General features: G+C 41.0%; 1 protein-coding gene and 1 long non-coding RNA gene across 3 annotated transcripts; both read right to left on the bottom strand.

Annotated features, from left to right (window-relative positions):
• Positions 1 to 50,969: 50,969 nt before the first annotated feature.
• LOC117092012 lies at positions 50,970 to 54,215 on the bottom strand. The gene is made up of 2 exons (XR_004440599.1): positions 53,541 to 54,215; positions 50,970 to 53,236 (listed from the first exon to the last, which is right to left on the bottom strand). It is a non-coding gene; the product is annotated as an uncharacterized LOC117092012 (long non-coding RNA).
• A 4,660-nt stretch (positions 54,216 to 58,875) lies between these two features.
• HELLS (helicase, lymphoid specific) lies at positions 58,876 to 118,362 on the bottom strand. Of its 2 annotated transcripts, XM_033225109.1 has the most exons (23): positions 117,926 to 118,362; positions 117,382 to 117,503; positions 110,390 to 110,512; positions 106,502 to 106,558; positions 101,800 to 101,836; positions 101,651 to 101,715; positions 92,200 to 92,241; positions 89,141 to 89,365; positions 88,589 to 88,771; positions 86,533 to 86,676; positions 80,980 to 81,176; positions 79,472 to 79,568; positions 78,405 to 78,542; positions 73,587 to 73,748; positions 71,487 to 71,626; positions 71,215 to 71,347; positions 69,677 to 69,766; positions 69,478 to 69,597; positions 68,372 to 68,488; positions 66,875 to 67,034; positions 65,307 to 65,403; positions 65,152 to 65,228; positions 58,876 to 60,983 (listed from the first exon to the last, which is right to left on the bottom strand). In XM_033225109.1, exons 1-23 carry the CDS (start codon positions 117,954 to 117,956, stop codon positions 60,889 to 60,891), a joined length of 2,652 nt encoding a protein of 883 aa, XP_033081000.1. In that variant the 5' UTR covers positions 117,957 to 118,362; the 3' UTR covers positions 58,876 to 60,888. The 2 variants fall into 2 exon arrangements, with proteins under 2 accessions (XP_033081000.1, XP_033080990.1); XM_033225099.1 differs by lacking the exon at positions 78,405 to 78,542 and having other exon boundaries at positions 117,926 to 118,360.
• Between the last annotated feature and the right edge of the window lie 1,311 nt (positions 118,363 to 119,673).

Raw genomic sequence — 119,673 nt, 5'->3', positions numbered from 1 at the left:
GGAGAAGATCAACCCCAAGACACACAATCATCAGGTTCTCGAAGGTGACAATGGGAAAAAAAAAATGTTAAGGGCAGCCACAGAGAAAGGCCAGGTCACTTACAAAGGTAAGCCTATCAGACAAGCAGACCTCAGTGGAAACCTTACAAGCCAGAAGATATTGGGGCCAATATTCAACATTCTTAAAGAATTTCCAACTCAGAATTTCATATCTGTCCAAACTAAGCTTCATAAGGGAAGGAGAAATAAGATCCTTTTCAGAAAAGCAAATGCTGATGAAATACGTCATGACAAAGCAGTGCTTTGCAAGAGTTGCGGAAGGAATCACTAAATATGAAAGAGAAAAACTGTTACCAGCCACTACAAAGGCATGCTGAAGTACACAGACCAGTGACACTACAAAGCAACCACATAAGTATGCAAAATAACCAATTATCATCATGATGACAGGATCAAATTCACACATAACAATATTAATCTTAAATGTAAATAGGCTAAATGTCCCACTTAAAAGACACAGAAGGACAAGCTGGATAAAGATTCAAGCCGCATTGGTATGCTGTCTTCAAGATACCCATATGCTGTCTTCAAGAGACCCATCTCACGTGCAAAGACACACATAAGCTCAAAATAAAGGGATGGAGGAAAAATTATGAAGCAAATGGAAAACAGAAAAAAAGCAGGAGTTGCAATCCTAGTTTCTAACAAAACAGTGAGAAATAGACACTTACAACAGATATGAGTTTACCTATCCTCTGCCCTTTTCATGATGCCTATTCCAGATGTGGATTTGCCAAACCTCTGCCCTTTTCATGATGGAAGAGGTCTAGTATAATCAACCTGTCACCAAGTAGCTGGCTGATCACCCCAAGGAGTGGTGCCATATCAAGGGCTCAGTGCTGGTTTCTGGTGCTGGCAAACTGGGCACTCAGCTAATCCCTATCTCTGCCACCATGGCCACTCTGTTTATGGGCCCATTGGTTGATGACAGGGGTGGCTGGGGAAAGAGGCTGAGAGGTATCCACAGAACAGGTCATCTTTTTCACTTGATTATTAAACTCCTCCTCTGCTGAGGTCACATGGGATACGTGGTGAGTGCTCACATGGGATACAAATATCTTCACAGTTTTTCACCACTCAGAGAGGCCCATCCACATACCTCTTCCTCAAACTTCTTTGTCACCAATTTTTCAATGATGCTTCTTCCAACTCCCTGACCATCCAGCCAAACCATTGGCTACAGCCCGTGAATCAGTACATAATCGCACATCTGGCCATTTCTCTTTCCAAGTAAGGCACACAACCAGGTGCACTGCTCAAAGTTCTACCCACTGGGGAGATTTCCCTTCACCACTGTCCTTCAGGGATGTCCTAGAAAGGGGCTGTAGTGCTGCAGCTGTCCACTTTCAGGTGGTGCCTGCATATCGTGCAGAATCATCTGTAAACCAGGCCCTAGTCTTCTCTTCCTCTGTCAAATGATCATAGAGAACTCCCCACAAGGTCATCAGTGCAAGGCTGGAGAAGAGAAGGCAGGGTGGCAGGAGCGGAGACCCATGGGCCTTTGAGCCACTTCCTCAGATAACTTACTTGTGCCTTCAGGAACTGCTTGAGCCCAGTCACATATATACCACTTTTATTTGATGATGGAATGCTGCTGTGCATGACCCACTTTATAGCTAGATTGGTCAGAAAGCACCCAGTTCATGATAGGCAGTTCAGGTCACATTCATGGCGACTTGATGACCCACAGTCAAATGTTCAGTTTCCACCAAAGCCCAGTAACAGTCCAAGAGCTGTCTTTCAAAAGGAGAGTAATTATCTACAGAAGATGGTGGGACCTTGCTCCAAAATCTAGAGGCTCTGCTGTTATTCACTTATAGGAGCCTACCAAAGGCTCCAAACAGCATCCTGTCTGCCATTGACACTTCAAGCGCCATTGGATCTACTGGGTCATATGGCCCAAGTGGCAGAGCAGCTTGCACAGCAGCCTGGACCTGTTACAGAGCCTTCTCCTGTTCTGGACACCACTCAAAACTGGCAGCTTTTCAGGTCACTCAATAAATGGGCTGGAGTAACACACCCAAATGAGGAATGTGTTGCCTCCAAAATCCAAATAGGCCCACTAGGCATTGTGTCTCTTTCTTGGTTGTAGGAGGGGCCAAATGCAGCAACTTATCCTTCACTTTAGAAGGAATATCTCAACAGGCCCCACATCACTGGATCCCTTGAAATTTTACTGAGGCAGAAGGTACCTGAACTTTAGTCAGATTTATTTCCCATCCTTTGGCACACAAATGTCTCACCAATAAGTCCAGTGTGTTTGCTACTTCTTACTCACTGGATCCAATTAGCATAATGTCATCAATGTAATGGACCTGTGTGATATCTTGTGGAAGCAAAAAGCTATCAAGATCTCTTCTAATAAGATTATGGCGGCCGGGCGCGGTGGCTCAAGCCTGTAATCCCAGCACTTTGGGAGGCCGAGACGGGCGGATCACGAGGTCAGGAGATCGAGACCATCCTGGCTAACACGGTGAAACCCCGTCTCTACTAAAAAAATACAAAAAACTAGCCGGGCGAGGTGGCGGGCGCCTGTAGTCCCAGCTACTCGGGAGGCTGAGGCAGGAGAATGGCGTAAACCGGGAGGCGGAGCTTGCAGTGAGCTGAGATCCAGCCACTGCACTCCAGCCTGGGCGACAGAGCGAGACTCTGGCTCAAAAAAAAAAAAAAAAAAAAAAGATTATGGCACAAAGCCAGAGAGTTGATATACCCCTGAGGTAGAACAGTAAAGGTATATTGCTGGCCTTGCCAGCTGAAGGCAAATTGCTTCTGGTGGGCCTGATGAACAGGAAGGGAGAAAGGAGCATTTGCCAAGTCAATGACTGCATACCAGGTATCAAGGGATGTGTTAATTAGGTCAACCAAAGAAACCACATCTGGTACAGGAGCTGCAACTGGAGTCACCACTTGGCTAAGCTTATGATAATCCACTGTCATTCTCTAAGATCCATCTGTCTTCCGCACAGGCCAAATAGGAGAGTTGAATTGGGATGTGGTAGGAATCACCATCCCTGGGTCTTTTAAGTCCTTGATGTTATCACTAATCTCTGCAATCCCTCTAGGGATGTGATGTTGGTTTTTATTTACTACTTTTCTAGGTAGAGTCAACTCTAATGGCTTCCATTTGGCCTTTCCCACCATAATATCCCTCAACCTACCAGTCAGGGAGCCAATGTAGGGGTTCTGCAGGCTGCATATGCCAATTATGCATTCTGGCACTGGGGAAATGACCACGGGATGAGTCCAGGGACCCACTGTAAGTCAGACATGAGCTAAAACTCCACTAATTACCTGACCTCCATAAGCCCCTACTTTAACAGGAGGACCATAATGACATTTTGGGTCCCCTGGAATCAACGTCGAGTCAGAGCCAGTGTCTAGTAGTTCCTGAAATGTCTGATCATTTCCCTTTCCCCAATGCACAGTTACCCTAGTAAAAGGCTGGAGGTCTCCTTAGGGAAGGATGGGAGAAAGATCAACAGCATAAGTTGTTCATAGTTAAGTGGGGTCCTTCCTTAAGAGGACAGAGCCTTCCCTTCATTCAAGGGTCTGTAAACTGGCTCAAGTCTGGAAGTTGATTGAGGGTTTTATAATTCAAATTAGTCTTTTGTCCATTTGACCTGGAAGTTTCCTGCTTATATAAATTAAGTAGGAATGGAGAAGTCTTCCTATATCAATTTCATATCTAGGAATACCATGATTAGCCAATGCCAGCACACTCCATGAGTCAGATTATTCTGATTGCTGCTTTGCTTCTGCTGTCCACTACAGTAACTACACTCACCTTGCCTTTGATGCTTGAGTGCCACCACTTAGCCCCTGCCACCTCGGGATCCAATTATTCCCATTGTATTTAACTTTTGTAGTTGAGTAACTGTGATTCCCACTGTTAGATCTGACATACAGAGAAGAGCAATTACAGGGCTCTTCTAAGATGCAGGTGCTGCCCTCACAAATCTATTTCACAAAGTACTAGTCAAGGGCATATTTTCTGCACCCTCCCAGCTGGGATGAGTAAGTCCAAAGTAACTAATCCACTCCACCATCCCAATCTCCCTAAGCCTTTGGATCCCTTCCTTTACATTAAACCAAGGAAGATCAGGTATGTCCAGCTTGCTCACAGTGGGCCCTCTTTTAATCCACATTTCAGCCAATCAAGCAAATAAACTATTAAAACCTTTTTTTAATTCCCTGAGCTGCAACGTTAAAATCAGAATCTCTACTTAGTGGGCCCAAATCAATAAATTCAGCCTGATCCAACTCTGTTTCTTCCACCATTATCCTACACCCTTAATATCCATTCCCATGACTGTTCTCCAGATTTCTGCTTATATAAATTAGAAAAGCCAAGCAGTTCTTTTCTATTGTAACACACCTCCTCATGGGCCACACTCTGAACTTCATTTCTAGGGGCCCACCAGAACTTTAGTCTAGTTATAGGTCTAGAAGCAAACAGGAGTGTTGGGGGTGGCTCCTGAGGAGAATCAACATTATCTTGCCTGGCCTCAGGGGAGGCCATCTCTACTGCCTCAGACAGCATAGGGTTTATCTACTCAGACAAATGAGGAAAGGTTGATGGCAGCATGGGTCACAGAGGGGATGCTGCCACTACTGGGGATGGGGAAGCTGTTTCTTCTGGCAAAAAAAGATTTATCAGAGTTTACAAGCTTAGTGTCCCCAGATTCAGCAGGGTCCTCCCACACATCCCCATTCCAAGTTCCAGGGCCCCATTCTTTTCCAATCAATGCCCTCACTTTAACAGTAGACCCCTGGCAAGGCTATGCATTCACCTTTCATTGCAGGTCAGCCACTTGTATGATAAGAGCTTATGTCTGTTTTTCCACAATTTCAGCTCTTTGTCTACAGGAGACAAGATTCTCACTCAGAGCAATCTTAGCAGATTTGAGGCTCAGTATCTGCTTCTGAAGCTGGGAGTTAGAATCCCTGAGTTCATCATTTTCTTTCATCACTTTGTCCAGTGAACTTAGTAGCAACCAACCAACTTCATTATGTTCCTTGGTTCTCCACATGTAGTCAAAACTATTATGTATAGAGAATCTAAACTCCTTGCATCTCACAATCTGTGAATCAGGAGTGTCAAATGCATCTATTTTGCATAACTCTCTAAACAGTTCACACCAACAACTATCAGTGTTCTCCATACTATTAGAAGTAGAGTCCTTAGCATTTTGGGGTCAAATCATATTAAGCAGCCAACTCCAGAAACCCCAAAACCAGTGAAAGAACTCCACGCTTAATATTCTGTTCATCTAGAACCACTCCTGGTACCAAAATCTGTATCAGTCAGGGTTCTCTAGAGGGACAGAACTAATATATATGTGTGTGTGTATATATGTATATGTGTGTGTGTGTGTGTGTGTGTGTGTGTATGGTGTTTATTAAGTAGCATTAACTCACATGATCATAAGGTCCCACAATAGGCCATCTGCAAACTGAGGAGCAAGGAAGCCAGTCCAAGTCCCAAAGCTGAAAAACATGGAGTCCAATGTTTGAGGGCAGGAAGCATCCAGCACAGGAGAAAGATGTAGGCTGGGAAGCTAAGTCAGTCTAGCCTTTTCACATTTTTTTTTCCCTCCTTTACATTCTGGCCTCACTGACAGCTTATTAGATGGTGCCCACCCAGATTAAGGGTGGGTCTACCTTTCTCAGCCCACTGACTCAAATGTTAATCTCCTTTGGCAATACCCTCATAGACACACCTAGGATCAATATTTTACGTCCTTCAATACAGTCAAGATTGGATTGTGTCTGAGTGTCAGAATACTGAGTGTCAACTTGATTGGATTGTGATTAACCATCACACCATCTGACAAAAGTCTGATATCCAGAGCCTACATGGAACTTAAACAAAATTACAAGAAACAAAAACAAAAACCCCATTAAAAAGTCAGCAAAAGACATGAACAGACACTTCTCAAATGAAGACATTCATGAGGCCAACAAACATACAAGAAAAAGTCCAGCATCCCTGATTATTAACGAAACACAAATCAAAACCACAATGAGACACCATCTCACTCCAGTCAGAATGGTGATTATTAAAAAGTCAATAAACAACAATTGCTGGCAAGATTGTGGAGAAAAGGAACGCTTTTATACTGTTGGTGGAAGTGTAAATTAGTTCATCCATTGTGGAAGACAGTGTGGTGATTCCTCAAAGACCTAGTGCCAGAAATACCGTTTGACCCAGCAACCCCATTACTGAGTATTTACCCAAAGGAATATAAATCATTCTATTATGAAGATACATGCACATGTATGTTCATTGTCTCACTATTCACAATAGCAAAGATATGAAATCAACCCAAATGCCCATCATGCCCATCAATGATAGTCTGGATAAAGAAAATGTGGCACATATACACCATGGAATACTATGCAACCATAAAAAAGAATGAGATCACATCCTTTGCAGGGACATGGATGGAGCTGGAAGCCGTTATCCTCAACAAACTAATGCAAGAACAGAAAACCAAACACCACATTTCTCACTTATAACTGGGAGCTAAACAATGAGAACACATGGACACATTGTGGGGGAACAACACACATTGAGGCCTATTGGGAGGGGGCACAAGTAGGAGGGAGAGCATCAGGAATAATAGCTAGTGGGTACTAAACTACAGGGTGATGGGTTGATCTGTGCAGCAAATCACCACGGCACACATTTACCTATGTAACAAACTTAATTAGGGAAATAAAATTACAATGAAATAACACTTCACATCTGTCATAATAGTTTTTATCAAAAAAGATAAGAGATAACAAGTATTGGGGAGGACATGGAGGAAAGGAACCCTGTACACTGTTAGTAGGAATGTAAATTAGTATAGCCATTATGGAAAACAGCGTGGAGCTTCCTCAAAAAACTAAAAACAGAATTAACATATGATCCAGCAGTCTGGGTATCCACTTCTGGGTATTTCTCCAAAAGAGCTGAAATCAATATGCTGAAGAGGCAACTGCACCCAATGTTCTTTATTAGCACTATTCACAATAGCCAAGTTATGGAATCAACGTAAGTGTCCATGAACAGATAGATTTTTTTGAGACGGGGTCTTGCTCTGTCACCCAGGCTGAAGTGCAGTGACATCATCATAGCTCACTGCAACCTTGACCTGCCTGGCTCAAGCAATACTTCAGCCTTAGCCTCCCAAGTAGCTGGGACTACAGGTTGGGCCACCGTGCCTGGCTTAGATTTTTTTTAGTCCGGTATATATACACAATGCAATGCAATACTATTCAACCTTTAAAAAAGAAGGGAATTCTGTCATTTGTGACAAGATGGATAGAACTGGAGAACATCATGCTAAGTGAAATAAGTCAGGCACAGAAAGATAAATACTGAATGATCTCACTCATATGTGGAATCGACTTGGGTATAGAGCATGGAGCAGATCCGCGAGGTCACCTCGGGAGCAGCCTGCATCCTGAGAAAGATGGTGGGCCTCATCGGCTGCAATTGCAGGGGGCAGGCAAGTGTTGTTCTACCCAAAACAACTGAACTCATAGAGAGAGTAGAATGGTGGTTACAGAGGCTGGGGGATGGGCGGAATGGGGATATAATAATCAAAGGATACAAAATCTCAGATGGGAGGAATATCTTTTTTTCATTTTTTGAGTTCTATTGCACAGCATAGTGAATAGTTTGTAATAGAGTATTGTACATTTCAAAATTGCTAAGAGAGTAAATTTCAAGTGTTCATCATTAAAAATGCTAAGGATTTGAGGTGATGGGTGTCTTAATCTAATTTAATGTGACTTAATTTAGGAGAGCTAAGTAATTAAACATGAGGCCAAAGTACATAAGAAAGTGGCAGCCCTTTACTGCAAATATGCACACACTCTCGGGCGAGGTTCTCTGGTCCTCAGGTGTGGGGGAGCCAGGGAAGTCACGCCGGCACTCTCGGGTGAGGTTCTCTGGTCCACGAATGCGGGGGCCGAAGAAGTCACGTGGGCTCCTGCCGGCGGTGGACTTTTATGCATTGGTACTGGAAGGGGGAGGGCAGTGGGTGGGATAAGGGCGTGATGGGGCGTCTCCATAGGCATGGCTGGGTAAGTTTCAGTTTCCTCAGATTGAGGTCACGCAGCACATGCTCAGTTGATATGCATCTTCCCCAGTGCGGGCTGCATTTTCCCGCCCGTGGGAAAGTTGGTGAGGAAGAACCCAGAAGCAACATGGATTGTGCCTTCTTGTTCACCTTCCTCCATCTTGTCCTTTCTCCCTCACCCAAACAGTCCAATCTCTTATTGATTATAAGAATTTAGGGCACTGTTGTCTATCTGGCTGCTTCCTGCTGTTAAGGGGCATAGTTAGGGTCTGAGGTTGGCAGTTGGGTGTAGGGATGCAGGAGCATTTGATTGAAGGTGACTCGGGTGATTTCTTGGACCCTGGCTCAGAGAAATTTTATAAAAATGGGAGCAAAACATAAGGCAAGGCAGAGGATTAGTATGGGAATTAGGAATGGAAGTAGCTGCTATACTTCCGGCAGCAGCCATACCGGTGATCCGGGGATTAAGGGGGAGTTAAATTGTTGAAGCTCCTTTTTGATTTTGTTTAATGTTTGGAAGTTGGTGTCAACCAGGCCTGATTCATTTATATAATAGCAACACTCTTCTCCTAGGAAGAGGTGTGTTCCTCCTTTTTCAGCAGTAAGAAGATCTAATGCTCGCCTATTTCGTGCTGCTACCTGGGCCACTGAGGTAATCTGATGCTGTAAAGAGGCCAGGCTTTCAGCTGAAGCCTCTGTGGCTTCCTGGACCTGAGTGGAGAGAGTCCGTGTGGACTGAATTGAGTGGGCAAGTGCCCCTGTCCCAAGTCCTGAGGCTACTAGGGATGATGCTAGAGAAACCCCGATGACTAAGGGAAGAAAAACAGCCCACTTTTGGATTTTATTGCTGGGAGTGGTAAGCTGGGAAGCTAGTTCGGACAATTCCCCTTCGCTATATAGGGTTAAGCTAGGCACTAAAGACACCGGAACACAAAGGGATTGGGTGATGGAGGTATGGTTAAGAGTTTTAGATAGAGTTTGGTTACACCAAAAGTAGCCTCCAACGGGGGCCATCTGGGTCCTGCTGGGAGCTTGAGTGCAATCACACCACGAATAGTTTGGAGTAGAGTAGCAAAATGGAAGGGTTTGACTCTGTGGATTACAGTATAATGGGACTTGAGGCAAGGATGTTGCTTGAGAGGAGCTGGTAGAGTCAGTGGTGATATTGAAAGCGGTTGGTAGCAGGACTGCCACTAAGGGAGCTTTTCTGAGTGCAGCGCAAAGGAAGCAGTGGGAGAGGTTCCTTATTCCAGCAGCCTGGGTTAAGTCAAGTCCCTGGCAAATAAGTGTTAGCCATGAGAATGGGTCCTTATTGTTAGGGGGGCTTGGGGGCTTAACAGATGTAGAATAGTGAGGAAACAGGAAAATTTGAGGAGGGTATGGCTCATCTAGCCTGTTTCTATCTTGGTTATTTATTTTTAGACGGGTGAGAACAGTTGGGTGGACTGCCACTTAGCCTGAGGGGGCTAGGCTCTCTTCAACTGGGTAAAATGGACCCAGGAACTGTGACCTAAAAGCTTGGCTGCTGTAGCAGTGGTAAGAATTACTGTATATGGGCTCTTCCACTTAGGAATAAGGCCCTTTGCATGTAGATCCTTGAGTAGAACCTGGTCACCTGGAGAAAGGGAAGGGGAAGAGATGTTTTGAGTTAGGTTAAGATGTCTCATCCCAAGAGGGGGTGGGACAAGAGGGCATGATGAGGAAAGAGTGGGCAAAGCATGCATAGTCCAGGCAACAGTTTAACATTGAGTCTAGGCAACAGTGTAACATTGAGGTCTGGCGAGGGTTAGATGGCTTACTGTCTACTTCTACTACTGAAATAGTGGAGAGTTGGCTAGGTCCACTATAGGATGGCAAAACTGAGTAGGTAGCCTCCATAACGAGGAGAAAAGAAATTGGCTTATCTGCTACCTGTAGCGTTACCCTGGGCTTGGCGAGGGTGACTGGGGTCTCTGAGTGTGGGCACCATCAATCGTCGTCAAGGTGTAGGAGTTGGAAGGAGCCTTCTGACCCTCGAGGAGAGGCACCACGTTGAGGCGCAATGCCTGCCTTGCTGGCCGGGCAATCAGACTTCCAGTGTCCTTCCTGTTGGCAGGTTGGGCACGGCGTGGTAGGCAGGCGAGGATTTGGACACTGTTTTGCCTAATGCCCGGTTGTGCCACACTTAAAGCATGGATGAGATGGAGTGGCCAGCTTGGCCTGGGGACACTGGTTTGCCTAGTGTCCTGGGCCTCCGCATTTATAGCAGGAGCCCTTAGGAGACTTGACCTGTGTCTTCCCTGCTGGCAGAGTGGGAAACGCTGGTTGGAGGGCAGCCACTAAAGCTTGCGCCTGAAGCGCAGCCCTTCTTTTCTCCTTGTCTAGCTCTGCAGCCTCAGCTGCTGCTTCTCTGGAGTTAAAAACTTTGACGGCTAATTTTTACTAGGTCCTGTATGGGAGTCTGAGGCCCATCTTCAACTTTTTTTTTTAGCTTTTTTCAAATATCTGAGGCTGACTGGGAAATAAAATAGGAGGCTAGGACAGCTGCCCTGGATGGGGAAGTGGGGTCTAGCTGGGTAAATTGGGCCAGTGCCTCTGTAAGGCGATTTAGGAAGGAAGCCAAGTTCTCATCTGGGTGTTGGATAATTTCCTTTAATTTATCAAAATTTACCACTTTGTTAGAGGCTGCCTGCATACCGGCCAAGAGACACTGAATCATAATGTCCCTCCTATGGCAGCCAGGCTGCTGTCGTTGGTAGTCCCAATCTGGTTCTATGGACGGAACAACCATCTCTCCTAATGGGACGGTGGCGTCGGTTAAATGCCATTGATCTGCATGTTGCCTGGCGGCTGCAAGAATGCGCTCTCATTCCTCTTGGTTAAGGGAGGAGGACAAAATGACCTGTAAGTCATGCCAGGTTAGATCATATGCCTGACAAAGGTACTTAAATTTTTTGGAATATTGCGTGGGGTTGGCTGAGAAATCGCCAAGTTGTTGTTCAATTTTGGAGAGATCAGTCAAGGAAAAAGGGACATGGACTCTAACTAGCCCTTTGGCTCCAGCGACCTCTCGGAAGGGGGGCCAGTAGATTGGTAGGGGAGGCAGGGTTAGGTTGGTTAGTGGAAGGCTGATTTGTAAGGTTTGGTATAGTAGTCTTTGAACGGGTACGGGCTGCAATGGGAGAGGTGAGAGGAGTGGCTGCTGAGGGAGGAGTGTCGAGAGGGGCGGTGGGAAGTGCATAGGGAGGGGTAAGGGGAGTGGCTGAGGGAGGGGCGTCGGGAGGGGCGGTGGGTGGTCCATGATGGGGGATTGGAAGGTCTTGAGGGAGGTCGCCCGCCGTCGGCCCCATCTGAAATGGAAGTGGAGTCCTCCTCAGTTGCTGAGGTGGGGGCCGAGGGCCGGGTTTTTGCTAACAAGACCTGGGCCATTGAACATTGGGCGCACAGGTCCAGGGGAGAGCGCAAGTCCTAAAAGCCTTGGACATAACTGATTTCTGACCACTTTCCTAGCCTTTGGCAGAAATTAGACAAATCAAGTAAAATATTATAGTCAAGGGTTCCTTCTGGTGGCTATTGAGACTGATTATCGAACTTGTATTGCGGCCATGCCACTGTGGAGAGGAAAATTAGTTGCTTTCGTTTAAGATCTTGTTCTAATTGTAAAGTTTTGAGATTGGCCAGAAGACACCCTAAAGGGCTGTCTCTTGGTATTTTGGATTGGGGATTTCCCATTGCCTTTCTCTCGCCTATAGGCGGAAACCGAACTCTATCTGGCTACAAAGCGTCCTTTGGAGCCACTAGAGACCGGGAGGCTCCTGGAGCCAGAATGGAGATTACCTCCAGGCAGATGTCTCTGTCCTGGATGGGTCTCATGCGGATTGGAATGGAGTTCCTTTGGGCAGACGTCTCTACCTTTGGGAACTCTCCTGTGGGTCACCTGGTGACCAAAAAGCCTTGGGCCTGCGCAGGACTTCTGGCCAAGGAGTATGAGAGGGAGGCAAGAGGTACTCACCCCTAGGAGACTTGGAAGTGTGGAAAGCGATGTCTAGGTCCTGGTCCGTCTGCGGCGTGGAAGGAGGAGGCTCCTCGGACCTTGGGGAGCCCTGAGGAGGGGTCTCCTCCAGGGTTTCGGCACCACCTGTCTTAATTTAATTTAATGTAACTTAATTTAGGAGAGCTAAGTAATTAAACATGAGGTCAAAGTACATAAGAAAGCAGCAGCCCTTTACTGCAAATATGCACACACTCTAACCAGCTTCATGTAATTATTCTACATTGTTTTAATAAACTATAATATCACTTTATACCCCATAAATTTATACAGTTGTACATTGTCAACTTACAATGAAAAAATATTTTTTCCTGTGCTAAATTTTATCTCAATAAAAAAGAAAGGTGCTGGGTGGGCCAGATTGGACCAAAGTGGGGGGTCTGACCCAGCAGGGCCTTACACCAGTGAGGTCACTGGTGCCCCTCGTATCTGCAGGGCATGGTAGAGGAGAAGACACAAGACCACAAGGGATATTGGGGTGGGGCCCTAGCCTGCGACCAAGGATTAGAGAAGCAGCAAGGACCTGGCAGGACTGTGTATGAGCCACCTCCACTCCAAGTGATCGCAGACTCAGGGAGCTAAAAACCTGGGGTCGTGGCATTCCTGGCCCCTCTAGTGGACTCTAAAGGAGGTTCGTTGATTGCACAATGGTACCAGACTTGCAAGGAAACAGATTTTGAACCAATGAAGCTGTATTTACTTAAAAAGATGGACCACCCATCATGCGACCTACAGCGTCTGTGGACAGATTTACACTGGGTTCATTGTGCCATCAGGCACGCAGGTTCAGCCAAGTTTCCCTAAGCTTTTAGAGGGTTGCTTTAGTTTTTGAATCTGAGTTGCCAAGTTCAATAAATAATGGCCCTATGGATAAGCACAAAGTCAAGAGACAGCGATTGAACGGAATTTGTGAAGGTATCCGCTTTCAGAACGTGAACAGGCCCTTTGCACCCCAGCAACCCCCAGGCCCCAGTGGCATTCCTGGACTGAGGCCACTGCACTGTAGAGATGCCTATCGTGAAAAACCTAGCCACCATGGCCTTCTGTGACATGCAGTCCACACAGGAGATCCAAGAGTAGGTTTAAATGAAGTTGAAAACAATGTTTTGTTTTGTTTTGTTTTTTTGAGATGGAATCTTGCTCTGTCGCCCATACTAGAGCGCAGTGGCGCTATCTTAGCTCACTGCAACCTCCGCCTCAAGAGATTCTCCTGCCTCTGTCTCCTGAGTAGCTGGGATCACAGTCACCCACCACAACACCTGGCTAATTTTTGTATTTTTAGTAGAGACAGGGTTTCACCATCTTGGCCAGGCTGGTCTCAAACTCCTGACCTCACAATTGTCAGGCCTCTGAGCCCAAGCCAAGCCTTCGCATCCCCTGTGACTTGCACATATACACCCAGATGGCCTGAAGTAACTGAAGAATCACAAAAGAAAATCACACTTTTGTGACTGAAAATCACAAAAGAAGTGCAAATGCCCTGCCTCGCCTTAACCGATGACATTCCACCACAAAGAAGTGAAAATGGCCGGTCCTTGCCTTAAGCGATATTATCTTGTGAAATTCCTTTTCCTGGCTCATCCTGGCTTAAAAAGCTCCCCCACTGAGCACCTTGTGACCCCCACTCCTGCCCGCCAGAGAACAACACCCCTTTGACTCTAATTTTCCTTTACCTACCCAAATCCTATAAAACAGCCCCACCCTTATCTCCCTTCACTGACTCTCTTTTCAGATCAACCCGCCTGCACCCAGGTGATTAAAAAGCTTTATTGCTCACACAAAGCCTGTTTGGTGGTCTCTTCACACAGATGCGTGACAGTGATCAACCTGCCTCGGCCTCCCAAAGTGCTAGGATTACAGGCATGAGCCACTGCACCCGGCCTATTTTGTTTTGTTTTTGAGACAGGGTCTGCTCTGTTGCCCAGGACTGAGTACAGTGGCACCATCATGGCTCACTGCAGCCTTGACTTCCTGGGATCAATCCATGTTTCTCCCTCAGCCTCCTGAGTAGCTGGGACTGCAGGCGCATGCTACAGCACCCAGTTAATTTTTGTAGGGATGAGGTTTTGCCCAGACTGGTCTCTAACTCTTGGACTTAAGCAATCTGCCTACCTCAGCTTCTCAAAATGAGATTACAGGCATGAGCCTGGCCAAGAATGAAGTTTTTAAACTGTCATTTATAATGTCAAAAAATTATATAACCATTAATCTAAGACATTACATGCAAAAATTCTCCAAAAAACTATAACACTTTATTGAGAGGCATTTGAGAAAATGAATAAATGAAGGGATATACCAAGTCCCTTGATTAGAAGACTCAATAATATACATTCTCAATTCTTATTATAAATTGTTAATTCTCTCCAAACTTACCAATAGATTTGGTGCAACTTCAATCAAAACCCTAATAGGCTTTTTTTCTTTTCCTTTTTGTTTTGTTTTGGTTTGGGTTTTGAGACAGGGTCTCACTCTTTCACCCAGGCTGGAGTGCAGTAGTGTGATCACAGCTCATTGCAGCCTTGACCTCCTGGACTGAAGCGATCCTCCCACTTCAGCCTCCCAAGTAGCTGGGATTACAGGAACACACAATCATGCCTGGCTAATTTTTTAATTTTTCTGTAGAGACAGGGGTCTCACTATGTTGCCCAGACTGGTCTCAAACTCCTGCTCTCAAGCCATCCTCCCACCTTGACATTCCAAATTGCTGGAAGTAGAGGTATGAGCCACCATGTCTAACTTTTTTCCTTTTTGTAATACAATTTGACAAGCTGACTCTAAAATGTATTTGAAAATGCAAAGACAAGTAATAGGAGGAAGAGGAGAAAAAGGAAGAGGAAAAGAAGAAATAAAGTTTTACTCTACCAGAAATCAAGACTTGTTATAAAACTAAGTAATAGGTGATAGACACAGTGACAGAACAGAATATGTGAATGCTTGATTTATGAAAATGGCAGCATAGTCTTTTCAATGAATAGTGTGGGTAAAATTATTAAATGTGTATCATTATGAAAAAAGGAAATGGGCTGGGTGTGGCAGCTCACACCTGTAATCTGAGCACTTTGGGGGTCGAGGTGGGCAGATCACAAGGTCAGAAGTTTGACACCATCCTGGCTTATATGGTGAAACCCTGTCTCTACTAAAAATACAAAAATCAGCCAGGTGTGGTGGCAGGCCTCTGTAATCCCAGCTACTCAGGAGGCTGAGGCAGGAGAACTGCTTGAACCCAGGAGGTAGAGGTTGCAGTGAGCTGAGATTGTGCCACTGCACTCCAGCCTGGGTGACAGAGGGAGACTCCATCTCAAAAAAAAAAAAAAAAATGAAATGGACTACTACATGCTACCATACACAAAAATCACCTTCAGATGTATTATAGGCCAAATATAAAAGGCCAAATTACAAAGTTTTTAATAACATAGAAGAAAATCTTAATTATTTTAAGAAAGGAAGAATTTTTTTACATAAGCTGCAAAAAGCATTAACCATAAAGGGAAAGAAGGGCAAATTTGATTGTATTAAAATTAAAAGTGCATATATGTGTGTATGTGCATGTGTACCAGGGTAAATGTCTAATTATATTTATAGCATCATTGTTCCCAACAGTCAAAAACTAGAAATAACCTACACGTGTATCAACAGTAATATAAAGAAATTTTTATATGCTCATACAATGAAATACTGTATAGGAATGAAAATTAATAAATTTGAGATATATGAAACAACTTAGAAGAATTCTAAAGACAAAATGCTGATGTAAAAAGTCAGACACAAGGACATACAGACTGAATTATTCTATTTTTGTAAAGTTTGTTATGGGCTGAATTGTGCTTTCCAAAATTCACATGTTGAAGTTCCAACCCCCAATACCTCAGAATATAAACATTTTTATCATGCCTTTACTGATACTCATGCCCCTACTCTGCTATTTTATCAGATTCAAAACTGTCATCCAGAACTCAGATTCAAACAGTTGCCTCTGTTAATTACACCTACTGTTTTGACACACCTTCCATGCCCATTCATGTGGATCCAGTCAACCTCTGTATCTGCCCTATTCTTCTCGGTCCCTGGCCCATCATTCCCTGGATTTCCTGTGTCCCTCAGTCTCTCATTCAAAGTTAACATTGCCTCGGGTGATTTCTTTGATGAATCCTTTCCAGATTCTAATCAGCCTAATCTAATCACATGTTAATCTAATCAGCCTAATCTAATCACAATCTTCTGTGATGATTCATTTAAATATGACAGCACATTGCTTATCATTATCGTGTGTGAGCGTGCACACGTGCATGTGTCTTCTGTCTAGCATCAGCTTTTATGTAGCAAGAATCATAACTTCTAAATATTTTACCTTTTAATTTTTTTAATGCTTATAAAGTGTGAAAATCACATATAGTTCTTAGGTTTTTAAATATCTTTCAGATATCATGTTTGTGGCACACCTAAATATCAATGGGAGAAACAATCAGCCAGTGACTTACATAAGTAGTGAGAACCAAGCAGCCACTCAATGGGTCACATTTTACTTGTACCCTATTGATCAGGAAACAGCCAATGAACTCTTAATGGTTGCTGAGACACAGAAGAGCTTTTTAACATTCTCCAAAACAAGAGTTTTGAGGGAAGCAATATTATTAATCAAAACAGGAAAAGCCTTATAGAGCTAAAAAAGGATAAATCTAATAATTTATTCAGCAGCATTTATAGGCTTCTACTATGTATAACTTTGCCAAGCACAAGGAAGAGACAGATTGGAATATATAAAATACATGTTATGTGTATATATATGTATATATGTATAACTATATATACACAACATATATATTTACATATCCCTACCACTAACAAATATATAATCATGCATGAAACATAATACTTTATTTCAAACATATTAAACTTAGCATTTAAGGTAAGATCTTAGAAAGATAATCAAAGGTAATATTCATCTTTTATATTACATTCCATTTTACTGTTTTAAAAGCATTTCAGTAGTACCTTGATCCAGTTTGTTTTCTCACCATACACCTCCACAGAAATCCAGAGACATATTTCTGCAATTCCTATTTTTCAGCTAAGGAATTGACAGCTGAAAAAGGTCAGTCTGATATGCTGGCAACATGTCCAAATAGGAACAGCTCCAGTCTGCAACTCCCAGAGAAATCAACGCAGAAGCCGGGTGATTTCTGCATTTCCAAATGAGGTACATGGTTCATCTCACTGGGACTGGTTGGGCAATGGGTACAGCCCAAGGACCATGAGCTGAAGCAGGGTAGGGCGTCACTTGACCTGGGAAGTGCAAGGAGTGAGAGAACTCCCTTTCCTAGCAAAGAGAAGCCATTAGGGACTGTATCGTGCACTCTGGCCCAGACACTGCACTTTTCCCAAGGGCTTCACAACCCACCGACCAGGAGATTGTTTCCAGTGCCTACAACACCAGGGCCCTGGGTTTCCAGCACAAAATTGGGCGGCCATTTGAGCAGACACTGAGCTAGCCACAGCAGTTTTTTTCATACCCCAGTGGCACCTGGAATGCCAGCAAGACAGAACCGTTCACACCCCTTGGAAAGGGGACTGAAGCCAGGGAGCCAAGTGGTCTGGCTTGGCAGGTCCCACCCCCACGGAGCACAGCAACCTAAGGTCCACTGGCTTGAATTTCTCATGCCAGCACAGCAGTCTAAGCGTGACCTGGGACACTCAAGATTGGTGGGGGGAAGGGTGTCTGCCATTGCTGAGGCTTGAGTAGGCAGTTTTACCCTCACAGTGAAAACAAAGCTCCAGGAAGTTCGAACTAGGTGGAGCCCACCGCAGTTCAGCAAGGCCACTGAAACAAAACTGCCTCTCTATATTCCCTCCTCTCTGGGCAGGGCACCTCTTTAAAAAAGGCAGCAGCCCCAGTCAGGGACTTATAGATAAAACCACCACTTCCCTGAGACAGAGCACCTGGGGGAAGGTGTGGTGGTGGGTGCAGCTTCAGTAGACTTAAACATATCTACCTGGCAGCTCTGAAGAGAGCAGGGAATCTCCTAGCACAGCATTTGAGCTCTGAGAAGGGACAGCCAGCCTCCTGAAGTAGATCCCTGACCCCCCATGTATACTGACTGGAAGACACCTCCCAGTAGGGGCTGACAGACACCTCATACAGGAGAGCTCTGGCTGGCATCTGGCAGGTGCCCCTCTGGGACAAAGCTTCCAGAGGAAAAAACAGCCAGTAATCTTTGCAGTTCTGCAGCCTCTGCCAATGATATCCAGGAAAACAGGGTCTGGACCGGACCTCCAGTAAACTCCAGCAGACCTTCAGCAGAGGGGCCTCACTCTTAGAAGGAAAACTAACAAAAAAGGAACAGTATCAACATCAATAAAAAGGACGTCCACTCAGAGACACCATCCAAAGGTCACTGACTTCTAAGACCCAAGGTAGAGAACTCCACAAAGATGGGGAGAAAACAGCGTGAAAAGGCTGAAAAGCCAAAAACCAGAATGCCTCTTCTCCTCCAAAGGATCAGAACTCCTTGCCAGCAAGGGAACAAAATTGGACAAAGAAGGAATTCGATGAATTGACAGAAGTAGGCTTCAGAAGGTAATAACAAACTCCTCCAAGCTAAAGAAGCACGTTCTAATCCAATTCAAGGAAGCTAAGAAATCTTGAAAAAGGTTAGACTAATTGTTAACTAGAATAACCAGTTTATAGAAGAATATACATGACCTGATGGAGGTTTAAAACACAGCACAAGAACTTTGTGAAGCATACACAAGTATCAATAGTCGAATCTATCAAGCAGAAGAAAGGACATCAGAGATTGAAGATTAACTCAATGAAAGAAAACAAAAAGACAAAATTAGAGGAAGAAGAGTGAAAAGAAATGAACAAAGCCTCCAAGAAATATGCTACTATGTGAAAAGACCAAATCGACATCTGATTGGTGTGCCTGAAAGTGATGGGGAGAATGGAACCAAGTTGGAAACCCTCTTCAGGGTATTGCCCAGGAGAACTTCCACAACCTAGCAAGGCAGGCCAACATTCAAATTCAGGAAATATAAGGACCATCACAAAGATACTCCGTGAGAATAGCAACCCCAAGACACATAATCAACAGATTTACAAGGCTGAAATGAAGGAAAAAATGTTAAGAGCAGCCAGAGAGAAAGGTCAGGTTACCCACAAAGGGAAGCCCATCAGAAAAACAGCAGATCTCTCTACAGAAACCCTACAAGCCAGAAGAAAGCGGGGGTCAATATTCAACATTCTTAAAAGAATTTTCAACCCAGAATTTCATATCCAGCCAAATTAAGCTTCATAGGTGAAGGACAAATAAAATCCTTTACAGACAAACAAATGCTGAGAGATTCTGTCACCACCAGGCCTGCCCTATAAGAGGTCCTGAAGGAAGCACTAAACATGGAAAGGAACAACTGGTACCACCCACTGCAAAAACATGCCAAATTGTAAAGACAATCAACACTATGAAGAAACTGCATCAACTAATGGGCAAAATAACCAGCTAACATCATAATGGCAGGATCAAATTCACATATAACCATCTTAACCTCAAATGTAAAAGGGCTAAATGCCCCAATTAAAAGACACAACTGGCAAACTGGATAAAGAGTCAAGACCCATCAGTGTGCTACATGCAGGAGACACATCTCACATGCAAAGACACACATAGCCTCGAAATAAAGGGATGGAGGAATATTTACCAAGCAAATGGAAAGCAAAAAAAAAAAAAAAAAAAAGCAGGGGTTGTAATCATGGCCTCTGATAAAACAGACTTTAAACCAAAAAAGATTAAAAGAGGCAAAGAAGAGCATTACATAATGTTAAAAAGATGCAACAAGAAGAACTAACTATCCCAAATATATATGTAACCAATACAGGAGGACCCAGATTCATAAAGCAAGTCCTTAGAGACATACAAAGAGACTTAGACTCCCACACAGTAATAATGGGAGACTTTAACACTCCACTGTCAATATTAGACAGATCAACAAGACAGAAGGTTGACAAGAATATCCAGGACTTGAACTCAGCTCTGCCCGAAGTGGACCTAATAGACATCTACAGAACTCTCCACCCTAAATCAACAGAATATACATTCCTCTCAGTACCACATCACACTTATTCCAAAATTGACCACATAGTTGGAAGTAAAGCACTCCTCAGCAAATGTAAAAGAACAGGAATCACAACAAACTGTCTCTCAGACCACAGTGCAATCAAATTAGAAGTCAGGATTAAGAAATGCACTCAAAACTGCACAACTATATGGAAACTGAACAACATGCTCCTGAAGGACTAATCAGTAAATAACGAAATAAAGGCAGAAATAAAGATGTTCTTTGAAACCAATGAGAACAAAGACACAACATACCAGAATGTCTGGGACACATTTAAAGCAGTGTGTAAAGTGAAATTTACAGCACTAAATGCCCATGAGAGAAAGCATAAAAGATCTAAAATCTACACCCTAACATCTCAACTAAAAGAACTAGAGAAGCAAGAGCAAACACATTCAAAAGCTAGCAGAAGGCAAGAAATAACTAAGATCAGGGCAAAACTGAAGGAGACAGAGAAGCAAAAAACCCCTCAAAAAATCAATGAACCCAGGAGCTGGTTTTTTGAAAAGATCAACAAAATTGATAGATCGCTAGCCAGACTAATAAAAAGAAAAGAGAGAAGAATCAAAGAGATGCAATAAAAAAATGATAAAGGGGATATTACCACTGATCCCACAGAAATACAAACTACCATCACAGAATACTATGAACATCTCTTCACAAACAAACTAGAAAATCTAAAAGAAATGGATAAATTCCTGGACACATACACCCTCCCAAGACTAAACCAGGAAGAAGTTGAATCTCTGAATAGACTAATAACAGGGTCTAAAATTGAGGTAATATTTAATAACCTACCAACCAAAAAAAGTCCAGGACCAGACAGATTCACAGCCAAATTCTATCAGAAGTACAAAAAGGAGCTGTTACCACTCCTTCTGAAACTATTCCAATCAATAGAAAAAGAGGGAATCCTCCCTAACTCATTTTGTGAGGCCAGAATCATCCTGATACCAAAGCCTGGCAGAGACACAACAACAAAAAAAAAGAATTTTAGACCAATATCCCTGATGAACATCGATGTGAAAATCCTTAATAAAATACTGGCAAACTGAATTGAGCAACACATCAAAAAGCTTATCCACCATGATCAAGTCAGCATCATTCCTGGGATGCAAGCCTGGTTCAACATATGCAAATCAATAAACGTAATCCATCCCACAAACAGAACCATCAACAAAAACCACATGATTATCTCAGAAGATGCAGAAAAGACCTTAAACAAAATGCAACAGCTCTTCATGCTAAAAACTCTCAATAAACTAGGTTATTGAGAGTGTATTTGAGAATGTATCTCAAAATAATAAGAGCTATTTATGACAAACCCACAGCCAATATCATACTGAATGGGCAAAAACTGGAAGCATTCCCTTTGAAAACAGGCACAAGACAGGGATCCTCTCTCTCACCACTCCTATTCAACATAGTGTTGGAAGTACTGGCCAGAGCAATCAGGTAAGAGAAAGAAATAAAGGGTATTCAATTAGGAAAAGAGGAAGTCAAATTGTCCCTATTTGCAGATGACATGATTGTATATTTAGAAAACCCCACTGTCAGCCCAAAATCTCCTTAACCTGATAAGTAACTTCAGCAAAGTCTCAGGATACAAAACCAATGTGCAAAAATCACAAGCATTCCTATACACTAATAATAGAGAGCCAAATCATGAGTGAACTCCCATTCACAATTGCTACAAAGAGAATTAAATACCGAGGAATCCAGCTTACAAGGGATGTGAAGGACCTCTTCAAGGAGAACCACAAATCACTGCTCAACAAAATAAAAGAGGATGCAAACAAATGGAAGAACATTCCATGCTCATGGATAGGAAGAATCAATATCGTGAAAATGGCCATACTGCCCAAGGTAATTTATAGATTCAATGCCATCCCCATTAAGCTACCAATGACTTTCTTCATAGAATTGGAAAAAACTACTTTAAAGTTCATATGGAACAAAAAAAGAGCCCGCAGTGCCAAGACAATCCTAAGCAAAATGAACAAAGCTGGAGGCATCATGGTACCTGACTTCAAACTATACTACAAGGCTTCAGAAACCAAAACAGCATGGTACTGGTACCAAAACAGATATATAAACCAATGGAACAGAACAGAGGCTTCAGAAATACCACCACACATCTACAACCATCTGATCTTTGACAAATCTGACAAAAACGAGAAATGGGGAAAGGATTCCCTATTTAATAAATGGTGCTGGGAAAACTGGCTAACCATATGGAGAAAGCTGAAACTGGATCCCTTCTTGATACCTTATACAAAAATTAATTCAGGATGGATTAAAGATTTAAATGTTAGACCTAAAACCATTAAAAGCCTAGAAGAAAACCTAGGCAATACCATTCAGGACATAGGCATGGGCAAGGACTTCATGACTAAAACACCAAAGCAATGGCAACAAAAGCCAAAATTGACAAATGGGATCTAATTAAACTAAAGAACTTCTGCACAGCAAAAGAAACTACCATCAGAGTAAACAGGCAACCTACAGAATGGGAGAAAATTTTTGCAATCTATCCATCTGACAAAGGACTAATACCAAAAATCTGTAAAGAACTTAAACAAATTTACAAGGAAAAAAAAAACAACCATCAAAAAGTGGACAAAGGATATGAACAAACACTTCTCAAAAAAAGACATTAATGCAGCCAACAGACACATGAAAAAATGCTCATCATCACTGAATATCAGAGAAATGCAAATCAAAACCACAATGGGACACCATCTCACACCAGTTAGAATGGCAATCATTAAAAAGTCAGGAAACAACAGATGCTAGAGAGGATGTGGAGAAATAGCAATGCTTTTATACTGTTGGTGGAACTGTAAACTAGTTCAACCATTGTGGAAGACAGTGTGATGATTCCTCAAGGATCTAGAGCTAGAAATACCATTTGACCCAGTGATCCCATTACTACATATATGCCCAAAGGATTATAAATCACGCTACTATAAAGATACATGCACACGTATGTTTATTGTGCCACTATTCACAATAGCAAAGACTTGGAACCAACCCACATGTCCATCAATGATAGACTGGATTAAGATACTGTGGCACATATACACCATGGAATACTATGCAGCCATAAAAAAGGATGAGTTCGTGTCATTTGCAGGGACATGGATGAAGCTGGAAACCATCATTCTGAGCAAACTATCACAAGGACAGAAAACCAAACACCACATGTTCTCACTCACAGGTGAGAATTGAACAATGAGAACATTTGGGCACAGGGCAGGGAACATCACACTCTAGGGCCTGTCGTGGGGTGGGGAGCAGGGGGAGGGATAGCATTAGGAGAAATACTTTAATGTAAATGATGAGTTAATGGGTGCAGCAAACCAATATGGCATACATATACCTATGTAACAAACCTGCACGTTGTGCACATGTACCCTAGAACGTAAAGTAAAATAAATAAATAAATTAATTAATTAATTAAATAAAAAAGAAAACTTACAATCATGGTGGAAGGGGAAGAACGCACATTTTTACATGGTGGAGCAGGAGATAGAGCGAGAGCTGGAGGAAGTGCTACATACTTTTACAACAACCAGATCTCATGATACCTAACTCACTATCATGAGAACAGCATGCGGTAAAGCTGCTCCCATGATTCAATCACCTCCCACTAGACCCCTCCTGCAACACTGTAGATTACAATTCAACATGAGATTTGGGTGGGGTCACAGAGTCAAATAATTACATTCTCCTCTGGCCCCTCTGAAATCTCATGTCCTTCTCACATCTCAAAAGACAATCATGCCTTTCCAACAGTCCCCGAAAATGTTAATTCATTCCAGGATTAACTCAAAGGTCCAAGTCCAAAGTGTCATCTGAGACAAGGCAAGTCCCTTCCACCTATAAGCCTGTAAAATGAAAAACAAATTAGTTATTTCCAAGACACAATGGGGATACAGGCACTGGATAAATGCTCCCATTCCGAAAGGTAGAAATCTGCCAAAACAAAGGGGCTACAGGTCCAATGCAAGTCCAAAACCCAGCAGGGCAGTCATTAAATCTTAAAGCCCCACAATAATCTCCTTTGACTCTATGTCTCACATCCAGGCGACACTAATATGTGGGGTGGGCTCCCAAGGCCTTAGGCAGCTCTGTCTCTGTAGCTTTGCATGGTACAGCCTCCTTGGCTGCTTTCATGGGATGGCATTGAGTTCCTGCAGCTTTTCCAGGTGCATAGTGCAAGCTGTCAGTGGATCATTCTGGGGTCTGGAGAACAGAGGCCCTTTTCTCACAGCTCCACTAGGCAGCCCCAGTAGAAACTCTGTGTGAAGACTCCAATCCCATATTTCCCCTTCACCCTTCCCTAGTAGAGGTTTCCCATGAGGACTCCACCCCTGCAGCAGACTTCTGCCTGGAAATCCAGGCATTTCCATACATCCTCTGAAACCTAGGCAGAGCATCCCAAGCTTCAACTCTTGCCCTCTGCCAATCCACAGGCTTAACACCACATGGAGGCTGCCAAGGTTTGGGACTTGCACCCTCTGAAACAATGGCCTGAGCTGTACTTTGGCACCTTTTAGCCACAGCTGGAGCTGGAGTCACCAAGATGCAGGGCACTGTTCTGAGATGTCCTGAGGCTGCACAGAGCAGTGACGCCCTGGCCTACAAAATCATTTTTCCCTCCTAGACCCCTAGGCCAGTAATGGGAGGGGCTGCTGTGAAGGTCTCTGAAATGCCTTGGCAGCACTTCCTCCATTGTCTTGGCTATTAACATTTGGCTCCTCTTTACTTATACAACTTTCTGCAGCAGGCTTGAATTTCACCCCAGAAAAATGGGTTTTTCTTTTCTACCATACAATCATGCTGCAAATTTTCCAAACATCTACACTCTGCTTCCTTTTCAAATACGAGTTCCAGGCTGGGCACGGTGGCTCACACCTATAATCTCAGCACAATGGGAGGCCAAGGTGGGCAGATTGCATAAGGTCAGGAGTTCGAGACCAGTCTGGCCAACATGGTGAAACCCTGTCTGTACTAACATTACAAAAAAATCAGCCAAGAGTGGTGGCATGCACTTATAATCCCAGCTACTCAGGAGGCTGAGGTAGGGGAATTGTTTGAATGGGGGAGGTGGAGGTTGCAGTGAGCCAAGATCACACCACTGCACTCCAGCCTGGTTGACAGAGAGAGGCTTCCTCTCAAAAAATATGTATGTATATATATGTTCCAGTTTCAGATAATCTCTTTGTGCATGCATATGAGTGTATGTTGTTAGAAGTAGCCAGGTCCCTTCTTGAATGCTTTGCTGCTTAGAAACTTATTTCCAGCTCCTAGTAAGTTCCTCATCTCCAGTTGAGAGCTCCTCAGCCTGGACTTCACTGTCCATATCACTATCAGCATTTTGGTCACAACCATTCAACAAGTCTGTAGAATGTTCCAAACTTTCCTTCATCTTCCTGTCTTCTTCTAAGCCTTCCAAACTGTTTCAACTTCTGTTCATTACCCAGTTCTGAAGGTGCTTCCACATGTTCAAGTATCTTTGTAGCAATGCTCCACTTCTCTAGTATCAATTTTCTATGTTAGTCCGTCCTCACATTGCCATAAGGAACTACCTGAGGCTGGGTGTGGTGGCTCACACCTGTAATTCCAGCACTTTGAGAGGCCAAGGCAGGTGGATCACAAGGTCAGGAGTTCAAGACCACCCCAGCTAACACAGTGAAACCCCATCTCTACTAAAAATACAAAAATTAGCCAGGCATGGTGGCGGGCACTGGTAGTCCCAGCTACTTGGGAGGCTGAGACAGGAGAATCACTTGAACCTGGTAGTCAGAGGTTGCAGTGAGCCAAGATGGTGCCACTGCATTCCAGCCTGGGTGACACTGAAACTCTATCTCAAAAACAAACAAACAAAAAAGAAAAGCAAAAACTACCCGAGACTGGTTAATTTATAAAGAACTAACAGACACTGCGTAATTTATGAAGAAAAGAGGTTAAGTTAACTCATAGTTCCACAGGCTGTACCAGAAGCATGGCTGGGGAGGCCTCAGGAAACTTAACAATCACAGCAGAAGGGGAAGCAAGCACATCTTCACATTGTGGAGCAGGAGACGGAAAAAGAGATGGGGGAAGTGCTACATACTTTTACAACAATGAGATCTCATAAGAACTCATTTACTAAATGAGAACAGCAAGGGTGAAGTCAGCCTCTATGATTTAATCACCACCCACCAGGCCCCTCCTCCAACACTGGAGATTACAATTTGACATGAGATTTGGGCAGTGACACAGAGCGAAAGTGCACCTATGTTCATCAGAGCATTAATCACAATAGCCAAAATATGGATATATATTATTCAGCCTTAACAAAGAATGAAATTCATGGAAAATAATAATATCAATATACTAAACATAATATTTTATATGTGAATAAATATATTTATATATTACATATACTCTTACATACATTAGTCTATATTACATATCATAAATATAAAATTATATATAACATAATGGTAATATATTATATTACATATAATGTATTTATAATATAACACATAATGTATATTTATAAATAAAAAATAATAAAATTAAAAATAATACATAATAGAGGGCGGACCAAGATGGCCGAATAGGAACAGCTCCAGTCTCCAACTCCTGGCACGAGCGACACAGAAGACTGGTGATTTCTGCATTTTCAACTGAGGTACTGGGGTCATCTCACTGGGGAGTGCCGGACAATCAGTGCTGGTCAGCTGCTGCAGCCGGAGCAGCGAGAGCTGAAGCAGGGCGAGGCATCGCCTCACCTGGGAAGTGCAAGGGGGAAGGGAATCCCTTTTCCTAGCCAGGGGAACTGAGACACACAACCCTGGAAAATCGGGTAATTCCCACCCCAATACTGCGCTTTAAGCAAACGGGCACACCAGGAGATTATACCAACACCTGGCCGGGAGGGTCCCACGCCCACGGAGCCTCCCTCATTGCTAGCACAGCAGTCTGTGATCTAACCGCAAGGCAGCAGCGAGGCTGAGGGAGAGGCGCCCGCCATTGCTGAGGCTTAAGTCGGTAAACAAAGCCGCTGGGAAGCTCGAACTGGGTGGAGCTCACAGCAGCTCAAGGAAACCTGCCTGTCTCTTTAGACTCCACCTATGGACACAGGGCAAGCTAAACAACAACAGGGGAAGCAGCAGAGGCCTGTGCAGACACGAACGACTCTGTCTGACAGCTTTGAAGAGAGCAGTGGATCTCCCAACAGGGAGGTTGAGATCTGACAACGGACAGACTGCCTCCTCAAGTGGGTCCCTGACCCCTGAGTAGCCTAACTGGGAGACATCCCCCACTAGGGGCAGTCTGACACCCCACACCTCACAGGGTGGAGTACACCCCTGAGAGGAAGCTTCCAAAGTAAGAATCACACAGGTACACTTGCTGTTCAGCAATATTCTATCCTCTGCAACCTCTGCTGCTGATTCCCAGGCAAACAGAGTCTGGAGTGGACCTCAAGCAATCTCCAACAGACCTACAGCTAAGGGTCCTGACTATTAGAAGGAAAACTATCAAACAGGAAGAACACCTATACAAAACCCCATCAGTACGTCACCTCATCAAAGACCAGAGGCAGATAAAACCACAAAGATGGGGAAAAAGCAGGGCAGAAAAGCTGGAAATTCAAAAAATAAGAGCGCATCTCCCCCTGCAAAGGAGCGCAGCTCATCGCCAGCAATGGATCAAAGCTGGTCAGAGAATGACTTTGACGAGATGAGAGAAGAAGGCTTCAGTCCATCAAACTTCTCAGAGCTAAAGGAGGAATTACGTACCCAGCGCAAAGAAATTAAAAATCTTGAAAAAAGAGGGGAAGAATTGATAGCTAGAATAATTAATGCAGAGAAGGTCATAAATGAAATGTCATAAATGAAATGACAGAGATGAAAACCATGACATGAGAAATACGTGACAAATCCACAAGCTTCAGTAACCGACTCGATCAACTGGAAGAAAGAGTATCAGCGATTGAGGATCAAATGAATGAAATGAAGCGAGAAGAGAAACCAAAAGAAAAAAGAAAAAGAAATGAACAAAGCCTGCAAGAAGTATGGGATTATGTAAAAAGACCAAATCTACGTCTGATTGGGGTGCCTGAAAGGGAGGGGGAAAATGGAACCAAGTTGGAAAACACTCTTCAGGATATCATCCAGGAGAACTTCCCCAACTAGTAGGGCAGGTCAACATTCAAATTCAAATTCAGGAAATTCAAATTCAGGAAATACAGAGAACACCACAAAGATACTCCTCGAGAAGAGCAACTCCAAGACACATAATTGCCAGATTCAACCAAAGTTGAAATGCAGGAAAAAATCTTAAGGGCAGCCAGAGAGAAAGGTCAAGTTACCCACAAAAATGAAGCCCATCAGACTAACAACAGACCTCTCGGCAGAAACTCTACAAGCCAGAAGAGAGTGGGGGCCAATATTCAACATTCTTAAGGAAAAGAATTTTCAAGCCAGAATTTCATATCCAGCCAAACTAAGTTTCATAAGTGAAGGAGAAATAAAATTCTTTACAGATAAGCAAATGCTTAGAGATTCTCTCACCACCAGGCATGCCTTACAAGAGACCCTGAAGGAAGCCCTAAACATGGAAAGGAACAACCGGTACCAGCCATTGCAAAAAACATGCAAAAATGTGAAGACCATCGAGGCTAGGAAGAAACTGCATCAACTAACGAGCAAAATAACCAGTTAATATCATAATGGCAGGATCAAGTTCACACATAACAATATTAACCTTAAATGTTAATGACTAAATGCTCCAATTAACAGACACAGACTGGCAAAATGGATAAAGAGTCAAGACCCATCAGTCTGCCATATTCAGGAGACCCACCTCACATGCAGAGCCATACATTGGCTCAAAATAAAGGGATGGAGGAAGATCTAAAAGCAAATGGAGAACAAAAAAAAGCAGGGGTTGCAATCCTAGTCTCTGATAAAATAGACTTTAAACCATCAAAGATCAAAAGAGACAAAGAAGGCCATTACATAATGGTAAAGGGATCAATTCAACAGGAAGAGCTAACTCTCCTAAATATATATGCACCCAATACAGGAGCACCCAGATTCATAGAGCAAGTCCTTAGAGACTTACAAAGAGACTTAGACTCCCATACAATAATAATGGGAGACTTCAACACTCCACTGTCAACATTAGACAGATCAACGAGACAGAAAGTTAACAAGGATATCCAGGAATTGAATTCATCTCTGCAACAAGCGGACCTAATAGACATCTATAGAACTCTCCACCCCAAATCAACAGAATATACATTCTTCTCAGCATCACATCGCACTTATTCCAAAATTGACCACATAATTGGAAGTAAAGCACTCCTCAGCAAATGTCAAAGAACAGAAATTATAACAAACTGTCTCTCAGACCACAGTGCAATCAAACTAGAACTCAGGACGAAGAAACTCAATCAAAACCGCTCAACTACATGGAAACTGAACACCTGCTCCTGAATGACTACTGGGTACATAACGAAATGAAGGCAGAAATAAAGATGTTCTTTGAAACCAATGAGAACAAAGATACAACATACCAGAATCTCTGGGACACATTGAAAGCAGTGTGTAGAGGGAAATTTATAGCACTAAATGCCCACAGAGAAAGCAGGAGAGATCTAAAATTGACACTCTAACATCACAATTAAAAGAACTGGAGAAGCAAGAGCAAACACATTCAAAAGCTAGCAGAAGGCAAGAAATAACTAAGATCAGAGCAGAACTGAAGGAGATAGAGACACAAAAAACCCTCCAAAAAATCAATGAATCCAGGAGTTGGTTTTTGAAAAAATCAACAAAATTGACAGACCGCTAGCAAGACTAATAAAGAAGAAAAGAGAGAAGAATCAAATAGACGCAATAAAAAATGATGAAGGGGATATCACCACGGACCCCACAGAAATACAAACTACCATCAGAGAATACTATAAATGCCTCTACGCAAATCAACTAGAAAATCTAGAAGAAATGGATAATTTCCTGGACACTTACACTCTCCCAAGACTAAACCAGGAAGAAGCTGAATCCTGAATAGACCAATAGCAGGCTCTGAAATTGAGGCAATAATTAACAGCCTACCAACCAAAAAAAGTCCAGGACCAGATGGATTCACAGCTGAATTCTACCAGAGGTACAAGGAGGAGCTGGTACCATTCTTCTGAAACTATTCCAATCAAGTGAAAAAGAGGGAATCCTCCCTAACTCATTTTATGAGGCCAACATCATCCTGATACCAAAGCCTGGCAGAGACACAACAAAAAAAGAGAATTTTAGACCAATATCCCTGATGAACATCGATGCAAAAATCCTCAATAAAATATTGCAAACCGATTCAGCAGCACATCAAAAAGCTTATCCACCATGATCAAGTGGGCTTCATCCCTGGGATGCAAGGCTGGTTCAACATTCGCAAATCAATAAATGTAATCCAGCATATAAACAGAACCAAAGACAAGAACCACATGATTATCTCAATAGATGCAGAAAAGGCTTTCGACAAAATTCAACAGCCCTTCATGCTAAAAACGCTCAACAAATTCGGTATTGATGGAACGAACCTCAAAATAATAAGAGCTATTTATGACAAACCCACAGCTAATATCATACTGAATGGGCAAAAACTGGAAAACTTCCCTTTGAAAACTGGCACAAGACAGGGATGCCCTCTCTCACCACTCCTATTCAACATAGTGTTGGAAGTTCTGGCTAGGGCAATCCGGCAAGAGAAAGAAATCAAGGGTATCCAGTTAGGAAAAGAAGAAGTCAAATTGTCCCTGTTTGCAGATGACACGATTGTATATTTAGAAAACCTCACTGTCTCAGCCCAAAATCTCCTTAAGCTGATAAGCAACTTCAGCAAAGTCTCAGGATACAAAATTAATTTGCAAAAATCACAAGCATTCTTATACACCAGTAACAGACAGAGAGCCAAATCATGAATGAACTTCCATTCACAATTGCTTCAAAGAGAATAAAATACCTAGGAATCCAACTTACAAGGGATGTAAAGGACCTCTTCAAGGAGAACTACAAACCACTGCTCAGTGAAATCAAAGAGGACAAATGGAAGAACATACCATGCTCATGGATAGGAAGAATCAACATTGTGAAAATGGCCATACTGCCCAAAGTTATTTATAGATTCAATACCATCCCCATCTAGCTACCAATGACTTTCTTCACAGAATTGGAAAAAACTGCTTTAAAGTTCATATGGAACCAAAAAAGAGCCCGCATTGCCAAGACAATCCTAAGTCAAAAGCACAAAGCTGGAGGCATCACGCTACCTGACTTCAAAGTATACTACAAGGCTACTGTAACCAAAACAGCATGGTACTGGTACCAAAACAGAGATATAGACCAATGGAACAGAACAGAGTCCTCAGAAATAATACCACACATCTACAGCCATCTGATCTTTGACAAACCTGGAGAAACAAGAAATGGGGAAAGGATTCCCTATTTAATAAATGGTGCTGGGAAAATTGGCTAGCCATAAGTAGAAAGCTGAAACTGGATCCTTTCCTTACTCCTTATAGGAAAATTAATTCAAGATGGATTAGAGACTTAAATGTTAGACCTAATACCATAAAAACCCTAGAAGAAAACCTAGGTAGTACCATTCAGGACATAGGCATGGGCAAGGACTTCATGTCTAAAACACCAAAAGCAACGGCAGCAAAAGCCAAAATTGACAAATGGGATCTAATTAAACTAAAGAGCTTCTGCACAGCAAAAGAAACTACCATCAGAGTAAACAGGCAACCTACAGAATGGGAGAAAATTTTTGCAATCTACTCATCTGACAAAGGGCTAATATCCAGAATCTACAAAGAACTCAAACAAATTTACGAGAAAAAAACAAACAACCCCATCAAAAAGTGGGCAAAGGATATGAACAGACATTTCTCAAAAGAAGACATTCATACAGCCAACAGACACATGAAAAAATGCTCAGCATCACTGGCCATCAGAGAAATGCAAATCAAAACCACAATGAGATACCATCTCACACCAGTTAGAATGGCAATCATTATAAAGTCAGGAAACAACAGGTGCTGGAGAGGATGTGGAGAAATAGGAACACTTTTACACTGTTGGTGGGATTGTAAACTAGTTCAACCATTATGGAAAACAGTATGGCAATTCCTCGAGGATCTAGAACTAGATGTACCATATGACTCAGCCATCCCACTACTGGGTATATACCCAAAGGATTATAAATCATGCTGCTATAAAGACACATGCACACGTATGTTTATTGCGGCACTATACACAATAGCAAAGACTTGGAATCAACCCAAATGTCCATCAGTGACAGACTGGATTAAGAAAATGTGGCACATATACACCATGGAATATTATGCAGCCATAAAAAAGGATGAGTTTGCGTCCTTTGTAGGGACATGGATGCAGCTGGAAACCATCATTCTTAGCAAACTATCACAAGAACAGAAAACCAAATACCACATGGTCTCACTCATAGGTGGGAACTGAACAACGAGATCACTTGGACTCGGGAAGGGGAACATCACACATCGGGGCCTATCATGGGGAGCGGGGAGGGGGGAGGGATTGCTTTGGGAGTTATACCTGATATAAATGACGAATTGATGGGTGCTGACGAGTTGATGGGTGCAGCACACCAACATGGCACAGGTATACATATGTAACAAACCTGCACGTTATGCACATGTACCCTAGAACTTAAAGTATAATTTAAATAATAATAATACATAATAAAAACAAATTTTTTAAAAAGAAGGAAATCCTGCCATTTGCCACAACGTGGATAAACCTAGAGGACATTATGCTAAGTGAATAGTGAATGAAACAAATCAGACACATACAGAAAATACTGCACGATTTCATTTATACATGGAAACTTAAAAAAGAAAAACTCGAATACATAGAAATAGAGAGTAGAAAGGTGGTTGCCAAAGGTGAGTGGGGGGGAGATGGAGAGATGGAGGTGAAAGAGTACAAAATTTCAGTTATGTAAGATAAACAACCCTAGAGATATAAACTACAGCATGAGGAATACAGTTAATAATACATATTGTATTGTATACCGGAAATTTGCAAAAAGAGTAGGTTTTAGGTACTTTACCACATACAAACAAATGTAACTGGCTGGGTGCAGTGGCTCACACCTCTAATTCCAGTACTTTGGGAGGCTGAGGCAGGAGGATTGCTTGAGTCCATGAGTTCGAGACCAGCCTGGCAACCTAGTGAGACCCTCATCTGTACAAAAAATAAATTTAAAAAAAATAGCCAAGTGTAGACATGCTTGTAGTTCTAGCTACTTGGGAGGCTGAGGTGGGAGGATCACTTGAGCCCAGGAGATAGATGTTGCCGTGAACCATGATCAGGCCATTGCACTTGTTAATTTGCTTGGCTGAATTCATTTCACTATGAACATGTATATGAAAACATTATGTTGTACATCTTAAATATATAAAATTTAAAATATATACATAATAGAAGAATTTAAAATTTTCCCTTGCTGTTACAGGTACAGAAGTTAATAAATTGTTTTTCTTCCTCTCTCCCAACAGGAGAAACAAAATAAATAAAATTGAAATCTTGCCCTGTTAAGTCAAAAGACTAGAGGAAATCCAATTTAGAGCCCGGAAAGTCAGTTTTAATAAGGAAATTATGCCACCTTGTGGTAATTTAGTATATTGCCAAATATAACCGTTTTCACGATACAGTATTACTAAATTTTGAGATTGTTCTCCAGCTTGTAAGTAGAGGGCCTCTTATGATTTCATGTCAACTTACTTGATGCAAAGAAAAGTGCTGCCTATTAAATGAGATAGTTATCATCTGATATTTGACGAACTTGACAAAAACAAGCAATGGAGAAAGGATTCACTAATAAATGGTACTGGGACAACTGGCTAATCATATGCAGAATATTGAAACTGGATCCCTTTTTTACACCTTATACAAAAATTAACTCAAGATCAATTAAAGACTTAAACGTAAAACCCAAAACTACAAAAATTCTAGAAGAAAATCAAGGACATCAGCACAGGCAAAGACTTCATCATGAAAATGCCAAAAGCAATTGCAACAAAGGCAAAAACTGACAAATAGGACCTAATTAAATTAAGGAGCTTCTGCACAGCAAAAGAAACTATTATCAGAGTGAAAAGACAACCTACAGAATGGGAGAAAATTTTGCAATCTATCCATCTGACAAAAGTCTAATATCCAGAGTCTACAAAGGACTTAAACAAATTTACAAGAAAAAAATAAACAACCCCAGTAAAAAGTTGGCAAAGGACATGAACAGACACTGCTCAAAAGAAGACATTCGGCCGGGCGCGGTGGCTCAAGCCTGTAATCCCAGCACTTTGGGAGGCCGAGACGGGCGGATCACGAGGTCAGGAGATCGAGACCATCCTGGCTAACACGGTGAAACCCCGTCTCTACTAAAAAATACAAAAAAACTAGCCGGGCGAGGTGGCGGGCGCCTGTAGTCCCAGCTACTCCGGAGGCTGAGGCAGGAGAATAGCGTGAACCCGGGAGGCGGAGCTTGCAGTGAGCTGAGATCCGGCCACTGCACTCCAGCCTGGGCGACAGAGCAAGACTCCGCCTCAAAAAAAAAAAAAAAAAAAAAGAAGACATTCATGTGCCCAACCAACATATGAAAAAAAGCTCAGCATCACTGATCATTAGAGAAATGCAAATCAAAACCACAATGAGATTCCACCTCACACCAGTCAGAATGGCAATAATTAGAAAGTCAAAAAACAACAGATGCTGGTGAAGTTGCAGAGAAAAAGGAACACTTTTACACTGCTGGTGAGAGTGTAAATTAGTTCAACCATTGTGGAAGATAGTCTGGTGATTCCTCAAAGATCTAGAAGCAGAAATAACATTTGACCCAGCAATCCCATTACTGGGTATATACCCAGAGGAATATAAATCATTCTGTTATAAAGATACATGCACATGTATGTTCACTGCAGCACTCTTCACAATAGCAAAGACATGGAATCAACCCAAATGCCCATCAGTGATAGACTGGATAAAGAAAATGTGGTACCTACACATCATGGAATACTATGCAGCCATAAAAAGAAATGAGTTCATGACCTTTGCTGGAAGCTGTTATAGTGAGCAAAATAACACAGGAACAGAAAACCAAACACCTCATGTTCTCACTTACAAGTGGGAGCTGAACGATGAGAACACAGAGATACATGGGGAGAACACCACACACTGGGGCCTGTTGGGGGCAGAGGGAGCATCAGGAAGAATAGCTAATGGTTGCTGGACTTAATACCTAGGTGATGGATTGCTCTTTGTAGCAAATCACCATAGCACACATTTACCTACGTAACAAACCTGCACATCCTGTACATGTACCATGGAACTTAAAAGTTGAAGAAAAAAACAAATGAGATGGTTATAATGAATACATAAAATGTTTGTATATAATGAACCACTACTATCAATAACAGAAAATCATTTGAGTTGGCTGATTCCAAAATAAGGGTTGTTCCCAACTGAAACACTGTAATTCTACATTTGGAGTTAAATTTTTATACTGGCTGCAGAGAGAGACTGAAGTCACTAACAAAATTTTTACCTTCATTGTTCAGTGGAAAACAAAAGGTCTGAAGGACACTTCAGAAGCCAAGCTCACCAATGAAGCCATTTAACCGGGCCCAAGTGAGATTCTTACAGGCACAGTAACGACAAGAAGATTATTAGTGCTGGGCGGGGCGGGGTTGGGGGGGGCAGTTGGTGCAGAATACTGCCTTAGCTGGAGGCCTAAACAGGCGGTTAATAGGTTATTCAGCTAAAAATTGCTCCAAGGTAATTTTTTTTAAAGCAAAAAGATCTAAAACAAAGTTGCAGAGAACAAGTAAAAACCAAGCAGTAACTAGTAACAGTGAAAATCTGGCAAAAGATAGCACAATCTTTATCACATCTGTTGATGAAAAGAGTCAAACTCTGTAAATTATTTGAAGAGATTAATTCTGAGCCAAATATGAGGGACCATGCCCCTGTGACACAGCCATCAGGATGTCCTAAGAACATGTTCCCAAGGTAGTCAGGGTGCAGCTTGGTTTTATACATTTTAGGGAGACATGGGACTTTAATCAAATACTTTCAAGAAATATACTGGTTTGGTCCAGAAAAGTAGGACAACTCAAAGTGGTGGGGGCAGTGGGTCAGAGCTTCCAGCTTATAGGTAGATTTTAAAATGTTCTGGTTGACAATTGGTTGAGTTTATCTAAAGACCTGAGATCAACAGAAAGGAATGTCTGGGTTAAGATAAAGGACTGCGGGGACCAAAATTCCTATTTGCGGAGGAAGCCTTCAGGTAGTAAAAGGAATAGGTCATAAAATGTTTCTTATCAGACTTAAAGTCTGTGCTGATGTTAATGCTGGACAAGTATAATGAGGCATGTCCTACCTCCACTTCCTGTCACGGCCTGAACCAGTCTTTCAGGTTAAGTTTTAAGAGTGGCCTGGCTGAAGAGGAAGTCCATTTAGATGGTTAGGGGCCTAAGAATTTTGTTTCTGGTTTACATATCATTCCCTTAACATAAAAATAAAAGAAACTATTAGAAAAGAGATCAATGACTTATGCTGTTATTTAATAGACATTAATTTTTGAAGCAGAAAAGCATATTGGTTGGCTAACTTAAACTCTCACATGAAGTTTTACTTAAAAGATTTAGTATAAGTCATGTGCTTTGAACAGTGCAGAGTAGCACAATACACTATGCATACATGGTAGCAATTATCATCAGACTATCACTATAGTATGTTTTTCTTGTTGTCTACAAGCTTGCCTCTGACAAAAAAACAAACAAACAAAAACACCAGCATAACTCACAAAACGCTGAGGAAAACAAAACCAAACCAAACTACTGCCTTTTGGATGATTATAACAGCATGTGATTCAAAAATGCTGATTCATATCTCAGTGACAAATCTGAAAAGGATGAAAATACTAACCGTTATGAGAATCAGGAAACATTAATGAAAAAGGTGATATTTAAATTAAGCATTAAAGAATAAGTTGGGTTACCAAAATAATGCACATTGCTTCCAAAGACCATTTCAAATATCTCCAACTGGTTTTATATTTCCTTGCATTTGAGAATCACAATTTAACTCTAAGAAATAATTCTGGAGGGTAGTTTGCATAAACACTTCACTTCTCTCTGTACCCATAACCTTTGTCATGTAATTTTGCAGTGTCCTCCAACCATGATTCTGGGCTTGCCCCTGTGACTTCCTTTAGCCATAGAAAATTAGCTGGGATGCAAGTAGAGGCTTGAAAAGTACTTCCTCAGTTTCACTTACTTTTGTGTCTCTGCCTTTGTTACGAGAAGAGCATGTCTGAGCTAGCTCTTTAGTGGCAGAAGGATGAGAAAACCTTCTCAGCAGTCTCCTCAACCCCACTGAGTATAAATCAACTGACTATCAGCTGGCCACAGATGTGAGTCCAGCCAAGGCCAGCTGAGCCAATCACTCAAGCCCTGCCTAGACCAGCTGACCACAGCCAACTCACAAACACAAAATAAGCATTTTAAGCCACTGAGCTTTGAGGGTGGTTTTGTACCTGGCAATATCAAACTAGTAAATTCCCTAATTACCATCACAGGGTGTTTTGCTTATTTTATTCTTGTCCCAACTTCTTGGTCAAAAAATGGCTTTTATTCTGATTTATAAAATGTCTTATTTTCTGATTTATAAAGTATGTCTTACTTTCCCTCCCAATATCTTATTTTAAATGACAAAATAAATATAAAAATTAATCTATAGCAGCATCAGAAATCCAGGAGCTGAATAACAGACCATAAAATTGAGAAACTCCTAGAAGACTAAGTATACAGAAATAAATTGCCAACAAAATACAACCAACTTAAATTTCAAAACATCAGATATGAAAAGAGATTTATTTTAAAAATAAGAGTTTAGAAAGGTGTGGTGGCTCACTCCTGTAATCTTAACACTTTGGGAGGCCAAGGTAGGCAGATCACTTAAGCCCAGGAATTTAAGACCAGCCTGGTCAACATGGCAAAACCCCCTCTTTACAAAAAATACTTTAAAAAATAGCTGGGTGTGGTGGCACACACCTATAGTCCCAGCTACTTGGGAGGCTGAGGTGGAGGATCTCTTGCCCAGGAACTGGAGGTTTCAGTGAGCCAAGATGGTACCACTGCACTCCAGCCTGGGTGACAGAGCAAGACTCTTGTCTTAAAAAGAAAGATTCTAGTTGGGCATAGTGGCACATGCCTGTGGTCCTAGCTACTCGGGAAGGATCACTTGAGCCCAGGAGGTCGAGGCTGCAGTAGGCCATGATCATGCCACTGTACTACAGCCTAGTCAAGACAGCAAAACCCAGTCTCAAATAAAATAAAATAAAATAATAAAATAAAAACTGGACTCCTAAATTTAAATATATTTGTTTATGCATGATGCTCTACTATCACTGTTGTGGTTCAAATACACCTTCAAGGTCCTCTGACCATAATTCCAATTTGGGGACAGGTGGAAAATAGGTATAACTTTATGATAACAAAGGCTGGGCAAGCAGAAAAAAATATAGCATGTCTTGTTAAAAGGGAGACAGTTCTAAGTGTCAAAGACTACAGGTACAAACCCTATTATCACAGATAGTTGTGTGATAACCTTCCTGTGAGTATCTTCTTGTCAGCCTCCCCCATCTCCAACTGAATCTTTGACAGTCAACTTCCAGGCAAAGGTACAGATAAGACCCACAGACAGGTTCTTCCTACTATATGATATAGCAGTGTACCTCGAATTAGACTAACTGAAAAGTGAGGGCACAATTCTCCAGACTGCAAGCCTTCTGACACCAACTATAAGTTTTGAGTTTCCCAAAATCACCCTGAGATTCAATAATTTTCTTGCAAGATTCACAGTACTGAAAGCTTGTCTCAGTAACCAGCCAAAAGAAGAGATGCATCAGGTGGAGTTGTGGAGGGGTCCAAACGAAACAGGAGAGTTCTTTGACCCCCCTCTCAGGACGTGCAACAGGGGTGGGGCTCATGTTTGGTCACTGCTGCTGCTGCTCAAATCCTTGACAGGAGTGGGAGCATGCAGACAGGCAGGTAGAGTACCTAGGGTGAGTGCTTTGGGCTCCGGCCCCATACTAGTCTCTAGGGGTGGGGGCCTGTGGCCCCAGTGATACAATGCACTTTTAGCCTTGCCTTCCTCAGATGGCTAAAGTGTTAACCTGTTCAATATGGGCCCTCTGCCTTTTCACAAGGGCAGAGGGCCATTGTGACAGCTTTCTGCATCCTGAGCTCTTGCCCAGTGTCCTGAAAGAATTGGGTCACACACAAGCTTGAAGGATGAATGCAGAGGTTTTAATGAGTGGTGGAGGTGGTTCTCAGCGGGATGGATGGGGAGCTGGAAGTGGGGATGGAGTGGGAAGATGATCTTCCCCTGGAGTTTGGTCATCCAGCAGCTGAACGCCTCTTGGACCACACCCAGCCGAACTCCTCTTGGTGTTCAGACATTCCTTCTCTTCTTTCTCTGCTGCACCATTCTCCCACTTGCCACGTTGTCTCTTTGTCTCCTCATCTGCTTCTGGAGCCTGTGGCTCGGGGTTTATTTGGGTACAGGATACGGAGGCATGGCAAACCAAAAGGCAACTTTTGGGGCACAAAAACAGAAGTGCCTGTTCTCAGGGCTATAGATCTCCAGGCTTGAGAATGGGGCCTTTGCTGGGGAAACGCCTTCTTCTATCCAGTATTTCCCTGTCTCCTGTCCGCATCACAAATGCTGAGCTTTCTGTTAACCTCTACCTGTGGATCTAGGCCAGTGTTACTTCCTCCCAGCCACAGTGGGCTACAATACCTACATAAGGCAAAGCTCACCCTACTGTGTCCAGGAGTTTTATTCAGGCTAAATGATTGATTCATTGGCCACAGGTTGAATGTAGACATCAGCTCTCCCTGCTTCCCCGGAGATCAGGCTGACACCATGGGGGCCCATCATTACACACCTTATTTTGAGATAGGGTGTCACTCTGTCATCCAGGCTAGAGTACAGTGGTGCCATCATAACTCACTACAGCCTCAACCTCCTGGGCTCAAGCAATCCTCCCAACACAGCCTCCCAAGTAGCTGGGATCACAGGCACACGCTGCCATGCCTGGCTTTTTATTATTATTATTTGTAGAGATGAGGTCTCATCACATTAGCCAAGTTGGTCTCCAACTCGTGGGCTCAAGTTATCCTCCCACCTCAGTCTCCCAAAGTGCTGGGATTAGAGGCATAAACCACAGCACTCAAGCCATGAACCACCTTATTAGCACTAACTAGCCTTGTCCTCTTAGGGGCCCACAAAGACATTCCTATCACTTACGAAATTTCAATAGCTTAGAGATTACCTCCTAGGAGCCAAGACAAATGCCAGGTCTCTCCTCCGATGAGGCCACATTCTTTATTAAGAAGAAACTTTTCTCTGTTGACCAGAAAAGGTCCTGTGATTCTTATGGGGAAGTAGGGTAAATATATGGTAAACAAAAGGGCCAATATAATGATCTGCAGTCCTCAGTTACAATGTGATAATAATGTAAGGAAGAAAAAATAATTTTCTCTACCATTCATAGTTCTTCACTGGGACTCCCTGTAACAATATATAGGTTAACTGGAGAAAAACTTTATTAGCATGTCTATTTTCATATACACAAGAAAGACATGTAAGGAATAAGTAATTTTTTAGAGTACAGAGAAAAAAAGTGTGCAGAAAAAGCCTGGTTAAGATGAGACCCAGGAAAAGCACCTTACACAAAGTAAGATTTGTTATGTGACGGCACCTTCTCCATTCAGTCATCCCTCTCTGTGCAAAGAAGATATCCTTACTGAGGAAAGATCACCTCGGCCATCAAGCAGACCATCTGGAGGTAAAACCTCTTATCTGAGGAATTCAAAAAGTAGTTACACTTCCCTATTATCTTGTGAAAGGAAAATAAATCTCAGGACCCCAAAATCACAAAGTCAAGGGAAAAGTCAAGCTGGGAACTACATCAGGCAAACCTGACTCCCATTTTATTCCAAAATTAGCTAGCTAAAAAGATAAAAGAGCTACATACCTCGCTCACAATTTGCCCACAAGGAAATTCCTTGTGGGCCTCAAGATCTCTACCCTAAAGGAGTTCTGTTGAATTTCACTCTGACAATAAACTGAGCTTATCTTCACAGGTGCAGCACAGAAAGTCATCCCTCTGCTACCTGAGACAAACGCATATCTGATTGCTTCCTCTGCCCTATTGTTTATGTAAAAATACAGATTCATTGAGCTATACTAAATTGTGTATTTAGTGGAAGGCTGGTCAAGGACTCAAAAGAATGCAACCTTTTGTCTGTTATTTACTTACGACCTGGAAGGTCCCCCATGTCCTCCCCTTTCAAGTTGTCCCACCTTACCCAACCAAACCAATGTACACCTTAAACATATTGATTTATGATACATATATATGTATCAAATGTATAAAAGCAAGCTGTAACCCAAACACTTTGGGCACATGTCATCAGGACCTCCTGAGGCTGAGTCACAGGTGCATCCTAACGCTGGCCAAATAAACTTTCTAAATTGGTTGAGACCCATCTCAGATATTTTGGGTGCACAATCTAAAGCACGCTTGCCCAGGCCACAGTTCACAGGCTGCATGAGGCCTCGGACAGCTTTGGATGCAGCCCAACACAAATTCATGAGCTTTCTTAAATCACTGTAAGAGTTTTTTTATGATTTTTTTTTTTTTTTTTTTTTTAGCTAATCAGCTATCATTAGTGTTACTGTATTTTATGTGTGGCCCAACACAATTCTTCTTCCAATGTGGCCCAAGGCAGGCAAAATGTTGTACAACCCAAACTGAATACCCATTATTTTTTTCTTTTGCCTGATTGCCCTGGCCAGAACTTCCAATATTATGTTGAATAGGAGTGGTGAGAGAGAGCATCCTTGTCTTGTGCCAGTTTTCAAAGGGAATGTTTCCCGTTTTTGCCCATTCAGTATGACATTTGCTGTGGGTTTGTCATAAATAGCTCTTATTATTCTGAGATATGTTCCATCAATGCCTAGTCTATTGAGATTTTTTAGCCTGAAGGGCTGCTGAATTTTGTCAAAGGTCTTTTCTGCATCTATTGAGATAATCATGTGGTTTTTGTCATTCGTTCTCTTTATGGGATGGATTATGTTTATTGATTTGCATATGTTGAACCAGTCTTGCATTCCAGGGATGAAGCCAACTTGATTGTGGTGGATAAGCTTTTCGATGTGCTGCTGAATTTGGTTTGCCAGTATTTTACTGGGGATTTTCGCATCAATGTTAATCAGGGATATTGGCTGAAATTTACCTTTTTGTTTTGTCTCTGTCAGGTTTTGGTATCAGGATGATACTGGCCTCGTAAAATGAGTTAGGAAGAATTTCCTCTTTTTCTATTGTTTGGAATAGTTCCAGAAGGAATGGTACCAGCTCCTCTTGGTACCTCTCGTAGAATTCGGCTGTGAATCTGTCAGGTCCTGGATTTTTTCGTTGGTAGGCTATTAATTACTGCCTCAATTTCAGAATTTGCTATTGGTCTATTCAGGGATTCGACTTCTTCCTGGTTTAGGAAAAGAAGAAGTCAAATTGTCTGTTTGCAGATGACATGATTGTATATTTAGAAAACCCCATCGTCTCAGCCCCAAATCTCCTTAACCTGATAAGTAACTTCAGCAAAGTCTCAGGATACAAAATCAATGTACAAAACTCACAAGCATTCCTGTACACCAATAACAGACAGAGAGCCAAATCATGACTGAACTCCCATTCACAATTGCTTCAAAGAGAATATAATACCTAGGAATCCAACTTTCAAAGGACGTGAAGGAACTCTTCAAGGAGAACTACAAACTACTGCTCAAGGAAATAAGAGAACACAAATAAATGGAGAAGCATTCCATGCTCATGGATAGGAAGAATCAATATTGTGAAAATGGCCATACTGCCCAAAGTAATTTATAGATTCAATGCTATCCCCATCAAGCTAACATTGACTTTCTTCACAGAATTGGAAAAAACTACTTTAAAGTTCATATGGAACCAAAAAAGAGCCCGCATTGCCAAGATAATCCTAAGCAAAATGAACAAAGCTGGAGGCATCACGCTACCTGACTTCAAACTATACTACAAGGTAACCAAAACAGTAACCAAAACAGCAAGGTACTTATAACAAAACAGATACATAGACCAATGGAACAGAACAGAGGCCTCAGAAATAACACCACACATCTACAACCATCTGATCTTTGACAAACCTGACAAAAACAATGTGGAAAGGATTCCCTATTTAATAAATGGTGTTGGGAAAACCGGCTAGCCATATACAGAAAGCTGAGACTAGATCTCTTCCTTATACCTTATATAAAAATTAACTGAAGATGGATTAAAGACTTAAGTGTAAGACCTAAAACCATTAAAAGCCTAGAAGAAAACCTAGGCAATACCATTCAGAACACAGGCATGGGCAAAAGCTTCATGACTAAAACACCAAAAGCAATGGCAACAAAAGCCAAAATTGAATAACGGGATCTGATTAAGAAAAAGAGCTTCAGCCGGGCGCAGTGGCTCAAGCCTGTAATCCCAGCACTTTGGGAGGCCGAGACGGGCGGATCACGAGGTCAGGAGATCGAGACCATCCTGGCTAACACGGTGAAACCCCGTCTCTACTAAAAATACAAAAACTAGCCGGGCGAGATGGCGGACGCCTGTAGTCCCAGCTACTGGGGAGGCTGAGGCAGGAGAATGGCGTAAACCCGGGAGGCGGAGCTTGCAGTGAGCTGAGATCCGGCCACTGCACTCCAGCCTGGGCGACAGAGCGAGACTCTGCCTCAAAAAAAAAAAAAAAAAAAAAAAAAAAGAAAAAGAGCTTCTGCACAGCAAAAGAAACTATCATCAGAGTGAACAGGCAACCTACAGAATGGGAGAAAATTTTTGCAACCTATCCATCTGACAAAGGGCTAATATCCAGAAACTACAAGGAACTTAAACAAATTTAAAAGAAAAAACCCCATGAAAAAGTGGGTGAAGGATATGAGAACAGACACTTCTCAAAGGAAGACATTTATGCAGCCAACAAACATATGAAAAAAAGCTCATCATCACTGGTCATTAGAGACATGCAAATCAAAACCACAATGATACCATCTCACACCAGTTAGAATGGTGATCATTAAAAAGTCAGGAAACAACAGGTGCTAGACAGGATGTGGAGAAATAGGAATGCTTTTACACTGTTGGTGGGAGTGTAGATTAGTTCGACCATTGTGGCAGACAGTGTGGCGATTCTTCAAGGATGTAGAACTAGAAATACCATTTGACCCAGCAATCCCATTACTGGGTATATACTCAAAGGATTATAAATCATTCTGCTATAGACACATGCACACGTATGCTTATTGTGGCACCATTCACAATAGCAAAGACTTGGAACCAACGCAAATGACCATCAATGATAGACTGGTATCAGGCCTCTTTCCCAAAAATGTGTAAGTAACAAGAATTTCAATACATCTCCAGAATGCATGCATGTTGAAACCCAATGTGCAAACTTCGCTGACATCAAGGCACCAAAATGTCTACACATGTAACTATTTATCATGACCTACATGAGTAATGTGGTCCAAAGTACCCTTAAGTTCCTACTTTAAGGTCCATAAATATCCCTAAGGAAAATCCACCGCTGCACGCTCAGTCCTCTCTTGCTGAAGTGTTCCCAGTACATACTGCCAGTGTTCTAATAAAACTTTCCTTTTCAAACCTATACTATTGTTGGTAAATTCTTTTACCACCAGGAAGCCAACCAGTCTTCACTGTCCGGGCTTTGACATCTTGCCTGGCACTTAAAGTGGAGATTTGCTGTGTAAATTTATCTTACAAATGGGCACCTTTTCAGAACTACTCCTGCATCTGCAGTTTCTTAAAATAAGCAGTTCAAAATAATTCATCAAAGAGGCATATTTCGCGGTGGTATATTATGGTCTCCTACCGTCATAAGAGACTTTGGGGTGATGTGCCCTGATGCCAAACAATGACTAGATTCATAATAAAAATATTAAATTACTAGTATACCAACTTATGTCATAAAACCATTCCATCTTTCATAAAGCAAAATTTTGTTTATGGAATTTTTGTTTTCCAGCAAAGAACCAAGAAGACTACTTAATCTCTTCAGTAGAATTTCTTAGCCTGGGCAACATGGCAAGACCCTGTCTCTACAAAAATTTAAAAATAAATAAATTAGTTGGGTCTGGTGACACACACCTGTGGTCCCAGCTACTTTGGAGGCTGAGACAGGAGGATCATATGAGGCAAGGAGATTGAGGCTATAGTGTGCTATGTTTGTACTACTGAACTCTAGCCTGGTCAACAGTGAGACCCTCTCTCAAAAATAACAACAATAATTTATTTTGAAGAATGAATAAATGAAAGGAAAATCCTTGAACATTTGTAGGGGACACTATTCCTGGCTTATTCAACATTCACCCCTACCTACTTTTTTCTTCCTAACAGAGTAATACCAACGTAACTCAGTTACCCACCCATTTCCCCAGGCAGCTAAATACACCCTAGTGGAAGCTGATCCAACCCCTACATCCAGGGAACAGCAAAACATAACTTTGCATATATTGCCGGAGATTGCCTCAGGAATTTGACACAAGGATTCACGATGGGAACATTCATGGCAAGTTTTAAGGGCGTTATCTTGTTCTTAGGAGAGCACCAAAAAGGTATTCTCTCTTCATGTGGTTGTTTCTGGGTGTGATGCCTGGAAACACTTGCTACCAGTATGAGAATGGAGCTGCTACTGAACAGCATGATGAGAGGATGATGAGAGCTAGAAACATCCGCATGACATCACTGAACCAAAGAGTCAACCCGCTCTGAAGCATGTCCAAATGTAGACTTCCTATTTTTTTTTTTATATTATACTTTAAGTTCTAGGGTACATATGCACAATGTGCAGGTTTGTTACATATGTATACTTGTGCCATGTTGGTGTGTTGCACCCATCAACTCGTCAGCACCCATCAACTTGTCATTTACATCAAGTATGACTCCCAATGCCATCCCTCCCCCCTCCCCCCTCTACATGATAGGCCCCGGTGTGTGATGTTCCCCTTCCAGAGTCCAAGTGATCTCATTGTTCAATTCCCACCTATGAGAGAGAACATGCGGTGTTTGGTTTTCTGTTCTTGCGAAAGTTTGCTGAGAATGATGGTTTCCAGCTGCATCCATGTCCCTACAAAGGACACGAACTCATCCTTTTTTATGGCTGCATAGTATTCCATGGTGTATATATGCCATATTTTCTTAATCCAGTCTGTCACTGATGGATATTTGGGTTGATTCCAACTCTTTGCTATTGTGAATAGTGCCGCAATGAACATACATGTGCATGTGTCTTTATAGCAGCATGATTTATAATCCTTTGGGTATATACCCAGTAATGGGATGGCTGGGTCACATGGTATTTCTAGTTCTAGATCCTTGAGGAATCGCCATACTGTTTTCCAGAATGGTAGACTTCCTATTGTTACAGTAGGTAGCTAGACAGGCATAACTGGGGCAGGAGCGCATTCCCCCCACATCCCACCAGGAAAGTCAGGTGACCACCAGGTAATTATCAGGTGGTTAACTGTCTCCATAAAATAAAAATTGGTCACAGCCAGCACCAGGGAAAGGTAGTCTCCCAACATATAGGAAACACCTGAGACTAGTGATCAGCAGCTTCCTGTTAAGATCTCAGGAGCTGGGCAAGTAACCTCAAGCACGCACATTAACAGGCAAAATGGCAGAGTTTAACTGGTATATTACCTTTCAGGGGCATTCCACCAGAAAAGGGATGCAAGATGCCAGATGTAGACCAGCATATAAAACCCTAAGTCCAAGGTCAAAACAGTGCACTTGACCTCCAAGATATTCACTTGGCCCTCTTCCAAGTGTACTTCCTTTCATTTCCTGCTCTAAAACTTTGTAATAAACTCACTCTTCCTCTAATATTTGCATCGGTGTCTTCTTTTGCCTTGTGCCCCTCAGTCAAATTACTTCTTCTGAAGAGGCAAGAATTAAGGTTGCTGCAGAACCGTATGGATTCGCCACCAGTAACATATTTGGGCCAATAGGAATTGTTCTGGGGCCTGGTTAGTAAGCAGGAGAAAGGGGAAAAGAAAACCACGTATGGGGGTTGAATACCTCTAGACAAAGAAGGTGAGGTGTAGAGATTTCTTACCACTATGGAACGTATCTGAGCCACATGGCTACTGTAACACTATTATGTGAAGTAGTAAAGTATCCTTTTTTTTTTTTTGAGAGAGTCTAGCTCTGTCGCCCAGGCTGGAGGGCAGTGACGCGATCTCGGTTCACTGCAACTTCCAAACCCTGGGTTCGATTCTCCTGCCTTAGCCTCCCAAGTAGCTGGGAATATAGGCATGCACCAGCAAGCACAGCTAATTTTTATTTTTTGAGACAGAGTCTCGCTCTGTCGCCCAGGCTGGGGGGCAGTGGCGCGATCTTGGCTCACTGCAACCTCCACCTCCTGGGATCAAGAGATTCTCCTGCCTCAGCTTCCCGAATAGCTGGGACTACAGGTACCCGCCACCATGCCCAGCTAATTTTTGTATTTTTAGTAGAGACAGGGTTTCGTCATGTTGCCCAGGTTGGTCTTGAACTCCTGACCTCAGATGATCCACCCACCTCGGTCTCCCAAAGTACTGGGATTACCGGCGTGAGCCACCATGCCTGGCCTAATTTTTGTATTTTTAGTAGGGATGGGGTTTCACCATGTTGGCCAGGCTGGTTTTGAACTTTTGACCTCAAGTGACCCGCCCGACTCGGCCTCCTGAAGTGTTGGTATTACAGGTGTGAGCCTCCAATCCTATTGTTTTTATTTTATTATCCCTGCCTAGAGTAAGGACTGAAATTTCCCTGTTTTTTACACCAGCCTGAGTTGAGGCTCTCCCAATCAAAATAATCTTAGTTGGTAATAGCAGTGATTAGAGGAGATGAAGAAAAAAATCTCATAGAACTCCAACAGAAGGAAAAACTGAGCCACAAAAGAGTGAAAATATAAGTCATGAGAAATCTATAAATCTTCTGGTTAAAACTAAAATAATGCTGTTTATAAGGGATGGAACTAAAGTACTGAAAATTAAGAAATGAAAAAATATATTTCTGATAAAAACTAAACAAGTGAAAACGGGATAACACTATTACTATTAAGCAAATTAAAATGAATAACATTAACAAGGCCTGAGAGAGAGAACTAAGGATAAAGACTGTTTTGTCAATTAAATTATATAACAATTGTGTGCCTTAAAGCATCTGACAGCATGGCTTCAACATACGAAAAGCAAAAAACCGACAAAATAGAAATTCTGTAAATCCATAATCAAGATAAAATATTTTTAAAACTTCCCTCAAAATCAAGCAGTTCACATAAGAAATGATATAAACGATCTGAGTAAGTTTGAACATGTGCATGTGCGTGCATGCGTGTGTGTGTTTGTGTGTAGATCAGGCAGGATTGGTCCAGACAAAGGATCTCTAGAAGAGAAAAAAAGATCAGCAGGGTTTTTGGCTGCTTCTGAGTCTGGCATGACACATTTAAACTTTGACAAATTCCTAATACATACAGTTTTCTCCACAGGACATTTGCTGAATTCTGTGGCTACAAATGAAAAGGTGGGTAGACTGGTGGCCTCTAAAAAGAGTGAAATTTCCCATAATCTCAAATTACTTAGAAAACAAGATTCTACTAAGAATCCTCCACCTCAAGACACTTGCCAGATTTTGAAGACGCAGGGGAACCCAAGGCTCAAGAGCCAATTAGATCAAAACCTCTAAATGGCAAAACTAAATTAGTCCTTCAGGGATAAGGAGCCAGAGACTCACAAGACTATAAATCAAAAGCCACGGAGAAACATGCTCATAGAAAAGAGATAAACTAGGCCAGGCGCGATGGCTTACAACTGCAATCCCAGCACTTTGGGAGGCCAAGGTGGGCGGATCACAAGGTCAGGAGATCAAGACCATCCTGGCTAACATGGTGAAACCACCTCTCTACTAAAAACTACAAAAAATTAGCCGGGCGTGGTGGCGGGCGCCTGTAGTCCCAGCTACTTAGGAAGCTGAGGCAGGAGAATGATGTGAATCCGGGAGATGGAGCTCGCAGTGAGCCCAGATCGCGCCACTGCACTCCAGCCTGGGGGACAGAGTGAGACTCCGTCTCAAAAAAAAAAAAAAAAAGAGATAAACTAGAGGTGAACGGAGTTTTACCAAGATTTCAACCTAGTCCGAACCCAATAACCCTGATGGGATTGAAGACACCCACCCCTCATGAGTAATATGTTATTTAAAAAAAGAGAAAAGCAATTAAAAGATAAACAATTTCAGCTGGTAATATTACCAGGAATTAAATAAGCATTCTAGAAGTGAACAATGAAACATCTGAAATTAAGAACCCACTGAATGGATTTTACCAACAAACTGGAAGATTACATAATTTCCAGTTATATATGAGATTAGAAAACAGGTCAAAAATCTCAAACTGAGCACAGAGAAAAAAAAAAATAATGAGAAGACTAAAGTAGTGAATGAGATATATTCAAAAGATCTAAAGTTAGAATCTCTGAAAGAAAGGAGACAGAGAATGCAGTACGTGGCAGACAGACTTGAAGGTGGCCTCCGTGATCGCCACCTCCTTGTGTTCACACCTTTCTGTGACCTCAAACCACCCTGTTGGACTGCATCATTGTTGTGAGGGGTTGTCTTGTGCTTTACGTTTAGCATCTACCCACTGGATTACAACAGCACTCTACAGTTTTAACAACCAAATGTCTCCTGATCTTGACAAATGTCCTCAGGAGGACAAAATCACCCAACTGAGAATCACTGATCTATACTGGAGTAAAAGAATCCCATCAGTGGTTGCTCCTGAAGTTGAAGGTAGGGCAGGGATTGACTAGGTTACAACACAAGGAAACAACTGGGGATAACAGAAATGATCTGTATCTAGGTTTTGTCAGTCGTTATATAAACATATATACATAAGTAAATATAAATTATAGGTAGCTTATAGATATATAAAGACATTTTATAGATAAGTAAAATTACAAGTAGTTAATAGATATTAAAAATTGTCAAAAGTCATGTAACTGTACACTGAAAATGCACTTACTGAGGGCTGGAGGGAGTGATGGTCTCCTATGATGTCAGGAACTGGAGGTTGTCTGGGGAGGGGACCTCCAGGACTTGAGTCCCATGACTCAAGACTCAAGCAAGATTTCAGGACACAGAAGTTCAGGACAGAGCCCAAGGTCCCAGGAAGTACCGAGGGGTCCTTTGGGGCCTGAATCTATCCATGACTCTGGTGCCCAAAGAAAGAAAAGCTTCAATGATGCGTCCACCTGCACATGAGCAACTGTTTATAAAGACAGAGGGTTTGACCCAAGTGATAGGTGATCCAGCTCTACTTTCTCTGTACGTCACCCATTACTAAAAAAGACCTTGAAATAAGCAAATATCAGTTGTGTACAGAAATATGGAGCCTTTAGCACATATTTCTCAGAAAATAACTAACTGAGCAGTCAAAACATAAGCAAATATATAGCTATATATTTATTAAACAGGAAAACAGAGAAATTCACCCTCAATAACCAGAAAATATACTTTTCAAGTACAAATGGAAGCATTCACTAAGTTAACCATGTACTAGGCCACAAAGATGCAACAATATACTACAAAAAGTTAACATCACGCAAATTATGTTCTCTGACAATTATCCAATATAGAAAGAAAGCAATGAGACAATTTTAAAAGAATATACCAGCAAACTAAATATCTAAGAAACCCTTCGATTAAAAGGAAATCATGAAACAAGTTAAAAAACACAAAATTAAACAACAATGAAAACACTACCAGTCAAAACTTAAAAGTCTAATAGAGCATTTAGGGAAAAAATTATATCTTTAAGTATCTTATTAGAGAATAAACATCAAAAGCAAATCAAGTATTTAAGATGTTGCTTATTTTAGACGAAACACAAATTAACAATGAAGAAATGTTTAAGATGAAAGCAGAAATCAACGAACCATGTCAGAGATTTAACAAAACTAAAAGCTGATTCTGGGAGATTAATATAATAGGCAGAACTGGCAAAACTGACCAAAAGAAAAGCAGAGATGCAAAAAAATAAAATGGAAGAAATGCAAAATTGAACAATATGCCACATTACGAGAATGGTAAAAATTAGAAAGTCAAATTAAGTACTGGCAAGGATGTGAGGAAATGGGTGCTCAGTCCTGCTGGTAGGGGTGTAAACTCATACAATCGTTCTGAAAAGACACCCGTAAGTACTTAGTGAAATTTACCAGAGAAATTCTTGCATACTTCTGTAAGTAAGTTAAATGTGGTGGCTACACACTATAGGATTAAATGTACACAGAGCAATATGAACAAATCTTCAAAACACAGTAGTGAGTGAAAACTAACAGCATGGAACATTAGAGGCAGCACATCCTACATACTAAGTTGTCAAATACACAATCTCCGTACACCTTTATTTTTTGACAGTCTCACTGTGGCCCAGGATAGAGTGCAGTGGTACAATCTTGGCTCACTGCAACCTGTCTTCTGGGTTCAAGCGATTCTCGTGCCTCAGCCACCAAAGCAGCTGGGATTACAGGCATGTGTGCCACCACACCCAGAAAATGTTTTAGTGGAGATGGGGTTTCACCATGTTGACCAGGCTGGTTTCAAACTCCTGGCCTCAAGTGATCCATTCGCCTCAACCTTCCAAACTGCTGGGATCACAGTCATGAGCCACTGAGCCTGACCACACCCCCTTTACATTTTTAAAAATGTCTGAGGTCCTCAAGTAACTTTTATTTATGAGGATTATATTGATCGAAGAAATTGGAGCTGAAAGTTTCTGAATATACAAGCACACATTCTATCACCCATCAGTGATGTCATGACATTATGTAGCTTCTGGAAAACTCCACTGTTCACTTGTGAAAATGAGGAAAAGGCAAATAGCATCATAGTGCCAGTATGAAAATTTTGATCTCGCATATTCTCTGAAAAGGATCTTGAGGTTTCCAGACCACATCATGATGGTGATCAAGAGATACATTAACTTCCTTTCTTTCTGCCTGTGACACTTGGTTAGCGCAAATTTAAATTCCATTATAATACATACATTGTAGCAACACTGAGTTTCTTATAATAGGTACTATCCAAAGCTTTCTTTTTTTTACATGTATCACTTAATCCTCACAACCACCTGATGATTAATATTATTTACCTGTTTTACAGATAATGAACATAATCAATTTTCAATTATGACTATGCCTCCACATACTGGTTTGGATGGATCCTTCACTGGTATAAAGAATGACCTTCTTCCCTTAGACTAGACTCTGGCTGTAATAAAGGATGGTTTAATCATCCCCTGAAGCAATGCATGAAATAATCTGCAATGTATCTTCACATACTGTACCTTGATAGGCAAGAGACATAAAAAGGAAGCTGGGCATGGATTATCAGCTTCATCACAGATTCGAAGAAACTGACATTTATATATGCTGCCTTACCCAAGTTGGGACATCAGACAAAGCAGTAACTAAAATCCAGGTCTTCTTCTTATTACATGCCACAACAGGTCTTCCTTCCCTCCCCTCAAAATTTTCAGTCCATTGTCAGCTTTTAGGAAGATCCAATCACTCTTAACTGGAATTGTTCTCTTCACTTAAAATTTCTCAAGCCTAATTTCTTTTTGGGTCCTACAAGTCAGGAAAATAACTGAGAATTGGAACCACATGTTTACAGTATAAGAAATGAGACAAGTGTGACTTGGGCAAAAAGAGGATACCTGGCCGGGCGCGGTGGCTCAAGTCTGTAATCCCAGCACTTTGGGAGGCCGAGACGGGCGGATTACAAGGTCAGGAGATCGAGACCATCCTGGCTAATATGGTGAAACCCTGTCTCTACTAAAGAATACAAAAAACTAGCCGGGCGACGAGGCGGGCGCCTGTAGTCCCAGCTACTTGGGAGGCGGAGGCAGGAGAATGGCGTGAACCTGGGAGGCGGAGCTTGCAGTGAGCTGAGATCCGGCCACCGCACTCCAGCCTGGGTGACAGAGCCAGACTCCGTCTCAAAAAAAAAAAAGAGGATACCTTTCCCCTTCAGAGAAATAATGCCTTTATCCAAGGACTGGAGATTAGTGTTTGAGGTGGAATAAAAGCAAAGTAAAATGATTCTATGGTTTGAATTTTGGCTCTGCTTACTTTCTTTGGTAATATACCTATTATCACTGAATTACTAATTATTATTACTATTAATTACTAATAAAAGTAAAATGTAGTGGTGGTGGTCTCTTTGACTTACTGAACATTAAGTGGCAGACATTACATGAAGTACTTTATGTACACTCTTTAATTTACCATGTCTTTAAGATGATTATGACTAAATTTAATAAATGTCCTTTTGTGCATTAACCCATAGAAACCCCACATCCTTGAGGCAGGATTAACTATTACTGCCCGCACTTGCAGAACAATTAATAATTGTTAGAGCCAGGCCTCAGCTACTATGCAATATTATAAACTAAGAGTATAAAAACATGAAGAAATCATTAAAGTCTCTTTAGTACAGCCAGAAAAGAACACTTCTAATTACTCAGAGAAATACATGTTTTGTCAGTCACTTTATCTTCTTTAGCGAGAGAATCTTCTAAGGTCTTCAGTGACATAATGTCACTGAAACTATTCCCTCACACTTAAATAATGTACATGAAGATAAAGTTCTAGGCTGTAATTTTCTTCCTTCAACACATTGGAAATTTTACTTTTTTTTTTTTTTTTTTTGAGACGGAGTCTTGCTCTGCCACCCAGGCTGGAGTGCAGTGGCAGGATCTCAGCTCACTGCAAGCTCCACCTCCTGGGTTTACGCCATTCTCCTGCCTCAGCCTCCCGAGTAGCTGGGACTACAGGCGCCCGCCTCGTCGCCCGGCTAGTTTTTTGTATTTTTAAGACAGGGTTTCACCATATTAGCCAGGATGGTCTCGATCTCCTGACCTCGTGATCCGCCCGTCTCGGCCTCCCAAAGTGCTGGGATTACAGGCTTGAGCCACCGCGCCCGGCCGGAAATTTTACTTTTTATCTTACTATTAAAACGTCTGCTATCAGCCAGGTGCAGTGGCTCACGCCCTGTAATCACACCACTTTGGAAGGCCCCAGACGGGCAGATCACCTGAGGTGACGTTTGAGGCCAGTCTGGCCAACATGGCAAAACCCCGTCTCTACTAATTAAAATACAAAAATTCTGGGCATGGTAGTGGGCGCCTGTAATCCCAGCTACTCGGAGGCTGAGGCTGCAGAACTGCTTGAACCTGGGAGGCGGAGATTGCAATGAGCCAAGATCACGCCACGGCACTCCAGTATGGGCAACAAGAGCGGAACTCCATCTGAAAACAAAACAAAAAATCTATTATCTGATCGATGTTCCTTTGTAGGTGACCTTTCTCTGAAAGATTTGGAAGATTGTCTTTGATGTTCTTATTTGCTCTATAATGCATACATGTGTGGGGAATTTCTTAAGTTTTCTGTTTAACAGTTAATAAACTATCCCAATGAGGTCTTTTTTTAAAAGTAAGAAACAAGGTCTCGCTCTGTTGCTCGACTGGAGTGCAGTGGCACGATCTCGGCCACGTGATACACCCGCCTCAGCCTCCCAAACTGCTGGGATTACAGGTGCTACCGGGCCCAGCCTCATTTATTTTTTTAATTCTAGGATACAGTATTTTTTTAAAGCCAGTGTATTCGCTTGGTTTTTCTAGCTTTATTACTGCTTTGTTTCCAACATGCTATTATATAGTGGTGACAAAACAGACAAGATGCTCAATCTCATGGAAATTATGAGGCAGACAGATTAGCAACAGTGGGGGAGAGGGAGATCATACATTCTAGGTGAAATGTGAGCTAAGACCAAATTAGCAAGCAGCTATCAATGCACGTATCTGAGTGAGGAACACAGCTAAAACGCCAATTCCAAACAATAACGAATTAATCAATGATGAATTTAATCAGAGTTGCAGACCTCTCTTCAGGTCTGCTCAGAACTCAATTTTCCAATCTTGTACCCCAAGAAAAGATTAAACCTGTCTCATACTGAGCAGTGTAATATTCCAGTACAGCTTCTCCTGTGCCCTAGTGCTAGTACGAAGAGACATTAATGAAAAATGTAAAAACAAGTATGAGTACAACATGAACAGGACAAAGCAAAGCTTCTTGCCACCCCATGCTCCCAAATGTGCCTGTGTCTGATTCTCAGCACTAACTATTCACGTGAGACATCTCAACTTGATAAAATATTAAAATGGATTTTTTTCTCATACCATTCAAATACCAAGACAGAATAATTTTAGTGTTCAGTGGCACTCCCAAATCCTAACTCAAGTCTAGTAATAAATAGTAGAGACTTAAGAGAGGCAAGATATACATGTAACTGATACGATCTCACCAGGGATTCTCTTACCACGTATTTCATCTATACTAAGAGAAATCGTCTTATTAACATTCCCCAAACTTCATTATTTAACACACCTATCATAGTTTTTGCTATGCAGAACTAATCCATGGTAATACGGATTACTAAAGTGATTCACCGTGGGATGGGGTTATTAACTAAGAAGGCAAACAGAAGCTTATGAAATGCTAATGTGAACGGTAAAGCGGTGGATATATGCTGGGCGCAGTGGCTCATGCCTGTGATCCCAGCACTTTGGAAGGCTGAGGTGGGTGGATCACCTGAGGTCAGGAGTTCGAGACCAGCCTGATCAACATGGAGAAACCTCGTCCTAATTAAAAATACAAAATTCGTCGGGCGTGGTGGCACATGCCAGTAATCCCACCTACTCAGAAGACGAAGGCAGGAAAATCGCTTGAACCTGTGAGGTGGGGATTGCAGTGAGCCAAGATCACACCATTGCACTCCAGCCTGGGCAACAAGAGAGAAACTCCATCTCAAAAAAAAAAAAAAAAAAAAAAAAAAAAGGTGGATACAGACAGTGTAAATCAAACAAGCGCTGACAAGAGTTTTGTATTGTACTGAAAGAAAACTGTGGGCTGGGTGTGGTAGCTTATGCAATTGAGAGGCCAAAAGTTGGAGCCGCCTGGACAACAGTTTGTGCAACTTTAAAAAAAAAAAAAAACCTAAGCTCTACAAAAAAATTTAAAAATTAGCCAGGTACTGGCACACGTTTGCAGTCCCAGCTGCTCAGGAGGCTCAGTGGGAGTATCCCTCGAGCCCAGGAGTTGGAGACTGCAGTGAATTACAATCACACTACTGCCTGGATGACAGCGAGAAGTTGTCTCACAAAAAAAGAAAAAGAAAAAAACACTAAAAAACTGCCATATTTGTGTTATGACTATACTATTTTACAAATAACATTTCTTTTTAAACGGAAAACAAATGAAAGAGACCTTTGACCACTTTAATTGTATGAGCTGTGGTAGAGAGTATTTAGCATGAAGAGAACCAATCATATATTATTTTTAAAATGTCCTAAAATACCTTAGAGAAGAGCAATAGTTCACATGCTACTCTTTTAGGGTGCTGTAAGAAAGACAGTGAAGGATATAGAGGAATTTAAAGTGCTAAGACTCAAGAAGACATAAAAAAATCCAGTGACATGCTTGCAGGGCCAATCTATAGATTCATTAGCCTAAGAATACCTAGGATTTCTAAAAAGGACAACAGGAAAAATTATGAACAAGTTAATTCCATCTTTAGACCTCGTTTATCCTCACACTGGAACCTGTGGACATAAGCTCAGAAATAAGTTTTAAAAATATATTTCAACCAAATGTAAATAAATTTATAAACATATTCTAGACTAATTTAAATAGAAATTCAGAACGAAATAATTCTTTGAAATAAAGACTACAGAACTTCAAACTATCAGAAGCACTTAATGTTCTTAATGTTAAAAGTAGGGCTTTGTAGGCTTCTTATAAAATCTTACCTCAGGCCACACACAGTGGCTCAAGCCTATAATCACAGCACTATGGGAGGCAGAGTCGGGCGGATCACCTGAGATCAGGAGTTCGGGACCAGCCAGGCCAAGATGGCAAAACCCTGTCTCTACTAAAAATACAAAAATCAGTCAGGTGTGGTGGCATGCATCTGTAATCCCAACTACCCAGGAGGCTGAGGCAGGAGAATCGCTGGACCCCTCTGGGAGGTGGAGGCTGCAGTGAGCCGAGATCGCGCCACTACACTCTAGCTTGGACGACAGAGCAAGACTCCATCTCAAAAAAACAAAAACACAAAAACTTACCTCAAATTGCTAAGACTAAAAAAATCATATACAATTGCTAAGACATTGATGAAAGATTTCATCACACGTTTGCTTGGAAATGTTCAAGTACCACCTTCACCATACCACTTAACACCTTCAAAATATGGAATAGTGACTCATTAAATAAATAAAGCTAAAAAGTACTTTTTAAACTTTGATCAGGTTCTGAAAGACAAGGCCTGGTTTAAGAAAAATTTTTCACGTAAGACGAGAGGGAGTATTTGTTTCTATGTCATGAAATGAGTCCATCTATTCCTTCCCCTCTATCCCTTACTAAAATCTGGAAACTAAAATGACTGTAAAAAATGAAACAGGTGTTAAACACCCCCAGACAATAAAATAGAAGCAATGGCAAAGTAAGATTTTGGGAACTGAAAAATAAATGTATCAGTGTTAATTGACTCAATAGACGAGAAATGAAAGTCTCAGTGTTAGATAGAGGTTTTCACTAAAAAACACTGGCACCATACCTCCCTGTGAAGTGATTACCACTCCCCCTCACAATGGAAGAAATGTCATGAATTTGAAAATGTCATGAATTCACTCCCTGAAAAGGGTGAATCAGAGGATGTCTGGAATAGGGGAATCCAGATATAAACAGGGTACAGTATTTTACTGAAAACTGAGGAAGTCTACATTTTGAATAGTAAACTCTCTAATATACTGTCCCTCCTTCCTCACCCCAAAAGAAAACTGGTAAAGTACATATACTCACACAGGACAAGTGATTAGAGAATTTCTCTCAGATATATATGTACATAATCTCTCATATACGTATACTGATAATTCGGTGACCCTCAAATAAATGGTCTAGTGAATTCACACTGGAGTAAAATCCACCTGTTGAGAACCCTCATGCATGGAGCTTAAGAGAGATTTCTTCTAGCTCTTAAATTTGAGGAACAGTAAATGATCCCAAGGCATTTGAAGAAGCATCAAAAGACAGACTAAAAAAAGGGAAGAATCATTTAATGAAACAGACTACGCAGACGGGGGAAAGAAAGTTTGCTACAAGTTCTAGGCAGAAGCGCTGGTGGTGGTGGCTCATACATATAATACCAATGCTTTGGGAAGCAAACATAGAAGGATCCTCTTGATGACAGGAATTCAAAAACAGCCGGAGCAACATAGCAAGACCCTGTCTCTACAAATTTTTTTTAATTATCTGGGCACAGTGGCACATGCCTGTAGCCCCAGATATTCTGAAAGCTGAGGTGGGAAGATGGCTTGAGCCCAGATATTCAAGAATGTAGTGAGCTATGATTGCACCACTGCTCTCCAACCTGGACAACAGCAAGACCATGTCTTATAAAAAAAAAAAAGAAGAAAAAAAAGTTATAGGCAGAGAAGAGACCACACATTCAAAAGACAAAAGCCTCCAAGAAGTCATTCTAAAAAATTCCCATGAATTAAAAGACAGATTTTCAGACTGAGCTTTTTCAAGAGTAAAACAAAACAAAAATAAGATACACAACATAAAGATGGGCATGGTGTCACATGCCTGTAGTCCACATAACTCTAGTCACTGAGAAGGAAAGATAACTTGACACCAGGAATTCAAATCAAGTCTGTGCAACGTAGCAGAAGTCTCTTTAAAAAAAAGAAAAAAAGAAAAGAGCCATATCAAGGACACATATTATTAATTTAGAATACAAAAGACAAACATTAGGAGCCCACATTAACAAAAGTATATAATAAAGGACAGGTGGGCACAGATGCTAGGTTTACAGATGCAATGGTGACAACTTTTAAAGATTCTTTTCTGATTGTGTCTATTTTCTCAGGGCAATAGGGAGAAAAGTGAGAGGTAGAAGATATGAGACATGCAATGACAGAGTAAAACTATGAAATCAGTCATTTAGGACAATGTAACAGAAAAGACTGGGTCACTAAGGACAAGATCACGAGTTTCAAGCAAGCCTAGGTCAGCATGCTTATGTGATGGGTTAACATTTTCACCTACAAAACAAATAAACCTGCTCTATAGTCTTTTATTTAACCAAATGTTCTATCTGAAGTTTTTCTTCACCACCAAAGAACTTATTCATATAACCAAAACTTTCCACCTGTAACCCAAAACTACTGAAATAAAAATTTTAAAGAAAAAAGACCTGTGCAAACAGGACACAGGAAAAAAACAATTTAAGTTTTTCTTAAGTGACAGTTTCATTATCCTAAACAGATCATCTGATCTACATTTGAATATGGATGGCAACAGCAATATTTTTCCATGAAATAAACACCAGCACAGAAATGTATGGCTCATGGAGTACGTCCCCTCTCCAGGGTACATTCAGGATTTCTCTTCCTCACTGCCTGATATCCTTTCACACAGGGTCTAAATTGTACCCGTTTTGGCCTTTATGCTGTTCTATTACGGATTTTGCATTACTTACATACTCCTAAGGCCTGTTCTCTTCTATTTGGTTCTAGTTAACCACTATAAATTTTCAGGATCTGTCTTGTTTTGCATGATATACTACCATTTCCAATTTCTAGTCATTTGTCAACGCCCTAAAGTTTCATTCAGAAACTACTCTTGTGCTAACAGAACGTCCACTTTAAATCTTTTATATGACACACTCCTATAGTACTAGTGAATGAAACCAAGAAAACAAAATAATCAAATCCTACCGACAGTCAAGTCTTTTGCTATTATTGCACCTAAGCTATTCCTGAAAAAATAATTTAATGAGATCATCTTATAAGGAACATTTATTTGGTAAACTATCTCACAGAAATAGACTCTAAAATCAAACAATTTCTTAAACAATAGACAGCATAATCCCAATCTCTCCCCATGAAAAGTCTACTTCATAACTGAAGTACCCATGAACTGCATTACTAGAAGAAAGGAGGGAAAAAGACATTTACTAAACTTCCACAGGAAGACTGTATAAATCTGGAAGTAGTTAAGTACACATCAGCCTATATCCAAGAATACTACTCAGTCTCAAAATTAACTGAAAATCTAAACTTAATATGGGTACTCCTTTGTTCTTGGTAAGGCTCAGAAAATTACCATCTATTTTAGTACGCATGGTACTAGTTACATGTCAACTGATATAATAAAGAAGGTGAAGTGGACAATCAGTATTCCAAACCCAATACAGGGAAATCACTAGATGTAAACATAAACTTAAAATCTATTTTTGAGCTCCAGTTTAAAACAAACATTCAGGACTGGAATCTTCAGAATTTTCTAGTATCTTGAAAATCCCCATCTTCTCTTTAATTGGTCCTGAAGCATTCATTTGATCTAAGGGAAAAATATTAAAACAGGTACATTTTAGAAGTATAAGAAGAAGAAATCGTAAAAGAAACATCCAATATAACGTTATGAGAAGTGAGTCATCTGTCCAAAATTACAAAACTCACAGTAATATAGGGCACTCTCTTCCTTAATCACCAAGATTTAATAGCAGTGAAAGCAAAAAGGTATCCTATTCTTAATACGACAACTAGAATCAGCCTCTTGGGAGCATGCAATCTAAAGCATCAGTTTGCTAGTCAAAATCTGTTTTGCTGAATTTAAGGTAAGATAAACAACTTAAAGAGCAATAAACAATATCAATTTGAATCATGCTTTCAGAAATGTTTTAAAAAGAGGCCCATTCATGGTTCATTTAAAAGCTGAAAACACAGCATGAAAAGCTTACCTTGAGAAACATTTTGAATCAATGACAATATGAAGTCTCCTACATTTTTATCAACATGACAGCTGTGAAATGAAATCTCTGATTTTAATTTGTATTACTGATTTCTAATCATCCTTGTATGTTCATTAGACATTTTTCTTTCTCTTGGTAACAGCCTGCTCTTATATTATCCATTTTTATTATCAACTTTTATTTACTTGCATATCCTAAACACTTGTTATATGTTGCAAATATTATTTGTGGCTTGTCTCTTATCTCTTTATGGTGGCATCTGTTTTATAGTAGTCTTTCCTATTAATGTAATTAAAATCTATGAAACCTATCATATAATTTGTGATTTCTGTATTATAAAGAATTATTTTCTAATTCTAAAATCATAAATATATTTTCCTATCTTTTTGGTTAAAATTCTACCTTAAATATTTAGCTTTTGAACACATGGATTTGCTCAATCTGAAGTTTGTAAGTGCATTGTGAGGTGAGGAGAATCTAAGTTAATTTTTCCCCTATTAATTACTATTTCCCCAGATCATCTATTGATTAATAGGAATTTCCTATAAATGGTTTGAAATTCCATTTGACACTTACTAGCTTTTCACGAAAGTTGTCTTTCTAGATTCACCATATTGTACTTCTAGCCAATGTATCACACCATGTGCTAATTCTACTATCTGATTATTATGACTTTTTAATTTTTAGTAAGACTTTATACCCAGTATAGAATACCTTATTTTTCAAAACTGTCTTGGTTCTGGCCCTTTACTACTCTTTCATATAAATTTTAACAACAGTCTGTCTTACAAAAAGTCATTCTGGGATTTTTTTTTTTTTTAAGAGACGGAGCCTTGCTCTGTCACCCAGGCTGGAGTGCAGTGGCACAATCTCCATTCCCTGCAACCTCCACCTCCCAGGTTCTAGCAATTCTCCTGCCTCAGCCTTCCGAGTAGCTGGGATTACAGGCACATGCCTCCATGCCCGGCTAATTTTTTCTATTTTAGTAGAGACAGGGATTCACCGTGTTGCCCAGGCTGGTCTCGAACTCTAGAGCTCAGGCAATCCACCTGCCTCAGCCTCCCAAAGTGCTAGGATTACAGGCGTGAGCCACCGCACCCAGTCGTCATTGTAGGATTTTAATTAGAAGAAAAATTCAAGAATATAAGTTAGGGCCGGGCGCGGTGGCTCAAGCCTGTAATCCCAGCACTTTGGGAGGCCGAGACGGGCAGATCACGAGGTCAGGAGATAGAGACCATCCTGGCTAACACGGTGAAACCCCGTCTCTACTAAAAATACAAAAACTAGCCGGGCGAGGTGGCGGGCGCCTGTAGTCCAGCAACTCGGGAGACTGAGGCAGGAGAATGGCGTAAACCCGGGAGGCGGAGCTTGCAGTGAGCTGAGATCTGGCCACTGCACTCCAGTCCGGGCGACAGAGCGAGACTCCACCTCAAAAAAAAAAACAAAAAAGAATGTAAGTTAGTTTTGGGGAATACTGACTTATGCTTTGTAGTAACCATTTATATCCACAAATACAGCTAAATCTGTATGTTCACTCAGTTTTTCTATTAATGTCTTTCAATGTTGCATAATTCTGTCCTTACATAAACGTGTTAAAAACTGTTAAACTTTAATTGTAGGCATGGTAGTTTTGTAGCTGTTGTAAAAACCCTCATTATTAAACAATTACTGCTGTTACACATATTATTAATAAGCAATCTTCTTAAATTCTCTTTTAAAAAATTCTGGATTCCCTTGGACTTCCAATGAAGATAATCAAACCAGAAAACTTGCAAATAAAAGCAATTTCGATAATGACAGCACTTTAGGAGGCCGAGGGAGACAGATCACTTGAGCCCACAAGAGTGAGACCATCTTGAGCAACATGGCAAACCCGTCTCTACAAAATACACAAAACAGAATTAGCAGGGCGTAGTAACTACACCTGCAGTACCATTAACTCCGAAGGCTGAGGTGTAGGGGTTGACTGCCCCCAGCAGGTTAAAGCTGCAGTAAGCCATGATCACATCACTGAACTCCAGCCTCCGTGGCAGAATGAGACCTTGTCTCAAACCAAAAAAATTATGAAGATGATTATGATGTTATGGCAAGCTGGTTTTTGGTATCTAATTAGGTGATCATCTAGTTCTCCATTATTTAATTAATATGGATTGTATTAATATTATGAGATGTTAAACAGTCTTTACATACCTCATATAATGTTGTTTTTTAATATATTTAAGATTTGACCATAATGCTGTATTTCTCATATTTCTCCCTAAACCATTTCAAAGTTAAAATTCAAATAAACATGCAAATAATCCAGAATATCTAAAACTATCTTAAAAAAGAACAAAACCAGAGAAAGTACACTTCCCATAAAGCTACCTTAATTAAATCAGTGCAATACTGGCATAGGAATACCACAGAGATCAATGGAACAGAACTGAGAATACAGAAGTAAAACCTTATATTTATGATCAAATGATTTTCATCAAGGATGACAAGGCAATCCAACAAAAAAAGGAACAACTTCTAACAAATGGATATTGACATGCAAAAAGATGAAAATTCACTGAAAATAGATCATAGACCTAAATGTAAGAGCAAAAACTATAAAACTGTTAAAAGAAAATATCAACACCCTGAATTAAGAAAAGAGTAATTAGACATGACACAAAAATTGTGAGTGACAGAAAAAATTCGTTAAAACTGGAATTCATCAAAATATAAAAGTTTTGCTCTTAAGAAGATACTAAGCAAGAAAGTGAAGAGAAAGGCCACAGAGAATAAGAAAATGTTTTGTTTTCAAAATAATCCATGGTCATCACTGTAGGTGTCTGATCATAAGGTGGTATTCTAAAAACTGATGAAAAAAAGAAGCAATATATCCTGCCTCTCTTCTATCTCAGGAAAACTGTAAGGGAAAGTTCTTAAATAACCCAGCTAATAAAAGAATGACAGAACAAGAAAATCATCACTTTGCAATGATTAAGTTAATAATGGTTCTAATCAACCATTTTTAAAGGATACTAAAAATCATGTTAGGCTAGGCGCAGTGGCTCACGTCTGTAATCCCAGTGCTTTGGGAGGTTGAGGTGGGCAGATCACCTGAGGTCAGGAGTTCAAGATCAGCCTGGTCAACATGGCGAAACCCTGCCTCTACTAAAAATACAAACATTAGCCAGGGGTGGTGGCAGACGACTGTAATACTAGCTACTGGGGAGGCTGAGGCAGGAGAATTGCTAGAACCCAGGAGGCTGAGGTTGCAGTGAGCTGAGACTGTGTCAGTGCACTCCAGCCTGGGCGACAGAGTAAGACTCCATCTCCAAAAATAAACTGAACTGAACTAAACTAAACTAAACTAAACCATCATATTAAATAAAGGATGAAGGCTGACAAGACATTTTGTAATATTATCTTGATTAATCTTAGCTCACTGGAAATAAGAAACCCAGACATAATGTGCCTCCTGGTATGATGAAAAATACGAAAACAAAGCACTGGTATTCTTAACTAAGACAGGAACTTGAATATATTTACAAAAGTTTTATTTACCAGTTTACAGAAAATATCTGAATTATGGAAAAAGTTAAAGATAATGACATTTATGGGCAAAATGTCATTATGTCTGAGACTTGATTTTAATACTCTGAGAAGAAAAATGACAATAAAACTAGATATGTGTGGCTGAATGAATTGTAAAAGGGGTTCATTATATTATGCTAATCGTGTGTATGTTTCGAAGCTTCCATTAAGAAAAAGCATGATACTTACCAATAAGATCACTTCGATCTAACAACAACTCTAGATCTTTATCACTAATGACCTTCTCTCTTGATCCTTTTATTTCCCTATAGAGAACAAAATATTCAAGTATATGTGAATAATTCAAAGCTACAAATTAAATCTTTCTAAAATTAAAAACTCACCTTTCATAATCTCTAGATTTTAATAATTCCATTAATTCCTTAGGATCTAAGAAATTCTTAGACAGATTTAATCCAGACTGACCACCTTTGAAATGATCTAAAAAAAATGAGAAATTAAAAACATTAAAATTCCTTTTAAAACTACAACATAACGTATTACAAACCAATCACAATGGCTTGCATTAAGAAGGATGGCAATCTGTTACAGACTGGATTAAGAAAATGTGGCACATATACACCATGGAATACTATGCAGCCATAAAAAAGGATGAGTTTGCGTCCTTTGTAGGGACATGGATGCAGCTGGAAACCATCATTCTTAGCAAACCATCACAAGAGCAGAAAACCAAACACCACATGTTCTCACTCATAGGTGGGAACTGAACAATGAGATCACTTGGACTCGGGAAGGGGAACATCACACACTGGGGCCTATCACGGGGAGGGGGTAGGGGGGAGGGATTGCATTGGGGAGTTATACATGATATAAATGATGAATTGATGGGTGCTGACGAGTTGATGGGTGCAGCACACCAACATGGCACAAGCATACATATGTAACAAACCTGCACGTTATGCACATGGACCCTAGAACTTAAAAAGTATAATATAAATAAATAAATAAATAAATAAATAAATAAAAGAAGGATGGCAAAAAACAAGTGTTGATAAAGAATAAAAGCAAATAAAACTCTCAGGCTTTCTGGTAGGAGTGGAAAATGGTACATCCACTTTGGAAAAGGTTGGTAGTTTCCAGTAGTTAAATACGCACCCTCCCTAAGATGAAGGACCAAGAAATGCGTATGTCCACAAAGACTTGTACAGGACCAGCTTATTCATAATAACCAGAATCTAGAAACAATTTAAATGTCGACCAACAAGAGAATGGAAAAAACAAACTATTCACCATTTTTTAAAAAAATTCTACTAAAAACAACACAGATGACTCTGAAAAAATATATTCAATGAAACAGGTAAACAAAGAAAAGACTCAACAATGTGAAAAAAATCAGAATACCGGTTGCTTCCTAGTGATGTTAAGGGGAGCGTAGGAATTACAGGAAAGGGTGAACAAAGAAAATTTCTTGGATGATGAAAATGCTACCCTGATCTGGATGATAGTTACGTATGAGTACATACATCTGGTCAAACTTCATTAACCGGTACATTTAATATCTGTGCATTTTGCTTTATGTATGTAATAACTCAACTGAAAAATGTCAGCATTAAAAAAATCCCTTCAAAATTTTCTACAAAATTAACTAAAAAACTGACAAATGTGAGCACAGTGGCTCACATCTATAACCCCAACACTTGGAGAGGCTGAGGCAGGATGAACACTTGAGTCCAGGTGTTCAAGAACAACCTGGGTAAAAAAGTTAAACGGTGTCTTAAACGGACCTCGTGATGCACCCACCTCGGCATCCCAAAGTGCTGGGATTACAGGTGTGAGACACAGCACCCAGCCCAGGCTGTAACATTTCATAAAGAATACAAAAACAATTACAAAAATCCACAACACATAATGCACAATTTAAACAATAAAGCACTACGTAAGTGTTATTTACTTTTATGGATGATCAGCTTTTCCAGTTTCCTTTTAGCAGCTGCTCTTTCCACAATTTTCTGATCTACAGTATTTGCTGTAACCAGGCGATAAACAACAACTGGCTTTGTCTGACCAATTCTATGGCATCTATCCTGGGCCTGAAGATCCGACTGGGGGTTCTTAAAGTTAAAAAGAAAAATAACATTTAACGGTATTAGCTTAAAATTAACGTAAACTCATGTGGATAAACTCAACATGAATAATGTAGTCACAAACTTTTAAACAGTGGTGTCTTAATTTAAACTTCCAGAGTGGCTTCATAGATAAAATTATCATTCCACAGATCCTTGGCAATATTAACAAAAAAGTTTAAATACCCCAAAGAAAACATTTCAGGCTGGGCACAATGACTCACTTCTGTAATCTCAGCATTTTGGGAGGCCAAGGCAGGAGAATCATGTGAGGATAAAAGCTCAAGACCAGCCTAAGCAAAACAGTGAGGCATGGTCTCACTAATTTCTACATTTTTTGTGGGCATGGTAGCATGTACTCATAGACCCAGCTACTCAAGAGGATGATGTGGGGGGATCACTTGAACCCAAAAGGTCAAGGCTACTGAGCCGTGATGGTGTCACTGCACTCAAGCCTGGGTGATAAAGTGAGACCCTGTCTCTAAAAACAAAAGTTAAAAAAAAAATTCAATTTTTACATGCAGAAAACTTTATGAAGAAATAACTCTTAGCTGAAAATGGTAATCTTTTCAAAATATGGGTATCTTTTCAAAATAGGTAAGTAAAAATGGGTATCTTTTCAAAATAGGTAAGTAAATTTGTAACATGTACAATTAAAAATTAAAAATTCAGAATGGCCAGGCGCAGTGCCTCATGCTGGTAATGCTGGTAATCTCAGCACTTTGGGAGGCTGAGGAGGGTGGATCACCTGACATCAGTTCGGGACCAGCCTGGCCAACATGGTGAAACCCCATCTCTAATACAAAAATTAGCTGGGCATGGTGGCGGGAAACTGTTATCCCAACTACTTGGGAGGCTGAGGCAGGAGAATCACTTGAACCCGGGAGGGGCAGGCAGTGAGCGGAGTCCGCGCCATTGCACTCCAGCCTGGGCAACAAGAACGAAATTCCATCTCAAAAAAATTTAAAAATTCAGAATGTAGGCTGGGCGTGGTGGCTCAAGCCTACAATGCCAGCACTTTGGGAGGCCGAGGTGGGCGGATCACCTGAGATAAGGACTCGAGACAAGTCTGGCCAACATGGCGAAACCTCGTCTCTACTAAAAACACAAAAAGCCTGGCATGGTGGTGCACACCTGTAGTCCCAGCTACTTGGGAGGCTGAAGCAAGAGAATCACTTGAACCCGGGAGGTGAAGGTCGCAGCGAGCCGAGATCATGCCACTGCACTCCAGCCTGGGCGACAGAGTGAGACTCCATTTCAAAAAAAAAAAAAAAAATCTAAATGGAAATATAATCAGCATATTCCTTTCTGTACATCCAACTTACCCAATCACTATCATAAATGATAACTGTATCTGCTGCAGTCAGATTAATGCCCAGGCCACCAGCTCGTGTACTCACTAAGAAGATAAATACCTCTGGATCCATGTTGAAGCTGTGCATCTAAAAGCAAAAAGGATGTAAATACAACAGATTAAAAGAAATCTACCATCAAGACTGAAGGAGAAAAATGTTTTGTTACAACTATTAAAGTGTTAAACAAAGGAGGCCAAACAAATCATTCAGATCTATAAAACAATTATGTTAACAAAATCTGTACTGTTACCTTTTATCATCCAAGCACCTATATTAAAGAGATCTTAATTTTGTTAAAAACCATGTATCACAACAACGTTTAAATAAGAAAAGCTAGTATCAAAAAATGATGAAAAAATTGTAGTTGTTGTCTTTACACATGGGGTGACTAGGAGGATGAACTGACTAGAAGCGGGTACAGGAAACTTTCTGGGCTCATAGTAACATCTATATCTTAATAGGGATTAGGTATAAATTTACATACGCATTTGTCAGAAAGATTCAGCAAATGTATACATTATTTGCTTCAGTATGTGTAAATTTTACCCCAAAAGATAAAATATGCTGAAGTCATTATGGAAAAGGGTAGTATCATCTGTAATTTATTTTAAAATGCACCAAAAAAAAAAAAACAGGATTAAATGTTGAATGGATACAGCAATGCTGCTATTGCAGGAAACGTGTTTTTAAAAAGGTATAGTCAAATGTTAGCAGCAGATTGTACGCGGATTTACAGTTGCTTTTTTTTTTTTCAATTTTGCCATACACTTGATATTTTCATAATAGAAAGTTGAGAACAGGGCAAAAAGACAAAAAATTTCCTACTATTCCAATATTCTTATAGTGATGGTTAAGTAGGATATTATTAAGATTGTGCCAGAAGATATATATATTTGAGAATGAAAAATTAAGACTTCTTAGTACTAAATCAAAATGTTTGTTTTTGATAAAACCACAGGGTTTCTGGTCATTTCTATCTTTTTATCAATTTGTGGGTCTATTTACAATATTACTTCAGAAATCAAGATAGGAATTATAAAAGAATCGTTTGGGATGTATGACATAAGTAGCCTTACGTTTTTTTCTCTCTCTGAGTAAGACATGGACCCATCAAGCCTGCTGAAGTTGAAATCTCTGAGATGGCAGTAATCCATCAAAATGTCCAACATGCTTGTCATTTGTGAAAAAAGCAGCACCTGAAATAAAACATCTTAATATTTATAACAATTAATAAAAAAAAATTGAACAATCCAAAATTCCAATCAAAAGTATCACCTTGTGACCTCTTCTTTTTAGTTCTGGCAGCATTCGATCCAAAATTAAGAATTTCCCAGAATTTGTTACCAATTCTTCATCAATCTTAAAAATGGGCAAAGAGAGAAAAAATTGAGAGAAAAATGTCATTTGCTTTGTTAAAACAAAAGCCATTTGGAAAGTTCAATTTTCAATGCTAAGTCTCTTAATAAAATTAAAAACTGACCTGTTATTCAATCTTTGTAAATCAGAAAATAGTTATTACTCACAGACGTACTCTACAATGTAAAACCAGCAACTTCACAAAAACAAAATAAAATACAAATATAACTTTGATCTAACCTCAACACTCCTCCCTCCAAGTCGTTGTGAAAGAGAACAATTATGTCAAACTTACTGGGTACATACTCAGGCTTATTCTTTATCATTGAGTTATTTCCAATTAAATGTATATGTAAACTACTGCTAGAATTCTTACCAGAAATTAGAGAAAATACAGGAGCTGATAAGTAATCCAAATACTGTGGATAAACTTTTTCACCTTCTGGTGAAATGACCTCATGAGAGAGCTACTTCCATTTGAGTGGGAAGTTTTGTCTTCTTTCTTACTCTAATAAAGATGTAAAGCAGTGTACCTCTCAAATGGGGACAATTTTGCCCTCCACCTATCCCCAGGGTATATTTGGTGGTGGCAGCAAACTTTTTAGTTGTCATAACTGAGGAAAGTGAATACTATTGGCATCTAACGGGTAGAAGACAGGGATGCTGCTAAATGTCCTAAGTGCACGGAACATTACCTCCTAAGAAAGAATTATCTGGCCCAAAATGTCAATATTGCCAGAAGTGGAAAAGTCTATTGCAAACTACTTCGAAACAAGGGTTATTGAGGGTTACTAAGAATTTATTTATATTAATATTATGCTATCTTTCTATCAATTACAAGGAAAGAAACTTCATTTATTTAATATGAAAACCTCCAAATAAAAATTAGTTTTATTCTATGGTTATCTGTTGATCTTTAAGTAATGAGCAACCAGGTTGATTTTGATAAGCCACATATTAATAATAAAAGAAACAGTGAAAAGATGACCACTCTCTCTAAAATATAGCAAGTAAATATGCAGAGTACAAATCAATTACTAAATTTAGAATTATTAGCTGTTCACATAAAACATGTAAATAAAAATATTAGTTGCATAGAGGCCAGGCATGGTGGTTCTTGCCTGTAATCCTAGCACTCTGGGAGGCTGAGGCAGGATTGCCTGAGAAAGCAGGAGTTTGAGACCAGACTGAGAAACACAGCAAGACCCTGTCTCTATAAAAAATAAAAAAATAAAAAAAACTAGTTGCTCATAGAAAGTGACCATTTCTCCAACCCTGAAAAGGTTCTCTGAAATTTCAGAGCGAAGACTGTCTTAGCTTACTGAAGGATTACAATCTTAATGACAAATAGCACCATACTTATTTTTAATAATTATAATCAAAACAAAGTAACATTTCCAATATAAAAGTAATATAAATCAAAACAGTAAATTAGAATTAAATAGTATTCACCTTAACTCTTGTGTAACAGGGTCTATAGGATACTCAATCAAATATGGATGATTGCAACATTTACGAAGTAGCATCATTATATTCTGCAGCTTCAGATTAACTTCAGATTCTACAGGGATATTCACTTCCACAACAGTTCTACCAAAACAAATAATGCATATATATGACAAACCCAAAAAACGGTCACAGTTTAAAGAATTTAAAGCCAATTTAATGCATATATATGAGAAACCCAAAAAACGGTCACAGTTTAAAGAATTCATTTTCAAATTCAAACCTTTCTCGGTCCACCTCTGGCTGTATCTGACTGATCAATTTTTCCAATTCATTAGGGAAATCATCTATTTTGCTGTAATTTATTGATTTTCTAGTTCGTCGTTTTGGTCGACCAGTAGGGCTTAACTCAATTGTTTCTTTCTAAAAGGGAACGAATTAAAGGAAAGCCAGTTTATAAAGCTATATCCTTAGGTTCTAAATGTAAACAAAAAAACGCATACTTTATGTACACAATGACAATCTATAGACAAATACAAATGTTGTAGGAAATTAGTTTAATTTTAACATGGACGACAATATCTGAAAGTAAGAGGAAGGGCTTTCATATCTCAATAGGAAAAAATGAAGGGTGAATAAAACTACTTTGAACTTACACAAAAGGATTCAATACCTTAAAGATGAAATACAGCTCCAGAAATTTGCACTACTTAGGATATTTCTTCAGACTGGTTAACACTGCATGAAATTGCTCATTAACAGACAAGTAATGTAAATTCGTAAATAGCTAGACCTTTCCTTTAATTATAATTAATTATTAAAAAGGGAGAAGAGGCCAAGCTCGGTGGCTCACGCCTGTAATCCTAGCACTTTGGGAGGCCAACGCGGGTGAATCACCTGGGTCAGGAGATCGAGACCATCCTGGCTAACGTGGTAAAATCCCATCTCTACTAAAAAAATAGAAAAAAATAGCCAGCCATGGTGGCGGGTACTCAGCTACTCGGGAGGCTGAGGCAAGAGAATGGCGTGAACCTGGGAGGTGGAGCTTGCAGTCAGCCAAGATCGTGCCACTACACTCCAGCCTGGGCGACAGAGCGAGACTCTGTCTCAAAGAAGGGAAAAAAAAAAAAAAAAGGGAGAAGAGAGTCTAGTGGTTCTATTGTTTAAAAATGCATGACAATAAATATTTTGAAAAGAAAATCTACAGGTCCATAGTGGACAATAAAAAATCTGGACAGTTAAACAAAACTTAAGGGTCTCTTTGAGTTAAATGATAATAACATCCTACCTCTATCTCTTATAATATGGTGGGTAATAATAAGGTTCTCAATAACCTTCAGTAAAGAAATTGTACAGGTTGAACATCCCTAACGGGAAAATAGAAATTCTCCAATAAGCATTTCCTTTGAGTGTCGTATCAGCACTCACAAAGTTTCACATTTTGGAGCAACTCAGATTTTGGATGCTGTATATTTGGAGATTAGTCTAGTTGCCAAGTCCTTAGTACAGGGATTCTCAAATAATTGTGTGCTTGTTAAAAATGAATTTCCAAGTTCATCTCCAGAAAGCATTAGAGTTAATCTGTATGGAAATCTAAATTTTTATTTTATTTTATTTATATTTTTTGAGACGGATTTTCGCTCTTCTTCCCCAGGCTGGAGTACAATGGCGCAATCTCGGCTCACCGCAACCTCCACCTCCAACCTCCACCTCCCGAGTTCAAGCAATTGTCCTGCCTCTGCCTTCCTGAGTAGCTGGGATTACAGGTATGCGCCACCACACCCGGCTAATTTTGTGTTTTCAGTAGAGACAGGGTTTCTCCATGTTGGTCAGGCTGGTCTCAAACTCCCAACCTCAGGTGATCTGCCGCATCGGCCTCCCAAAGTGCTGGGATTACAGACATGAACCACTGTGCCAGGCCTAAATTTTTAGTAAGTATTCCAGATGACTGCAAAGCAATTAATACAAGGATTATCACTTACATTTTAGCAGGACTGCAGATACTAGGAAACAACTTTTGCCACTGGCCTTATGCCTTATACCCCAGATACAAATTCACCCACGTCCTGAAAATAAACAAGGGGCCATTAAAACTAGAATTTAGGCCAGGCACAATTGCTAACACCAATAATCCCAGCACTTTGGGAGGCCAAGGAGGGCGGACTGCTTAAGCCCAGGAGTCTGAGACCAACCTGGAAAACAAGGCAAAAAGCCAGTCTCTACAAAAAAAAATTAGCCAGGTAGGTAAAGGCTGCAGTGAGCAGCGATTGTTCCACTGCACTCCAGCCTGGGTGACAGAGCAACATCTTGTCTCAAAAAAAAAGGGAAAAAAGAGAAATTTTATGTCAAGTTTCCTTTACAATACATTTCAAAACCACTATACCTCACTGGATCCAAACATGTTTGCAATTGTACGGTTCACAATGGCTGTATAAAAGATCTCCTGCTTCTTTGAAAGTGGAGCATAAACGACTACCTCTCGTTTAGGAGGAACTTCAAGAGCAACATCAGACTTCAGTCTTCTCAATAAGAAAGGTGTTAAAATCTAAAATTAAAACATGAACAGAAAAATATGAGTATTAAACATTCTTATTTTTTCAAGGAATACTGTCCCCATATACTCCTTTACCTTCTTTTGACTTCCTATATAAGTAATATCAAATCTCAAAAGGTGAAAATATCTTCTTGAGATTTTCCCAGACCAGACCAAATGGTAAACTCACAGTATTTGTCCGCAGCATTTCAGAATTTACTTTTCTTTTAAAAATTGTAAGAATCTATCTCAAATAATTTTAAAAGTAAAAATATAAAGGTAGCATTTGTATTTCTTAGGGTTAAAGTTTCAGTTATAGCCCACAACTTTTAAAATGAGATTTTATCAGAACCATACAAAAGGGGAAATAATAAAAATGAATAAAAATTTTTAAAAATTGTTTTAAATAATGAGTACAAAAAGTAGAAATAATAAGACCTAGTATTTCGTAGCACAAACAAAAAGGTGACTACAGTCAACAGTAATTTAACTTTTACATTTCAAAATATAAGGAAGAATATAACTGGAGGCCAGGTGCAGTGACTTACGCTTGTAATCCCAGCACTTTGGGAGGCCGAGGCAGGTGAATCACCTGGGTCAGGAGTTTGAGCTCAGCCTGGTGAATATGGTAAAACCCCACCTCCACTAAAAATATAAAAATTAGCTGGGCTTGCTGGCAGGTGCCTATAATCCCAGCTACTCAAGACGCTGAGGCAGGAGAATTGTTTGAACCCAGGAGGCAGAGGTTGCAGTGAGCCAGGAATGTGCCACTGCACTCCAGCCCGGGTTGACAGAGCAAGACTCTGTCTCCACACACACACACAAAAAAAAAGGTATATAGCTGGATCATGTGTAACTAGATCATTAATCCAGGATAATTAAAATTAAAAAAGGAAAATAAATGCTTGAGGGGATGGATACCCCATTCTCCATGATATGATTATCATGCATTACATTTCTGTATCAATATCAAAACATATAGCTCATAAATATATACACCTACCATGTACCCAAAAAACTAAAAACTTTAAAAAAACTTAAATTTTTTAATAGAATGAGGTTTTAGACTCAGTAAAAAGCCAGCTGACCTAGTGATGCAGACATACAAGTTTCTTCTGTAAGTTCTAAAGTTTCATGTTTAAAATTATTCTCTTTCATTAGCTGAGGTGGTTACAAATGATTATCACATTTATAAAGAGAACACAGAAGCAACAGACAATTATGTCATTATTAAAATATTTGGGTCATTAAAAGAGCACAAACACTTGTTTAAAATCATTGTAGGCTGGGCACGGTGGCTCAAGCCTATAATCCCAGCACTTTGGGAGGCCGAGACGGGCGGATCACGAGGTCAGGAGATCGAGACCATCCTGGCTAACACGGTGAAACCCTGTCTGTACTAAAAAAAAAATACAAAAAACTAGCCGGGCGTGATGGCGGGCACCTGTAGTCCCAGCTACTTGGGAGGCTGAGGCAGGAGAATGGCGTAAATCCGGGAGAAGGAGCTTGCAGTGAGCTGAGATCCGGCCACTGCACTCCAGCCCGGGCAACAGAGTCAGATTCCGTCTCAAAATAAGTAAATAAATAAAATCATTGTATACTCTAGGTCAGCCGTGGTAGCTCACACCTGTAATCCCAGCAGTTTAGGAGGCCGAGGTGGGCAGATCACCTGAGGTCAGAAGTTTGAGACTAGCCTGGCCAACATGGTGAAATGCCGTCTCCACTAAAAAAATACAAAAAATTCAGTCAGGTGTGGTGGCGGGATTATAGAATCCCAGCTACTCGGAGGCTGAGGCAGGAGAATGGCTTGAACTTGGGAGACGGAGGTTGCAGTGAACCAAGATCATGGCACTGCACTCTAGCCTGGGCGACAGAGACTTCGACTCTTTTAAAAAAAAGTAATAATAATAAAAAATAAAAAATTGTATACTCTTTATATCCCTGCCTCCAACAGTAACAATAGTTTACATATATTAATCATATATAATAAAGCTCATTTTCAGGACTCTGGATTTAAATACCCAACAGGTATAGGGTTAATCACAGACTATTACCAGAGATAGTAAACACATTAACAGTGTTGGTAACTACAGATACCAATCCAAAAACAAATATGCCCACAGGCAAATCAGGAAAAATATGTAAATGCTTCATAAATACGCCCACAAACATGTCCGGCCAGGCGCAGTGGCTCACGCCTGTAATCCCAGGACTTTGGCAGGCCGAGGGGGACGGATCACGAGGTCAGGAGATGGAGACCATCCTGGCTAACACGGTGAAACCCCGTCTCCTACTAAAAAATAGAAAAAATTAACCAGGCGTGGTGGCGGGCGCCTGTAGTCCCAGCTACTTGGGAGGCTGAGGCAGGAGAATGGCATGAACTCGGGAGGCGGAGCTTGCAGTGAGCTGAGATCACACCACTATACTCCCGCGTGGGCGCCGAAGCGAGACTCCGTCTCAGAAAAATAAAAAAAAAAACATGTCCACGTCTTTAAGAAAAACATGAAATAACGAGATATTTTTCTACCACATCCACTGACAAATATTATAGTTTGATGTTAACTGAAATGGCAAATATGTAGAATAAGGGGCACACCATACCGCTGAAACACATGTATAAAAAAAGTATTTATATATGTTTTTCCTAGTATACAAGCCTTCTAAGCGGACAGAAACAAGTAAGAGTTATACAAGACCCATCTACCAAAAATTAGCTGGACCTGGTGGCTTGCACCTTTGGTTCCAGCAACTCAGGAGGGTGAGGCAGAAGGATCACTTGAACCCAGGAGTACGAGTCGGAGGCTGCAGATACCAACCTAATGACCAACGATGGCACCACTACTCTCCTGCCTGGATGTCAGAGTCTCCCAAAAAAAAAAAAAATCTGTTGGCCGGGTGCAGTGGCTCACACCTGTAATCCCAGAAATTTGGGAGGCTGAGACGGGCAGATCACTTGAGGTCAGGAGTTTGAGACCAGCCTGGCCAACATGGTAAAACCTGGTCTCCAGTAAAAATACAAAAAAATTAGCTGGGTGTGGTGGCACACACCTGTAATCCCAGCTACTCAGGAGGGTGAGGCAGGAAAAATCGCTTGAACCTGGGAGGCAGAGGTTGCAGTGAGCCAACATTGCGCCACTGCACTCCAGGCCTGGGCAACAGAGTGAAACTCTGTCTCAAAAAAAAAAAAAAAAAAAATCTATTAGTTATACTTTGGAGATAAGAAAGTGCAGAAGGAAAACAGAAAGTTTCGCTTTTTACTTTTTATTTTCTAAATGTTTATAATATTTAAAAATATCTTACCGTGTACACACAATTTTAAAATAAAAAATTTTAAATAAATAATTTATAAAAGTTATACTGCTTTTGGTCTTCCATATGGGGCGGAAATAGAAAAGTAGCAAGCTTAGAGAACTTTAAATGGAAAGTAAAAACAAAATTTTTTACTATGCAATGTTTATGCAAAGTATTACCAGATATTGACAGAGATAGTAAACACATTACCAGTGTTGGTATCTACAGACACCAATCCAAAAACAAATATGCCCACAGGCAAATCAAGAAAATTATGTAAATGTTTCTTAAACATGTTAAAACACTTCCGGCCAGGCACAGTGGCTCAGCTTGTAATCCCAGCACTTTGGGAGACCGAGGCAGGCGGATCACGAAGTCAGGAGATGGAGACCATCCTGGCTAACACGGTGAAACCCCATCTCTATGCAAACATTGCATTAAAAAAAGGAAAGAATTCCTGCATATAGAAAATAGTTAAGAAAATATACTAGCGATTTAAAACTATCTCCAACTAATCTGAATTCATTTTGAATGAAAACTTTTTCCTTCAGTAATGCATTAAAACATAATTACGACAAAGCATAAAAGTAATATAAACTCAAATTTAAGCACAGTATTGCACAGAATATTCTTATTGCTAGAACATTCAAAAACTGACCCTATTTTTGATAAACTGTTGAATTTGGATAGATATAATAAAAGTCCATTATCATATCTTAATATTAATGGAAATTTGAAGTTATCTTCAATTCCAGTGAGCCCTGTTAAGGAATTATCAACTACGACAATCACTACAAATGTTTAATCAAAAGGCAGATTATCATTTCTCAGGAATATCTATCTACCTGTATATTCTGTGAAGTAACCTGTAAAGACCAATTCTGTAAATATTCATTGTCTTGACTCTCTAATTAAATTTCCTAAGAAGAGAAACTTAATCCTTTGCTATACTATATGGATTTAACTACTGATGAGGATGTGATGTCAAAACACATCTCTTCCTAAACAAGTCATTTACCCCAATAATTCATACTGGGACATTTAAAAGCTTCTATAACTATTGGCACATTGAAATTTCGATCATTGGCTAGTCACAGCAGGGAAAAAGGAAAATTTTAAATATAAACACACACGCTTGTGCACATGAACACACAAAAAGACACCATAAACAAAGTTTATCCCAAAAAGTGAGGGGAAAGAAATTCTTCGCAACATACAGACCATTAACTTATTTTTAACATAGTTATTATAAACCATTAAGAAATAAATATTCCAACACACGTTGGAATATGGTCACAAGGAACTATCTATAAACATCTCAATTCAGCAATAATCATCCTTTTTAATCTCTGCAACACACTGTAAAGGACTTCTAACCTCAAAACTGGTATGAAGTTTGAGTAAATAAGTATTTTCATATGGATGTATGTCATATAAATCTTTTCCGGAGGGCAATTTGCCTTCAAAGAAGCCATCATCTGTAAATTCTAACACATACATTCTAGGAATTCTTTCCTAAGGAAATAGCCAGTAATGGGCAAAGGTGTAGTGTTAAGTAGAGACACTACAACCTTGTTTATATTGTAGAAAATTTTGAAAAGAGGAAGAGATAGGTATAATTAATTATAGTAGAACAGGACAATGGGATAATAAAGTTATTAAAAACCACTGATTTAAATCTACATGTAGTAAAAGGAAAATAATTTTCTGGTAACTGTTTAAAAGACTATCTTAAGGAATAATTTTATTTTTACAATCTTTTTCTTCATAAAATATAGATAAAACACACATGTTTACACAAAGACAGAAAAGAGTCTGGACTGTCACATAACACAACACAATCATTCCACATACACTGCTAGGAAGTACAATTTTAAGAGGAAGTGATATTTTTACTTTTCAGTTCTCTCTTGCCTCACATTTTTCTCATGAACATGTATAAACTTTAATATCAGAAAAAATGATAAAGACTTCGAATAAAATTGCTACACAACTGAGAAGCTTTTCAGGCTCACGTGACTAGATTACCTTTGAAAGATAATGTTTCTCTAAATTAAAGATAGGTAGGATGGGGTAGGAATTACAGAAAGCAATAAAAATAGATGAGACAGCAGTCATGCAAGGATGTAAATTATAAAAGCACTATTGGCAAGCATTCCATAAAAACCATTCCATAAAAACCACCGATTTCTGTTTTGTGCTTGACAAACTTCTCTGTAACCATTGGGGTAAAATGAGTATACTATCTGAAAAGGACAAAACTTAGGTAAGCACTTGAGTCCTGTCATAAAACTCAAGAGAAGAAAAAACAAAGGAGTCGTTTAAATGTAGGAGGACCTTCATTTTTCAAATCTACACTACAAAGGATTAGACAGGTGATCTCCAGAGTTCCTTTTATACTCTATCGAGCCTATGGTTAAGCAGAATAAGAAAACATAGAAAACCTGGTGCAGCATATGCAATACATTCTGCTCTCTTTCTTTAGCAATAATATCTTCAGCAGTTTCAGAAAGACTAGTGATGTCAAACCAAGACTCAAAGCTGGAAAAGAAAAATGTTTAAGTTAACCACATAAATTCAGTTATGTCAACATGATACATGATTTATTATTTACAGTAATATTCTTGTGATACTGAAACATAGTATTGTTGTACCAAATCCTTAGGTGCAATTTTTAAAAATTATAATGGAAAAGAACACATTCAAACAACAAAGATAAATTGATTGGATTTTTGAACCATCAAGAACTGTGAGCTTAAAGGGAACACTTTTCTGATTTATAAATAGATTAACAACCGTACAATAGTATAAAAATCAATAAGACTAAGGTATATATTTATAATTTTACTTTACAAAAGTGAGACCTATCTCTGAAAACCAAAGTCATAGGATTTTCTCCACCAGTCTTAAGTACTTTAAAATTCAACATATACATAACTTGACAATATTATACATGCTTATTCCTTCCCAATGTTAAAAATATACATATTACAATGAGCAATTAAGTATGAGCATGCAGATTAATAATATATAATAGGTAACATTATATCCAACTGTGGAAAATGCTAGTAACATTTATGCAGTAGACTAGATGTTCCCAAACTTGGATCACCAGAATTATGTTCAAAAAAAGATTCTCAACTCCTATCTTGACACTGTAATTCAGTATGTCTGCATAGGACCTGGAATTCTTGTCTTTCAATAATAGCGCCCAGAGTCACAATAAGGTAGCCTACCTTGAGACATCATTCGGTAACCAGATTTGAAATAAATTCCCAAAATTTAAAATTATTTTTCCACATCCAATTAGCTTACTTCCTTCACTGATGCCAAAACAACTATAAATTACCTTTTTTGCCCAGGTTATATTTCTGTTTTAATCAGTTTTAGATTATGTTAACAGTACCTCCTCCTCCATTCTGAAGTTACTAATTACTTTCTGAAAACTTTTATTTCTGATTGTATTATATAAGCTAAGATTCAAACATAGTTTCCAGAATTAAAACACTATGTTTACATTGGGAGACCCCAGTTTTAACTTTGGCTCTGGTGCTAACTAGTCTTACCTTGTAACAACTCTACACCTAGGTTTTCTTTTATGTGAGATAGGGAATAATTTAACAACTCTATTGTCTCTGGTTGTTTCATGAGGATATAATGAGAAAAATCCATCTTAAAATGTTTTACAAAGGTAACATATAAAAGAACCTTATTATAAAAATATTATCTTAAAGTAGCATTCAGTAGTCTTCCTTTAACCAATGCAAAAAGTTTTAAATAATCTTTTCTTAATCTGCTCTCACATAATTTGTGACAGGAGTAGAACATACAATATACACCAAAAAGAACTTGCCAAATATTTGGCATTTTAATTCAGTTACTGAAAAGAAAGTACTTTTAACTAACAGCACAGATTTTTGAGGTTAAATCTTTAAATAACTGGCTTACCCACCTTTTCAAGTCATCAAATACATCTGGCAACAAAAAGTTTAGCAATGACCAAAGTTCTGATAAATTGTTTTGCAAGGGAGTACCAGTCAAAAGAAGTTTGTTATCAGCATTGAATCGTTTTAACTCCCTGATTAGACGGCACTTCATATTCTTAATCCTGTGTCCTTCATCTACTATTAAGTATTTCCAATAGCAATGCTAGAAAATGAATTGAGGAAAAAGATTTTTAAACAGTGATCTCACAATTTTTCTAACAAGAATTCTAAAAAATAAAACATCTATTATGAGGGATGGATGTTGAATTTTATCAAATGTAATTTCAGTAACTACTGAGATGATCATGTTTTCATTTGATCCACTTACAAGGATTCCTAAAATTGATAGATATTTCAGTTCCTGGAAGAGTTATCTACTAAAATACGCAATAAAGCTTGAACTCCACCTATTCTGAATTTAAGATTTCCCTATTCAGACCTTAGTCAACGCAGCTGTAGCTTTCTTTTCTAATGTTTTCCCAAGTTTTGATATTAATGTTATGCTAGACTACTAAAAATTGAGTTTTTATTAGTTCCATATGCGCTGAAACATCAAATAGCACTAGAATTTTCCCTTCTTTATTTAAGCAATTTATATTTTCACAGAAAGTCACCCATTCACTTTCACAAAGTTATCATGAAAATGTTTTAACTTTCTCATTTTAGTATCTGTAATTTCTCATATATCTTTATCAGGAAAATTTATAATTAATCTAATTTATATTAACATACAGAAATATGAAGTATTTCTGGAAATATAAATAACAATCTGAAAAATAGAGGTATCCTTAAAAAATGGGACTGACAAATTGAGGAAAGAGTATAGAGAATGTTTTGCATTTTGCTTTATATATCCCAAAAGAATCAAAAAAGTTTATAGTATTGTGTCTTCTTTATTAAAATAACTAGGAAGAGATTTATTTTCCTGGCAATATGGTAAAACCAGAAAACCTGAATTATCTCTCACTGTTAAGACAGCTATCTAAAAATGCCAGATAAAAATATAAAATATCCTTTGCAGGGCACAGTGGCTCAGGCCTGCAATCCCAGCACTTTGGGAGGCCAAAGCAGACAGATTACCTGAGATCAGGAGTTTCAGACCAGCCTGGCCAACTTCGTTAAACCCCATCTCTACTAAAAACACAAAAATTAGCCGGACGTGGTGGCACACGCCTGTAATCCCAGCTACTCAGGAGGCTGAGGGAGGAGAATTGCTTGAGCAGGGAGACGGAGGCTGCAGTGAGTCGAGATCCTGCCACTGCACTGCAGCCTGGGTGACAGAGTGAGACTGTCTCAAAAAAAAAAAATCGGGCTGGGCACGGTGGCTCACACCTGTAATCCCAGCACTTTGGGAGGCCAAGGCAGGGGAATCAGAAGGTTAGGAGATCGAGGCCAGCTTGACCAACATGGTGAAACCCCGTTTCTACTAAAAATACAAAAAACAGCCAGGCGTGGTGGTGACTGCCTATAATCCCAGCTACTCAGGAGGCTGAGACAGGAGAATCGCTTGAACCTGGGAGGCAGAGGTTTCAGTGAGCCAAGACGGTGCCACTGCACTCCAGCCTGGGCAACAGAGCGAGACTCCGTCTCCAAAAAAAAAAAATGTATATGTATATATATCCTTTTATAATGGGTAGGTGAGAGAAAAAAAAAACAAGGAAACAAATGATGAGCAATCTGAAAGCCAAATTAGCAAGTGAACTCAGTCACTTCCGCTAGCACTCAGCAACAAAAGCCCTGGAACCTCACACTCAGAGTAAGCTAAAATTCTTGAAATGATAACATAAGCTCACTGAAATGGAAAACTTAAAAGTTTCTAGCCACTGGCAAATGAAATGGACAAGGAAGCTTAACTATTTCATTATAGGATGGGTACGGAAAACAGATTAGAAGGGTCTTCATGTTATATTACTGAGTAGAAAACACAAATTGCAAAAGTGAATGCAGGCCAGAAGCAGTGGCTCACACTGTACTCCCAGCACTTTGTGAGGCCTAGGCAGGTGGATGGCTTGAGACACCCTGTCCCTACAAAAAAATACAAGAAACAGGCGTGGTGACAGACGTCTGTAGTCCCGGCTACTCAGGAGACTGAGGTAGAAGAATCACTTGAGCCCAGGAGGTTCAGGCTACAGTGAGCTGAGATCGTGCCGCAGGACTCCCAGCCTGGGTGACAAAGTGAGACCCTGTCTCAGACCAAAAAAAAAAATGAATGTATAGTATGATCATATGTGCAAATTATACCTACATGTTAGCTACAATTATTGAGTATAAAGTAGTTCTCTGGGAGGCTGAGGTGGGCAGATCACGAGGGCAGGAGATCGAGACCACCCTGGCTAACACAGTGAAACCCCGTCTCTACTAAAATTACAAAAAAATCAGCCGGGCGTGGCAGGGGGTGCCTGTAGTCCCAGCTACTCAGGAGGCTGAGGCAGAAGAATGGCATGAACCTGGGAGGCAGAGCTTGCAGTGAGCTGAGATCGCGCCACTGCGCTCCAGCCTGGGCGACAGAGCAAGACTCCGTCTCAAAAAGCAGGAAGAAAAAAAAAAAACGGTAGTTCTCAGGTAGAATTACAGGTGCTTTTACATCTTCTTGTACACTACCCTTTTAAAAAACTGGTATATATTACTTTCACTGTAAAGAAATGCTTTGGCCGGGTGTGGTGGCTCAAGCCTGTAATCCCAGCACTTTGGGAGGCCGAGACGGGCGGATCATGAGGTCAGGAGATCGAGACCATCCTGGCTAACACGGTGACACCTCGTCTCTACTAAAAATACAAAAACTAGCTGGGCGAGGTGGCGGGCGCCTGTAGTCCCAGCTACTGGGGAGGCTGAGGCAGGGGAATGGCGTAAATCCGGGAGGCGGAGCTTGCAGTGAGCTGAGATCCGGCTACTGCACTCCAGCCCAGGCGACAGAGCGAGACTCCGCCTCAAAAAAAAAAAAAAAAAGAAATGGTTTATATCAGGGGTCCCCAACCCCCAGGCCACAGACCTGTAGGGGTCCATGGCATGTTAGGAACCAGGCCACAGAGCAGGAGGTAAGCACCTGTGAGGGAGGGAAGCTTTATGTGTATTTACAGCAAAGGGAAGCTTCATTTATATTTACAGCCACTCCCCACTGCTCACATTATGGCCTGAGCTCCGCCTCCTGTAGGATCAGGAGACAATATATTCTCATAGGAGCATGAACTCTATCGCGAACTGCATATCCAAGGGATCTGGGTTGTGCGCTCCTTATAAAAATCTAATGTTGGATGATTTGTCATTGTCTCCCATCATCCCTAGATGGAAAACAAGCTCAGGGCTACCACTGATTCTACATTATGGTGAGTTATAAAATTATTATTATTTTGAGACACAGTCTCACTTGGTTGCCCAGCCTATAGTACAGAGGCGTGATCTCTGCTCACTGCAACATCTGCCTCCCGGGTTCAAGCAATTATCCTGCCTCAGCCTCCCAAGGAGCTGGGCCACTGTGCCCATGTAATTTTTGTATTTATTAGAGATGTGGTTTCACCATGTTGGCCAGGAAGGTCTCAAACTCCTCACCTCAAGTGATCTGCCCACCTAAGCTTCCCAAAGTGCTGGGATTATACGCGTGAGCCACTACGGCCGGCCCTATTATTTCATTATGTATTACAATTTTATAATAATAAAAATAAAGTGCATAATAATTGTAATGCACTTGTATCATTCTGAAACCACCCCCCACCCATGGTACATGGAAAACTTGTCTTCCACAAAACCAGTTCCTGGTGCCAAATGGTTGCAGACTGCTGGTTTGAATTTTTTTTTTTTGAGACAGACTCTCACTGTAGCACGGGCTGGAGTGCAGTGGCGCAATCTCAGCTCACTGCAACCTCGACCTCCAGGGTTCAAGCAATCCTCGTGCCATTACAAATGTGCACCACCACACCGAGCTAATTTCTGTATTTTTAGTAGAGACACGGGTTTGTCATGTTGGCCAGGCTGGTCTGGAACTCCTGGCCTCAAGGGATCTGCCCGCCTCACCCTCCCAAAGTGCTGGAATTACTGGCATGAGCCTTCAAGCTCGGCCTGGTTTAAATACTTTTTAATGCTGTACACATTTGTCAACTTTGCTAAACTCTTTTTTTTTTTTTTTTTTGAGGCGGAGTCTCACTCTGTCGCCCAGGCTGGAGTGCAGTGGCGCAATCTCGGCTCACTGCAAGCTCCGCCTCCCGGGTTCACGCCATTCTCCTGCCTCAGCCTCCCCAGTAGCTGGGACTACAGGCGCCCGCCATCTCGCCCGGCTAGTTTTTTGTATTTTTAGTAGAGACGGGGTTTCACCATGTTAGCCAGGATGGTCTCGATCTCCTGACCTCGTGATCCGCCCATCTCGGCCTCCCAAAGTGCTGGGATTACAGGCTTGAGCCACCGCGCCCGGCCTAAACTCTTGAGCTAAGATTTCTGTAAATCATATTCCAAAGTTTTACCACCACACATGCAAAACCTGACAATATTGGTCATAATTATGCAAGTCATAATTATTCCACTTACGACTTACGTGTTTTAATTTTATGTTGAAACCATGAAGTACTTTCCTATTTCCAAGCAAGATAAACCTAAGGGTACTGCACTAAAAGGGTTCTCACATGGCCAGAGAAAGGAAAAACTAAGCAGTCAAGAATTATAAATGAATGAGGTAGAGCATTGAGGAAGAAGTTCAAAACATCAATAAATGAATTAACACAAGGCACGAAAGAAGAAGGCACAATTTTTCAATTGTGTTATGCTAACTAGAAATTATTTAAGTAAGTAGCTACAACATCAAGAAAACAGAAATGAAAATGTTAACAAATAGTCCAATAAGATACTCTAAAAATAACTTGTCTTCAAATACTCTTAATTGATTAAAATACAATAGATAGGTAAATTCCGTATATTCAAAGTAACTGTCACAAATATATCTGTAATACATTCAGAGATTAGGTCTATTTCTGGATGATTCTAAGCCATATGTTAAACTGCCATAAGCTTTAATTATATTGTTACAAATGATGGCCTTCATCCCAATCATTCTGTTAATAGAAGTCTCCAGATTCTACAGGTATATGCACAATATAATCTATAATTTCAACAACAAAAAATTAGACAAATGCTCCCAGATGGTGAGAAAGTGTTATAAATTAAGAAAAACATGTTCTGGCCGGGCGCGGTGGCTCAAGCCTGTAATCCCAGCACTTTGGGAGGCCGAGACGGGCGGATCACGAGGTCAGAAGATCGAGACCATCCTGGCTAATACGGTGAAACCCTGTCTCTACTTAAAAATACAAAAAACTAGCCGGGCGACGAGGCGGGCGCCTGTAGTCCCAGCTACTCGGGAGGCTGAGGCAGGAGAATGGCGTAAACCCGGGAGGCGGAGCTTGCAGTGAGCTGAGATCTGGCCACTGCACTCCAGCCTGGGTGGCAGAGCAAGACTCCGTCTCAAAAAAAAAAAAAAAAAAAAAAAAAGAAAAACATGTTCTATGTATTACAAAGAAACCAATGAAGATCATTTGTACCTGTAACGCATTTCGGTCTCTCATGGCTATTTCAAATGACGTGATTACCACAGGATGAATTTGCAGAGTCCCTTTCCGTTTGTAAATATTTCTTACCAATTTTTGACGTTCTTCCTGGGTTCCATGATATAACATTGTAGGGATCTGAAAAATTTTATATTGATTTATATCAAACTTAAGAACAAAATGTAAAAATTGACTATTTAGAGAATATAAATCATTCTGAGGGAAAAAATATAATTTAAAATTTCAGTTCTATTTTTCAATAGCAAAATAAGCCAAGCAATTCTAACAAATCATTGAACTACTATGGGAGAAAAATGAAAAAAAAAAAAAAAGAAAAAAGAAGTCAGGCCCAGCACAATGGCTCACACCTGTAACCTCAACACTCTGGGAAGCCAAGGCAGGCAGATCTCTAAAGTCTGCGAGTAGTTCAAGATCAACCTGAGCAACATGGAGAAATCCCATCTCTACACAAAATACAAAAATTAGCTGGGTGTGGTGATACGCACCTGTAGTGCCAGCTACTCACCCAGTGGAGTGAGATGGGAGGTTCACATGAGCTACTCAGGTATGAGATAGCAGGCTCACATAGGCCTGGGAGGTGAAGGCCACAGTGAGCCAGAATGGCACCACTGCACTCCAGCCTGGGCAAAAGAGCAACATCCTGTCTGAAGAAAAAATAAAAATAATAAAGTCATAAAAACAAATACAAAGGCCAGGTGGGATGGCTCATGCCTGTAATCCCAGCACTTTGGGAAGCTGAGGCAGGCAGATCACCCAAGGTTGGGAGTTCCAGACCAGCCTGACCAACATGGAGAAACCTTGTCTCTACTAAAAATAAAAAATTAGCTGGGCATGGTGGCGCACACCCGTAATCCCAGCTACTTGGGAGGCTAAGACAGGAGAATCGCTCGAACCCAGGAGGCAGAGGTTGCAGTGAGCCGAGATAGCGTCATTGCACTCCAGCCTGGGCAGCAAGAGCCAGACTCTTTCTCTCTCTGTCACACACACAACAAAAACCCATAAATACATAAAATACATATAGGTCGGGCGTGGTGGCTCACGCCTGTAATCCCAGCACTTGGGAGGCCAAGGTGGGTGGATCACAAGATCAGGAGATCAAGACTATCCTGGCCAACATGGTGAAACCCCGTTTTGACTAAAATACAAAAAATTAGCCAGATGTGCTGGTGTGCGCCTATAGTCCCAGCTACTACACTCCAGTCTGGTGACAGAGAGACTCCATTTCAAAATAAATAAATTATATATATAATTATTTATATATATAATTATATATATATATAAAATGAGGCAGATGGTGACACTACTTCTAGAATGTATGTATTTCTCATAAGGCAAAAATGTGAAGAAGGGCTGGGCGCGGGGGGAACGGTGGCTCACATTTATAATCCCAGCACTTTGGGAGGCCAAGGTGCGTGGATCTCTTCAGGCCAGGAGTTCAAGACCAGCCTGGCCAACACAGCAAGACACTGTCTCTACTAAAAATATAAAATTAGCTGGGCATGGTGGCACATGCTTGTAGTCCTAGCTACTCAGGTGGCTGAGGCACAAGAATCGACTCAACAGGAGAGTCAGAGGTTACAGTGAACCAAGATTGCGTCCCTGCCCTCCAGCCTGGGCAAGAGAGACTCCTTCTCAAAAAAAAAAAACCGCAGAAGGTAACGTGTATAGAAAAAAAAGTTACAAAAAACAGAAAACTCGCTTCCTCTCTTCTCAACCTTTTGGCAAAGATCAAGTGAAGAATAAGCAGAATTTTTAATAAAATCTCTACCTAAGTCTGTCTCAGTTGAATCAAATTAATCAATGCAATGAAAATCATTCTGGAATATTTTAGGAAAGATGTCAAGGATTTCCAAAACCTATACTATATAAATTTAAATTAGGGTACTCCACAGATTGAGTAAGTCAAATCAGACAAAATATTTATACAGGAACCAATATAATTATACGAGTTCTACAATTGAATTCCTACAACAATGAAGCATAAAAAAAATGTAAAATTATAATTTTAACATAAGGAAGCGTGTCTTACATCTGGTGCAAATCTTTTGAACTCAGCCATCCAGTTAGGAAGTGTAGACAAAGGGCCACAGACAAGAAAAGGTCCTGGAACTCCTCTCTGAATCATCAATGCAATAGTAGCAATGCACTGAACTGTCTTACCCAGTCCCATTTCATCTGCTAAAATGCCATTAATTCCGTTTTCCCAAAGCATCTGGATGAAATAATAGATACTGTATTTAAACTCGGATATAACCAACTGCAGGGTTACAATATTTTATTTCTTCTCTTTAAAAAAATCACACCCAAAGATCAGAATTATGTTAAAACTGATATATTCACACCATAAATTATAACAACACTGTGGAAAATCCTTTATCAAAGCCATAAAAGTGTTGGAAGCCATTAACAAGGTAATTTCCACATCTAAAAATTCAGGTTAAAGAAATCAGAAAGTAAGTATTCACACACAAATGTATAATAATGAAACATGACAGAAATGACTCCAGTTGTGGTACATCACATTATTAGGCTATTATAGAAATAAAACCAATATGTTGTATTAAAAATTACAATTCATTACCCTAAGCCATTCCATGCCTTCTACTTGGTACCATCGCATCACTCCTCCCGTGAAGTGCTTTGGTTGTTGAAAAGGTACTGGCTGACCATTACACTTCCGGACTGGGTCAAAAAAGAATTTAGTATTCTGCCTAACCGTTTGAGACAATCTATCTTTAATTATACTATTCGAATCTTTATTTTTCTGAAGATTTTCTACACAGAGATTAGTAGAGGAGTTTTCATCCTGTAGAGAAAAAAAGTTTAATAAGATGTGTTATACAAAATGCTACTGTATGCCACCATTTATCAGAAAATGGAACTAACAAACTCTACTGAGTCCTATAATCATTAAGTATAGAAGACTAAGATCACATCTGGATTAAAAAACTGCAGACATCTCCATCCCTCTACAAATGAAAAGCTACTAAAAAAAACAACAACAGGCTGGCACAGTGGCTAATCCTATAATCACAGCACTTTGGGAAGCTGAGGCAGGAGGATCACCTGAACCCAGGTGTCCAAGACCACCCTGGACAACATGGCAAAACCCTGTCTCTACTAAAAATACAAAAAATTAGCTGGGTGTGGTTGCACGCAACTGCCTGTATCCCAGCTACCTGGGAGGCTGAGGATCACTCGAACCCAGGAAGTCAAGGCTGTAGTGAGCCATGAACACAACCACTGCACTCTAGCCTGGGTGACAGATTGCCTCAAAAAAATAAAAGAAAAGAAAATATAAAAAATCTGAGAATAACCCTTACAAATTAAAATCAGGCACATACTTTTGAAAAGATCATTAGAATTATACCTTTCTTCCAAACTTCTAATATTGTGACACTCAATTTATTAAACTGTTACACAAAAAATACAGTATGCATAAATAAGACAGGCAAAAGATACTAACAGATATTTTACAAAAGAAAACATATAGGCCAGGTATGGCAGCTCACGCCTGTAATCCCAGCACTTTGGGAGGCCGAGGCGGGAAGATCATGAGGTGAAGAGATCGAAACCATCCTGTCTCCACTAAAAGTACAAAAATTAGTTGAGCATGGTTGCGTGCACCTGTTATCCCAGTTACTTGGGAGGCTGAGGCAGGAGAATCGCTTGAACCCGGGAGGCAGAGGTGGCAGTGAGCCAAGATCGTACCATTGCACTCCAGCCTGGGAGACAGAGCTAGACTCCATCTCAAAAAAAAAAAAAAAGAAAGAAAGAAAGAAAACATACAGTCATCAAAAACATAAAAATATACTCTACTTCAGTAGTAATTAGGAAAATGCTAGCTAAAAACCACACACACTGCCATTTCTCATTTAATAAAATAGCTGAAATTAAAAAGACTATCAAATGCTGACAATAATGTAAGCTGGACTTTTCAAACATGGCTGGCAAGAGAATAAAATGATGCATTTACCTTGGGGGAAAAAATCTGTACTTTCTTACGAACATACATTTGCCATGTAACCCAACAATTCCATTCCCAGGTACACAGGCAAAAAGTATGAAAACATGTCTACACATGGACTTGTATGCAAATTATTATAGCAACCTTACTCATAAAAGTCACAAATTGCAAACAACCCAAATGCCCATCAATAAGGGGATGGATGAGAAAATTGTAACATTCATTCAACAGAATACTAGTCAACAATAAGAAGAAACCAGTTACTAATATGCTCAACAACATAAATGAGTATCATAGACATGTTGAGTGGAAAGGAAATAATAAGTCATCCTATAAAAGGTGTACAAAGTGGCCTCCTCTGGGTTTAGGGGTGGAAAAATAATTAGAAAAACACAGAAGAGATCCCTCTACAATGGAAATGTTCTATGTCTTCATTTGGATGGTGGTTACACAAGTGTACGCAAGTGTCAAAATTCATTAAAATACAGTACTTAACTATTTCTTCCTGACTGTAAGTTATAAAATGAAGCCAAAATCCCACGGTAAATTATAGAAGATTACATCAAGACTGTATCTTAAAAATCCAACTAGGCCGGGCGCGGTGGCTCAAGCCTGTAATCCCAGCACTTTGGGAGGCCGAGACGGGCGGATCACGAGGTCAGGAGATCGAGACCATCCTGGCTAACACGGTGAAACCCCGTCTCTACTAAAAAATACAAAAAACTAGCCGGGCGACGAGGCGGGCGCCTGTAGTCCCAGCTACTCGGGAGGCTGAGACAGGAGAATGGCGTGAACCCGGGAGGCGGAGCTTGCAGTGAGCTGAGAGCCGGCCACTGCACTCCAGCCTGGGCGGCAGAGCAAGACTCCATCTCAAAAAAAAAAAAAAAAATCCAACTAAATGTTTATCTAACTAAATCTTTAAAAATCCAACTAAACTGCACCCATAAACCAGTCCTTATACTTAACAAAAGGATAAAAATCAAGACAGTTTTATAGTATAAATTTTGGACAAAATTGTATGACCAAATAGAGTATCTCTGATTTTATAAACATAACATTAATTTCCCAAAGACCTAAAAATCTTTAATATGTAAATTAACTACTTGAAGTTCACATCCATTCATGAATATTTTCATGTCATGATTATTTTGCTTCCCTATGCAACCTCGTAATTTTAAGTACTTGAGCAATAAAAAGTGAGATAACAAGGAACCTCTCTACATAAAATGGGATATGTGAAGAGGTGGCTCAAAAATCAAGCCTTCTCAAACAGAACTTTTAAGAAACTTAAAAAATCTTTAAGGTCTGAAGCAAGATTAAGGCATCCCTCATCAAAGGCATCTCTCACAGCTTCCATAAGATGACTCATGGTTTATATCCACACGGCTACGAGCACTTGTATCACTGCCAGATTCACAAGTTAAAAGCAACATTGCTAGACCCTTAAATTAACACTTATACATCAAGAATCATGCAATAAAACACCTAACTAAAGTTGATACATAAAAAAGAAAAATGTTGGATATGGAAGAAGTGAATACATAGGTATTTTTTTTAAAGCAAAGAAACGGGATAAATAATGAGAAAAACGTACACTGTTGATTACAGAACAAGGACTAATAACTGGGAAGTAAATATGACTTCTAAACAATCTTATATTATAAATCTCTTACCTCGTTCTCCTTTTTATTTTTTTTAGCCACAGACAAAATTTCCTAATAGTTTGAGAAAACAAAAACAAATTAATAATGTATGAGGCTCATTTATTTATTTATTCAACAAGCATTTATTCTGTGCTCATTTTGCCAGGCAATGAGGATGAGATTCTCAAGATAATTAAAATATAGCGATCTAAAACTAGTGGTCTTCAGGCAGAAATAAGCCTATAGACATTACTGACTCATAATATTTCATAACATTCTAAGCTAATTTGGGAACACTTATACAATGGGATATTTCATCAAATACAGTGGTTTTCCAGGTTTTTTCTTTTAGTCTGAGATTAAGTACAAATTCACACATGGCAACAAACCTCTAGTCCTGTGGTCAGCAAACTACAGCCTGTACACCAACTCCAGCTAAGCAAATGCATAGGTACTTTTTTTAAAAGCAAAGAAATGGGATAAATTGGAACAAAGTCGGCCTCACTTGTTTACGGTTTGTGCATGGCTGCTTTCAAGTGACAATAGCAAAGTACAGGGTTAAGTAGTTGCCCACAAAACTACTCAAAAGCTGAAAATATTTTCTATCTGGCTATTTACAGAAAAAGTCTGGCAAACCATGTTACAGCCCACTTTAGAGCTCTGTGGACAGACATCTGAGTTTGCATTCCTGGGTAAGAGGCAAAGACAGATAGATTAAAAATACAGAATAAAGTGCTCTGATTTTGAAGTACCTACTAGATGCTGATGGTAAGGAGACAAACAATACCTGAGTGTGTCACTGGGTGGCTTAGCAAATAATTATCTTACATAAAATTATCTAAAAAGTTGTCACCAGGCTTCATCATTCAAGACAGTGAGGGTAGATTTCAAGCAGAGAGAATACAGAAGTATACTATAGGGGATGAAGTAGATTCAAAACAGCATTATCAAATTTAAGATTCATAGAAGAGTAACAGGACACGTAAGTAGGTGACACACACACATATATATACACGGGAATATGTATATATCGTGTGCATATGAAGCATTATGTACATATAGATATTCATATTCTAAGGCTGAGGCTAAAAGGAATTCATACCAGGAACTGATAAAGCTGTCCTGTAAAATGACTAGATAAAATGAAACTTTTGAAAGAACAATTTAGAAATAAATCAAAATCTATAAATAGCACCAATGAAGTATTCTTATTAAAAATCAAGGCCGGGCGCGGTGGCTCAAGCCTGTAATCCCAGCACTTTGGGAGGCCGAGACGGGTGGATCACGAGGTCAGGAGATCGAGACCATCCTGGCTAACACGGTGAAACCCCGTCTCTACTAAAAATACAAAAAACTAGCCGGGCGAGGTGGCGGGCGCCTGTAGTCCCAGCTACTCAGGAGGCTGAGGCAGGAGAATGGCGTGAAACCCGGGAGGCGGAGCTTGCAGTGAGCTGAGATCCGGCCACTGCACTCCAGCCCGGGCGACAGAGCAAGACTCCGTCTCAAAAAAAAAAAAAAAAAAAAAAAAAAATCAAGGCCGGGCGCGGTGGCTCAAGCCTGTAATCCCAGCACTTTGGAGGCCGAGACGGGCGGATCACGAGGTCAGGAGATCGAGACCATCCTGGCTAACACGGTGAAACCCCGTCTCTACTAAAAAATACAAAAAACTAGCCGGGCGAGGTGGCGGGCACCTGTAGTCCCAGCTACTCGGGAGGCTGAGGCAGGAGGATGGCGTAAACCCGGGAGGCGGAGCTTGCAGTGAGCTGAGATCCGGCCACTGCACTCCAGTCCGGGCAACAGAGCGAGACTCCGCCTCAAAAAAAAAAAAATCAAGCATGGCGGCCCAGCGCGGTGGCTCAAGCCTGTAATCCCAGTACTTTGGGAGGCCGACACGGGCGGATCACAAGGTCAGGAGATCGAGATCATCCTGGCTAATACAGTGAAACCCCGTCTCTACTAAAGAATACAAAAAACTAGCCAGGCGACGAGGCGGGCGCCTGTAGTCCCAGCTACTTGGGAGGCGGAGGCAGGAGAATGGCGTAAACCTGGGAGGTGGAGCTTGAGCTGAGATCCGGCCACCACACTCCAGCCTGGGCGACAGAGCCAGACTTCGTCTCAAAAAAAAAAAATCAAGCATGGCAACATGGTGAGATCCCATCTCTACAAAAAATATAAAAGTTGGCTGGGCTTGATGGTGCATACCTGTAGTCCCAGCTACTCAGGAGGATAAGGTGGGAGGATTGCTTGAGCCCAGGAGTCAGAGGCTGCAATGAGCCGAGATGGCACCATTGCACTCCACCCTGGGCAACGGAGCAAGACCCTACCTCCCTCGACAAAAAAAACAAAAATTAAAAAAAAACCTTAATCACAAACTTCTGTATTTAACTTATAGTTACTATAGTTAACAGGAAACACAAGAGGCAGAGAAATCATGGGGATACAATCAGTAAAGTCCAGAATGTGGGGAATTATACAGAATTACTCATTTTCTTCAACAAATAATGTTTCTTAAAAAAGATGAGAGACACTCTAGATCTAAAAGAGAACTAAGACACATATTAATCAAACGCAACTTATGTAACTTTTTTGGATCCTGATTTGAGCCAACCATTTTTTAAAAATGTATTAGCTAAGCAGATCACAGTGGGAAGGGCCTATACTCCCCATACTGCTACTCAGGACACTGAGGCAGGAAGATCATGTGAGCCCAGGTGTTTGAGGTGCAGTCACTATGACAATACTCAGGAATAGCCACTGCACTCCAGTCTCGGCAATACAGCAAGCCCCCATCCCTAAAAATAAAAATTAGCCTATTGAGAAATTTAAATATTAAGGAATTACCATCGACTTTCAAAAGTGTGGGAACTGTATTGTGGTTATGGTTCAAAAGTCTTGGCCCGGCATGGTGGCTCACGTCTGTAATCCCAGCACTTTGGGAAGCCAAGGCGGGCAAATCACAAGGTCAGGAGTTTGAGACCAGCCTGGCCAACATGGTGTCAATATTAAAAATACAAAAAAAAAGCTGGGCGTCGTGGCAGGCACTTGTAATCCCAGCTACTTGGGAGGCTGAGACAGGAGACTCACTTGAACCCAGGAGGCGAAGGTTGCAGTGAGCTGAGATCCCACCACTGTACTCCAGCCCAGGTGATAGCGTGAGACTCCATCTTAACAAAAAAAAAAAAAAAGTCTTGCTCAGCTTTTTCTAAAAATATCCCAGAATTAAAAAGTGATTGGCTGGGCAGGATGGCTCATGCCTATAATCCCAGCACTTTGGGAGGTCAAGACGGGCGGATCACCTGAGGTCAGGAGTTCGAGACCAGCTTGACCAACATGGAGAAACCCCGTCTCTAATAAAAGTATAAAATTAGCGGGGCGTGATAGCATATGCCTGTCATCCCAGCTACTCGGGAGGCTGAGGCAAGAGAATTGCTTGAACCTGAGAGGCAGAGGTTGCAGTGAGCCAAGATCATGCCATTGCACTCCAACCTGGGCAAGAAGAGGGAAACTCCGTCTCAAAAAAAAAAAAAGTGATAAAGGTGGACATTCAATTTACCATCCTCTAAGTATTTGTAATTTTTCAGATTTTCCATAATACAAAGAAAAAGAATATACATATACGAAAATGTTAGTGATTATCTGTTTGACAGCTTTTCAGGTGATTTTCTTATATTCTGTTTATTCTCAAATTTTTCTACAAGAAAATGCAATTCCTTGTGAAACCATAAAAAGTAATGGAGGTTATGAGTGATTAAATTTGCTTCAGAAAAACCAATCTGGTACTCTTGACAATGAATGAGAGCTATACTAGGATTATAAAAATCAATTAAGAAACAACTAATGATAGGGCAGAGTAAGGGCACAAACACCAGAGTAGCAGCGAATGAAATGACTCACAGAAATTGATAAAAATCTAGATATATAAGGAAATTGAGATAACCTCCTAAATTCTGTTTTGAATGACACAGTAGATATTGGTTCTGACATTAACACCAAAGAGAAAACAAAAGAGCAAGATTGGGAAGAAAGAGAGGAAAAGATAAATTGTTTGCTTTGGGCTAGATTATCAATTTCAAAGATCCCAATAAATTCAACTGACAGACATAGAACTGCTCCACTGCACAATGTGTAAGGAAATATGTACAGGCTACTCTTAAAAAAAAAAAAAAAGGGCCGGACGCAGTGGCTCACGCCTATAATCCCAGCCCTTTGGGAGGCCGAGGCAGGTGGATCATGAGGTCAAGAGACTGACTGAGATCATCCTGGCCAAAATGGTGAAACCCCATCTCTACTAAAACTACAAAAATTAGCTGGGTATGGTGGCACATGCCTGTAGTCCCAGCTACTCGGGATGCTGAGGCAGGAGAATCGCTTGAGGCGGAGTTGAGCTGTACCGAGTCAAGATTGCAGCACTACACTCCAGCCTGGCAACAGAGCAAGACTGTCTTCAAAAAAAAAAAAAAAAACAGGATTTCATTCTCTTGCCCACGCTGCAGAGCAGTAGCACAATCTCACCTCACTGCAGCCTTGACCTCCCCAGGCTCAGGTGATCCTCTTACCTCAGCCCCCTGTGTAGCTGGGACCAAAGCTGTGCACCACCACGCCTGGCTAATTTCTTTTTTTTTTTTGTAGAGACAGGATTTCACCATGTTGCCCAAACTAGTCTCAAACTCCTGGGCTTAACTGATCCTCCCACCTTGGTCTCCCAAAGTGCTGGTATAACAGGTGTCAGGCATCATGTCCAGTCCAGCCTACTCTTAAAAAGCTTAGAAATAGGGTGGTGCAGTGGCTCACGCCTGTAATCCCAGCACTTTGGGAGGCCAAGGTGGGTGGATCACCTGAGATCAGGAGTTCGAGACCAGCTTGACCAACATGGAGAAACCCCGTCTCTACTAAAAATACAAAATTTCCCAGGCGTGGTGGCACATGCCTGTAATCCTAGCTACTCGGAAAGGCTGAGGCAGGAGAATCACTTGAACCTGGGACACGGAGGTTGCAATGAGCCAATTTGGTGCCATTGCACTCCAGCCTGGGCAACAAGAGCGAAACTCTGTCTCAAAAAAAAACTTGGAAATAAAGAATAGAAAACAGGGCAATCTAGAAAGACTGGTTCAAAAATTTTTGTTCTGCAGACACGAAAACACAATGTATCTATAATTAAAAGGCTAAGACCCAGTGAGGAAGGAAAAGGTGAAGAAATAGACGGGATAATTTGGAGGAGCAGGGTTCACAGTGACAGAACATTCAATAGCGGTAACACATCTCCAAATGCATTCGTAGATTTAGAGATTCTTCAGCAAGTAACCTGAGATGCAAACAATGAACAGAATTTAGGCAAAGAGGAAAAGAGAGCAGGAAATTCAGTAAATATACAGAAGAAAGAAATAACAGTAAATGAAAGAATAACTGGTATGGGGCCAGGCATGGTGGCTCACACCTGTAATCCCAGCACTTTGGAAGGCAGAGGCAGGCAGATCACTTTGGGTCAGGAGTTTGAGACCAGTCTGGCCAACACGGTGAAACCACCTCTCTACCCAAAAATACAAAAACTTAGCCAGGCGCGGTGGCACGTGCCTGTAGTCCCAGGTGCTGGACTACTCGGGGAGCTGAGGTGACAGAATTGCTTGAACTGGGAGACGGAGGTTGCAGTGAGCCGAGATCGCGCCACTGCACTCCAGCCTGGGCCACACAGTGAAACCTTGTCTCAAAAAAAAAAAGAAAGAAAGAAAAGAAAAAGAAAAGGAAAGAAAGAAAAACTGTTATGCCCACAGATCTCTGAACACACTAGCCAAGTGATTCACCAAAATGAAAATTTGCTTAAAATCTTTCAATAGCTTCCTACTTTACTTACGGCAGCCTTAAACTCCTGACCATGCTTACATCTACAGCTTCATCCTTCCTTCATCGCTTTTTTCACTTACATACAAATTGGAGGCAAATATAATTTCCTTCAAGTTTTTTTAAACTGCCAGTCTCTCTTGACCCTGGATATTTGTTCAATGCTTTAATTTCTTCCTAAAACATTCCCCCCTACTATCTTCCCTGTAATTTACTCTTTCCCTTTAAATAATTTACTTTTATTCTTCAAGTCACAACATAGATACCGTTTCCTTTTCCTAGATGAAAACGTTCAGGAACTGCATGCCTGAGTGAAGAGCCCCTCTAATATGATATATAAACATCCAATTACCAACCGGGCACAGTGGCTCAGACCTGTAATCCAAGCACTTTGGGAGGCCAAGGCAGGAGCCCAAAAATTCAAGACCAGCCTAGACAACACGACAAAACCCCATCTTTACAAAAAATACAAAAATCAGCCAGGCCTGGTGGCACATGCACAGAGTCCCTGCTACTGGGAAGTGTGAGATAGGAAAATCACTTGGGTCTGGGAGGTTGAGGCTGCAGTGAGCTGAGATTGTGCCAGCTGCATTCAAGCCAGGGTAATAGAAACATTGTCTCAAAAAAAAAAAAAAATTCAATTTCATTTACTACTTACTCCTATATATTTATCTGTATGTAGGCTAAGGTGAAGACAGCGTTTACCTTTCTTTACTAATGGATTTCATCCACCTATGACAAAGTTTGCTCCAAACCAATATTCCACAACCATTTAACAAATTAACAGCTGTATGACTGGCTAAACTTCAGTATGGCATACTAAAAGTGGTTTTACTTTTTTGAGACGGAGTTTCACTCTTGTTGCCCAGGCTGGAGTGCAATGGTGCCATCTTGGCTCACCGCAACCTCCGCCTCCAGGGTTCAAGCGATTCTCCTGCCTCAATCTGCCCGAGTAGCTGGGATTACAGGCATGTGCCACTACGCCCGGCTAATTTTGTATTTTTAGTAGAGATGGGGTTTCTCCATGTTGGTCAGGCTGGCCCGGAACTCTTGACCTCAGGTGATCCTCCCACCTTGGCCTCCCAAAGTGCTGGGGTTACAGGCATGAGCCACTGTGCCCAACTTAAAAGTGTTTTAAACTGCATGTTGAATGGATACCATAATCAATTTCGGTGGGCCCTGTTTTTTGTTTTTTTTTTGGAGACAGAGTCTTGCTCCGCTGCCCAGGCTGGAGTGCAGTGGCACGATCTCAGCTCACTGCAACCTCTGCCTCCCAGGTTCAAGCAATTCTCCTGCCTCAGCCTTCTGAGTTGCTAGGACTACAGGCGCGAGCCACCATTCCCAGTTAATTTTTGTATTTTTAGTAGAGATGGGGTTTCATCATGTTGGCCAGACAGGTTTGGAACTCCTAGCCTCACGTGATCCACCCGCCTCAGTCTCCTAAAGCGCCAGGATTACAGGCATGAGCCACTGCTCCCAGCCCCCTGACGATTATTTTTCAATGAAAAACTATCGCTGCATCCCTAGAGAAAAGGAAAAGTATTATGTAAATTTTTCTTATGAAGAGCTAAAAAGTCTGAACTTCAGGTAAAAGAACAACAGCAGACAATAGAGTTGTGCTTTTTATTAAATATAAGAATGCGGCCGGGAGTGGTGCCTCATGCCTGTAATCCCAGCACTTTGGGAGACGAAGGCATGAGGATGACCTGAGGTCAGTAGTTCAAGACCATTCTGGCCAACATGGCAAAACCCTGTCTCTACTAAAAATACAACTAGGCTCCTGTAATCCCAGCTTCTCACAGGCTGAGGCATAAGAATTGCTTGAATCTGGGAGGCGGAGCTCGCAGCAGTGAGCCTAGATTGTGCGTGCCACTGCACTCCAGCCTGGGGACAGAGCAAGACTGTCTCCAACAAAAAAGAGAATGTGACACATTAAAAACATGCTAAGGAACTGGTCTGTCAGAACTGAAGATGCTCTAATTCATTCATATTTTAAAGCAAAAAGTGAGAAATGAAAAAAAGAAGTTGGTTTTAGTAATGAGCATATGATTTCAGTTTCGTAAAAGTCTTCAACAAAGAACAAGAATGAAGTTCTTAAGGTTAGGGGTTACAAAAAGCTAAATTATAGTAACAATTTCTGACTAGGCCAGGCTCAGACTCCTTTAACAAAAAGCTGATACCATCTTTTTCCCTAAAACACTTCTCTGCTCTGGTCAGTGTCTTTATTACCCTACCCTTTCCCCCCACCTCTCCACAACATATTATATGTAATTTTAAGCTCTATGCCCACGCCTGTTGTTTCCACAGTTCCTTGCAAAATACAAGTCTACTAGGTACTTTACAACCACAAGATAATTGGTAGTCATAGCTATTACTGTTTTCTATAATAACCCAAATAAGGAAACGAGCATAGGCCGGGAGCAGTGGCTCACGACTGTAATCCCAGCACTTTGGGAGGCCGAGGCGGGCAGACCACCTGAGGTCAGGAGTTCAAGATCAGTCTGGGCAACACGGTGAAACCCCATCGCTACTAAAAACACAAAATTAGCCGGGCGTGGTGGCACATGCCTGTAATCCCAGCTACTCAGGAGGCTGAGGCAGGAGAAACGCTTGAACTTGGAAGGCGGAGGATGCGGTGAGCTGAGACTGCACCATTGCACTCCAGCCTGGGCAACAACAGTAATCTCCGTCTCACCCCCGCCCCCCACCAAAAAAGAAAACCAGCATAAAGCTGGGCACACTGGCTCACACCTGTAATCTTCAGCAGTTTGGGGGGCTAAAGCAAGAGGATCGTTTGAACCCAGGAGTTCAAGAGCAGCCTAGGCAACATATGAGACTTCATCGCTACAAAAAATTTAAAAATTAGCCAGCTGTGTATGGTGTCACACACCTGTAGTCCCAGCTACTCAGGGGGCTGAGGTAGGAGGATCACTTGAGCCCATGAGGTTGAGGCTGCAGTGAGCCATGATTGTGCCACTGCACTCCAGCCTGAGTCTCAGAGTGATACCCTGTCTCAAAAAAAGAAAAGAAGAAAAAAAAAAAAAGAAGGAAGCTAGAAAGGCAGAAACGAAGGAAGGAAACAAAAGAAGGAAAGAAAAGAAAACTAGAACAACCTAAAGGTATAAGTCTATTTGCCACTTAAGTGAGGACGTGCGCAATGGCTCACGCCTGTAATCCGGCATTTTAGGAGACCGAGGTGGGCGGATCACCTTAAGTCAGGAGTTCAAGACCAGCCTGGCCAACATGGTGAAACCCCATCTCTACTAAAAATACAAAAATTAGCCAGGTGTGGTGGTGGGCGCCTGTTATCCCAGCTACTTGGGAGGCTGGGACAGGAGAATCGCTTGAACCCATGAGATGGAGGCTGCAGTGAGCCAAGGCAGCATGGACCACAGAGCTCCACCTCAAAAAAAAAAAAGTCTACGAAGGTCAGATGACATTAGTTTCAGATTAGTCTCAAGTCTACTGTAGGTTGGTAGATAGCTTCAAACGTTTTGGCAACTTCATCTATAAATGATATATAATATTAAATTAAAAACATATTTGATGTGATATTGAATATTCAATCCTTACAGCTTTAAGGTGGTTTAAAACCTACATTTTACTCAACATCAAATGTTAGGTACCCTCTCCCTTTTATTTTTACCTCTTTTGACATGACCTCTGAAATATTGTATGATTCATCTTCTCTTCCTCTTTTTTTCCTCATAACTATAAAAAAAAATTTTATTTTTGATAGCAATTAAAATAGAAATATAAACACATATTATTCAAAACTAGAATAAGGATGTTTACCTGGCTTCTCTTCGCTTGCATCAATTGAATTTTTACCCTACAAAACAAGGATTCAGAATATTGGTTTTACTAAGGAACTTTATAGTATTATACATTAAAAGGCACTGATTAACTTGAGAAAAAAAATGTTTCTTGCAGTTGAGCCACATCCACAATTTTTCACTATTATACTTACCTACATGTAATATTTTCTGTATTTCCCTACTACAACTTGTTCATAATCTCTGCTTTTTCCCAAGGGTTCTACTTCTGTCCATTATTTTTCCATTTAGAAGAGAAATTTCAAAATTAAACATAGCTGGCATTTCGTTGTTTTTTGCAGATGGAGTTTCACTCTTGTTGCCCAGGCTAGTGTGCAATGGTACAATCTCGGCTCACTGCAACCTCTGCCTCCCAGGTTCAAGAGATCCCCCTGCCTCAACCTCCCGACTAGCTGGGATTACAGGCACCTGCCACCATACCCGGCTAATTTTTGTATTTTTAGTAGAGATGGGGTTTCACCATTTTGGCCAGGCTACTCTTGAATTCCTGACCTTAGGTGATCCACCCGCCTAGGCCTCCCAAAGTGCTGTGATTACAGGCGTGAGGCACTGCGCTCAGCCCACAGTTGGCATTTTTATTTAGAAATACCATGTACATCTTTATACATTACGCTGAAGATATTCAGTAGGTAGGGAATTGAAGGAATATTCATTGTGAATGAAATTCATACATGAAACATAACCCAAAGCAGAAATAAAAGAGAATACTAATTGAAAATTATTAGTGAGGAAGGTAAGGGAAATGAGATGTTAAGAAACAGTTTCTGGCCAGGTGCAGTGGCTCACGCCTATAATCCCAGCACTTTAGAAGGACTAGGTAGTAGAATGCTTGAAGTCAGGAGTGCAAGACCAGCTTGGACAACAAAGCAAGATCCCCATCTCTTTAAAAAATGTAAAAATTAGCTGAGCATGGTGGTGTGCACCTGTAGTTTCAGCTACTCAGGAGGCTGAGGTGGGAAGATGGCTTGACCCCAGGAGTCCAAAGCTGTAGTGAACTACTATGGTGCTACTGAACTCTAGCGTGGGCTACTGAGACATCACCTCTAAAAATTTTTTTAAGTTTCAAAATAAGAGTTGGGAAACTATTATATCAAGAACAGGTGAACAACATGTATGATAAAATGACATATATATAAAATGAACTTTTAAATTAAGTTACAAAGTCTGAAGATTAAACAAGAAAATACCGAAAAAGGACTGGTGCCATTAGAGTAGGCAAAACAGTTGATAACTTTAAGAAAAAAGCAGAGGGTGGGCCGGGCGCGGTGGCTCAAGCCTGTAATCCCAGTACTTTGGGAGGCCGAGACGGGTGGATTCCGAGGTCAGGAGATCGAGACCATCCTGGCGAACACGGTGAAACCCCGTCTCTACTAAAAAATACAAAAAACTAGCCAGGCGAGGTGGCGGGAGCCTGTAGTCCCAGCTACTCGGGAGGCTGAGCCAGGAGAATGGCGTGAACCTGGGAGGCGGAGCTTGCAGTGAGCTGAGATCCGGCACTCAAGCCTGGGCGACAGAGCAAGACTCCGTCTCAAAAAATAAAAATAAAAATAAATTAAAAAAAAAAGAAAAAAGCACAGGGGAAAAAAATCAAAACCTGATATAAACAGCTAGGTGGAATAAAGTGAAGGATATATTAAAATTAACAGGTTCAAGAGCAGGGAATAAATGACTAAGCCAGTAAAATTATCATATAAATAAAAACATGTTCTTCAAAACCCCTAGGTAAGGCCAGTTGTGCTAGCTCATGCCTGTAATCCCAGCACTTTGGGAGCCAAGGTGTGGGTGTAGGGGACAGCTTGAGCCCAGGAGCTCGAGATCAGCCTGGGCAACATAGTGAAGCCCTGGCTCTACGAAAATAACAATCTGAAAAGCTCTAGGTCTCTGAAATTAGCAAGTGAGTCAAGGATCAGCGGTTTTTTTGTTTTTTTAGAGATGGTGTCTTGCTCTGTCACCCAGGCTGGAGTCCAGTAGCATGAGCTCAGCTCACTGCAACCTCCGCCTCCAAGGTTCAAGTGATTCTCCTGTGTCAGCCTCCCAAGTAGCTGGGATTACAGGTACCCGCCGTCACACCCGTCTAATTTTTGTGTTTTTGGTAGAGACTGGGTTTCACCATGTTGGCCAGGTTGGTCTCCAGCTCTTGACCTCAGGTGATCTGGGATTGCAGATGTGAGCCATCATGCCTAGTCCATTTTTATTTAATACTCTTTCTCAGTAGACTCAGTATTACCAGTTTTATTTATTTATTTATTTAGGAACAGAGTTTCCCTCTATGGCCCAGACTAGAGTACAGTGACACAGTCTTGGCTCACTGCAATCTCTGCCAACCGTGTTCAAGTGATACTCGTGCCTCAGCCTCCCAAGTAGCTGGGACTACAGGCACATATCACCACGCCCAGCTAATTTTTTGTATTTTTAGCAGAGACAGGGTCTCACCATGTTGACCAGGTTGGTCTCAAACTCCTGGCCTCAAGGAATCCATCTGCCTCAGACTCCCAAAGTGCTGGGATAGGCATGAGCCACCACACCTAGCAGTATTACCAGTTTTAAATAATGGGTTTTGTTACAAAATAGTCTGCAAAATACTTTATCAGGCATTTTAACATCACCATTAACTAGCCTAAGAATCAAATAACTGGACTTAATCTCAGCACTTTGGGAGGCCAAGGCAAGAGGATCATGAGGTCAGGAGTTGAAGACCAGCCTGGTCAAGATGGTGAAACCCTGTCTCTACTAAAAATACAAAAATTAGCCAGGTGTGGTGGCAGGCGCCTGTAATCCCAGCTACTTGGGACGCTGCGGCAAAAAATTGCTTGAACCCAGGAGGCGGAGGTTGCGGTGAGCCAAAATCACGCTACTGCATTCCAGCCTAGGTGACAGTGAGACTACATCTCAAAAAAAAAATAAATAAAAATAAAGGCAGTTTAGCATAGAAGCTAAGTAGAAGTTCTTAAACTAATCCTGGGTTCAAATCCATAATTTTCAGCAAGTTAGAGTCAGCTCTCATTATCTGCAGTACTTGTGGTTCAATAAAATCACTATGACTAATGACTTATTGCCCCTAGGAAAAATACAGTTGGGTCCCTGACTCTGGTTATGACATTCTCAACCAACAATACACAACCCTGTTTTCTTTGTGTTTCTGTTTTTAAAGATATCTTATTTAATATATATGTTGATTAATACTGAATTCAGGGCCGGCCAAGCGCAGGGGCTCACGCCTGTAATCCCAGCACTTTGGGAGGCCGAGGTGGGCGGATCACGAGGTCAGGAGTTTGAAACCAGCCCACCCAATATGGTGAAACCCCGTCTCTACTAAAAATACAAAAATTAGCCAGGCATGGTGGCACGCACCTGTAGTCCCAGCTACTCAGGTGGCTGAGGCAGAAGAATTGCTTGAACCGGGGCCTATCATGGGGAGGGGGGAGGGGGGAGGGATTGCACTGGGAGTTATACCTGATATAAATGACGAATTGATGGGTGCTGACGAGTTGATGGGTGCAGCACACCAACATGGCACAAGTATACATATGTAACAAACCTGCACGTTATGCACATGTACCCTAGAATTTAAAGTATAATAAATAAATAAATAAATAAATAAATAAATAAAAAAGAATTGCTTGAACCCAGGAGGTGGAGGTAGCAGTGAGCTGACACTGCACCACTGCACTCCAGCCTGGGTGACAGAGCAAGACTCTGTCTCAAAAAAATAAAAATAAAAATAAAATAAAATAAAATAAAATAAAAATTGAACTCATGGCCAACAGCACTGTACCTCATGCCTAAATGAAGCTTACCCAAGACACACTTTCTCCGTATGGCACAGCTTTTTTGTACTTAGAAACACTAGACAGCACTTTGGTACACTTGGGGGCCATTTTAACAGCAAAATCACCAGGAAAAAGCACACAAAAATGCAAAAATCATGGTGCTAAATGAAGACCATGAGGATATATGCTTGACATACACATGGTAGCTGAAAACAAAGCACAGCAACCCATGTTTGAGCTGAGCTTGGAACATATGTATTGGAAGACTAAAATTATTTGCTGCTCTGAACATAAGCATGTCTAAAAATGACCACGACGGTGTTAGGAATCTTGACTCTGGGGTTACAAATAAATTTGAGTTGGCGAATTCACAAATATAGAATCCTTGAATAATGAAGAATGACTGTTCTTTATCTCCTTGCATCAGCCTATTTATGTAAAATGGGGGAGAAAAGTACCTCTACCTAATAAGAACTGTTGTGAGAGTAAGAAAAAACAGGCTGGGCGTGGTGGCTCACGCCTGTAATCCCAGCACTTTGGGAGGCCGAGGTGGGTGGATCACGAGGTCAAGAGATCAAGACCATCCTGGCCAACACAGTGAAACCCCGTCTCTACTAAAAATACAAAAAATTAGCCGGGCGTGGTGGCAAGCGCCTGTAGTCCCAGCTACTTGGGAGGCTGAGACGGGAGAATGGGAGAATGGCGTGAACCCGGGAGGCGGAGCTTGCAGTGAGCTGAGGTGACAGAGCGAGACTCTATCTCAAAAAAAAACAAAAAACAAAAAATAAAAAAAAGTTAAAGTTAAACAGATGATCAAAAAAGTCAGAAGAATACAAAAGTATTTCTTCAATATTTAAATGACATAAAAAATATTCTGGCTGGTTATATTACCTTTTTAACTTTTAAAGACTCCTTTTTTCTCTCCAATTTTTCTTTCTTCTTCTGTTCCTGTAAGATAATTTTTTCTTATGTCACAAGTGGGAAGTGCAACATTAAAAAAAAGCACGCGTATCAATTCTCAAATAACTTACGTTTACAATGAGAAACTAAGGTCTATCATAATTAAAAAACAGGGAGGAACTTGTACTTCAACAAGCCTTTATGGACTAATGGGACAGATTTACCCTCCTGCCTTAAACTAAAATCCAGATAAAATTTATTAAACAGTGGTTTTCAGACAACATGCAGTAACGAACTGTAAACATTGACAAAAGGGAAACAAGGTTAATCTTCTGACTGCCCAGCTTACTGCCTGATACAATTTTAAAGTACAAATAATGGAGAAAACTCCAAACAGAGCCCAACAGTCTCTTTGTGTTGAGGAGACAGAACCCAAAACTTAAGCAGTAGCATTCCCAGGGTCAAGTACCAGAGAGGACAGAGCTGCACAAAGGCAGCTGTTATCTCTCTCTCGGGCTGAGTACTGGTAAGTGCATGGTAGCCAAGGCCAGGAGAAAAGTCACCAGAAAGAAGCAGGTGGAACCTCTCAAATCCAAGGGGTCAGGCATAATAAGGTATACCTCACATTCTCTCAGCCAAAGTAGAAAGTCCTCTTAATATAAAGGGCATCAAGTAGAGTGCTCAAGAAAGGGATCAACTTATTCCTAGACTAAAAGCTATTCTAGACATACTCTTACAAATGTTTAAAAGACACCAAAAATTCAAACCATTTCCAAGAGGTGATGAAAGGGGTAGATGCTGTGTAACTCATTAAGTTGAATATTTGTTTTTCCATGTTTTACTTTACCATAAAAAAGCAATAAAAGGGTTTCAAATAAAGGAAAAAGGAGATTTTATAAACACAGCAAAATTTAAACTGATAATTGGTAAATGTGGGTGATGGGAACACAGGGACTTACTGTATTCTCTCAATTTGCACAAGTTTTTAAATCTTCATAACAGTCTAGTGGAAAGACAAACAATAAATACAATAAATGATGTATATCAGATGAAAAGTGCAATGGGAAGAACAGAACAAGGTAAAGAGAATCAGGTGTCTCAGCAACTTTCTTAAAATTGTGAGGGCAGGTCTCATCTAGAAACCATTTAAGTCGAGGCTTGAAGATGAAGTTAAGCCATGCAGTTATTTAGAGGAAGAAGGTTCCAGGAATAAAATAGCAAGGGCAAAAGCCCAAGACAGGAAACACATCTGGAGACAGGTCTGAAAAGTAATGGGATTGAGGGAGGCAGTCAAATTGCTTACAGACATATAGATATTATCAGGACTTTCACTTTTCAGAAACAACATAAGCTAGGAGACAGTGAAACATCTTTAAAGTACTCTAAGAAATAAAGTACTAAAGAAAAACAAGTATTTACCCAGTAAAAATGTATTTCAAAAATGAAGGTAAGTGAAGACATTCAGACATATGAAAGCTAAAAGAACACATCACCGGCCGGGCGCGGTGGCTCAAGCCTGTAATCCCAGCACTTTGGGGGGCCGAGACGGGCGGATCACGAGGTCAGGAGATCGAGACCATCCTGGCTAACACGGTGAAACCCTGTCTCTACTTAAAAAAAATACAAAAAACTAGCCGGGCGACGAGGCGGGCGCCTGTAGTCCCAGCTACTCGGGAGGCTGAGGCAGGAGAATGGCATAAACCCGGGAGGCGGAGCTTGCAGTGAGCTGAGATCCGGCCACTGCACTCCAGCCTGGGTGGCAGAGCAAGACTCCGTCTCAAAAAAAAAAAAAAAAAAAAAAAAACACATCACCAACAGAAAATGCAAATGAACCTATAATAACAGAAAACCGATCAATTGGCTATCTGTGGATAGAACATGGGGTAGGGATGGGGGAGAAGAATTATAAATGAGATGAATTCTTTGGAATCAGTGGGTATGTCCACTATCATGACTGTTATGTCTTCACAAGTATATCCCTATATCAAAACTTAGGGAATTGTACATTTTAAATATGTGCAGTTTAGTGTATGTCAATTACACCCCAATAACGACATTTCTTAATGGAATCCTTCTTAGGAATAAAAAGAATAACCTACAGAAAAACATGACATGAATTAATCTCAAAAATACACTGAGCAAAAGTAAGAAGACAAAGAGTGCATATGTGCAAGAATATTGAGAAAAAAACAAACTCAGTTTCTCCCTACACACTCAACAATCAACACAAAAGACTTCTGTGACCCAATGTGTGGGGGTTTTCCCTATACACCAAACAAGCATTTCTGCAGTGACACCGGCTGGGTGTCCTCTATTGTAATTAAATTCTGACACTATCTACCGGGTGACAGCACCATACCCCATAGGTTGAGGGTTCAGTTCCCAAGACTTTACCTACCAGTTCCAGATGCCAATCACAAGGCTCAAGTCGCTTTACCTGTGCTTCTGACTGAACAGCTATAAATCAGGGTTCCCACAAGCCCCTCTTTGGGTTTGACTAATTTGCTAGAGGAGCTTACAGAACTCAAAGAAACAATAAAGTTTATTGGTTTATTATAAAGAATATAATAGTCCGGGCGCAGTGGCTCACACCTGTAATCCCAGCACTTTGGTAAGCCAGGGTAAGCAGACCACTTGAGCCCAGGAGTTCTAGACAAGCCTTGGCAACATGGCAAAACTGTATCTTGACAAAAAATACAAAAATAAGACAGACATAATGGTGTGCTCCAGTGGTGCAATCTCGGCTCACTGCAACCTCCGCCTCCCAGGTTCAAGCGATCCTCCTGCCTCAGCCTCCCAAGTAGCTGGGGTCACAGGCACACACCACCATGACCGGCTAATTTTCATATTTTTGGCAGAGATGGGTTTTCACTACATTACTCAGGCTGGTGTCGAACTCCTGGGCTCAAGTGATCCGCCCACCGTGGCCTCCCAAAGTGCAGGGATCACAGGCATAAGCCACAGCCCCCAGTCTGTTGTGTTTTATTTTTGAGACAGTGTCTTGCTCTGTCACCCAGGCTAGAATGCAGTGGTGTCATCACAGCTCATTGCAGCCTCAATCTCCTTGGCTCAAGCCTCCTCCTGCCTCAGCCTCCCAAGTAGCTGGGACTAGAGGCACATGCCACCTTACCTAGCTAATCTGTCTATTAGAGATAGGGTTTTGTCATGTTACCCAGGCTGGTCTCAAACTTCTGGGCTCAAGCAATCCACCCACCTAGGCTTCCCAAAGTGCTGGGATTACAGACATGAGCCACGCCCAGCCCTTTTGGGTTTTTAATGAAGGCTTCATAACATAGACATGATTGATTCAATCATGACCACTGGTGAACAACTTAACTTTCAGTCCCCCTTTTTCCCTCAAGGTTGAGGGTGAGAAATCCCATCCCTCTAATCCAGGCTTTGTCTTTCTTAGGCTCCCATCCTGAAGCTACCTAAGGGCTGCTAGCCACTGTTCATTAGCATTTAAAAAAAACAAAAAAACAAAAATACACAATGTTGAAGATTCCAAGGATTTCAAGAGTTGTATACCAGGAAATGGTGAAGACCACCAACTATTTACTCACAAAAGCACAATACCATGATTTCATTTATACAATTTTCTAGGAAAAAACAATACTGGTCTATAGTGACAGAAAGCACTGTGGTTGCTGGACACCAGCCATAGGGATCACTGCCAGCACAAGACAATTTTTTGGAGTTCATGAAAATGCACTGTATCTTGATTGTGCTGGTGGTTACACAGATCTACATATTTACTAGTCAAACTCAGCAAACTGTACACTTAAAATCTGTATATTTTAGTGTATATAATGTACACTTCAATAAAGCTATTTTTAAATTTTTTTAAGCTTTCACTTATAGTCAGTTACATATACATACCTCTAATTGCTGCTGTTCCATTTTCGTCAACAAAAATTTGGAGTAGATATTGCTTTTTTCAAGCAAATGTTGAAGTCTACGGTACCGAATTTCTGTCGACTCTCTATCCCAAGACATGCGAGCCTATCCAAAGAGAAAACTTCCATAATCACGAACACTTTCTGACATAAATTGATTTTTTTTGGCATAAAGTTTAATAAAAATGGCTAAAATAACATTTTTTAAACCAAACACTTTTTCAAACCAAAAACTGGAATAACTGTTAAAAGGTTTTGGGTTTAACAGGCAATCTGATAAATGCAGTTTGTATATCAAAATATTATAATTTCAAATATTGAACACATGGTTTCTGGCATCTACTGAGTTGGAAGGTCTATTTAAAAAACAATTGAGGCCGGGCGTGGTGGCTCAAGCCTGTAATCCCAGCACTTTGGGAGGCCGAGAGGGGCGGATCACAAGGTCAGGAGATGGAGACCATCCTGGCTCACCCGGTGAAACCCCGTCTCTACTAAAAAATACAAAAAAACTAGCCGGGTGAGGTGGCAGGCGCCTGTAGTCCCAGCTACTGGGGAGGCCGAGGCAGGAGAATGGCGTGAACCCGAAAGCCGGAGCTTGCAGTGAGCTGAGATCTGGCCACTGCACTCCAGTTTGCGCAACAGAGCGAGACTCCGTCTCAAAAAAAAAAAAAAAAAAAAAATTGAAGGCCGGGTGCGGTGGCTCACTGGCTCACACCTGTAATCCCAGCACTTTGGGACGCCAAAGTGGGAGGATCACCTGAGGTCGGGAGTTTGAGACCAGTCAGACCAACATGGAGAAACTCCGTCCAGACTAAAAATACAAAATTAGCCAGGCGTAGTGGCGCATGCCTATAATCCCAGCTACTTGGGAGGCTGAGGTAGGAGAATCACTTGAACCCGGAGTGTGGGGGCAGAGGTTGCAGTGAGCCAAGATCACACCATTGCACTCCAAACAAGAGCAAAACTCTATATAAATTAAAAAAAAAAAAAATTGGGGCCAGGCACAGTGACTCACACCTGTAATCCCAGCACTTTGGGAGGCCGAAGAGCATGGATCACCTGAGATTAGGAGTTTGAGACCAGTCTGGCCAAAATGGTGGAACCCCATCTCTACTAAAAATATAAAAATTAGCTGGACGTGGTGGCACATGCCTGTAGTCCCAGCTACTCAGGAGGCTGAGGCAGGAGAATTGCTTAAACCTGGGAAGCCGAGGTTGCAGTGAACTGAGATGATACCACTGCACTCCAGCCTGGGTGAAAGAGGCGCCATTTCAAAAAAATAAAAATATGTAACCATTTTCAATCTTAAGTGTGTAATTTGCTAAAACACTGATGTGGTTCCGTGTTATTACATTACCTTGTTATGTACAGAGAAGGAAAATTTTTGATTAATTTTGCACTTGACCCTCATAAAAAGTAACTGCCTAGGTGACACGAGGAAATTCTAAGACAAGTTTTCAGAGTCTCTCCCTGTTTGAGATTAATAAACAAGTTTATTTGGATAGAACACTTTAGAAAAATACTACGAACACAATTCATCCTAACAATCAAAACAGACATTTAGGCAAGATTAACACCCCCACCCCGTTTTTTAAGGCAGGGTCTCACACTGTAAATGGTGCAATTGCGGCTTACTGAAGCCTTGAAATCCCAGGATCAAACGACCCTCCCACTTTGTCTCCCAAGTAGCTGGGACTCTAGGCGGACGCCACTATGCCCTGTTAATTTTTGTATTTTTTTTTTGTAGAGGCAGGGTTTCGCTTTATTGCTAAGGCAGGTCTCCAACTCCTAAACTCAAGAGATTCATTTGCCTTGTCCTCCTAAAGTACTGGGATTGCAGGCATGTGCCACCATGCCCAACCAAGATTACCAATTCTGTAACATCAATCCAGCCTAGTAAATCAACAAACATGTACTGCAACAATTATATAAATTATGTAACTGGTAGAAGACAGAAAGTCTGATTTATACTACAGATGAGGCATTAGTATGTCTGAAAACAACAAGTATTAAAGATAGATACACATAGCAGCAAACTGTACAGTACTATCTAAATCCTGGAAAAGTCTAAGAATCACTAAGATCAGAGAAGTCAGATTTCAGCAAATAGGTAACATCTGAGGGGTTTGAAGGCTAGATAAATGAGAGCAGAATAACTCAAGTTTTATCAATTACTGTAGTAGTTCCTGAATTAAGCAACATTGGCCTCAACAACAGCACTAAAAATCACACTTAACTTTAGAATTAAAAATACTTTCATAGATTACATAGTAGATATCTTTCATTTTATACAGTCTAGACAAACTCTTAAGAGTTTAGTGGGCCGGGCGCGGGGGCTCAAGCCTGTAATCCCAGCACTTTAGGAGGCCAAGACGGGCGGATCACGAGGTCAGGAGATCGAGACCATCCTGGCTAACACGGTGAAACCCCGTCTCTACTAAAAAAATACAAAAACTAGCTGGGCGAAGTGGCGGGCGCCTGTAGTCCCAGCTACTCGGGAGGCTGAGGCAGGAGAATGGCCTAAACCCAGGAGGCGGAGCTTGCAGTGAGCTGAGATCCGGCCACTACACTCCAGTCCGGGGCGACAGAGCGAGACTCCGCCTCATAAAAAAAAAAAAAAAAAAAAAAAGAGTTTAGTGGCAGATTTTTTAGTATTTTGTTTTCTCAACTAAACCAACTCCCCTACTTTTCAACAAGGATTAATGAAAACACAAAGTCAACCAATAAAATCTAACTGCCCCTTTCCCCAGTAATCGGTGGTTTCAACTTAGAGGAAAGTAATTGAGCATTTACAGTGTTTGAAATGCGGGATATGAGCTCATTTTTATACTCTAAATAATGCCCTAGCACTTGGGTAGTTTTGCTGCTCCAGCTTGTCGATATCTCTAAGATATCATTTTACATTGCCTTACATTTTCCTAGGTACTACATCATTACTGTAGCTTTCTGCCCAGGCTGGAGTGCAGTGGCACAATCTTGGCTGGCCCCCGCCTCCGCCCCCGCCCCCGCCCCCGCCCCCGCCCCCACCTCCGCCCGGGTTCAAGCAATTCTCTGCCTCAGCCTCCCCAGTAAAGGTGGGATTACAGGCGCCTGCCACCACGCGCAGCTAATTTTTGTATGTGCTGGCGCCTGGCCAGCAAATATTTTTAAAATAACTAGATACAGCCAGGCACGGTGGCTCATGCCTGTAATCCCAGCACTTTGGGAGGTCGAGGCAGGCAGATCACGAGGTCAGGAGTTTGCAACCAGGCTGGCCAGTATGTTGAAACCCTGTCTCTACTAAAAATACAAAAAAAAATTAGCCGGGCGTGGTGGCACGTGCTTGTAGTCCTAGCTACTTGGGAGGCTGAGGCAGAAGAATCGCTTGAACCCGGGAAGCGAAGGTCGCAGTGAGCCAAGATCATGCCACTGCACTCCAGCCTTAGCAACAGAGGGAGACTCTGTCTCAAAACAAACAAACAAACAAACAAACTCTAAATACTTGCCTGGTGGTCCTGAAAAAATTTTTCTTAAAAAAAAAAAAAAAATCGGCCAGGCATGGTGGCTAATGCCTGTAATCCCAACACTTTAGGAGGACTAGACGGGCAGACCACCTGAGGTCGGGAGTTCGAGATCAGTCTGACCAAAGTGGAGAAACCCCACCTCTACTAAAAATACAAAATTAGCCAAGCTTGGTGGCACATGCCTGTAATCCCAACTACTCAGGAGGCTGAGGCAGGAGAATTGCTTGAACCCGGGAGGCAGAGATTGAGTCATTGCACTCCAGCCTGGGCAACAAGAGTGAAACTCTGTTTCAAAAAAAAAAAAAAATCACTAAGGCTTTAAGATGCCATCATGGAACGATAATATACAATTAGTATTAGAATAATACCATATAAGTGGTTAATCCTTAAACCTGGTCTGTATTTCATTATCTTCCTATCACTGTTTTTTCTTATCAATTTGATTATTATATTATGGTAAATTGCAATTTCATATATTGAAAGCACTGAGTGCCTGGCAGGAAACAACTCTGGGTAACTACAGTACAGAGTATGCCAATGGACACTGAGGGCAGAAATTCCTCATTATCTACCCCATTATCTCTCCCAACACCAATCACAGATTTTTTACTGGGGGGTGGGAGGAGTTCTATTTTAGCCTACACATATTATGATCCTTTTACCTCTCTAAGAAATCTCCTGACTCCAACCTTCCCCCTCCGCCACTTCACAGGCATTATCGGTACTCAAATCTCCTAGACTAACAATGACTTCTTTTAAAGGGAAATACATGTGAAAAGTCAAAGAAAATAACTGTAGCAAATGAATGTCAAAGTCATTTTCTAGGCTCCTCACAAAACTTAGGACTTCCTAAAGCCAAATGCTTCTCATTAAGGAATTTAAGCTAGCTCTTCCTCTGTTAAGTACTTCTAAATACATGCCCATACAGACTGTATTCTCCCAAAAGAAAAGGAATCTCTACCTTTGCATAGTGAATTGTTTGGCCTCCAAAGACATGTTTATTAATCTCAAGTAGGGAGAGACTCTGAAAACTTTTCTTAGAATTTTCTAGTGTCACCTAGGCAATCACTTTTTTGTTTTTTTGAGACAGAGTTTCACTCTTGTTGCCCAGGGTGGAGTGCAATGGTATGATCTCGGCTCACCGCAACCTCCGCCTCCCAGGTTCAAGCGATTCTCCTGCCTCAGCCTCCCTAGTAGCTGGGATTATAGGCATGTGCCATCACACCCGGCCAATTTTGTATTGTTAGTAAAGACAGAGTTTCTCCATGTTGGTCAGGCTGGTCTTGAACTCCTGACCTCAGGTGATCCACCCGCCTTGGCCTCCCAAAGTGCTGGGATTACAAGCGTGAGCCACCACGCCAGGCCATGAAAACAGCTATATACTTTTTTAATGGAAGGATTGAACATGGATTAAAAATTACTCTTTAGGTTCTATGATGCATAATTATGTGAATGAAGTGTTTCTTCCCTTGAACTAATAATGCCTTCTGAAAATGTACTGTTGTCATATCTCAGGCATATCTTTCTTTAAATACTATTTCCCTACCCAACACTCATCATGGGTATAAGAAGAAACAAGATAAAAGTGAAGATACATTACTCAAAACAAAATTATCACATCCCTCTTAGACCTCTTCAGTTGATTCCATTCTGGTCACTTGCCCCAGAATCTATACTTTATAATTCACCTGGTTATATAGCTAATAAGTATATTTAGTATATGTCTATAATCTTGTATATTATAAAATGCTATTTTATCATCATTAGCTATTCAATAAGCATTTACTGATTGTCTACTATGTGCCAGGAGCAAAGCCTACAAAAACAAAACAGCAAGTGATGCATCCTTAAGAAACAAAGTGAGAAAGAATCAAAAAGTAATATGAAGTATTTATCATTACTTATTTGATCATGGTAAATTCTGTGTAATAAAGTACTATGAAAATTCAAAGAATGAGAAAAGGTGGTTCAGGTCAGACCTCTCAATTCTATTAATTCACATCTACCCTGAAGTAAAAAGTATTGATTTTACTTAAAAGAAAATTTGTTAATATATTACCTTAGCTGGTTACAGCCAACCAGAGAGCATCAGTAATAACAGAAGGAGTATTACTGGAGTGAAAGCATAGCATGGTAGTTAAAAAATGTGCATTCTAGAACCACATGACCTACACTGGAATATTAGCTCTGCCATTTACTAACTGTAGCACCCAAACTACCTCTATGTGCCTCAGTTTCCTCATCTATAAAATGACTAATAAAACCTATTTGGTTGTGCAGTTCAATAATAGCAATTGTTTGTACTAGTAATTAAACTAGTAAGTTTAATGGTAGTAATAGTAATAATGAACGTCTATTTCACAGAATAGTTGAGGATTCAATGAGTAAATACACATAAAGCATTCAAAATGCATGACTCCTAATAGATGTTCATGAAGTATTAACAATGCTGACAAAAAAATTATTGTTGATATAACGGAACCAACGGCCTCATTACTCGTTTTTGGACTGCATTATTTTCCAACTTAAGTAGTTTTATAAATCATGAGTTAATTCACTATTATTAAGGACAGAAATTCTGGAGGCAGCCTGAGTTGAAATTTGATGTCAATACTTACTATGTGCCCTTCTCCCTCAGTTTCCTCTTTTATAAAAAAGATAACAAAAAATAACGGCTATATCATAATATCGGTAGAGTTTAATAAACTAATAAAGCACAAGAAAACCACCTATTAGGCAGTACTTAAGACTCAACTATCATTCTTTTTCTTGCATATGAATGAATCAAGCAGCAGGGTAGGACTTTAGAATAAACAAGAATTTTTCAGGTTAAACACTGCTTTTAGTAATTTACAAAATACTCTCTACAAGAAAACTACAGCAACTTGTCACTGAAAAAGTACAGCACATTTTTAGCTAAAGAATCTTATGTAGCAATACACAGGCCATGAAACCAAAAGGAAAACAAACAGCAAGTTGATCACTTAGGTGGAAAACAGCGCTACACGAAAAGGAAATCATTAGACTTGGATTTCAGCCCAGCCTTTGATTGATGCTAACTTCTCCTGCCCTCAGTCTAGTACATTACTTCTGCAGGTTTTGGCGATTCCTGTTTGCCATCAGACATACATTTAAGGTAATTTTTAAAGGAAATAAGGATGGCAAAGGAAAAAACTCACTATCGACTTTGAAAGACTTTTCATGGCTAAACAAGCAATCTGAAATGCTCCCTTAAAAGAGATGGGACTACGAAGACTACATCTCACAGAAACACACCATTCAAAGCACGTGCGAAAGGATTCTCAAAGGCAGTATCTGTAAACATACAAAAAGGACAAGTAATAAAGCTCTTTTCATTCAAGTTTACGAAAAAGCCCACTAAAGAGGAAAGCAAAGAACACAAGCCACACCTCCGGGTTAGAGCCGAGGTTACCACGGGCTTTCACGACGACGAACCTGATGCTTAAATTACCTTTTCCAGCATCTTCCGCTCTCTCTCCAGTCCAGCAGCTTCAAGCTGTTCTTCCTCTTCGAGCATGGCCGGGGTAATCACAGCAGTGTCCAGCTGTTCAACCATTGCTGGAGCCTGGGAGCCTGACGGGAGAGAAAGCTTCCAAATTGCAGTTTTTAAAAAATTACTAACTATTCAGCTCCAACATGAAACAGCCTTTCTCCCACCCGAAATGCACTGGGAGCACAAGGTGAAGACCCAGGGGACGCCAGCATCACCTCTCAGAAGACACCGTAGGTCTTCGCAACGTCTACAAGCGCCTGGACCACAGTTTACAACTCGGGATGCGCGGGAAAATGCAGTTCCCTATGTGAAATCTTCACCGGCATGCTAATATGTGCAACTCCGGGGTCTCCTCCACTCATGGTTGCAGTTTCCCAACCCTCTCTTCCTCCTCAAGCCCGGGGTCGGCTTCCTCCCCCAAGCTCCGCCGCAGCCTCCATGCTTGCCCACCTCAGCCCCGCATGCCGCCACCCGCGCCCGAAAGAAGGTTCTCCTCACTTACCGCCGCTGCCCGCGGGCCGTTCGGCTGGCATGCCTGGACACGCACCCGGGAACCGGGTCCCCTCCACTCAGCGCCTGCAATGCCGCGAGCTAATTCCTCACAGCCCCTGCCGGCCCAGCCTTCTCGCCAAATCCCCCGCCAGGGAAAAAAGCGCGCTTCTCCTTCGCGGGAAAATCCTGTCATCTCGCGATACCTTACATTCCCCGCCCGCCCTCCAGCCCCGCTACGCGAGATTTGGCGCAGCTTGCGGTTTTCGTCAGACTGACCTGTGGCGACCGTGAGCCTGTGACCTGGACCTCTGTCAGGAGGAAACTGGGTCGTGGTGCCGAACTCAGCCTGTAATTATCCTTTGAGCATGGGCGAGGCGGCCGATCGTGGAGGACCCAGTTTCCTCACATAACTGATGGTTCCGAACTACGCAATTAAAATTTGATAGCGCTGTTAATACTTTGCAAGGCGCCTTAACACGTTGGCTGCTGTGATTGAGCACCCCCTAGCCCGTGATCCTATAGGTGGAGAAGTCTGCGTATCCGCACAAGGATGTCAGACACATTTTTATAGGGCCAGCCTCGCCGCACCCGCAGCGCGCGGCTCACATCTTGAGTGAAAATCCCCCAAAATGACCAAGAGGAGGGCTTTTTTGTGGGTGGGACGGGAAAGAGAAGGAACAGGATATTAAGATTATGACTGGGTTAAAGCTGTTTAGGGTAAGGGCGAGCTGAAAGCAGTGATGGACCAAGCGGAGTGGCCAGCAGAAGGAAGATTCAGGAAACCAAACAGGATTCATTAATTCAAGTGGGCAGTGAAGGAAGGAGCGGAGCTTTTCTTGCCCCTGCTTTTCACTTCAGCTTTCAATTCCTCCTTTTCTTGTTTGCACTCCTTTTCAACTATTTGCTTTGTCTCCCTCTCCAGGGCTCCCTTTCCCACCTCCAATTTCTTAGGACGTATGGCATTAAATATACCTGCCATGCAACCACCTGTTTCCTTCATTTTGACTCCCACAACTTGTATGATTGTGTCTGCACAAAATTTAAGAGTTTACCGGCCGGGTGCGGTGGCTCACGCTCGCAATCCCAGCACTTTCGGAGCCCAAGGCGGGTGGATCACGAGGTCAGGAGTTGAAGACCAGCTTGGCCAAGATGGTGAAACCCTGTCTCTACTAAAAATACAAAAATTAGTCGGGCGCGGTGGCAGGCGCCTGTATTCCCAGCTATTCGGGAGGCTGAGGCAGAAGAATCGCTTGAACCCGGGCGGCAGAGGTTGAAGTGAGCCTAGGTCGCGCCATTGCACTCCAACCTGAGCAACTGAGAGACTCTGACTCCGTCTCAAAAAAAAAAAATAGAAACGAAACCTATCTCTATATTTTATTTTAAGATAGGGTCTCATTCTGTCGCCCAGGCAGCAGTGCAATGGCGCGATCTCTGCTCACTGCAATCTCCGCCTCCTGGGCTCAGTTGATCCTCCCACCTCACCCTAGCAAGTAGCTGAGACTACAGGTGCAGATAACACGCCGGGACATTTTAGTGGTGGACATTAGCCCACACCAGGCTGATTTTTGTTGGTTTGGGGTTTTTGTGTGTTTTTGTGTTTTGCTAGAGACGGGTTTTCGCCATGTTATCCAGGCTGGTCTCGAACTCCTAGGTTCAAGGGATCCTCCCGCCTCGGCCTCCGGAAGTGCTGAGAGTACAAGCGTGACGCATTGTGCCTGATCCCTACAAAAATTTCCTAAATTAGCCGGGTGTGGTGGC

The sequence above is a fragment of the Trachypithecus francoisi genome, unplaced genomic scaffold, assembly GCF_009764315.1.
Source record: "Trachypithecus francoisi isolate TF-2019V2 unplaced genomic scaffold, Tfra_2.0 Contig01436, whole genome shotgun sequence".
Classification (NCBI taxonomy): Eukaryota; Metazoa; Chordata; class Mammalia; order Primates; family Cercopithecidae; genus Trachypithecus; species Trachypithecus francoisi.
The sequence above is the reverse complement of the archived record's forward strand: the minus strand, read 5'-3'. Positions and strand labels throughout refer to the sequence as shown.

What these genes read in the sequence shown, in the direction of transcription:
- HELLS (XM_033225109.1), bottom strand. Translation starts at nt 117,956, where the DNA reads ATGCCAGCCGAACGGCCCGCGGGCAGCGGCG. An exon ending in CAGAGGTCATGTCAAAAGAG is followed by an intron (nt 92,242 to 101,650) that starts GTAAAAATAAAA and finishes TCAAACTATTAG; the next exon opens with GAAATTTTGTCTGTGGCTAA. An exon ending in TCAAAAGATTTGCACCAGAT is followed by an intron (nt 86,677 to 88,588) that starts GTAAGACACGCT and finishes AAAATTTTTCAG; the next exon opens with ATCCCTACAATGTTATATCA.